Source organism: Capricornis sumatraensis, chromosome 12 (genome assembly GCF_032405125.1).
Source record: "Capricornis sumatraensis isolate serow.1 chromosome 12, serow.2, whole genome shotgun sequence".
Classification (NCBI taxonomy): domain Eukaryota; kingdom Metazoa; phylum Chordata; class Mammalia; order Artiodactyla; family Bovidae; genus Capricornis; species Capricornis sumatraensis.
In genome coordinates, this window is record NC_091080.1 from 44,095,814 (window position 1) to 44,239,992 (window position 144,179).

General features: G+C 44.5%; 1 protein-coding gene across 1 annotated transcript; it reads right to left on the reverse strand.

The window, feature by feature from the left end:
* Positions 1-295: 295 nt before the first annotated feature.
* Positions 296-64,387, reverse strand: TNFRSF19 (TNF receptor superfamily member 19). Its single transcript, XM_068984578.1, has 7 exons — positions 64,322-64,387; positions 62,099-62,209; positions 43,035-43,213; positions 32,509-32,594; positions 1,638-1,802; positions 1,055-1,180; positions 296-408 (listed from the first exon to the last, which is right to left on the reverse strand). The coding sequence occupies exons 1-7, from the start codon at positions 64,385-64,387 to the stop codon at positions 296-298; spliced, it is 846 nt and encodes a 281-aa protein (XP_068840679.1).
* Between the last annotated feature and the right edge of the window lie 79,792 nt (positions 64,388-144,179).

Genomic DNA, 144,179 nt, shown 5'->3' on the forward strand with positions numbered 1-144,179 from the left:
TCAGGGGACCTTGATGTGACTATTGTAGTATGACTCACTGAAGGCTCAGATGATGGTTAGCATTTTTCAGCAATAAATTATTTTTAAATTAAGGTTTATATGTTATTTTTTAGGACACGATGCTATTGCACACTTAATATACTACAGTATAGCATAAAGATAATGTTATATGCACCGGGGAACCCAGAATGTCCTGTGACTCACTTTATTGCAATATTCTTTTTATTGCAATGGTCTGGAACCGAACCCCAGTTTCTCCGGGGTCTGCCTGGACTTCCCTGAACTTCCATCTCTGTCAATTATCCCAGACGCAACACTGGTTTGTGGAAAACCCTGTCACAGGTCTCCCTCCTCCCTCTTCTGTAAGACATCCAGGGCTTCTCTGGTGGGTCAGTGGTAAAGAATTGCCTGTCAATGCAGGAGAGATGGGTTTGATCCCTGGTCTGGGAAGATCCCACATGCCACAGAGCAACTAAGCCTGTGCGCCCCAACTACTAAGCTTGTGCTCTAGAGCCTGGGGGCCCCAACTTCTGAAGCCCATGAGCCCTAGTGTCGTTGCTTCATAACAAGAGGAAGCCATTGCAATGAGAAGCCCGCACACCACAAAGAGAGAGTAACCCTCGCTTGCCACAACCAGGGAAAAGCCCACGCAGCAACCAAGACCCAACACAGCCAAAAATAAATAAATAAACTAGTTAAAAGAAAAAGAAACCCAGAAAGACACTAAGACAGCCATGTGCAGCTTTACTTTGAACCCACCAGACAAGAAAGGAGACAAGACAACCCTACTCTACAAAAGGTTCACATTACTTTAAATCAATTGACACCAAAATGAAGGTGAACTTGTTTTAAAAGTTACTGAGAAATCCTAGAATTTTAATGAGATGCTTCTTTTCTATTTGATGTTAATACTTAAAAGACGCACAACACCCCAAACCTCTGGGGACGAGGGAGAATGACTGAACTCAATTAGCTTTAACTGGGAAACAGAGCAGGAGCGCTCTTTGCAGCCTCGGGGCCTGCGTTCCTAGTGGACCCCAAGCTCTGAACTTACCGCAGGCCTGGGCCGAGTCCCGCAGGCACTGACAGCAGGCGCGGGGCGCAGGGGTGCCGAGCCGGGGTCTGTCGAAACAGGACAGCTCAGAGCCATTGCACCGCAGGTCCTGGGCCCTCAGGGACCCTGTGGAGGCCGAGAACTTGGTCAGCGAGACAAGTTCCCCACGGGAAGCCTGGGAACACCACGGCGCGACCAGAACCACCCCAGCTTCTGCAGTTTGGGAGGAAAGGATAGCTGCGGTTCACATTTAAAAATACTTCTTCTTACAAAAAGGCAGAGAAACAAAACAATCGGTCAAGAAAGCTCGAGATGGGGGGCCCTTGTGTTGCCAGAACTTAGAACGAACTGTGTTTCTGTGGAGGGTGGGGGCGGCCCTGCCTCCTCAGGCCCCGGTGAAGTGATGCCGCCCCTTGGTCTCACCCTCGGCGCCTCCCCTGGGAGGCTTAGTTGCACATGTTCTCTGTCCCCGTGGCCGCAGCCAGACGCTCCTCTCAGGTCCTCCCTGGACACTCAGAGAACAGTGATGATGATCAACACCCTTGGGCAGGATGCCAAGACACAGCAAGCGCTCAGGACTTACAGCTCGGCTTCTTCTCCACGAACTGCCGCTTACAGTAGATGACGCAGAGGACGAGCAGGGCCAGCAGCACGGTGGCCAGGGCGCTGCAGATGACGGCCGCCAGGGCCGTGTCCCGCGGGCTGGAGGCTGTGGACGGGATCCTCACCAGGTTGACCTTGCTGGTACCTGAAAACCACGGGGACAGAATTCTCACATCACCACCACCCAGGAGACTTGGACGCGCACACTGCACACGGGGTCCCCTGCAGAGGCCTTCGTGCAACATCGGGGTGAGGAGGGAAGGTGTGCGAGGCGGCTCACACACTCCCTCCACCCGGGACATGGCTGGAATATCACACTTCCACCTGCAGCTCTCCTTTGCTTCCACAGCAGCAACCACGTGCCACCCCGACACACACATCCTCAGGCCCACCGGACCAGACCGTCTGCCAGATGGGGGTCTGTCACCGTGTTCTGTCTCCCCGGCACCCGGCAGCGTAGGGCACAGAGCAAGCACTTAATATTCTGCAAATTGGAATCAGTTTTAAGCAGGCTGAACTGAGGTGTGCTCTGGAAGGCAACTTTTGGGGCAAACAAGGAACTGGATTATTTACAACCTCACCGTGGGCCCCCACGTTCTGAGACAGTGAACATTCTTATTATTACTTTATTTTAACACTGTTGCTGCTACAGTACTGAACAACACCTACAGTTTGGAGGAAAAAAAACTTAACACCACCATGACCTCACACTGGCAACACATCTCCGTCTGGACGGAGCCCGTTTTGAGGGCCCGTTCGCCCACACGACTGCCTCTGACCGTGATGGACTCGGCAGCTCTAGAGACACCGGGCTGCCACCAGCATCTGAGCTGCGAGGCACTAAAGCCCACCTGGAACACCTGGGGCTTTCGCCCTGTCCCTGGCCACACAGAAGCACCCCATCCTAACCCCTAAAGTCTCCACTGTGGCCAGGTTTCCTCTGGCTACGACCCCCAAGGCCAGAGCCACAGAGAAACATCAGGGTCGAGTTACTGAACCATAAAAACACGACAGCCGAACAAGAAAAAGAACGGTCACTGGGGATGTTGAGTCCTGGTGTATCTGGGCTCCATGACTCTGGGCCACCCTGATACACGTTTCTCATTGTTCCTGGGAAAGGCACAAATACCATATGGCTCGGACCTGGATGAATAAGAATTATAATCCAATCATACCTTTTACAGGATATTTGTTGGTAAACATGTTTAATACTCATAAAAATATTGCTTCCAGTTATGCAGACATAATGTCATAATCAAACAGCACGCATTAGATGTTCACCACACAGCAAGTTACAAAGATCATACCTCGGACCTGATAGAGATGAAACCTAAATCCGAAACAGCCTCTATAAGCGGGATGGATATATCCTCATACGAGAGGATGTATGAACATAAACAAACACTGCTGTGTAAACAGTGACAAATAAACACATGAATAGGAATTTATGTCTAACGCAAGTAAAAGTGTGGGCTACAATGAATGGTAAGCAACTTGGGAAACTTGAGTATTGCTTATTGCAACCAAACCGTGGGGTTGATTCATGTTTGTGAGAAAATGGTGTACTTCAGAGTGAGACTGGGCCTTGTAGCTTAAATTTTCCATCAAGTAACCAAGCTCCAGTCAACACTAGGCTTTGGCCAATCTGTCATCAGAATGAGACAGCTTGAGAACTAGACCCTAGCCTTCAGATTCTCTCTGGGGCACCACCTGTCCAGTTGTTGTTCAGTCACTAAGTCGTGTCCGGCTCTGTGACCCCATGGACTGCAGTGCACCAGGCCTCCCAGTCCTCCACTATCTCCTGGAGTTTGCTCAAACTCATGTCCATTGTGAATTAACCAAAGAAGCCAGAAAAGTCAGCCAGGCTCCTCTGTCCACGGGATTCTCCAGGCAAGAATACTGGAGTGGGTTGCCGTGCCCTCCTCCAGGGGATTTTCCCAACCCAGGGATCAAACCCTCATCTCTAACGTCTCCTGCATTGGCGGCAGGTTTCTTACCACTGGTGCCACCTGGGAAGCCCAAAGAGTCAGACACGACTAAACAATTTGAGCACTCCCTAAAACCACACAGGGGGGACAGAAAAAATGATGAGATCATTTAGAGATCTGCTAACAACAGGAGACCTTGAATATTTTTGGTAGAAAGTCATCCAAATTATCATCAGCGTTATCACAGAGACCACACAACAGATACCTGCAGAGGACTGGCCCCATGTTGCCTACCTTCAAAATGTCATGACAATCCTCCACAGCAAGGGTCTTACAGATGAAGATGTCTCTACAAATCTAGAAACGGGTTTTCACTTAAACAACCATCAGGTGGTTGAATCAAGATTTAGGCCTGATCTGTCCAACTCTAAAATATATGTTCTTAAAAAAAATTATGCTATATTCCTCCCAACATTCCAACAGTGTTGTTTAGAGAAAACAAAACAAAACAAAACAAAACAAGAGTGTGAAGGGCTATTGTTCAGATTTTGTACAGACCAGTAAATTCTAGTTAATTAGCTAACATATACAATGCAACTTGACCTAATTTAAAACACAAACAGAGCTTCACAAGTCCAATCTCTCTTACCCCCAAGATTAAAGAGGCTATTGCGTTTTATCACAGTGAAAAATAACATATGACTCTTTAAATTTATTTTTTAAACATTCTTGTTAAGGTCTATATAGTATAACTAGATGAGTATTAAACAGACTAGGGAAGGATATGAACTGTCATATATGAACTAATTATGCTTTCTGTCTGGGCTTCCATGTTTAAGATTCCACTAACACCTGGTGTTTTCATCAGAGGGTTCACAGAAGAAAATAAAACATCAGGTTGCATGCTATGTGACACTGAAGCTCCACCATAATCAGACACGTGGGCATTTCCACTTGCTGATGGCTGTGTTTTGTCATGAGTAATTCAAGTGACAATTAGTTCTGGAAGATAAACAGACATTCTCTAATAATTTTCAGTAACATATTTATCTTTGACTTTCATTTTTTTTTCAAGTAAACAACAAATCAATTCATTATTTTCTGTGCTCTTTCATCACCACCACCACCAAGAAAACTCATGTTGAGTAACTGTGTAACAAGACCAAAACGTGATGGATTGATTTCTAGCTATCTCCTTTAATTAAAAAATATACTTAAAAAGGGCATTTTGCAATCTTAACTGAGGCAAGGATACAGGCCTGGAGTGTAAGCTTTATCTTGTTCATCCAAACTGGTTAAACAAAAATATCTACTGTAACACTCAACATATGAATTCCAGATGTACCACAGAACAGTCTGCCAATAAACAAAATAGCTGGACTTTTTAAAGTCCATTTTATACCAAGCTCTCTGACACTGGATGTAATGTCATGTAAAACAGTGAGTCTTAATTATTTTACTTATTTTTCATTTTAAACTTTGGTCTTTGAACAATGTGGTTTGTTTTTCAATACTGATAATAAACATTATTTGAAAATGAGCGCTTTCTTTTGCACAGGAAAAAAAAGATTTTAAACTGGATTGATTTTTTCATTGTGGTGAAATATATATAACATTACTTTACTAGCATGTGAGATGAGTGCAATTGTGCGGTAGTTTGAGCATTCCTTGGCATTGCCTTTCTTTGGGATTGGAATGAAAACTGACCTTTTCCAGTCCTGTGGCCACTGCTGAGTTTTCCAAATTTGCTGGCATATTGAGTGCAGCACTTTCACAGCATTATCTTTCAGAATTTGAAACAGCTCAACTGGAATTCCATCACCTCCACTAACTTTGTTCATAGTGATGTTTTCTAAGGCCCACTTGACTTCACATTCCAGGATGTCTGGCTCTAGGTGAGTGATCACACCATCGTAATTATCTTGGTCGTGAAGATCTTTTTTGTACAATTGCACTCATCTCACACGCTAGTAAAGTAATGCTCAAATTTATCCAAGCCAGGTTTCAGCAATACTTGAACTTCCAGATGTTCAAGCTCGCTTTAGAAAAGGCAGAGGAACCAGAGATCAAATTGCCAACATCCGTTGGATCATCAAAAAAGCAAGAGAGTTCCCAAAACCCATCTATTTCTGCTTTATTGACTATGCCAAAGCCTTTGACTGTGGATAACAATACACTGTGGAAAATTCTGAAAGAGATGGGAATACCAGACCACCTGACCTGCCTCTTGAGAAACCTATATGCATGTCAGGAAGCAACAGTTAGAACTGGACATGGAACAACAGACTGGTTCCAAATAGGAAAAGGAGTACGTCAAGTCTGTATATTGTCACCCTGCTTATTTAACTTATATGCAGAGTACATCATGAGAAACGCTGGGCTGGAAGAAGCACAAGCTGGGAGAAATATCAATAACCTCAGATATGCAGATGACACCACCCTTATGGCAGAAAGTGAAGAGGAACTAAAAAGCCTCTCGGTGAAAGTGAAAGAGGAGAGTGAAAAACTCAGCTTAAAGCTCAACATTCAGAAAACGAAGATCATGGCATCCGGTCCCATCACTTCATGGGAAATAGATGGGGAAACAGTGGAAACAGTGTCAGACTTTTATATTTTGGGGCTCCAAAATCACTGCAGATGGTGACTGCCGCCATGAAATTAAAAGACGCTTACTCCTCGGAAGAAAAGTTATGACCAACCTAGATAGCATATTCAAAAGCAGAGACATTACTTTGCCAACAACAGTCAGTCTAGTCAAGGCTATGGTTTTTCCAGTAGTCATGTATGGATGTGAGAGTTGGACTGTGAAGAAAGCTGAGTGCTGAAGAATTGATGCTTTTGAACTGTGGTGTTGGAGAAGATTCTTGAGAGTCCTTTGGACTGCAAGGAGATCCAACCAGTCCATTCTGAAAGAGATCAGCCCTGGGATTTCTTTGGAGGGAATGATGCTGAAGCTGAAACTCCAGTACTTTGGCCACCTCATGAGAAGAGTTGACTCACTGGAAAAGACTCTGATGCTGGGAGGGATTGGAGGCAGGAGGAGAAGGGGACGACTGAGGATGAGATGGCTGGATGGCATCACTGACTCGATGGACGCGAGTCTGAGTGAACTCTGGGAGCTGGTGATGGACAGGGAGGCCTGGCGTGCTGCGATTCTTGGGGTCGCAAAGAGTCGGACACGACTGACTAACTGAACTGACTGAACTGATAGATAACATAAAATTTACCCTTAGTGACACTGAGCACATTCACAATGTTATATAACCACCACCACTAGAGTGGAAACCCCCGACCCATGAAGTAGTCACGCCACACCCCCTGTTTCTCCACCACCACATCCTGGCAAGCACTAATTTGCTTTGTGTCTGAATTTGCCTATTCTGGATATTTCCTGCAAAAGGAACCATAAAATATTACAGGACTTTCTGTGCCTGTCTTCTTTGACTTAGCAGAAAGTTTTCGAGGTCATCTATGTCAGCATGCAACAGAACTTCTTCCCTTTTTATGACTGAATAACATTCCATTGGATGAGTGGACCATGTTTTGTTTATTTGTTCATCAGATGGTGGACATCTGAGTTGTCTCCGCCTTTTGGCTATTGTGAACAATGTTGCTGTGGACATTCATGTTCAGTCTTTCTCCATACACTTTTAAACGTTTCACAAAGATACACACAATGGCTCCACATGCTATCAAAAGGTATACATTAGTGTTCTTTCACTAAGGCATTATGTTAATCAGTCACTCACATACTTAATGTTATTACACTAGAGCATCACGTTAATAAATCAGGGGGGAAGAAAAACACAACAATTCCTGAGCAAACCAAGAGAAGAGTGGAGGGAGACAGTGCCAGAGGAGCTAGTCAGGATCGGTACTTGTAGGAATTTAAACCATAGCGAGGAGCTTGCGTTCTATTCTAAGTATAATAGGAAGTACTCAACAACTGCAGAATATATATTCTTCTTTAAAAAGACTCAAATCATACAAAGTATCTTTTCCAACCACAAATGAATTAAACTAGAAATCAGTAACAAGGAAAACTGGGAAGTTCAAAGATATGCAGAAGATAAATAATCTACTCTTATATAATCAATGGGTCAAAGAAGAAATCACAAAGGAAATTAGAAAACACTTTGAAATGAATGAGAATAAAAAACAAAATATAAAAACTTATGGGATACAGCAAAAGCAGCGTTTAGAGGGAAATTTATAGCAGTAAATGTCTATACTAAAAAAGACCTAAAATTGACAACCTAATGTTTAACTTGATTACATTAGAAAAATAAGGGTAAACTAAACCAAAAGCTGGATGGAAGGAAATGATAAAGACTAAACCAAAAGCAGATGGAAGGAAATGATAAAGACTAGCACAGAGACAAATAAATAGAGAAAAACAACAGAGAGAAGCAATAAAACCGAAAGTTGGTTCTTTGAAAAGATCAACAAAATTGACGAAACTTAGATTGACAAAGGAGAAAAGGGAGAAGACTCAAGTAAGTAAAATCAGAAATGAAGGCGCAGACATTGCTATGGACTTTACAGAAATAAAAAGGTTATAAGAGAACACCATGAACAAAGGTAACACAAATTGGATAACTAGGTAAAAAAGACATTCTCAGAAATACACAAGCCAATGAAACTGACATCGAAGAGATAGAAAATCAAAATACACCACAACAAAGAGATGGACTCAGTCATTAAAAACCTCCTGACAAAGGGAAGCCCAGAACCAGATGCCTTCATGTGAATTCTGCCAAATATTTAAAGAAAAATTAACACCAATCCTTCTCAAACTCTTGCAAAAAATGGAGAGGAAAGAATCCATCCTAACTCATTCTACGAGGCTAATATTACCTTGATACCAAAGCCAGAAAAAGGCACTATAAGGGGAGAAAACGACAGATCAAGATTTCTGACAAGTACAGATTTAAAAACCCTCAACAAAACATACCTTATAAAAGTCAGTGCATATTCAAGGATTATACATCACAGCCAAGTGGGATTCATTCCAGGAAGGCAATGATGATGTATCATACCAAAATCAATGTAACCCATGACAAGAAAAAATGAAAGGGACAAAAAAACCACACTAATCGCCTCAATTACGCTTAGAAAGGGGCTTCCCTGGTGGCTCAGAAGGTAAAGAATCCACCTGTGCAAGAAGACTTGGGCTCAATCCCTGGGTCGAGGAGATCCCCTGGAGGAGGAAATGGCAACCCACTCCAGGATTCTTGCCTGGAGAATCCCATGGACAGAGGAGCCTGGCGGGCTACAGTCTATGGTGTCACAAAGAGTCGGACACGACTGAGCGGCTAAACAACAATGGGCCCACAGGGGAAGAACAGTGCTTAAAAAGCACTTGACAAAACCCAACGTCCTTTTGTAATACAAGCGCTCAACACACTAGTAGGCATCCTTGATGTGCCTGCCCTGAGCCAGCGGTTCTCTGCACACCCAGCGAGACGTGCCATGTGCCTTTGGGGCAGGTGTGGGCAGAGTGGTGGTGGGCAGGCTTGGACTGGGCTGCTGCTGCAGGTGTTGCTTCCACCCAGGCAGATTTGTTCCAATCAGACAACTCTGAGAACTCTCAGGTCCTCCTCCCAGGACACCACGGCTGCCCCTGGTTCCTCCACCACCACCCCGAGGCCAGTGGCAGCGGTCTGCAGTCAACAGCCGGTCTCCTGGGGATCTTCTTCCCTTCTGCATCTCTGCTATTAGGAGACTCAGGCCAGGCATCATCGCCGCTCCCCATCCTGTAAACCCAACCCGAATGGCATCTAGACGCCCAGTGTGGTGAGGATGAAGCAGGTCTTTACTGAATCTGCTAGTTTCACACCTTACATTACTGACACAGAAATGTTGGGGATCCCAAGTTTGACTGGCTTGAAGAGCATGATGTATACCAATATTAAATGTGCTAGAGTGGCATGTACAAGATGAAGACAGGCAACTTTCAGAATTACGTAAGATATGATTCCTCTTGTTCTTCAGCCGCTAAGTCGTGTCTGACTCTGCAACCCCATGGACTGCAGCACACCAGGCTTCCTTGTCCTCCACTATCTCCTGGAGTTGACTCAAGTTCATGTCCCATTGAGTCAGTGATGCTATCCAACCATCTCATCCTCTGCCGGCTCTTTCTCCTTTTGCCTTCAGTCTTTCCCAGCATCAGGTCTTTTCTGATAAGCTGGCTCTTTGCAACGGTGGCCAAAATATTAGCACCTCAGCTTCAGCACCTCAGTCCTTCCAATGATTGTTCAGGGTTGATTCCTTTTAGGATTGACTGGTTTGATCTCCTTGCAGTCCAAGGGACTCCCCAGAGTCTTCTTCTCTTAAATGTACCTAAATCAGTATGGACATTCTAAACTCTACCTTAAAAATGAGAAAACATAGGGTAAAATCTTCATGACCTTGGATTTGGCAATGGTTCCTTAAACATGGGCTTCCCTGGTGGCTCAGACAGTAAAGAATCTGCCTGCAGTGTGGGAGAATGGGGTTCCATTCCTGGGTTGGGACTTCCCCTGGAGAAGGGAATGGCAACCACTTTGGTATTCTTGCCTGGAGGATCCCCGTGAACAGATGAGCCTGGTGGGTTACAGTCTGTGGGGTCGCAAAGAGTCCAACATGACTGAGCAACTAACACTTTCACACAACTGAAGATCAGAGAAACAAACCATCTGATTAACATGAAACTAAAATGTGTTTTTCAAATACAATATCACTAAGTGAAACAAGAGGAGCAAAGCTCAACGGGAGTTTACAGCAAAACAGTAATCAAGACAGAAGCAAGATTTTGCTCATCAGAAGCCAGATTATCTAAATTAAGAAAGCCTCATTTTTCAAATGAATGGTAGAAGGATTATATGAGGATTTGTACCTTTTTCTTTCTTAAAAAGGAATCATTCTGACCTGACTTTTGAGGTTTCACCCAAACTATTCAACTTGATGTCTCTGTTTGCCAGAATCTGAGCCTGGTAAGGTCTGGCCAGACCACCTTCTTACAATTTTATCTGGGGCAGCCACAGTTGTGTGCAAGTAAAACCATAAGTTCATTGTGTCAGGCTGCTTTTCAAACATGCTCTGAGTGCTGAGTTTCCAAGCTAATGCCCTAAACTGTTTTTTTTTTTTTTAATTTATTTTCCTTTTTGAACTTAAGAGCATACCAAAAACAGTACAGCTAGGCAAACATTTTTCCTTTGTTGAGCAATGCTGTAACATCTGTTTATAAACACAGAACTTCTGAGCTTGATTCCTTCTTTCAAGTTCCCTCTCGGGCACTGCCCCAGTTACTAGTCCTTTCATGATTTAAACTCAAGTGAATCAAGGCAGAACCCCGAGGCGGCCTCCACTCTGCTTTCTTTTAATACTAATACAGATGATTCATAAATACAGTTCTATTATAAGCAGAGCCGGCTTCTGAGAAGTAAACTTTGGTGTCTCTGCTTCCCAGTTGCTCAAGTTGGGTGAATCACCAAGGATAAATGAAGCACTACGCAAAAGCTGCCAGGCTACGGAACCAAAGAGACCCAGGGCACCTCATGATGTCAGGATGGGCCCCTGATTATGAGACTGTGGGATGGTGGTTCCCCAGGTTACTGAGAGTGGAAGACCCCCATGGAGGACCTCTGAGCCCTCACTCCATCTCCCATTCTGCCTCCATCAGTTTCTGTTTCCCTCTGGGCTGCTTGCCCACCACTGCCCTATTGCTATTCTCAGCCTTTACCATGCGTGTTGGGAGGAAACCATGAAAAAATGCAAACTGTTCTTCTTGAAGCTGAAGAGGGGGAGGGTGGTGGACATAATTCTATTCACTCTTAAATTGAAAGCATACATGTCCTTCACATTTGTGTCTATTCTCACAATCTTATACACAGAGTCTTTCTTTTGTAAGTGCAAGTCCTCATGTGGCTTAATCATACCCTATTCTTTCTGACCCCATGGACTGTAGCCCGCTAGGTGTCTCTGTCCGTGGGATTTCCCAGGCAAGAATACTGGAGTGGATTTCCATTTTCTTCTCCAGGGGATCTTCCCAACCCAGGGACTGAACCCATGTCTCCTATATTGGCGGGCAAGTTCTCTACCACTGTGCCACATGGGAAGCAATTTAGATTATTAATAAATATTACCCTGTATTATGAGACATTAAAAAAGATATGATTATAGCCAATACTCCAAAATGGTTCCAATTATTCCATTATTATCTTTTGAATTAAAGACAGAAAGTCCAAATCTTGCAATGAAAACACTAGTGATATGAATCAAAGCCCTTTATTGCCTTCTGGAAAGCTTTTATGAAAACATTTTTTCCTGAATTCCTTACCCTAGAAGAGGTATGTGTTTAGAAAAGCAGAAACTTCTTTAAACCACACACCCATTAGTTGTTATCTCCAACTTTATCTCTGCTCTTAGAAAATCTTAACTAAAGTCAGTGGTCAGTCAGTTTAATCACTCAGTCATGTCTGACTCTTTGCAACCCCATGGACTGTAGCACGCCAGGCTTCCCTGTCCATCACCAACTCACACAGCTTACTCAAACTCACGTCCATCAAGTTGGTGATGCCATCCAACCATCTCATCCTCTGTCATCCCCTTCTCCTCCTGCCTTCAATCTTTCCCAGCATCAGGGTCTTTTCCAATGAGTCAGTTCTTCCCATCAGGTGGCCAAAGTGTTGGAGTTTCAGCTTCAGCATCAGTCCTTCCAATGAATATTCAGGACTGATTTCCTTGAGGATTGACAGGCTGGATCTTCTTGCAATCCAAGCGACTCTCAAGAGTCTTCTGCAACACCACAGTTCAAAAAGCATCAATTCTTTGGTGCTCAGTTTTGTTTATAGTCCAACTCTCATATCCATACATACATGACTACTGGAAAAACCATAGTTTTGACTAGATGGACTTTTGTCGGCAAAGTAATGTCTCTGCTTTTTAATATGCTGTCTAGGTTGGTCATAACTTTTCTTCCAAGGAGCAAGCATCTTTTAATTTCATGGCTGCAGTCACCATCTGCATTGATTTTGGAGCCCCCCAAAACAGTCTGTCACTGTTTCCACTGTTTCCCCATCTATTTGCCATGAAGTGATTGGACCGAATGCCAAAATAAGGTAATTGATTGTTAAGAGTTTGGAAGCGACAGAATGTTATTACCAATCAAAGGATTAAAGATAAGAATGCAATATCAGTATTTTGATTACACAGAAAAGCAATTGCTTATGATTAGGTCTCCTGAGACTTCCCTGGTGACTCAGACGGCAAAGAATCTGTCTGCAATGGGGGAGACCTAGGTTCAATCCCTGGGTAGGGAAGATCCCCTGGAGAAGGGAATGGCAACCCACTCCAGTATTCTTGACTGGAGAATTTCACGGACAGAGGAGCCTGGTGGACTACAGTTCATAGGGTCAAAAAAACCTTCGGACACGACTGAGCGACTGGCACATTTGAGCAGACCTCCTGAAGGCGGGGCAGAAAACAGTGGCAGTGGCCCTTTGGATAAGTTAACATGCAGAATGACAAGCAACTAGCAGAGCCTCGTGGTAACCGGCCCGTATGTGGAGAGCTCATGCATGCTGTGTTTACATGAACCTGATTCTACTGAGTGAAAATTAAAATAGCAAACGTACAGCTTTTTCTCCCGGGCAGCCCGTCAGGGGCTGTTGCTTGAACTGGAAGCACTGCAGACTGATGAATGTTAGCACTTTGCTGCTGAAGGACCAGAGCTCAAATTTAAAAAGGACAGGCAGAAGCCTCCCTCCACTGGCCCAAGTGTGGCCCGTGGACATCTGGGGTCTTTATCCTTTTTTCCTTCCCTCTTTTCCTGGCTTTAAAATATACTGTAAAGTGCTGCACACTCTTGGTTAAGAGCTTTGTTGTCAGCACTCTGGGTTTGAATCCTGGCTCAGCCACTTACCAGCTGTGTCACCAACCAGCAAATGACCACTTCAGTTTCCTTATCAGTAAAGCCAGGAAATAAAAGTATCTACCTAAAGGTCTGTGAGACCTGAAGGAAGTGATGCACACACAGAGGGTCATCTTGGTACCTCCCACAGTGAACTTCCTGAGTTAGCCATCCTTTCTCCTATTATTATTCAGAATCAGACATTATATTCTAATTGTTGTTATGGCAGAATCTGGATGGTCTCTTAAACCAAGTGAAACCACCTATGTAGCAGGCAGGCCACTGAGCACCCTGATGGGATAGCCTGTGTCCTCATCACAGGGTCCTGGAGGGCAGGAAAGTGCACAGTGAAGACAAACCAACAGAATTCTCCCCAGAAATTCAAGTTCATTTCTTACAAAAGACACAGCTGCCACTACTTTTAGCTAAGTGTCTCAAAGGGTTCCTCCCACCATACGATTGCCCAAAGTAACATTAAGCAATGTTGCATAAGAATAAGCAACCATGAGCAAAATAAGTCAACCCCTTGGAATATTGTGAACAAAATGGTAAAGCTATTACTAAGAAGAGCTTGTAGGAAAAAACTTCAGGCAAAACAGAAGAATATTAATGGTCAGGCACAAAGACAGCTTGGAGAATACAGAGCAGGAGGGACATGGCAGACAAGCCATAGGACCTGTACTCGCTGCTCCTTAAAGACACTGGTGGGGAATTTTGAGTAAATGAGACTCCAGGCGAGAGTCACAACTGACTATGATGTTTGTCCAAGATTTCTAAGTCTTTCTCAAAGGCTTTTATTAAATAGTGTTTGTACAGGTTTTGGGGTGAATAAATGAAAATAGTATGCTTCTTTCTCTTTTAGCTTCTTGAACACAAAGACCATGGTTTGGACTTATTACCTACATGTGCATGCATGCACGCTAAGTTACTTCAGTCATGTCTGGCTCTTTGTGACCCTATTGACTATAACCAGCCAGGCTCCTCTGTCCATGGGGGTTCTCCAGGCAAGAATGCTGGAGTGGGTTGCCATGCCCTCCTCCAGGGGGTCTTCCCAATCCAGAGACTGAACCCAGGTCTCCCACCTTGAAGGCAGATTCTTTACCTACTGAGCTACCAGGGAAGTCCAAGAATACTGGAGTGGGTAGTCTATCCCTTCTCCAGGGGATCTTCCCAACCCAGGAATTGAACTGGGGTCTCCTGGATTGCAGGAGGATTCTGTACCAGCTTAGCTACCAGGGAAGCCCCATTACCAACTTAGTGACAGATAAATACAAATAGACATTAAGCATAAATAGTGTCATAAATTTAAATTACATACAAAAGGGGGCATTGATAGAAGACCAGGTCAGTTCAGTTCAGTTGCTCAGTGGCATCTGACTCTTTGCGACCCCATGGACTGCAGGACACCAGGCCTCACTGTCCATCACCAACTCCTGGAGCTTGAGTTGATGATGCCATCCAACCATGTCATCTTCTGTCATCCCCTTCTCTTCCCACCTTCAATCTTTCCCAGGATCAGGGTCTTTTCCAATGAGTTAGTTCTTCACATCAGGTGGCCAAAGTATCAGTCCTTCCAATGAATATTCAGGACTGATTTCCTTGAGGATTGACTGGTTTGATCTCCTTGCAGTCCAAGGGACTCTCAAGAATCTTCTCCAACACCACAGTTCAAAAGCATCAATTCTTCAGTGCTCAGTTTTCTTTACAGTCCAACTCTCACATGACTACTGGGAAAACCATAGCTTTGACTAGATGGACCTTTGTTGGCAAAGTAATGTCTCTGCTTTTGAATATGCTGTCTAGGTTGGTCATAGCTTTTCTTTCAAGGAGCAAGCGTCTTTTAATTTCATGGCTGCAGTCACCATCTGCAGTGATTTTAGAGCCCAAGAAAATAAAGTCTCTCACTGTTTCCATTGTTTCCCCATCTATTTGCCATGAAGTGATGGGACCAGATGCCATGATCTTCGTTTTTTGAATGTTGAGGTTTAAGCCAACTTTTTCACTCTCCTCTTACACTTTCATCACGAGGCTCTTTAGTTCTTTTTTGCTTTATGCCATAAGGGTGGTGTCATCTGCATATCTGAGGTTATTGATATTTCTCCCGGCAATCTTGATTCCAGCTTGTGCTTCATCCAGCCTGGTATTTCCCATGATATACTCTGCATAGAAGTTAAATAAGCAGGGTGACAATATACAGCCTTGACGTACTCCTTTCCAAATCTGGAACTAGTCTATTGTTCCATGTCCAGTTCTAACTGTTGCTTCTTGACCTGCATACAGATTTCTCAGGAGGCAGGTAAGGTGGTCTTGTATTCCCATCTCTTTTTAAGAATTTCCCACAGTTTGTTGTTATGCACACAGTCCAAGGCTTTGGCATAGTCATTAAAGCAGAAGTAGATGTTCTTCTGGAACTCTTTTGCTTTTTTTGATGATCCAGTGGATATTGGCAATTTGATCTCTGGTTCCTGTGCAAATCCAGCTGAACATCTGGAAGTTCATGGTTCACATGCTATTAAAGCCTGGCTTGGAAAATTTTGAGCATTCTTTTGCTAGCATGTGAGATGAGTTCAATTACATGGTAGTTTGAGCATTCTTTGGCATTGCCTTTCTTTGGAATTGGAATGAAAACAGACCTTTTCCAATCCTGTGGCCACTGCTGAGTTTTCCAAATTTGCCGGCATATTGAGTGCAGCACTTTCGCAGCATCATCTTTTAGGATTTGAAATAGCTCAACTAGAATTCCATCACCTCCACTAGCTTTGTTTGTATAGTGATGCTTCCTAAGGCCCATTTGACTTCACATTCCAGGATGCCTGGCTCTAGGTGAGTGATCACACCATCATGGTTACCTGGGTCATGAAGATCTTTTTTGTACAGTTCTTCTGTGTATTCTTGCCACCTCTTCTTAATATCTTTTCTGTCGTTTATTGTGCCCATCTTTGCCTGAAATGTTCCCTTAGTATCTTTAACTTTCTTGAAGAGATCTCTAGTCTTTCCCATTCTATTATTTTCCTCTATTTCTTTGGATTGATCACTGAGGAAGGCTTTCTTCTCTCTCCTTGCTATTCTTTGGACCTCTGCATTCAAATGGCTAAATCTTTCCATTTCTCCTTTGCCTTTAGCTTCTGTTCTTTTCTCAGCTATTTGTAAGGCTATTTGATAGAAGGTAATTAATAGAAATGACTGTCTGAAAACTACTTTTTCATGTATATATTTGCCTGATTCTGCTACCAATATTTATATGGTCAGCCTCACTGTGAAATTACAGCAGAAAAAAAGGCCAGTTCCATGAATGTGTGATAACTGTCTTTGTGGACAAGGAAATTTGACTTAATTCATTCCTGAGGGTGGATGGTGATGCTCAGTGTGCATCTTCAAAGCCATGGGTCTCAGGGTGGGAAGAGAGACCCTCCTATCTGAGAAGAAGAGAGGTGAAGGAGAGATAGGGAAGAGGAAGCAGGCTGGACCACCACCCAGCCAGCACAGCATTTACAACCAGAAAGACACTGACTGACGGGAAGGTCTCCCCATGTCAGGGATGTTTCATCTTAACGTGTGACCTTTTACCTGAGTGTCACTTTCACTTCTACCTGGGGACACTTCAGGGTCAGGAAGTTGGTGATGTGTGTGTTTACAATAAGTTGACGGTGTGAATTTACAGAGGAATGTGGCAGGCTCACATTCTCACCAATACAGCTACACAACAACTACCATCTCTGACTTCAATCAAAACCTGCATGGTTGCAAATACTGATTTTAACAAATCGAGCAGAAGTCACCAAGTCTCTCCTGAGTGTATGCAGACAAGGGCTTGGTTCCCCATCCAATGAGGCTGCATTTCCACTGTAAACCTCGTCCAACTACGTAAACGAGCCCCTGTAGTGTTTGAACAGAATCCTGGGCAGCCGACTGCCTTCCTCCTGAGAGTGGGGCACCACCAAGCATCCCACCGCTCCATCTGCCACCAGCTGCGTGTTCGCCCATGAGAATACCTCTGAGATGTCTAGTGAGCTGACGGGCTCTCAGCCACCTAACAACTAGCACGGTATCCGCCAGCGGCGATCTGTTTTGTTTCAAGGTGTAAAGCCACAGTAACATCACTCATTCTGCCCACAACAATGAGCACTTTGTCTTTCAGTGGCGAGAAAATCATGATTTCAGGATGTCCCTTCTCATCCAGCAAGGTGTACACTGCATTGAGAGTCGTCTTTCCAGATCCCCAGGTCTCTATCCTCTTCTCCCACCAGCCTCCACTTGGTTCCCACTCACCTGCTCCCCATAGACCCCGCCTGCTGCTGGAATCGGTCCCTCGGGGCTGCTCTGTTTGTAGCAGTGGCTGCTGCGGACTGAAAGCCACCAGCTTTCACTGTTGCTGGCCAAGAGCCCTGAAGGGGAAGGGGCGCACAGCCCACCCTGGTGGGCTCACTGAGCCCTGGTGTGGTGCTGGCCAGAGGGGCGAGAAGCAGCTGGGAAGCGAGCTGCGTCTCTGCCAGGCCTGCGTCCCTGCACGTGCCGGCCACGGATGCTCATGCTGCTGTCCACGACTGCTACCAACGGGAGTGGAAAAGCTTTCCTGCTTTTCGTTTCTTTAAATTTGGTTTATGGGTGCATGCATGCTAAGTCACTCCAGTCGTGTCTGACTCTTTGCAACACTTTGGACAGTAGCCCGCCAGGCTCCTCTGTCCACAGGATTCTCCAGGCAAGAATACTGGAGTGGGTTGCCATGCCCTCCTCCAGGGGATCTTCCCAGCTTGGGGATCAAACCTGTGTCTGTCTCACTGTCTCCTGCACTGGCAGGCCAGTTCTTTACCATGAGCGCCACCTGGGAAGCCCAGGTTTGGTTTGGATCTCATTTCTTAGCACAAAACGTCAACGCTTCTATCCAGAAAATGAAAATTAACCATATTCATAAGGCACTGAACTGAACAGCTGTATTTTTTTCTCAGCAGGACAAAAGAAAATTATAGATGGACAAGACAAAGAGTCTTCTATACTTTAAGATGTGTGTGTCCTTGGGTGTGCCAACAGAAATGCAATGATAAAACCAAACAAAAACAGGATTCAAGGGCCCTCGGTGGCCCAGCGATGGGCCTGGAGCAAGTGTGACAGGAGATCAGGCAGGCAAAGGGGTCAGCAGGGGTGTTAAGAGAGGGGCTGAGATGACGGAAAGGGGCCTCAGGCTTCCAGCAGGTAGAAAGGCATCCCGGGAGGCCTGGGGGTGGAAAGGACTTGGAAGGCTGAGGTCAGGGGGAGCGTCCTGAAACCCAAACCCAGCGAGCAGAAATAGCCCTGGGCAGGAAAGTCCGGGCAGGGGACCTGTTCCCATCTGGGCTGCAGGTCCCAGATGCTGAGACTCAGTAAATGACTTAACTGAACTTGGTTTCTGCTCTTCTTCATCTTGCTTCCAGACTACTTGGCCTGGAGATCTATTCCCTGCCAGGAGTGAGCCAGATATGATCATGCAGGTCTTTATGGCAAACAGAAAGAAGAAAGGGCAGAGCAGGTGATTGCCACAGGCGAGCGGCAGGGAGGCGAACCCCAGGCCAGCACTGCCCACTGTTCAACCACAGGGTCGACTGACGACTTCCGCTGCTTGTGCCGTTCAGAGAAAGTCTGTGACGTGACACCCAGAGCAAGCTCATCACTTTACGTTTGGCAGTGGGTGAATTAGAAATAACTGTCAGGTATTTTAATTATGCTATATGTCATAATTGCTACTGAAAAAATCATAAGCCATAAAATGGCAGCAGCTTGCCTATAGCATTTCTCTGTAGATACGATAAAAAGGATTTTTTTTCCTGTTTTCAAGGATGTTTTTCTTCTTTTTATTATCCCCCAGTCCCAGAAGGTCTCACTGTGTTTATTTGACTGATGGAACAATGAAGCTTTGAAACTTCCACACCAAGAAACAGAAAAGACACCATAAAAGAAACACATTATTACGGCCTCGACCATCTGTGCTGAAGGATACACAGGCTCAAAAATAGTTTTGCCTCAACTGGGACTAACGGATGGGGTTGCCATCTGGGAGCTGGAACAAAGACAGGAGATTTGGGCCCCTGCCCTCCTTGTTCCCGAACAGGACTCCGCTTAACCCCTGCAGTGCCAGGCTGCACTGGGGGCCCTGAACTCCGTATTCCCTTGGAGGGAACCTTGTCATTCAAGCTCATCCACAGGGAAGGCAGCATCCAGCTTGGCATGCTTAAACCTAAGGACTCTGGCTCCTGGAATCATCAGCTTCCCTGATATTAGTAGAGTGGATAATTCCTATTTACCTCACTGCAGTACTGTGAAATGATTCTAAGATGATAAAACTCAAGTTACTTCGACCCATTAACTTCTTACTAAGAAAAGAAAACTGTGTATGTCTCTGCCCAGTTTAGTATGGTGGGGCAAGGCTGAGGAGAAAAACCTGGATGTAAACAGTGTTTCTTGCCATCCCTGCCAGCAGAATCGACCTTGCTCTTAATTTATTCATAATCTTACAGCTGACGGAACTTCCGGTGAAGAACCCAAGTCTGGGTTAGGTCAGAAAGAGCCCGTATGTCTTGAGGTTTGGAAGGTGGTACATAGTTAGGACTTCAACCAAGGTTTTATTTCCTCTTTTACAATTGTGAGAATCCGGAGTTCGATCCCTGGGTTGGGAAGATCCCCTGGAGGAGGTCACGGCAACCCACTCCCGTGTTCTTGCCTGGAGAACCCCATGGACAGAGGAGCCTGGTGGGCTACAGTCCACGGGGTCTTGATGAGTCGGACAGGACTGAGCACACAGGTGCTCAGGGCTTCTTCCCTGATGGTCCAGCGGTTAAGAATCTGTCTGCCAATGGAGGGGACATAGGTTTGATTCCTGGTCCAGAAAGACCCCACAATCCACGGTGCAGCTAAGCCCATGTGTCACAACTACTGAAGCCCTCTCGCCCTATAGCCCGTGCTCCACAACGAGAGAAGCCACCACAATGAGAAGCCCATGCATCTCAGCTAGAGAGCAGCCCCTGTTTGCTGCAACTAGAGAAAGCCCACGCAGCAGTGAAGACGCAGCCCAACCAAAACTGGATAAAATAAATCAGAGAAACAGGTAAAATTAATTTGAAAAACTGTGAGAATCTTCAAAGAAGGCAATGGCACCCCACTCCAGTACTCTTGCTTGGAAAATCCCATGGATGGAGGAGCCTGGGAGGCTGCAGTCCATGGGGTCGCTAAGAGTTGGACACCACTGAGCGACTTCACTTTCACTTTTCACTTTCATACATTGGAGAAGGAAATGGCAACCCACTCCAGTATTCTTGCCTGGAGAATCCCAGGGGCAGGGGAGCCTGGTGGACTGACGTCTATGGGGTCGCACAGAGTAGGACATGACTGTAGTGACTTAGCAGCAGTAGCAGTGAGAATCTTCAACTGATTCATGAAAAACTGGGACACAGACCACCTAAATAACTTGTCTGGCAGTTAAGGATTGGGACAAGGACTCAAAAGCAAGCTCCCGTAGAGACTGGCTGGCATTAATTTGGAGATGATAGGGTAAGACAGTTAGGTCCTTTCAGTGCTAATGAGCATTAGAAGTCAGAGAGAAACTTCCTGCATCTTATTCTTCAGATCAGAATCTGGGGGACTCTCAAGAGTCTTCTCCAACGCCATAATTCAAAAGCATCGATTCTTCAGCGCTCAGCTTTGTGTATGGTCTAACTCTTTTCCGGGTAGGATGACTCCACTTCAAGTATCGTTTGGACTTCTTTTTTACGTTTAAAATTAAAACGCCCTCGCTCCTGGTCCTGGAGCTGGCCTGGAGAAGTGGGGCTGACTGCAGGTCCAGGCTTGCCTCTCTGCTGTGGCTGCTTCTTGGCGGTGACGTGGGGGTGGTGCAGGCTGAGAGAAGCACATGGAGAGTGGTTGCCTCCAGGACTCAAGGCCCACTTGCTGCTTTAAACTCTCCTGGGGCTCTCCTCTTCTTTCCCTCCTCAAAGTGATGCTCCTCCAATGATGTTCCTGGTCAAGAGCTGGTGTGCAAAGGGGCTGGATACACACCCAGGTTTAGAGACAAAAGGACCCCCTCCGTGGGTGCAGCTACGCTTATTCCAGTTGCCCTTGGGATGTGGCCCCCAGAGGACAGAGTTCACACACCTCCTCCCGAGGACAGATCCTTGGCTTTGAGGGCTGGAGTTGTTGCTAAGCTGAACCTCTGACAGTCTCTGCATTGGGTCTGGCGTGCACCGTGAGGTCGCTTAACGCCACACTTTTTTATTTTAAGCATTTAATGGGTACACACACAAATCACTGCTCTCTTTGCAAAAGTCCATGACTTAATGAAACAGGCCTGCCGGATTTTATGTTTTTAAAATAAACTGTACTTAATCTAACACTCATTTAATTTAGTGATGGCCTTTAACAAACCACAACCTGTTTCTCGGTGAGTAAATATTTAAACCAGTTCATTGACTTTAAATGTCTAAAGGAGACTGCAGAGAAACGCCAAGGAGTTGGATTTACAGCCGACTGGGTAATGATCAGCCGCTCCTGTTCTCGAGGGGCCGGATCAAAGCCTTCAGCACCTCCAGTTCAGGACACCCCTGCCTCCAGACTGAGCCCAGCAGATGAGCTCTTGAAGCATCTCCCGGGTCAGGGGACATGGTCCAGGGACCCGGGGACAGCACTCAGATTGTTCTTTGCTTTTCTTCTCCTTATGTGGGACCATGGCGGACAAACATCTGGCCATTTTATACTGGGAGAAAAGCATGCATGTAGAGCACGTGAGTCTAAGAAACATTTTTTTCTTAAAATGTCTCTAATTTTGTTAACTTTAATGAAACTAGGGCTAAGGAAAGGCAAATATTTGAAATAGCTAAATAATCACTCAAAGCAGCTGCATTCACCAAGCACTTTTTTCTCTAAAGAAGCCAAGACGTTAAAGCTGCCCTACTGTTTTTTCAACATCCTTGGAAAACAAGCCATTTTCTATGACAGATTTTCAACGTATCTTTAGAAAATAGTTCCTTACCCGAGCAGCAAATCTGCTTTTACAAAAACCCAAATTAACTATGTGTGATGGAAACCATTTCAAAGAAAGGAGAGCAGCTTTCTGTTTTCAGGAAAAGATTCCAACCAATGTGACTGGGTCTCCCCTTCCCCACCCTTCCTGGGTCCAGAGTAATAATGAAAACTGCAATGACCGTAGCAAGTGGTATCAGATAACCCAGGGGTCCATCTGTACGAAGTTGGAGCATGCTGGGTGCTCTGTCCAGGGTCCCCACCCCCAGGCCGGATGCATAAGCCACCCTGCTCTCCTCCTGCGTCCGAGAGTCTCTGCCTGCCGTAGCTGCCCCCGTTTCCTGTCCTCTGCCGGGCGGGCGGAGCTGGCAGAGCATCGTCCACAGTAAAGCCTCCGTGGACCCCACAGGGCGAAGCCCTGGTGCAGGGACCGTGCAGGGCACCCTGGTGGGTTTTCATCTCTTGGTTCCCATGTAAGCCACTTTCTATGTCCACTCTGTTAGCTTGTTTGTCAATAAAGTAAGAAAATCATAAGGAACTGAGAAAGAGAAAGGGAGCAAAAGCAGGAAACTGGAAAGATGAACAAAGAGAAGACAGCACTTCCCGAAACCAGTGACTAATGAGCGGGCAGCGGCGGGGAACGTGCTCTGGATGCCCGGGGGCCGCTCTGCAGTCAGCTCCAGGAGCCAGGGCTGTTTTCTCTGATCGCCCTGTCCTCCCGCTCCTCGCCCTGTTCTGTGAGCAGGACAGAGCTGCATCTTGAGGAAGCTGCCCTTCCCTACTGTTCAGGAGGCCCCGGGAGCGCCTGTCGGCCCTGAAAAGAGTCCCCAAACCGGGCACACCCACAGGAGCCAGGGCGCCAGTCTCCCGCCCGACACTCGGACTCCTGGCCTGAGGACCACAGACTCCGAAAACATCCCGTGTAAACTGAACCCGTAATCAGCACAGGGTGGCTTTGTGGGCCTGTCCGGCAGAGGATCCAGCAAGTTCTCTGGAAAGTCAGGCCACTAAGTATGAACAAACTGAGGAGAAGAACTCTCTCCTGCAGGAACAGGAAACATACACAGATGCAACACCACCACGTGATGCTTCTGAAGCACATGGCTTTGCTATAAATCTTTCGGATTATATACATCTCTCTGCACCTCGTTCTACATCACTCTGATCAGATTCAGTAAGCGCTGAGTCCCCGGATGAAGAGTCCTGGGTGCGGGGAGGTAGCAGGAACTGACTTCTGATTCTCAGGGGTTCAGCTGAACACGGGTAGCGGCTAAAGTCACCTGCTCTCCACCACAGGCAACCTGAAAACCCACACGGGCATTGATTTCAGAACACTCCCCATTTGTTTCCTCTTAAATTGAAAGGAAGTGTTAGTCGCTCAGTCGTGTCCGACTCTTTGTGACCCTGTGGACTGCAGCCTGCCAGGCTCCTCTGTCCATGGGATTCTCCAGGCAAGAATACAGGAGTGGGCTGCCACTTCCTTCTCTAGGGGTTCTTCCCCACCCAGGGATCGGACCTGGGTCTACCTGCATTGCAGGCAGATTCTTTATCATTTGAGCTACCACGGAAGCCCTCCTTTAGAGGGGTTCAAAATTGGGAACTCACGTACACCGTGGCTGATTCATGTCAATGTATGGCAAAACCAATTCAGTATTGCAAAGCAAAATAAAGTAAAAATAAAAAAAAAAGTAAAGAAAAAAAAAATTGGTTTTCTTTAAAAAAGATGTTTACCAGGCGCCCTTATTTAAAACAATTTAGCACCACAGGTCAAGAGAGAAAGATTTGAGGGAGAAAGAAAGAGAGAAAGATATGAAAGATATGCCTTTGGACACATAAGCACCTGTGGGCATCAAGGCACTTGCCCACTTGGGGAAGGGCTCCCGCACGTGTGGACAGAGCAGTGTGTGTGGCAGACAGCCCTGAAGTCCACCTCAAGTCTGAAGTCCGCAGCACTTACTCGAAAATATCATTGAAGTAATGATTAATATATGAATATACATCTCAAGTGTACAAAACTGTACAGCATAATTACACCTATTTTTTTAAAATCAGTAGTATAGATAGAACAAAGGCTGAAAAGACCATCAGAATACCGTAATTTTGTTCCATATGTGTCAATGCTGGAAATGTTTTGTTCACGATGATCTCCCCTTCTTTTTTTCCTACTAAACTTAAAAAAATGATCAATTAAATAGCAAATGAGTTGTTGTTTAGTTGCTAAGTCATGTCTGACTCTTTGGGACCCTGTGGGCTGTAGCCTACCAGGCTCCTCTGTCTGTGGGATTTCCCAGGCAAGAATACTGGGCTGGGTTGCCATGTCCTCCTCCAGGGGATCTTCCCGACCCAGGGATCGAACCCGCGTCTCCTGTGTTGGCAGGCAGTTTCTTCACCGCTGAGCCACCAGGGAAGCTCCGTGAGCAAAGAGTTCTTTTTAAAGTTTATTTTGAAATTACGTTTACTCTCTAGAAGATGGTTTGAGTTTCCTTTGGAAAACAGTCAGCCTTTAACAATGAAATGCCTTACTGGTGCGGAGAGCGGCGGGCTTTCTGAGAGGACGAAGTCATGTGAAATCCTACAGAGCCGCAGTCAGCACAGCTCTCGAGACCTCCCGTCTCCCCCACAGGGCGACTTATCTGATGGCTTATCTCCTGGGAATCACGTGGTTTGTTTTACTAAGCCCCCAAGGACAAAGCAAACATCTCGGTTAAACACCCTTAAATAAAAACCGCTTTGAATGTTTTCAAAACCATTTGTTCCAACCACAGTGTTTGTTCCAAATTAAGTAAACACTGCTTAAAGGAAATCACGCCAATCCTGCATTTCTTATCAGCCCCAGGGCAGGAAGTAGTTCTAAAATTTCTTGTGTTTTTCTGTGTTTCTCCTAATGCTGTAAACAGCTGCCCCTTATCAAAGGGTGGAACAGGGGTTTCTATGGAAAGGGTGCCTTTATTTACCTGCAGCTCCATCCTCACAAATTAGAATACTCTGGGCAGACTAATCCATGATGTTCACACACCCATCATTCTGCTTGTGGGAAGGGGAGCTTAAAGCTCGAGCTGGTTGGGCAGCGGGCATAGGGCTTTGGGCCAAGGGGCAGAGGAAAGCGGGCGGCCTGGTGTTCTGGCCATCCGGGTCACCAGGCACAAAAGTCCTCTGCAGCCCCATCCAGGTAACCCTCAACTCCCCCCCCACCCGCCCCGGACTAGGAGAGGACTGAAGCCAGCTGCATCTGGGACCCTCCCCGCACAGGGCAGCTCCCAGCTGCCACCTCCTACGCAGGGCACACCTGGACGGGTGGGGCCGCGGCATGGCAGGCCAGGTGCAGTCATCTTTGGGAAGAAGGCTGGCGCTCCTGGACATGATCCCGTTTGTGTCTGTCTCCCCTCTGCCAACATGGCACGGTTATCCCTATTTCCCAAGGGGCAAGGGGAGGCTCAAAGTGGTGAGCTGACTTGCCCGAGGTGACATCTGCGGTCCAAGGCAGAGCCTGGGCGTGAATGAAGGTTCACACACCCACCATTCTTCAGGGGCAGGGGAGCTTAAAGCTCGTGTTGATTGGGCTGTGAGCGCGGTGCTTTGGGCCATGGGGCAGAGGAAAGGGTGCCCAGACTTCTCGCTGGTTCCAGGCTGTGCCCCACCCTCGGCTGCTTTTGGACGCCAGGGCCTGAGGACTTAAGACTGGGCCAATATATACAGTCGGAAGGCAGGCGGTCGGATAGAAACTTCCTTCTAGTTTTCTAAATCAGTTTATAAGGAATGCAGGTACATGCTTCAGAGAGAGAAATTGCCACCGAGACACTCTTGGTCACAAATCTGAGCTGCAGAGAACAGACGGCTGAAGCTCCCTCTGTCTCTCCTTATGCCCCGTCCAGGTTCCCACACTCACTGCTGGTCTCTGAGCCACCGCCTCTGCTAAACCCCACAGCCCTGGTCAGTTCTGAGTCCTTTCTCAAGACGGTGTGTGTGCATGCTAAGTCACTTCAGTTGTATCCAACTCTTTGTGACCCTGTGGACTGCAGCCTGCCAGGCTTCTCTGTCCATGGGATTCTCCAGGCAAGAATACTGGATTAGGTTGCCATGTCCTCCTCCAAGGGATCTTCCCGACCCAGGATCAAACCTTCATCTCTTACGTCTCCTGCATTGGCAGGTGGGGTCTTTACCAGTAGCACCCCCTGGGAAGCCCAACATAAAAACACTACCATGTAAAAAAGAGCTACCTAGCTGGAAGCTGCTATATAACACAGGGAGCCCAGCCTGGTGCTCCGTGATGACCCAGAGTGGTGGAACAGGGTGAGGGGAGGGAGCCTCAAGTGGGGGATATATAGGTATATACATACATATAACTATGAATGATCTGAGTTTATGTATGGCAGAGACAATCTCAACACTAAAGCAATTAGCCTCCAATAAAAAATTTTTTAAAAATAAAATGTATTTATATTCTTTTAAAATTATTCTCATGTTATTAACACAGACAGTCATCCTTTTAAAGGACTTTGTTGCAAGCCAGTCAGTCCTAAAGGAAATCAACTCTGAATATTCACTGGAAGGACTGATGCTGACGCTGAAGCTCCAATACTTGGGCCACCTGATGTGAAGAGCCAACTCACAGGAAAAGACCCTGATGGTGGGAAAGGTTGAAGGTGGGAGGAGAAGGGGATGACAGAGGATGAGATGGTTGGATGACATCACCGACTCAGTGAACGTGAGTTTGAGCAAACTCCGGGAGATGGTGAAGGACAGGGAGGTCTGGGGTGCTGCAGTCCACAGGGTTGCAAAGAATAGGACATGACTGAGCGGCTGAACAACAACAACCGTAAGCTGCACATTTCAGGCACAGTTTAGGTGCATCTTGTGGCACAGAGGCCCCTGCAGACATCACAGGAGGTGGAAACAAGGCTCACCACGACCACTGATCCAGCTGGACCCTTGGTGCTCCTGGGAGCCCACTGTTTTCTCCCCTGTCCCCTCCACTCTCGATGACGGAACCTCAGACGTCCGTGCTGGCCCAGCCTCTGCGGGCCTGGGTCCAGTCTCACCCGGGAGAGTGGTGCTTCGTGCTACACATACACACACACACACACAGCCTCGCAGGAGCCCCTTGCCGGCCACTGGATGCACATGCCCGGGTTTTCGCCTGCCCCTGCCCTGGTTACAGCATGGAGCCCGGCACCGCCTCCACCAGAGGGCAACCCTTCTCTGGATCCTTCAACCTCTCAGATAAAACAGTCAGCCTGTCTCAGCTGGATCGTTCCCTTTAACCTGCACACAGACAGGCGAGCCTCTCCCCTGAGGAGAAGGCCCTCCTCCCCCGACCACGCTCCCCACGGTCACTGTGGAGGCAGGCTCTGGACCGAGTGACCCACCATCAGCTCCCTCCTTCCCTTGTACTGCCTCCTACGTCCCCGTCGCCTGGGCCCTGTTTCCATCACTCACTGAAACAGCACCGAAGACTTCCCAGGGACCAAGTCCACAGGCACTGCCAGAGTTGGCTGGCTGGACCACAGTCAGCACCCCACGCCACGGAACACTCTCCTTCCTGGGGTCCCTTCCTCGGGCTCGCCCTCCCCCGGCTGACTCCTGGGTCACAGCTAAGGCCACCCTCCCTGCAGCTCCTGCACCATCACCTTAGAGCCGAGGGTCCTCCCAGGCGGGACTGACCGTCACCAGCTGCGTCCAGCCTGACAGCTCGCCCCCTGCACCGTGAGCTCCATGAAGGGAAGGGCTGCGCCCATGTCTGCCCCACGGTGGGTGTGCACCTCGTAGACACCCAAGTATTTGTTCAGCAGGTAAGTGGGAAAGGCGGAGCTCCTAGGACGATGGTGTTCACCTGCACCTGCCGGATTCTCTCCTTCAGGAGCCTGAAGGGGCAAGCACACACCCCAGGAGCCCGCTGAGAGCGTGGGGAGGCCAGGAGGCCTAAGCAGAGCCTGCAGGCTGAGAGAGTAGCCACAGGGAAACTCCTGCTGCGGGGCCTGAAGTCCCCAGACCCCAGGGCTACCTGGGGTCTCGAGCAGGGGCTGCTCCTGGTCTGGGGAGTCCAGTCTCCCACCACCACATGCCTCCCTGAAACGAAGCCTGTCTCTGCAGGGAGCTTCCCAGAGGCCACCACCTTCGCGCTTTGAGTCTAAATAACACAGGAACGCCTCTGGGAAAGTCACTAAAGAAGCAGTTGTTCGTAGATGAGTGCAAAAGCCTGAAGCAGGAGAAACGAAAACAGGAGGCGCCTTACATAATTTTCCCCAAAGACCTCGAGAACTCTTTTGAAGAGATTAGCCGCGTTCTGGAATTATTCCCAAGAACTGTGCCAAATGCAGCAAAACATTCCTTTAAAGAGATAAGGATTAAGGCTCACTAAAGACCACCAGACAGCTGTTTCACAATTCGAAAAGCTATTAGCTGTGTGCACTGCATTTCTGACTTGGAAAAAATATTTATTTTTTTCTTTGCTTTCTAAAAAGTCTCATACTGGAGAAATATTTTATATATATATATACACACACATAAAACTAGCCAATTTTCTTTTTGAATGATCACTTACTTAGGGCTTTACAAGACATTAAAAGTTAAATGTGAAATCTATGCTTAAAAGCTAATTTATGATGTCCAAGCTTAGCCAGATTCCCCAAAGGCAAACAACCGCAGTGCCTCAAATATGACTAGATCACATTAAATTTAAGCCCAATAAATTAAAGGAAAAAAAAAAAAACCTAGTCCTTTCTAACTCTATGGGCAATATCAATTTCCTCACTAACTCTTTTTCTGATAGTTTTGGATGAAGGGGATAAACTTTGCCTTCTGGACAGAATGATGGCTGAGCTGAGCCATAGGCAAGACTAGGCTGGTGCCTCATTTTAACTTTTAATTTTATACCGGGGTATAGCCAGTTAACAGTGTTGTGAGAGTTTCGGGTGGACAGCAAAGGGACTCAGCCACACATACACATGTATCCATTCTCCCCCAAACTCCCCTCCCGTCCAGGCTGCCATGTTAACGTTGGGCAGAGTTCCATGAGCTACACAGTAGGGCTACCAAGGCCCATGTGTGTACATGTCCATCCCAGACTCCCTAATGATCCCTTCTTCCCATCCTCTCGCCCACGCCCGGCAACTGTAAACTCATTCTCTAAGTCTGTGAGTCTGTTTCTATTTTGTAATAAGTTCATTTGTATCATTTCTCTTTAGCTTTTGCATATAAGGGATGTTATATGATAATTCTTCTTCTCTGTTTGACTCACTTTACTTGGTAGCTGTGCCATTCTAACTGGCAAGAGGACATGTCCTTTTCTGAGCTATGTGGCAAAAATAGACTCAGCATCTCTCCTGAGCTGGACTTTTAGAGTTTTCCTTAGATGATGAACAGTAAAGCAAATAATACAAGAAAAAGTCAACATGGAGTGGATGACATCAGCCAACAGAGGATCAGCTGGATGGCTGGGGACTGTGCGGGGAGAACACAGTGTCTGGATTCAGACCCACGGTTGCCAATTACCAGCAAACAGCGGAGAGTCATTAACCTCTCTGGACCGGTGTTCACACTGATGACTGTGAGCTGATGATGAGACCCTGAGAAAATTAAGTAAAACCAACTGTGCCCCACACAGAACAGACATTCAATACTGCATCTGTTAACTGCAATGAATTATTTGGTGAACATTTACCTATTACAAAGAGAGGGGTCAGCAGCATTTCTATAAAAGAGTCAAGCCCTTGGCCTTCCTGTCACTTGAAACGTAGAAAGGAATGCACTTAGGTAAAGGACATAATAATAGGGACTTCAAAATTCCATGACATTCTCAGAAACAAAAATACCATGTGACTTTATCAAATAATGCAGTAAATTTCAATTAATTTAAGGGGGTTTCTATCATGAAAAGAGGAAAGAGGTCAAATCCTGGGCATGGAGAATTATATCAAAGAACTCCCTGATGTTCAAGCTGGTTTTAGAAAAGGCAGAGGAACCAGAGATCAAATTGCCAACATCCACTGGATCATGGAAAAAGCAAGAGAGTTCCAGAAGAACATCTATTTCTGCTTTATTGACTATGCCAAAGCCTTTGACTGTGTGGATCACAATACACTGTGGAAAATTCTGAAGGAGATGGGAATACCAGACCACCTAACCTGCCTCTTGAGTAATCTGTATGCAGGTCAGGAAGCAACACTTAGAACTGGACATGGAACAACAGACTGGTTCCAAATAGGAAAAGGAGTTCATCAAGGCTGTATATTGTCACCCTGCTTATTTAACTTATATGCAGAGTACATCATGAGAAACGCTGGGCTGGATGAAACACAAGCTGGAATCAAGAATGCTGGGAGAAATATCAATAACCTCAGAGATGCAGATGACACCACCCTTATGGCAGAAAGTGAAGAGGAGCTAAAAAGCCTCTTGATGAAAGTGAAAGAGGAGAGTGAAAAATTTGGCTTAAAGCTCAACATTCAGAAAACGAAGATCATGGCATCTGGTCCCATCACTTCATGGGAAATAGATGGGGAAACAGTGGAAACAGTGTCAGACTTTATTTTTGGGGGCTTCAAAATCACTGCAGATGGTGACTGCAGCCATGAAATTAAAAGACGCTTACTCCTGGAAGAAAAGTTATGACCAACCTAGATAGTATATTCAAAAGCAGAGACATTACTTTGCCAACAAAGGTCCGTCTAGTCAAGGCTATGGTTTTTCCAGTGGTCATGTATGGATGTGAGAGTTGGACTGTGAAGAAGGCTGAGTGCCGAAGAATTGATGCTTTTGAACTGTGGGGTTGGAGAAGACTCTTGAGAGTCCCTTGGACTGCAAGGAGATCCAACCAGTCCATTCTGAAGGAGATCAGCCCTGGGATTTCTTTGAAAGGAATGATGCTGAAGCTGAAACTCCAGTACTTTGGCCACCTCATGCGAAGAGTTGACTCATTGGAAAAGACTCTGATGCTGGGAGGGATTGGGGGCAGGAGGAGAAGGGGACGACTGAGGATGAGATGGCTGGATGGCATCACGGACTCAATGGACGTGAGTCTGAGTGAACTCTGGGAGATGGTGTTGGACAGGGAGGGCTGGCGTGCTGCGATTCATGGGGTCGCAAAGAGTCAGACACGACTGAGCAACTGAACTGAACTGAACTGAACTGAATCCCTAAATAAATAAATGTCTGTATTACGCTCCCCAAAAGGAAAGAGCAACACCCATTCGAGCACAGTGTCCTCCTCCATCCCCCTTCCTGGACCTTGTTGCTCCCCCAGCTCAGGAAAGCCCTGCTCAGCACAGACAAGCCCACCCCGAGCACACCTGGGGGATGGCGGGGCGCCCACCCTGACTCCTCTCCTGGACCCTTGTTAGTGGTTTTCATTGCTGTTGTTCAGTCACTCAGTCATGTCAGACTCTTTGCAACCCCATGGCCTGCAGCACGCCAGGCTTCCCTGTCCTTCACCATCTCTCGGAGGGGTTTTCACTGGCCAGATTTATATTTAGGATTAAGACGAGTCAGCAGCCTCTCTTTCCTAATCAAAATCAAGGCAGGTTGATAACCTGTAACAAATACCTTTTATATCTAAGAAACAACATGGTCAGAAAGTTTAACTCGTTAATACAGAGAAGGCACAGTTTTCTCGCTACCAACATGCAAACGAGTTTTCTCTTGTTGTTTTGCAACCCCATGGACTGTAGCCACCAGGCTCCTCTGTCCATGGTCTGGGGAGCAGGAAGGGAAACACACAGACTCAGGGGGCCACAGCGCAAAAACAGGACACATCAGGCAGAATCTGGACCCCTAGTTAATTGGAGTTGCCCGAGTCATCATCTAGACTGAAGGATAAGAGTCTGGAGGGAACCGGAGCAGCAACATGTCTGTACTTCCCTTCGAGGTTCCAATCAGTGGACGCAGTTTGCTGACTGAGACACACAACAAAAGGGCTTTCTGTCCTGCTGGAACCATGGCAAAAGACTGTACCCTCTAAGCCAGCAGTAGAGAGAGACCGTGTTCCATCTGCCAATTGGAGGAAGCTTTTACAAAGGCCCAGAGCCCCTCTCTGTGTGCAAGGCATGACTCACAGTGCGGCTCGTAGGGGGGCGGAGGGTCTCCACAAGGCACACACTCCATGTCTTGAAAACCAACAAGTTTTGTCTTTCTGTAAAACCTAGAAGAGAAAGGAGAATAATCTTTGTGTTGCTTTTTTCATCTCAGCTCACAGATGCAGCAAACAGATTTCTGTCATAAATGACTGCCAGTCTCCATTACCAGCTCTCTGTTCAAATAAGGTTCTCAAAGGCTTAAAGGTAACAGTATATTTTAGACAGGCACAACTCTAGAAAGCACTCTGAGCATGCAGTGGACACTTAAGAAATGACAATTCACTAAATGTAACTTTGTAGATTCTACTCAGCCCCACTTTTGTACATTGAGGTGTGTGTTGGGGGAGCGCCAAGAGGAAATATGAAATCTGGACATTTCTACTGTTATTTAAATGACAAAATACCTTATGCAGTGCTAGTTTTTAACCTTTGAAATTCAGAAACCAAAATGCAACGCAAACCATAAGAACACCAGGGAAATGTAGGCAGATACTTGTACAATCTTGATACGGGGACACCTTTCTAGGAATGACAAGAAATCCAGGAACCAGAATAGAAGAGATTAACAGTTGTGAACATACACACACATAAACACACTCACATACACATGCATGCACAAATACTAGAGACGTCTGAAGAGCAAAAACAAACCGTCAACATAATTAGTGGGCAGAAGAAAAGTGGAAAATATTTCTAATCACAGTGTCGTCTATAACTTAACTTAAAAATCATTATGATGAAAGTAAACATGGGGCATCTCTGATGGTCCAGTGGTTAAAAATACGCCTGCCAATGCAGGAGACACGGGTTTGATCCCTGCTCTGGCAAGATCCCACCTGCTTCGGAGCAACAAAGCCCCAGGGTTACAACTATTAATACTTGTCGAAACTAGAGACAGCCTGCACACAGCAACAAAGACCAAGTGCAGCCAAAAATAAATTTTTTTAAAATAAATAAATTTGTATAAAAGTAAATACGGCAACTGAAAAACATGCAAAGAACATTAATGTTCCAAAGGACACATCATAATTTTAAAATTTCATAATTTAAAAAGTCGCTCAGTTGTGTCCGACTCTTTGTGACCCCATGGACTATACAGTGCATGGAATTTTCCAGGCGAGAATACTGGAGTGGGGAGCCTTTCCCTTCTCCAGGGGGTCTTCCCAACCCAGGGATTGAACCCAGGTCTCCTGCATTGCAGGCAGATTCTTCACCAGCTGAGCCACAAGGGAAGCCCAAGAATATTGGACTGGGTAGCCTATCCCTTCTCCAGCGGATCTTCCTGACCCAGGAATTGAACCAGGGTTTCCTGCATTGCAGGGGATTCTTTACCAACTGAGCTAAGAGGGAAAAGATGATGAAATTAAGAACTTTAAAAATTTTTAACATTAAAATCTTTTACCTCATTACTAACAAGCAAATGCAAACTGCAATGAAAATATACTGTTTTGAATTAGAAAATTGGGAACCTGTTGGCACGCACCTAGGCAAACGGGCACATGTGTGCAGGGGGAATACAAACCGCTGCTTTACAGGGCAATTTAGCAACAGGCCATCAGAACTCAATAGAACAGTTTACATCCTATCCAGTAATCTCATGTTTTAAAATTTATCCTCAAAAAATAATCAAGTGGGGGAAATTGGATGTAAATAGAGAAACCACAGCATTGCTTATAAAAGAAAAAAACCCAAGAGGCCTGGCCCACACCCAACAGCAGATGTGACCTTAGCCGTGGTGGACCCAAGGCTGTGGAATATGAGGGGGCCTTTAGAAACCACAATGCAGGTCTACATACCTATTTTTTTTTCAATTCATGAAATACCATTAACTGAAAATGAATTGTGAATAATATAATTCTAATTTGCACAAACACACACTTTGGTATAGATTCTTTCAGATTATTTATCAATGCAGCTAAAGACATTTATGTGTGTAAAGCTGCATTGGTATATTATACACCAATATTAATAGTGATTATTTCTAAATGGTGGGGATTCCAGTGATTTGTATATACATACATATGTATACATGATATATGTATTATAGACACATGCATTTTTTGACTTTTCCATGACAAAAAATAGTGATATGGAGAATAAATTACAGATCAAGTTTATAGAGACAGATAGATGCAATTATTTTGTGGAATTGGATTATTTAGCAAATCTGCATGATTTGTGGTTGAAGCAAAATCTGCATTTAAACTAGATAATTAGACCAAACGTTCAGACTCATCCAGTACTTGCTCAACCTCCCATTTTTAACTGATTGTGAAGGTCTGCTTAAATGATCGTGATATGGTGACTTTCCACCACAATTTGATAAAAAATATTTCTTTTGGAATTTATAAGGTAAAAGGCAAAGAACAAAGTTGGAGGAGTCACACTTCCTTGTAGAAGCTTGCAGAAAATCGTCTGACCACGCATGTGCGGGTTCACTTCTGGGCTCTCTGTTCTGTTCTGTTCTGTTCTGTGTGTCTGCATTTATGCCAGCATCACACTGTACTGAAAACTGGAGTTTGTAACGTGTTCTGATATCAGGAAGTGTGACTCCTCCAACTTTGTTCTTTGATTTGTCCTTTATAAATTCCAAAAGAAACATTTTTTATTAAATTGTGGTGGAAAGTCACCATATTATAATCAAATAAGCAGATCTTCACAGTCGAAAATGGAAGGTTGAGCAAGTACTGGATGAGTCTGAACGTTTGGTCTAATTAATGGCTCTGGGACAGTCTCTTCAACAAAAGGTGCTGGGAAACTAGATTGCCACATTCAAAAAACTGAAGTTGGATCCTGATCCTACATCAAATAAAAAAATTAATTCAAAATGAATTAAAGACCTAAACATAAGACCCCCAGACTGTAAATTCCTGGAAGAAAATACAGGAGAAGTTTCCTGACAACATCTGGTAATGATTTCTTGGATACGACATCAAAAGGAATATAATAAATAGACAACAAAAGCAAAAATAGGAAGTACATTAAATCTGAGACTTTTGTATATCAAAGGATACTATCAAGGTGATATGTACTTATTACCAAACTCATGGGGTGGTATACAATAGATACGTACAGCATTAGTCAATCATACTTCAACAAAGTGGTTAAAAATGTCACAACCGAAAAAAAAAGACTTTTGAATTTCAGTAACAGTTTCTTCAGAAGTTAAAAACAACTGAGACAATGAAAAGAATGAAAAGGCAACCTATACTATGGGAAAATTTATTTGCAAATCATATATCTGATAAGGGGTTGATGTTCAGAGTATTTAAATAACTCCTAAGCTATGGTTTTTCCATTAGTCATCTACAGATGAGAGTTGGAACATAAAGAAGGCTGAGCACTGTAGAATTGCTGCTTTTGTATCATGGAGTTGGAGAAGACTCTCAAGAGTCCCTTAGACTGCAAGGAGATCAAACCAGTCAATCCTAAAGGAAGTCAACCCTGAATATTCATTGGAAGGACTGATGCTGAAGCTCCAGCAAGTTGGCCACCTGGTGCAAAGAGCTGACTCACTGGAAAAGACTCTGATGCTGGGAAAGATTGAAGGCAGGAGGAGAAGGGGATGCCAGAGGATGAGATAGTTAGATGGCATCACCGACACAACGGACATGGGTTTGAGAAGGACAGGGGAGCCTAGAGTGCTGCAGTCTATGGGGCCACAAAGAGTCAGACACAACTAAGGGACTGAACAAGAACAACAACAAAAACGTCCTTTGCGAGGAAGGGGTGATGCTAATCCCTTCTTCACAGAGTGGTTTGGCAATTAAATCATCGAATCCATACAGAGTGCTTGGAAAATGTCAGCCATCCTGGTTACTAAAAGCAGCAAAGAGGGACCCCTGCCAGAGGCCATGTGGCCCCTTTTGCAAAGCTTTCATAGACCCCGCATAACATTAACTGACAGTAATGTCTATGATGTATTTAGTGCTTCCTGTGCCCTAGGCACTCTGCCAGGCTCTGGACATTAGCTCTATTCTTAATCCTTCCAACAGTGCTACAGGTTGGTAGCATTACTACATGATATATGCATCAGTTCAGTTCAGTCGCTCAGTTATGTCCGACTCTTTGCGACCCCATGAATCGCAGCACGCCAGGCCTCCCTGGCCATCACCAGCTCCTGGAGTTCACTCAGACTCACATCCATCGGGTTGGTGATGCCATTCAGCCATCTCATCCTCTGTCATCCCCTTCTCCTCCTGCCCCTAATCCCTCCCAGTATCAGGGTCTTTTCCAATGAATCAACTCTTTGCATCAGGTGGCCAAAGTATTGGAGTTTCAGCCTCAGCATCAGTCCTTCCAATGAAGACCCAGGACTGATCTCCTTTAGGATGGACTGGTTGGATCTCCTTGCAGTCCAAGGGACTCTCAAGAGTCTTCTCCAACACCACAGTTCAAAAGGTCAGCTTTCTTCACAGTCCAACTCTTACATCCATACATGACCACTGGAAAAACCATAGCCTTGATTTTTACATAATTGACTTATTTATCAGAGATTTTTTTTTGATGTGAACCATTTTTAGTCTTTGTTGAATTCATTACTTCTGTCTCATTCAATATTGCTTCTGTCTCATGTTTTGGTTTTTTGGCCACAAGGCCTGTGGGATTTTAGTTCCCTGACCAGGGATCGAATCCTGCGCTAGAAGGCGAAGCCTTAACCACTGAATCACCAGGGAAGTCTCTATTAGATGAATGATATTTTCACAGGTGAGAAGAACTGATGTCAGAGAAATCAAGCAACTGGCTGGAAGCCACGACCATACTTGGGAACAAGGGCACTGACTTTCCCTGGTCGGTCAAACTGTAGCCCGGAGGACAGACTCCACCCCAGGGTTCGGCGGGGCCCAGCCCACGGTCAGGTCCTTATCCCAGTAAGACCATGGCTGCAGAAGCCGGGCATGGCAGCAGGAATAAAAATGCCCACCTTGTGCCTGATCTTGGCATTTTTCTGGAGGCAATATGCAATTCATATATTTTCTTTCTTTTTTAAAAAATATTTACTTATTTATTTGAGTACACCGTATCTTAGTTGCAGCATGTGGGGTCTGGTTCCCTGACCGTGGATCAAACCCAGACCTCCTGCAAACCCAGGCACAGAGTCCTCGCCACTGGACCACCAGGGACGTCCCTGTTTATTTTCTTTGCGCCTCAATGTTCCTGTCTGTAGAGCACGTGTGAACTATTTGCCTCTTTCACACAAACACAGTCAAGCTGGGTGAGCACTTTGAACACGCCCAGGAAGACCTGTGTACAAGTCACTCTGTAATTGTTGCCTGCCCCATACTTTCATGCTGGCTTAGAAAGGATGTAATTTTAAACTAATCATATAAGTAAACTATGAAACACTATTCAAATATCTACTCATTTCTAACCTTCCCGCATGGAAGCATTCATTTACAGGACAAGCAAACACTGATGGAACTAAAAGCTGTGGGTTCAGGTGACAGCAAATTCGGTGGAACATGAAGAAGTGTGTCTGGGAGGGGGCTGAGGGAGGCTGGATCCTCTCACGGTCCAGCAGCTCACACCTGGGGTCCTCCCCAGTCCCACAAACAGTGAGTCCTGGGTCTCTAGGCACTTCCCACCTTGGGTGGCAGCCCCCATGGACTCCTCTTCCCCCTGCCCCCACGCCCGACCCCAGTGAAGAGGGCAGAGGTGCCCAGACTCGGTTTTGTCAGGACAGGAACAGAGATAAGACAGGTGTTCAGTTTCTATCCCTGCATTAGATTTGCACAAGGTCAAAACTCGGCATAATGATACTCAACAGGTATCAGCGCCTTCTGAAATTACATTCCTTTTTTTTTTAAAAAAAATAACAGATTAGGGACATCCCTGGTGGTCCAGCGGTTAAGGCTCTGCACCTCCAATGCAGGGGCATGGGTTCGATCCCTGGTCAGGAACAGCTCTCACGTGCTGTGCAGCACAGTCAAGAAATAAAAAATTCATTAAAAAATTTACAAATCAACAATAAAAACCCAAATAATCCAATTAAAAAAAAAAACCAGAGTAGATTATTGAGACATACTTCAAATACCATGCACTCCATCCCTTTAAAGTAAACAGTCTAGTATCGACACATTCACAGAGCATTCATCGACACAACCTGTGTTCCATCAGAACCGACTATTTTAGAATATCTTCATCACTCTAGAAAAGAAACTCTGCTCATTCTTCTTAATCTTCCCCAGCCACTAGCCCTCGACGGCCACTGGTTTACTTTCTGTTCCTTAGATCTGCCACAGCAGGACATGTCACACACATGGAACCACACAGAACGGGGTCCTTGTGATTGATTTCTCTCACTTCGCATCATGCTTTCTAGGTTCACCCACGTTGCCACCTGTATTGGTAATTCATTCCTTTTACTGCAGAACAGCATTCTGTCATTAATTTGTTAATTACACTCCATTTTGTTGATCCATTGATCAGCTGAAGGATATTGGGGTCACTTCTACTTTTTACTATTACTTATAGTGCTGTGAACAGCTGTGTACAAGTTTTTGTGTGGCACGTTCTCAATTCCCCTGGTTATATACCCAAGGGTAGAACGGCTGGGTTGCAAGGAAACTCAAAGTGTAACTTGTTGAGGATCTTCCACACTGTTTTCCAAAGCAGCAGCACCATTTTACATTTCCAGTTTCTCCAGTCCTCACCAATACCTGCTATTGTCTGTCTTTTGGCTACAGCCATCCTTGTGGACACAGAATCAAGAATATACAGAAGAACTGTACAAAAAAGATCTTCATGACCTGGATAATCATGATGGTGTGATCACTCACCTAAAGCCAGACATCCTGGAATGTGAAGTCAAGTGGGCCTTAGAAAGCATCACTACGAACAAAGCTAGTGGAGGTGATGGAATTCCAGTTGAGCTGTTTCAAATCAGCCAGACATCCTGGAATGTGAAGTCAAGTGGGCCTTAGAAAGCATCACTACCAACAAAGCTAGTGGAGGTGATGGAATTCTAGTTGAGCTATTTCAAATCCTGAAAGATGATGCTGTGAAAGTGCTGCACTCAATATGCCAGCAAATTTGGAAAACTCAACAGTGGCCACAGGACTGGAAAAGGTCAGTTTTCATTCCAGTCCCAAAGAAAGGAAATGCCAAAGAATGCTCAAACTACCACACAATTGCACTCATCTCACTCGCCAGTAAAGTAATGCTCAAAATTCTCCAAGCCAGGCTTCAGCAATACGTGAACTGTGAACTTCCAGACGTTCAAGCTGGTTTTAGAAAAGGCAGAGGAACCAGAGATCAAATTGCCAACATCCGCTGGATCATCAAAAAAGCAACAGAGTTCCAAAAAAACATCTATTTCTGCTTTATTGACTATGCCAAAGCCTTTGACTGTGTGGATCACAATAAACTGTGGAAAATTCTGAAAGAGATGGGAATACCAGACCACCTGACCTGCCTCTTGAGAAATCTGTATGTAGGTCAGCAACCAACACTTAGAACTGGACATGGAACAACAGACTGGTTCTAAGTAGGAAAAGGAGTACGTCTAGGTTGTATGTTGTCACCCTGCTTATTTAACTTCTATGCAGAGTACATCATGAGAAACACTGGGCTGGAGGAAGCACAAGCTGGAAATAAGATTGCTAGGAGAAATATCAACAACCTCAGATATGCAGATGACACCACCCTTATGGCAGAAAGTGAAAAAGAACTAAAGAGCCTCTTGATGAAAGTGAAAGTGGAGGGTGAAAAAGTTGGCTTCAAGCTCAACATTCAGAAAACGAAGACTGTGGCATCCAGTCCCATCACTTCATGGCAAATAGATGGGGAAACAGTGGCTGACTTTATTTTGGGGGGCTCCAAAATCACTGCAGATGGTGACTGCAGCCATGAAATTAAAATATGCTTGGTCCTTGGAAGGAAAGCTATGACCAACCTAGACAGCATATTAAAAAGCAGAGACATTACTTTGCCAACAAAGGTCTGTCTAGACAAGGCTATGGTTTTTCCAGTGGTCATGTGTGGATGCAAGAGTTGGACTGTGAAGAAAGCTGAGCACCGAAGAATTGATGCTTTTGAACTGTGGTGTTGGAGAAGACTCTTGAGAGTCCCTTGGACTGTAAGGAGATCCAACCAGTCCATCCTAAAGGAGATCAGCCCTGGGTGTTCATTGGAAGGATTGATTTTAAAGCTGAAACTCCAATACTTTGGCCACCTGATGCAAAGAGCTGACTCATTGGAAAAGACCCTGATGCTGGGAAAGATTGAGGGCAGGAGGAGAAGAGGACAACAGAGGATGAGATGGTTAGATGGCATCACCAACTCAATGGACATGAGTTTGGGTAAACTCCGGGAGCTGGTGATGGACAGGGATGCCTGGCGTGCTGCAGTTCATGGGCTGGCAGAGTTGGACACGACTGAGTGACTGAAATGAACTGATCCTCATGGATGCGAAGTATATGTGTGGGTATTTTTCTGCATTTCCCTGATGACTGATGTTGAGTATCTTTTCACGAGCTCACTCATGAGTATCGTCTGTGTATCTTATTTGCAGAAATGTCTATTCATATCCTTTGCCCATAGTTTAATTGGGTTACTTGTCTTTTTGTTATTGAGTTGTAAGAGCTCTTTATATATTCTAGATAAGATAGTTCCTTATCACATATATGATTGATGATTTATGAATAGTTCTAATTCCAGGGGGTTGTCTCTCATTTTCTTGACAGTATCCTTTGACGCACAAAAGATTTTAATTTTGATGAAGTCCAATACAGCTATTTTCCCTTTGGTTGTTGTGCTGTTGGTGTAAGACCACTACTTTTTGCATCTGTTTGGGTGGTAAGTTTTGCATGAGGACCTGACTCATAAGGCTATTTTCTGCTCTTCCTTTGGGCCCAGAGTTTTAGCTGTCTTCTGGCTTCAATACAAGCCCCAGGACAAGCACCCGGCATCTGTCAAATGCCTGGTTTTGTGGGCACATGCTGGTCAAGTGCAGTGAGGGCCCTCCATCTGTCATGACTTGGAGCGTGGATTCTGGCAGCAGAGTCCTGGACACGGCTCCAAGTTGTGCCTCGTACTGTCTGTGCAATCTTGCCTGAATAACCTTAGTGACAAAGCTCAGTTTCTTCATTTTTAAAACACTGTGAACATTACAGAAAATAATTCATGTAAAGTGCTTCTCTGTGTTAAATTGTTTCAGTCCTGTCTGACTTTTTTGCAACTCTATGGACTGCAGCCTGCCAGGCTCCTCTGTCCATGGGATTCTCCAGGTGAGGTTACTGGAGTGGGTTGTCATTTCCTCCTTCAGAGGATACAGAGTGCTTAGCCACTAAGTAATACATGTCTGCTGCTCTTGTAATGCTGCTGGCCCTGGTCAATTCACTTTTGCCATAAAACCTGGGTTCCAGGTGAGCTCCAGGATTCCTGGTCTCTCCTTTGGCTCTGCTCTGTATTAAACACATCCTCCTGGCAGTCATCTGGTCTCTTCTCTGCCTTACCTCCTGCAGCAAGGCCTCTTCGCTCTCTAACAGACCACCACTCGGCCCCAGTGGGTCCGTTTTCATCACCACTCTGGCTTCCAGCTGCCTGTTTCATCTGGCAGGTCCAGCCAATCGTTACCTATAAGCACTTAAAACTTTAAAAATCCCTCCTCCTGGGCTTTGTCTCTCCACCTGGCCCAGGTGTGGTCTGCTTTCTGTCCATGGCCTGGGTTCCTTTCTGATGTGTACATTTAAGGTCTCCAGCATCACACGAGTCCACCCCTAATACCCCTTCTGCCTCTCCCTCCAGCCCGCTCTGTTGCCTCCTACACCTACCTGCCTGTCCTCTCGGCCGTTTCTGAAATGCACACACGTCCTCCCCAGGGCCTGCGTCCACAGAGACCTCAGCTTTTCAGTATCACCCAGCCTGGTGACCCACTCTGATCCTGCCACTTGCCTCTCTTCTCTGTCCCTGGGGGGCACACCCAGACCCCTGAGCTGCTGAAGACTTTCTGTTTTCCCCAGGAACCACCACCTTCTACCTTTCTGCACAACTTCTTATTATTTACTATTCACATATCTTTCAAACCGTATTAGGATGTAAGCTGCCCATGGGCGGCAGTCTTTGTCTCCCTCCCAAAAGCAACACCTGGCAGCTGCCCCACAAACACCACAGAAGTGACCGGCTGGACGGTGGTATTTGCATTTCTCTGATCATATGGAGGATGGCCATCTTCCTAGCATCACAGGCCACATGAACTTCCTCTTTTGTGAGCTGCCTTATTCTTTCATCCCTTTGTCCATCTTTTCTTTCTTATTGACCGGTGGGGACTCTGCAGATTTTTGTGACACTGAGCCTTGGTCACTGGCTTATCTGTTTGATCCTAACCCCCCGTCTGTCATCATGCAGGGCGTGCGGGAGGCCCAGGAAACAGAAAAGCCGTGAACCTCGGCAACCTTGGATGTCAGCAGGTGGATGTCAGCAGGCATCCGTGTCTGGAAGGGAACCAGAGAGAAAATCCTGCTCAGAATAACGACCTGATCTCCCGGGGAGGACTGGCCACATACCCAGGCAGGCAGTCCCCGCAGACGGCATCGCCGGTGGCCGAGCAGTTGGCCTTCTGGAAGCGGCTCAGCAGGGCGCAGTCCAGGCACGGCTTGCACTTCTGAGAGCCCCAGTCCTCCTTGAACCTGTGCGGCCGGCACTTCACACACTGGGCGTCCTCCCCGTAGCCAAAGCCACATTCCTGTGGGGATGAACAGACAAGAGATGGCTATTCAGAGTCCGCAAGCATGAAAAAGGAGGACGACAAGATACGACGGGGAACCGGGCTGGTAATTACCCAGTGCCCGCCTCCCTGCACACAAAGGCCCCTCTTTCAGCGGTTCCCATGTGTCTCCCTGCTAATAATCTCTCTTACGACCAGAAGTATACTTTGTCATCCACTTTATTCCAGCAGCATGAGCATTTGAATACGAAAGGCTCTCTGCCTCCCGCTGCTGAATTATCGCCGGCTTAGGGCAGAATCAGGCACTTTCTTCTCTAATTCGGCCGGTCATCTGAGTCCTCAGAAACTGGAGTCAGGGAAATAGGCAGACACACACTCACTTATCAAGGCAGAAAATAAGTGCTTTGATAAGTATTAGAATGCAAGGACAGCTGCATATGAAATGTCAGAGGCTTACAAGCCTAGAAACCTATCCAGTGAACTGCCTTGAAATATTTAGCTGTTTATTATCATCGTTTAAACACTGAGTCTGACTCTTTTGCAACCCCATAGACTAATAGCCCACCAGGCTCCTCTGTCCATGGGATTCTCTAGGCAAGAATACTGGAGTGGGTTGCCATTTCCTTCTCCAGGGGATCTTCCTGACCCAGGGGTCAAGCCTGCATCTCCTGCGTCTCCTATATGGGCAGGGAGGTTCTTTACCACTGTGCCACCTGGGAAGCCCTGGCTGTTTATTGCTGTCTGATAGAAGATGCTTATATGACACCTAAAAGAACACTACACACACACACACACACACACACACACACACACACACACACACTCACACGCACACACACACACAACATCTTTCTTATCCATCCCTCTGTTGATGGACACTTAGGTTGCTTCCATACCTTTGCTATTTTAAGTGGTACTGCTATGAATCCTGAAGTGCATGTATTTTTTTGAATTAGTGTTTTTGTTTTTTTCATATGTATACCCTGGAGCAGAACTGCTGGGGCACAAGGTACGAGACCTACACCATTTAATTCCAGAGCCAGACTTCCTATTATTATACTGTGGGCCTTTCTGGCAGTTTATCTGACATGTACACAGGAGGATGTCTGAAGAGTTACATATCATAGTTAAACTGACTATGTGATGGTTTCTATAGAACTGCTGCTGCTGCTAAGTCGCTTCACTCATGTCCGACTCCATAGACGGCAGCCCACCAGGCTCCGCCGTCCCTGGGATTCTCCAGGCAAGAACACTGGAGTGGGTTGCCATTTCCTTCTCCAATGCATGAGAGTGAGAAGTGAAAGTGAAGTTGCTCAGTCGTGTCCGACTCTTCGCAACCCCATGGACTGCAGCCTACCAGGCTCCTCCGTCCATTGGATTTGCCAGGCAAGAATACTGGATGGGGTGCCATCACCTTCTCTGTTCTATAGAACACTGGCCATTAAAAAGAAAATCAGGCAGCAGCTCATAAGCTGCACGCACAGCCCCACATGAGGGTGTGTCAGGGGCCCACGGGCAGCCAGAGGGGCAGTGGGACTCAAGGCTCCCCTCACAGCCTCAGCTCTCTCTTCTGGGAACCATGGAAGCCAGAACACAGGTCCAGGGAGGTCAAAATCCTCATTTCTCCATAACATTTACACATTTAATTTCTCCATCCATTCAGTTCAGTTCAGTTCAGTCTCTCAGTCGTGTCCAACTCTCTGCGACCCCATGAATCACAGCACGCCAGGCCTCCCTGTCCATCACCAACTCCCGGAGTTCACTCAGACTCACGTCTATCGAGTCCGTGATGTCATCCAGCCATCGCATCCTCTGTTGTCCCCTTCTCCTCCTGCCCCCAATCCCTCCCAGCATCAGAGTCTTTTCCAATGAGTCAACTCTTTGCATGAGGTGGCCAAAGTACTGGAGTTTCAGCTTTAGCATCATTCCTTCCAAAGAAATCCCAGGGTTGATCTCCTTTAGGATGGACTGTTTGGATCTCCTTGCAGTCCAAGGGACTCTCAAGAATCTTCTCCAACACCACAGTTCAAAAGCATCAATTCTTTGGCACTCAGCTTTCTTCACAGTCCAACTCTCACATCCATACATGACCGCAGGAAAAACCATAGCCTTGACTAGACGGACCTTTGTTGGCAAAGTAATGTCTCTGCTTTTGAATATGCTATCTAGGCTGGTCATAACTTTTCTTCCAAGGAATAAGCATCTTTTAATTTCATGGCTGCAGTCACCACCTGCAGTGATTTTGGAGACCCCCAAAATAAATAAAGTCTGACACTGTTTCCGCATCTATCTGCCATGAAGTGATGGGACTGGATGCCATGATCTTTGTTTTCTGAATGTTGAGCTTTAAGCCAACTTTTTCACTCTCCTCTTTCACTTTCGTCAAGAGGCTTTTTAGTTCTTCTTCACTTTCTGCCATCCATATTTATATACAAAGACAACTAATTAAAAATTAAATCAAAGTCAACAGACACACATACAAAAATATACAAATGAACTTAATTATAAAACAGACATAGACTCACAGACATAGAAAACAAACTTATGGTTACCAAAGGAGGAGGTGGAGGAGAGGGACAACTTTGAAGGTTGGGGTTAACAGATACACACTACTGTATATAAAATAGATAAACAGCAGGTTCTACGATATAGCACAGGGAACCATACACAATATCTTCTAATAATCTATGATGGGGAAAGAATCTGAAAAAGAATAGGTATATATGTGTGCCTGAATCTCTTTGCTGTACACCCGAAACTAACACGTTGTAAATCAACTACACTTCAATCAAAAAACAAAAACCAATACAAAGAATAGTATTGCCTGTACTCAGTAAGGAATAAAGGGTATTAGCAATAAGGCTTCAATCCACTAATGAACTCATGCACATTTGGGAGGAGGGGCCCCTTTGTCCCCCTTGCAGCTCCTCTGTCCGTCTTTCAGATGTGTCTTGAACAAGCACAGCAAAGTGCTGGGGAGAAAAACAAAGCAGGAGGTCAGCCCCTCCTCAACCCTGAGGGCTCCATCTGGACAAAGCTCTGACCCGAAGGCGGGGGAGGGCGGGGCAGGAGAAGGGTGGAACCGGGGTCTCCTGCATTGAGGCAGATTCTTTACCATCTGAGCCGCGAGGGAAGCCCCAATTCACAAATTAGAATCTCTTTAAAACTGTTAACAGGGATTCTTTTTTTTGTGGGGGTGGAATGATGAGGTGTTTTCAGTTCTCATGACTCCGTAATGATTTGATTTTCGTATAGAAAGCAGCTGTAGCAATCAGGAAAACAGCACAGACACACATCTAGAGAGTTCTTAGGATGTGTGCTTGGTCTCAGTGGGGTGTGGGGGAGTCCCTGCTATTTGGGGGGCTGCGCCTCTCAGTGTGATCTATGTTGGGACAACGTTAGCTGCAGAGAGAGCCAGGCATCCCAAGATTTTCATTTGGCACAGAAGGGCACCTCCCACCCCGTGCCCCCCAGCATCAGGGATCAAAGCATGTGACATCCGGGGCGGGGCCTCAAGCTCAGCATCCCCGTCAAAGGTCCCTGGCGCCACAACTGCAAAATCGCTCTCGGATGCAGGCGGCTTGGACTGCATGGGTCTCATATACAGGTTAACAAGAGGGGAAGGAGCAGCAGGGAGAGGAAGACAAGCAAACAGAGGGAAAGAGGTAGGGGCCCGTGAACTGGCGGCACACCTCTGAAACGCTGCTCCCCCGGCCAGGCTGACACAGCAGAATGGGGGTATTCTCCTACACTGGAGATAAACACACATGGGCCACTTGCCAGCCAAGTTACTCTGGGAACTCTCTGACCCTCAGCTGCTTCATCTGTGAGAGGGGATAATCACCCGGCCCTACAGGGCTATTCTGAGAAATAAACTGGAAAACATATAAAGCCTCCAAACTAGAAATCAAGCACTAGCATCCAGCCAAAGAAGGGAAACCAATGGCTTTTACTTTTCTGGATGCTCTACAGTCCAAGTTTTCTTGATTCCAGTATAATAAAGTCTCACTGGGGAACAAAGGGATCTGCAGACCCCAGTTTTTTAGGTGACTTCAAACATCACTTTGAAGTACTTTGGCCACTTGATGCAAAGAACTGACTCACTGGAAAAGACCCTGATGCTAGGAAAGATTGAGGGCAAAAGGAGAAGAGGACGCCAGAGGATGAGACGGTTGGATGGCATCATTGATTCAATGGACATGAGTTTGCGCAAACTCCAGGAGATGGTGAAGGACAGGGAAGCCTGGCGTGCCGTGGTCCATGGGGTCGCAAAGAGTCGACACGACTGAGAGACTGAACAATAACAAAAGCATCACTTTTCATCTAAAACATTTTTACTGAATAAAAATCTGTTTAAAATGAGTCTCCAACTACTTGCTTTTGAAAATGGGTACACAAAATAGAATTTCACCTTTCCTGGTTGAATCCACTGCTGCATTGCGCTATAGCACAAAGAACCAGACAGCTCTGGGTCTGCAGGGGCTGCGGCTGTGTTAACGCCCCTGCCAGGCAGTCAGCTGCTCTCCCTCTCTCCTGCCGGGCATCACCGTCCACAGCTACTCACTTCCTCTCCCCATTCCCGAGAAACTGGATAAATGATCCGACTTGAAAGAATACACACAGGGGTGTTGATAGTCCCATCTCTCTTGAGAAAGAACATATACTTTAGTGTTGGAGAAATCTTTGTGCTTCCTTTTTGATTCTTGGCTGTATTCTAGAGTGTCTATCCCACACAAGGACTGTTTTGGCCAAAGAGTTTTTGCCATATATCGCTGTGTGTCATTTACAGGGCATTAGATTCCGTAGAATGAGGATTTCATGATTTTTTTTTTTTTTTGGCTCATTCTACACTGGACCATCTCTTTCAGAGATTCTGAAAGAGATGGGAATACCAGACCACCTAACCTGCCTCTTGAGAAATCTGTATGCAGGTCAGGAAGCAACACTTAGAACTGACATGGAACAACAGACTGGTTCCAAATAGGAAAAGGAGTACGTCAAGCCTGTATATTGTCACCCTGCTTATTTAATGTATATGCAGAGTACATCATGAGAAACGCTGGACTGGAAGAAACACAAGCTGGAATCAAGATTGCCGGGAGAAATATCAATAACCTCAGATATGCAGATGACACCACCCTTATGGCAGAAAGTGAAGAGCCACTTGATGAAAGTGAAAGAGGAGAGTGGAAAAACTTGGCTTAAAGCTCAACATTCAGAAAACTAAGATCATGGCATCTGGTCCCATCACTTCATGGGAAATAGATGGGGAAACAGTCAGACTTTATTTTGGGGGGGCTCCAAAATCACTGCAGATGGTGACTGCAGCCATGAAATTAAAGGATGCTTACCCCTTGGAAGAAAAGTGATGACCAATCTAGATAGTATATTCAAAAGCAGAGACATTATTTTGCCTACTAAAGTCCATCTAGTCAAGGCCATGGTTTTTCCAGTGGTCATGTATGGATGCGAGAGTTGGACTGTGAAGAAGGCTGAGTGCCAAAGAATTGATGCTTTTGAACTGTGGGGTTGGAGAAGACTCTTGAGAGTCGCTTGGACTGCAAGGAGATCCAACCAGTCCATTCTGAAGGAGATCAACCCTGAGATTTCTTTGGAAGGAATGATGCTAAAGCTGAAGCTCCAGTACTTTGGCCACCTGATGCCAAAGTTGACTCATTGGAAAAGACTCTGATGCTGGGAGGGAGTGGGGGCAGGAGGAGAAGGGGACAACAGAGGATGAGATGGCTGGATGGCATCACGGACTTGATAGACGTGAGTCTGAGTGAACTCTGGGAGATGGTGATGGACACGGAGGCCTGGCGTGCTGGGATTCATGGGGTCACAAAGAGTTGGACACGACTGAGTGACTGAACTGAACTGACACTGGACCAAATCATATATAGAAAGAAAAAAGTGGGGCTTCAACTGTATCATAGGCTTCCTTAATAACTGGATACTGGCTCACTATTCCTGCCTGGCGTTCACATGTTTTACTGGCAGCAACAGCCATTTTCTTTGGTGTAGCACTGGGGGAGGGGTTGAGGTAAGGCTTTGTATCATTAGTGTCACAAAACAGTACCGAAATGTACAGAGCAGCAACCATGAGTCAGACTTGTACAGAGACTGATTATTTGGGTGAATTTTATTCAAATAGCTCAGCTGATAAAGAATCCTCCTGCAATGCAGGAGACCCTGGTTCGATTCCTGGGTCAGGAAGATCCGCTGGAGAAGGGATAGGCTACCCGCTCCAGTATTCTTGGGCTTCCCTTGTGGCTCAGCTGGTAACGAATCCACCTGCGATGCAGGAGACCTGGGTTTGGTCCCTGGGTTGGGAAGATCCCCTGGAGACGAGAAAGGCAACCCACTCCAGTATCTGGCCTGGAGAATTCCATGGACCGTATAGTCCATGGGGTCACAAAGAGTCAGACATAACTCACTCACAGACATTGAGAAGTATGGCTACCAAGGTGGAGGAGGAGGGGAGGGTTGGACTGGGAGTTTGGGGTTAGTAGATGCAAACTGTTATATACGGGATGGATAAACAACAAGGTCCTACTGTGCAGCACAGGGAACTATATTCGGTATCCTGTGATAAAGCATAATAGGAAGGAATACGAAAAATAATGTATATATCTCATATACCTGAATCACTTTGCTACACAGCAGTAATTACCACAACATTGTAAATCTTCAATAAATTACTTCAATAAATACTTCAATAAAATTTTTTAAAGTATATATTTTCTCTAAAGTATTTGCCATTTTTAAAGCAATACTATTTTAATACTATTTTTAAACTTTTAAGAATAACATCACAGCTTGCAGTTCATGACAGCTTAAGTGTATGAAGTGACCATTTCATGCGTTGAATTAGACATCTTGAATTAACTAGAAATTCAGAGCAATTATTTCCAAAGAATTATTGTACAACGTCCAAGGCAGCAGCCACTTTTAGAGCCAATTTGTCGTATTTCTAAAGCACTGTAAACAGACAGATGCCATAATTATTTGAAATCCAGGCTATAAAGTAAACAGCACATAAATATTAAATTATATCCCACTATAAATGTCTACTGTGATGTTTTCATTTCATTCAGTGAAACAACGTGGTTAAGAGTGCCTTGAAATCTTCCATATTAAGCTCAATAAACAACCCATCCTTCATTTGTAACTTCCTACCCCCCACCCCCAGACAAACACTACAGCCAGGTTTGCGGAAACCTCACAGACACACGCTTCTTGTGTGTGTGCGTGTGAGTACAACCTGAGTGCATCTGCCTGTCTCAGGGCATGGTGGCAGTGTTCAGGATACAGGCCTCACCACTGCATCCCCAGGGCAAGCTCCCCGCCCCGGGTGAAATTCACTGGTGAGGACCATGTGTTTCACTTGGGCATCTAAGCAAGATAGCGTCTGATCTTTGGGGTTTTCCCTCATGCCTCTGGGCTAGTAAAGTGCTTTCTTTGAGTACAGAAGTAGAAGAAGTACGGACGGGCCTCTGAAGAGGGGGCAGGGAGCAGGCTGCCTGCGGTGGATCTGCTTCATCTTGCCTTTGACAGACCCTCCACTTGATCGAACTGGACAAGCTCCTCTGAGCCACTTTCTCGACTATGCCCTGTTCTTAGGTCTGGTCTTGAAGAGCCCAGGTGTCTCCCATTCTCCACACATGCTTACTCTCCGTACCTGACCAGCTCTCCTCACCCTCCCCCCGGCCTCCCCACCCACTGGTGATGTCTGATCCTCTGCCTACCTTCAGCAGGAACCGCCCCCCCCCGCCCCGTCTGCTTAGCTGGGATGCACCTTCCCCTGATACTTCCTCTTTGGGAGTTCCCACCCCGATCCCCATCCTGCTCCTGGGCGCTCGCCCCCTACATGTCCACCTGGATTTGAAACTGAACCCAGGTGTAGGCTGAAGTCTCTGCTGCAAAAGCTCCTGAACAGAAGTTCTTTTTACTGCTTTAACCTCTGTCCGACACATCCCAGGTGTCCCTGAATTCTCCCTCTGACCCTTTTGTTAGAAGGAGTGTGTGTGTGTGTGTGTGTGTGTGTTTATGTGTGTGTGTCTGGCATGGAGTTATGTGGAAGGGAAGAGTGAGTCAGTCACCAGCCTGGGCTCTAGAATTAGTGACATGTTTTAGCTCAGTTGGTAAAGAATCTGCCTGAAATGCAGGAGACCCCGGTTCGGTTCCTGGGTCGGGAAGACCTGCTGGAGAAGGGATAGGCTACCCACTCCAGTATTCTTGGGCTTCCCTTGTGGCTCAGCTGGTAAAGAATCCGCCTTCAATGCAGGAGACCCTGGTTCGGTTGCTGGGTCAGGAAAATCCCCTGGAGATGAGAAAGGCTACCCACTCCAGTATTCTGACCTGGAGAATTCCATGGACTGTATAGTCCAGGGGCTCACAAATAGTTGGACATGACTGAGTTTCCCTTCACTTTCACTTTTGTTTATGGAGGACCATTTCCCATTGATATCCATGCTAGAAATGCATGGAGGCTTCAAGACAATACTATGGCCTGTATTTTTAAAATTATGACCTGCTGGAGACAAGGGTTCATTCCTGAGTTGGGCAGACCCCTAGAGAAAGGAATGGTAGCCCACTCCAGTATTCTTGCCTGGAGAATCCCAGGGACGGAGGAGCCTGGCGGGCTACAGTGCTCCTCGGCTATGAATTCCCACTTCTCCAGGATGTATGCAGAGATGACCCCCTCCCCCTGTAAAATCCCACCACAGTGCACCCCACACCTGCTGCAAAGGTTCTGAGTCATCCCTGTTCCACCATCCTCAACAAGAGGCACTGAGTAACTTTTCTTTAGCAGTAGTTAAGCCAGTGTGTAATAAAGAACTGCCTGCTGTTTAAGATGGATGAACAAATATTGCGCATTTTCCTAAAGTGTATTATTATTATTACTACCACTACTACTGCTGGTGCTATTATTTAACTCCAGGGAGCAAGCCTGTAAAGGTCATGGCAATATTTCCCAGTCGGCAAGGCCAAGCCTTCCTCCGGGGAGGGCGGGGCTGCATGGAGCGGCTGCCTTGTCTTGGTTCCGAGGCGGCAGGAGGCTGGACCGAGCCGGCGGCCACGGCTCTGTCACTCTGCCCAATATTTTTAAGCCACACTTGGTGGCTTTCCAGTAGCAAAATGACTCAAAGTAAACAGTCCTCAGATCTCCTTCTCTCCTCCCTCCTCTGCAAACCCAGAACTGAACAAAAACACAAGTGGATCCCACTTACATGCTGGGGGAGCAGGCCCCCACCCCCAACAGGGGAGATCCTCCCAGACCATGAAATGTCCCGGAGACACACTCTGGGTGCTCGAGTCGAAAGCACTATTTATTTGTGTGGCCAGTGACTATTAACTTGGGTTCTTTGAACTTTAAAAGCTCAACTTGGACTGAGAAGAAGTTATTTATAGAGAAAATCTAGGGCACAGAAATGGGAAGGACAAAATAGATTCATGTGGCCGGTGTTTAGAAATCAGCTTTTTAATTTCCTTTAATAAAACAACACCAAAGACACAAAGACACATCCCCCCACTCCAAACTTTCGGTTTGTGAAAACCCGCAGTTGAGTTTTTCTAAAGAAAAATGACAAGCTAGAGCTTGTTAATATCTGCCAAACATCACTGGGCTCGATTAGGTATAATTAAACACAAATAAAGTGAGCAACAGTGTAATTAAATGGCAGAAATGAATCCTTTTATGCTTGAAAATTACACTAAATTTTGTGTAACTTTGTTCATAAGGATGAAAACAATTTTCCAAGAGGGAGACGTCTTTAAAAATAGGAATCCCCGCATAGACTCGCATAAACTCTTGTTGTTTACAAGAGTCAATTTTTTCACATTAACTAAAATCATCCCAATAATTGCTTAGCAAAGCTTACTTTGAAAGCCATGCCAGAGACTTGAAGTCTGTTTCCAGAGGCTCATGCAAAAACTAGTTTCCTGATTTACTGCTGAGAGGCGACTGTGTTAAAAGCTCACTGTTGGCATCAACACTCAGTGCGGGGGAAGGGCTGGGCAAACTCGAGATGGTGAGAATCCAAGTCTAACGTGGTCACTTCGGGAAAACAAAAATATCATCTCCCACACATCCCAATGCTGTTTGCTCTCATGAGCCCCTGGGACGCCACCTGACACTCATGCACACGGTCCTGGGCAAAACACCGGCGGGGCTGCTCACAGAGCCGCGGAAACCACACAGGGTATTTTTTGCCTCAGAAATAGGAAAAAGACATTATTCATTATCTTTATCATAGACTCTCAAAAACTAAAACCTAAACCATGCAGTGGGGGAGACAGTAAATATGGCTCAAGGGAATAAAACCCTCAAAACAGACTCCAAATGGTTCCATGAATTACCACATTATTTTCCAAAAGATTCAGGAAATCTACTTCCTAAGCTGAGTTACTAAAAAGTCTTTTTTTTTCTTTTGAAGATTTCTCTTTTGTTCCCCATTTAAATATTTCCTTAATTGAGTTTTTAATTTTAAATAACAAAGAGTTTGAGCTAACATTTGCATGGATCATATATTGCTGATCAAATGTGCTGTGCTGTGTTTAGTCATTCAGTCATGTCCGACTCTTTGGGACCCCATGGACTATAGCCCCCCAGGCTCCTCTGTCCATGGGGTTCTCCAGGCAAGCATACTGGAGTGGGTTGCCATACCCTCCTCCAGGGAATCTCAACCCAGGGACTGAACCCAGGTCTCCCACATTGCAAGCGGATTCTTTACCCTCTGAGCCACCAGGGAAGCTGATCAAATACATTTGTCTAATTAAAATAATTAAAATTTGCACACAGGTTACTTATGTATCAGTATATGTTATGTAGAATATTGATTACATATACTATAAATGTAATATACATTGTATATGTATTTATATTCTTTATGAGCTGTGCTGTGCTAAGTCTCTTCAGTTGTGTCCAACTCTTTGCAATCCCATGGACTGTAGCCTGCCAGGCTTCTCCATCCTTAGGATTCTCCAGGCAAGAATACTGGAGTGGGTTGCCATTTCCTTCTCCAGGGGATCTTCCTGACCCAGGATTGAACCTGGGTCTCCTGCATTGGCAGGCAGATTCTTTACCACTAGTGCCACCTGGGAAGTCCCTTATATATTAGCTATGTAATATCAATTATGTAATGCTAATATAATACATATTTACACATACAAATATGTACATGTACTTAAGTGTTTGTTTACCTTAACATATCTGAGATTACAGTGACCCACTGATAATAACCACTATCATGGTTCCATTAATGCTACATGAGTACTGAAATGTATTAATTTGTTGTTACGACCATGTTAGTACTGGCTTGGCCAAAAGTCTCGTTTTGGAAAAGCCAGAATGAACTTTTTGGCCAACCCAATACTATATCATGGTAAGTAACAAAATGAATATGAAATTTTCTTTAAAAAGGGCCTAAATGAGAGAGATGGTGCTTGGGGCTCTCGGGCAGGGTGGGAGGGGGGCGGATAACCTGGGAACCAAATGGGCTGCTGAGATGTCCCTCGGCACCGAAAGCCCGGCCAGGTACGCCATGGCCCGGCAGCGACAGGCAGAGGGTGACCCCAAGAGGCCCCACCACCCTCCCCACGCCGTCACTCATGAACAGCGGTGGTGGACACGCCGGCTAATCTCTGTGTCTCTGGTTCCGCATCTGTGAACAGGAGCAGCTAGACTCCCCTCTTCAGACCTACGCTGTGGGGATTTCTGGTGACACACACGGAGATCACCCAGAAACCGGCTCGTGATGTCAGCCACCACTGTCCACTCTCATTGTATGAGCGGTATCACAGAGTCACAGGGACAGACATTTTGAGAGAGAGGCCTTAGTTTTTATAAGACACACTCTGCAGAAGCACGTAACAGAAAGTATACACACGAAGTCTCCAAACAAGTACTCGTTTAAAAAGTGGCCAAAGATGGAAGGGGTGTCCATCTCAATGAGCCACAAGGATCTTATGGAACCTGGGGCTGCGGGGTAGACGCCTTACACTCTCACTACTGGGAGGAAGTGAAAAGCGGTCGGAATGGTTGTTCCATGACCAACACCGCAGGTGAGCGGAGAGCATAGCGCCCCGGGTGAGCGCTCCCCGAGGCTGGCAACAAGCCCCTCTGCATGTCCTAAGGGTAGGGACCTAACCATGGGGGAGGAAGCCAGACACCTTGCGAAAAGGCAGGGCTGAAAGCTTTCCAAAGAAAATAATAATTAGGAGTAATAAAACCACAGATGGAAATTTTAAGTATACCTGCTCACCCAACAAATTTCCAAGCTTGAGTTTTAAAATACAGATACATGTTTGCAATTCAAAGAACTGCATGACCCAGACTTTGTTATTTTAGAGAGACACGATAGTAGAAAATAGAAGTTTTAAATTATGTTTAGTATAGCAAAATACATTATATAGTAATGTTAGAAGAAAGATTATTTGAAAGCTCTATGTTTGGTGAAAATGCTCCTTTTAAAATTCTTAACATGAAGAAAACTTTGGTTGTCGGTATGGATCATTTGATCCAGCTTTTCTACTTTTTCATAACTAATCTAAAAGCATTTATTGTGCTTTTAAAATATCAAACACTACAGGTAACCAAACTGGTAAGCCTCAGTTAAAAAAGCAAAGATGTTTGTACTCATCTGCTTCCCTACAAATGAACAGATTCCTCCTCCAAATTATGTATTGAATATTCCAAGCAGAAAGCAATTAGATTATTTATAAATGTTGATATCTAACAATTTAACAAAAACTTAGTGAAAAAAATTTTTTTACCTCACTTTGAAAAACTTGGAAGTGACTCATTAACCAATTGAATATAATTGTTGATTTAAGTGATTTATCTGATTTTAATATACTCAGAACTTTTCTTTCCTCTGAAAGATATATGTTCTTGCTAAAAATTTAATAAAATCAGCCTGGAAGGAAAAAACTGCAAATTCACGGGTAGGCAGTTTGGAGATTTCTAGTTCCAAAGTAATGGCTTATATTTAAAAAAAAAAAACAAAAAAACCTCATATCCTTTGCCTTGATTAATTAATGGGGAAACAAAAATATTTTTTTAGTTTCACTGGTATGTTTGACTCCTTTGCCTTTCTTATATTCTACAGTTTAGAGCCTGAGCAAGGCTCACTTGCTAATTTTATTTACTAAGAGCTAAAACCAAACTAAAAGACTTGGCAAACATATTTTTAGTAACACACCGATCACACATTCATTAACTTTTATATTACTAGATTTAACTGTTACCTTTCTTTCCAAGTGGCTTAGAAGGTAAAGAATCTGCCTGCAATGTGGGAGACCTGAGTACGATCCCTCGGTTGGCAAGATACCCTGGAGGAGGGCACGGCAACACACCAGTATTATTGCCTGGTGAATCGCTATGGACAGAGGAGCCTGGCGGGCTGCAGTCCATGGGGTCATGAAGAGTCAGACATGACTGAGTGCCTAAGCACCATGTACACTATGTACTAGCACTTACTTTCCAAAACCTATTTGAGGTTGACTGATCTGTTCACTCCTCTAGCAAAGACACACTAAGTGTCTGTTAAATGGAGCTGGGCAGTCAGTCTGTGTAGACGCTGAGGGTGAAAGCTGACCGGCTGCCTGCCTGCAGGGTAGATATATCAGGACATGCAGGAACACCCTCAGCGTATGTAAATTTCTGCTTCCGAGTGGGTCTTCAGCTCAGTTCAGTTCAGTTGCTCAGTTGTATCCAACTCTTTGTGACCCCATGGACTGCAGCACATCAGGCCTCCCTGTCCATCACCAACTCCCACAGCTTACTCAAACTCATGTCCATTGAGTTGGTGAGGCCATCCAACCATCTCATCCTCTGTCATCCCCTTCTCCTCCCGCCTTCAATCTTTCCCAGCATCAGGGTCTTTTCCGATGAGTTAGTTCTTCACATCAGGTGGCCAAAATATTGGAGTTTCCACTTCAGCATCAGTCCTTCTAATGAATATTCAGGACTGATATCCTTTAGGATGGACTGGTTGGATCTCCTTGCAGTTCAAGGGACTCTCAGAGTCTCCTCCAACACCACAGTTCAAAAGCATCAATTCTTTGGCACTCAGCTTTCTTTAGAGTCCAACTCTCACATCCACACATGACCACTGGAAAAGCCATAGCTTTGACTAGATGGACCTTTGTTGGCAAAGTAATGTCTCTGCTTTTGAATATGCAGTCTAGGTTGGTCAAAGCTTTTCTTCCAAGGAGCAAGAGTCTTCTAATTCCATGGCTGCAGTCACCACCTGCACTGATTTTGAAGCCTCCCAGAATAAAGTCTCTCACTGTTTCCCCATCTATTTGCCATGAAGTGATGGGACCAGATGCCATGATCTTAGTTTTCTGAATGCTGAGTTTTAAGCCAACTCTTTCACTCTCTTCTTTCACTTTCATCAAGAGGCTCTTTAGTTCTTCTTCCCTTTCTGCCATAAGGGTGGTGTCATCTGCATATCTGAGGTTATTGATATTTCTCCAGGCAATCTTGATTCCAGCTTGTGCTTCCTCCAGCCCAGCATTTCTCATGATGTACTCTGCATATAAGTTGAGCAAGCAGGGTGACAATACACAGCCTTGACGTACTCCTTTCCCAATTTGGAACCAGTCTGTTGTTCCATGTCCAGTTCTAACTGTTGCTTCTTGACCTGCATACAGATTTCTCAGGAGGCAGGTCAGGTGTTCTGGTTTTCCCATCACTTAAAGAATTTTTCACAAAATTTGTTGTAATCCACAGTCAAAGGCTTTGGCACAGTCAATAAAGCAGATGTAGATGTTCTTTTGGAACTCTCTTGCTTTTTTGATGATCCAATGGATGTTGGCAATTTGACCTCTGGTTCCTCTGCCTTTTCTAAATCCAATTTGAACATCTGGAAGTTCATGGTTCATGTACTATTGAAGCCTGGTTTGGAGGATTTTGAGCATTACTTTACTAGAGTGTGAGATGAGTACAATTGTGCGGTAGTTTGAGCATTCTTTGGCATTGCCTTTCTTTGGAATTGGAATGAAAACTGACCTTTTCCAGTCCTGTGGTCACTGCTGAGTTTTCCAAATTTGCTGGCATATTGAGTGCAGCACTTTCATAGCATCATCTTTCAGGATTTGAAACAGCTCAACTGGAATTCCATTGCCTCCACTAGCTTTGTTCATAGTGATGCTTCCTAAGGCCCACTTGACTTCACATTCCAGGATGTCTGGCTTGAGGCAAGTGATCACACCATTGTGGTTATCTGGGTCATGAAGATCCTTTTTGTATAGTTCTTCTGTGTATTCTTGCCACCTCTTCTTAATATCTTCTGCTTCTGTTAGGTCCATACCATTTCTGTCCTTTAATGTGCCCATCTTTGCATCAGATATTCCCTTGGTATCTCTAATTTTCTTGATGAGATCTCTATCTTTCCCATTCTATTGTTTTCCTTTATTTCTTTGGATTGATCACTGAGGAAGGCTTTCTTATCTCTCCTTGCTATTCTTTGGAACTCTGTATTCAAATGGGTATATCTTTCCTTCTCTCCTTTGCCTTTAGCTTCTCTTCTTTTCTCAGCTATTTATAAGGCCTCCCCAGATAACCATTTTGTCTTTTTCTTTTCTTTTCTTGGGGATGGTCTTGATCACTGCTCCTGTACAATGTCATGAACTTCCATTCCTAGTTCTTCAGGCACTTTGTCTATCAGATCTAATCCCATGAATCTATTTCTCACTTCCACTATATAATCATAAGGGATTTGATTTAGGTCCTATCTGAATGGTCTAGTGGTTTTCCCTACCTTCTCCAATTTAAGTCTACATTTAGCAATAAGGAGTTCATGATTTTAGCCATAGTCAGCTCCCGGTCTTGTTTTTGCTGACTGTATAGAGCTTCTCCATATTTGGCTGCAAAGAATATAATCAATCTGATTTTGGTATTGACCATCTGGTGATGTCCATGTGTAAAGTCTTTTCTTATGTTGTTGGAAGAGGGTGTTTGCTATGACCAGTGCATTCTCTTGACCTGCATCGTTTTATACTCCAAGGCCAAATTTGCCTGTTACTTCAGGTATCTCTTAACATCCTAGTTTTGCATTCCAGTCCCCTATAATGAAAAGGACATCTTTTTTTGGTGTTAGTTCTAGAAGGTCTTGTAGGTCTTCATAGAACCGTTGAACTTCAACGTCTTCAGCATTACTGGTTGGGGCATAAACTAGGATTACTGTGATACTGAATGGTTTGCCTGGTAAACAAACAGAGATCATTCTGTTGTTTTTGAGATTGCATCCAAGTACTACATTTCGGACTCTTTTTGTTGACTATGATGGCCTCTCCATTTCTTCTAAGAGATTCTGGCCTACAGTAGTAGAGTGGGTTTCTGGAATCTAATATTTTAGGGACATCATTACCTTCACTTTTACTGTTTTTCCCTTAATTTGTCCTGGACATTTTTAAAATGAGGAAATGGATCATAAATACTAATAAACAAAAAGAGTACGCATAGGAGAGTTATTCCTTGCTTCCTTTTGTTGCTGTTAATGAAATAAAGTTGGACAGCTATTGCAACAATCAGGGAAAATTACTCCCTAATGAAAAATACTTCTTCTGGCTATCCATGGGAAATTATGAAATATGGAAACTACTATCAGTTAACCTCAGAAGATGAGTTTTTTAAAAAACACATTGGAGCTGATAGAAACTTCACCTTCATACTCTAGATAAATGATGAAGGTTAGTGAACGGTTTCTTAGAAATGACTTAACTCATCTCTTCAAATCTGTGAGTTTTCATTCAGATTTAAGAGAGATTTGGAAAATGAAGAACTCTGAGGGGTAGAAACACCGCTGCTTTCCTCCCAGGCGTGATTGCATTCTTTAACTTTGTCGACAGATCCCAGATATGCAGTCTGCCATTATAAAGGACCTTTTTACAACAGACAGGGATTAAAAAAACGTCGGTCAGGGTGCTCCAGTTAACTTGACTTTGCAGAGTTCAAAACTCAGCCAGTTTCTGCCCAGACGGATGGCCCAGGAGGCTGAAAGCCATCGCATATTGAACAACACACCCAGACAGCCCATCCACCAGGAATTACGATCATTGATCAAAAATCTATGAGTGACAAGACTCAACCTCAGAGAACAGTGGACTGTAGGGGAAAGGACTTCTCCTTGAAAAATCACTTAAAGAGACATTTTTTGTTTCTTTTCTAACAGGAAGATCTTGGTGCATTATTTAGAATGAAATGATACATCAATTGTCCACAACTGGTAACATCTTCGGAAGACCAGTCAATAAAGCAAATAGGTGCATAGCTTCCAAGGTGCTCAGGACAGAGAAGGGCCCCAGAACACCCAAGATGCTGCGTCTACCCTCTTAGAACACGGCTGACTCACAAACAGTCCTGAAGATGAGTCTATTTATGATGTTCCTGAAAGGAGCTTATACTCAGCATGCTGCTGCTGCTAAGTCTCTTCAGTCATGTCCAACTCTGTGTGACCCCCTGGACTGTAGTGCACCAGGCTCCTCTGTCCCTGGGGTTCTCTAGGCCCAAACACTGGAGTGGGTTGCCATGCCCTCCTCCAGGGGATCTTCCCGACACAGGGATCGAACCTGCATCTCTTACGTCTTTAGCATTGACAGGTGGGTTCTTTACCACTAGCACCACCTGGGAAGTCCATATTCAGCATGGGAAAAATAATAATCACACTGGCATTGTCAAAAGAATGTTCAAAACTCTGGCTTGGAAAACAACTGCTCCCTTGGAGCCTGGTTACTTAACACACTGTTGGACTCTGTTCCTTGACTAGCAATGGTAACCTTCATCTTAAGAAAAAGAAGGCCCCATAAATAGGAGCATTAACATATTCTGCTATCAATGCTTTATTTTTAAATCATTAGTAGAATGTTGATTCTTTTTAATTAATGCAAATAAACCTTAATGATTTTTTTTTTCAAGGAGATTGTTTCAGGGCTTCTCTAGTGGCTCAGTGGCAAAGAATTCTCCTGCCAATGCAGGAAACAAGGATTCGATCCCTGATCCAGGAAGATCCAACGTGGTACAGAGCAACAAAGCCACAACTATTGAGCCCAAGTTCTAGAGCCTGGGAGTTGCAACTCCTGAGCCCACGTAGCACGACTACTGAAGCCTGTGTGCCTACAGTCTGTGCTCTACAACAAGATAAGCCATTGCAGCTGACAGCCTGCACACTGTGACTAGAGAGCAGCCCCGACTCTCCACACCTCGAGAAAAGCCCAGCGACGAAGACCCAGCACACACAAGAATAAATAAACAAAATTACTTTAGAAAATTATTCTATTGACGTATAGTTGATTCACAGTGTTAATGTCTGCTATGTCATGGACTGATTCAGTTTTACACATATATACATTCTCCCTCATGTTCCTTCATTGTGGTTTATTGCAGGATATTGAATATCGTTTCCTGTGCTACACAGTGAGACCTTGCTGTTTAATGATTCTATTCTTTTAGCAAAATATGGTAAATGTTAAAGTGTACAGAACTATGACATTCATTGAGTTATGGTTACCAGAAGCGACTTCTTTTGTCTCAGTGAGACACATGAATCGAACGTATTGAGGAGGGAATTGTGCAATACTTGGCTAAATGATGAAATCATCACCAGTCATCAACTGAAAAAGAATTCAGCTGATAAGAATGCATTAGAAAAAACACCGACGTGGGACTTCCCTGGTGGTCCAGTGGCTGAGAATCCACCTTGCAGTTCAGGGGACCCATGTTCGATCCCATGTGCTGCAGAGCAACTAAACCTGTGCCCCACAGCTACAGAGTTCTCACGCTGCAGCACAAGATCCCGCGTGCTGCAGCCAAGACCTGAGGCATCCAAGCAAATAAGCAAATAAGCATAAATAGCAAACACAGGCGTGCAACCATCCCACGCGCCCAGCAGTCACCTTGGACAACTCCATGCCTGGCCCACACTGCTTGCACAGAACACAGCTTCCTGACTGGTCCCTGAATTCCTGCTGTCCACAGTCTCCTGTTTCACAAATCACTTCACATGCCTGAAAAAAATACGTTTCACAAAACGTTATCTTAAGGTGAGGTAATTCTGTTTTTCACAAGAAGGGAACAGTATCTTCAGTATTATTGACATAACCACTGAAGGTAAACATTAATTCAGTTTCCACTTTAGGAAGGAAAACCACTTTCTGGAAAAGTCAGTGAAACAATTCAAGCCCGAGTCCTCTCTCTGCTTCTGAACAAGAACTCCCCTTTTCTGGAATCAATCACCATCTTCTTCCTACACATTTGTGAACCCAAGGTAAAAACTGCTAGAAGCTGATCTCTTTTCTAAGTGAGAAGATGACTAAAAGAACAGTTATGCAGAGACCCAGGGTACTTCTCCAACTGGAAAAATTCTGAATTTAAAAATCATATTTTTTGATTTTTAATATAAGCATATTCAGCTATAATGAATTGAATAATAAATAAACAAATGGAATATATAGACTGGCCTCAAGAACTCTGCTACTATCTTTTAGACATATCCAACACCCAACTTTGATGCAGAACTTTCCACCTTTTCAATTGAATTACATTTACTTAGAGTCCATCATTCAAAAAATTCTGACAATATTGAGATCAGTAAAATTCCTGATAATTATGATGATGACAAAAATGGCCAAATCCTCTGCTCTTCAAAGTAAAAAGTGTTACTTTCCTATTGATTGCCATTTTGCCACTTAATTGGGGCCTAACAATATCCTTTTTCTAAAAATTGAAGTATTGGTGATTTTCAATGTTCTGCTAATTGCTGCTGTATAGCAAAGTGACTCAGTCATACGTACATATTTACACATATATATGTATGCACAAATACTAAGTCGTTTCAGTCGTGTCTGACTCTTTGCAACCCCATTGACTGTAGCCCGCCAAGCTCCTCTGTCCATGGGATTCTCCAGGCAAGAATACTGAAGTGGGCTGCCATACCCTCCTCCAGAAGATCTTCCCAACCCAGGGATCGAACTCACATCTCTTACGTCACTGCATTGGCGGCAGGTTCTTTATCACTATATATCTATATACTTTATTTTTTAATATTTTTTTCCATTATGGTTTATCGCAGGATATGAACATAGTTCTCTGTGTTATACAGTAGGACTTTTTGTTTATCCATCCTACATGCAACAGTTTGCATCTGCTAACCCTAACCCCCCATTCCATCCCTCCCCCTTGGCAACTGAAAGTCTGTTCTCTATGTCCTTACAATATACTTTGGCTCACAGCATAGGTCTTAAATGGAAGGACTATCTACTTTGCAAAAACAAAGGTTGTAAGTTATTTTCAAGATACAGACTTTATTTCTTATTTTACCTAAAGACAGTTAAGTTCATCTTATATGCACTCATCCTACAAAAGTATGTATATCTGCTTCTTAATAGCCGGTGTTTCATTAAAAAGTATTGGAATTAATAGAATCTCAGACTGGTGACAACATTCAGTTCAAACTCTCATGCCAAGCAAGGGCCCCCTCAGTAATATTCCTGATGCTAATTCTGTTGCCCTAAATGAAAACTGAGAGCTTCAGGAGGCATGGGCGGAATAGGGACTGGAGTGTGTAATGCTCTTTACACGGAGGTGCATAGAACGGGCTTTAGTGGTGACAGCATGGGCAGTTATTCAGTACAAACTGCCTCCACTTGAAGCAAATATCTACAACAATGTCATCCAACCTCCTTAAATAAAATCCCAGCCTTATCCTCTAGAGCAGGCAGGAGGGAGAATTCAAGGTGGGGTTCAAGATCATAATTTGGGGCTAAAGGTCTAGTAATCACCTCCAGCCTCTCTTAACCACACTTGACAACCAATCTTAGAGGAAAGTGTGAGTCTCTCCAGGAGTCACCTGCCTGTGAGCCCATGAAGCATCATTATCCCGGGGCTACAAGTAACACCATGACTTGATGATCTCATTGAGACTGAAATAAATAAGCGCAATTATTGCCACAAAAGTCAAGACCCAACAGCAACCTCTGACTTATTAATTCAATGCAACAATGATAAAAGGAATTTGAAGGAAAAATTTGAAGATATGGGGGTAAAAATGGGAAATAGATTGGGTACTAGTTCTATGAATTTTCCCCCTACATTCTTATGAAAGTAAACAGTTGACTTACCAAACAGGCTAGTAAAACTACAACCGTGAAAGATTTCTGTTGCCTGAGTAGCACCTTTGAAGCCATTGCTCTTATTAAATGTATTTCTGGTTGAAGAGCTCTAAAAGAGAAGAAGATACAGTTAACGTTAATATCGGAGTGACTGTGCTTTGTATTTACTATGCAGTGCTACCATTTACTATATACACTAGTAAAACATAATACTATTTAGTATGTTAGTAAAACAAAATATTATTTAGGTTTTAAAAAGAGCTCATCTTTTCCAAAGATAGCAGAGATAAATACTAAACAATTCTTTAAAAATTTAGGTTATGAGAACTGAAGCTTTATTAACCTACACAGTACATAGAAAACACCTCCTGGCTCTGAATTCCTAGGCTACACACGCCTTTATTTTCTTTCTGTCCAAGCCTCTACAGTGTCAACTTCACCCAGCAGAAAATTACATTCAAACTTACAGAAACTTCCCATTTATATGGGTTTAGTCATATAGGATGATACCGTTGATAAAATAACTAACACACGCTAAGCACACAACGCCATTCTTAGCAGAACTCATTTCATCTTCACAACTACCTTAGAAGGTGGATGCTGTCATTATCCCCATTTTAGAGATGAGGAAACTGAGGCTAATTAAGGGCTGAGTCACTTGCCTCGGGTCACACTGGTGGTAAGAGGCAGAGCTGGATGCCAACCCCGGTGGGTGGCTCCAGTGTCCCCATGACAGACACCATGAAATCAACCTGTTCCATTTAATAAAAACTGCATGCTTGTGCCTCAGATCTTGAGCTTCACTAAGAAGCAAGAACAACTAACATCTGGCATTTGTGAACTCTTCCCCAAACCAGTACAGCGCAAATTATCTACTAGCAGAAAAATGAGCATTTATTAAAAAAAAAAACTAAAAATCATTTATAAGTGATGAATTGGAGGCACTACCCTGACACTTCAAGAAGAACAAACAAAGTAAGCCTCTTTCTCTTTCCCAAATGTAGAGACAAGTGTGTTTTGTTTTGTTTTTACAGACTCATGCAATGTCAAGAGAAGAGATTTATCTGAACATTTTTAAAAAGTAAAGACTCATCTGTTCCTTCCACCAATCAGGCAGAGGAACAGTGGTTCAGTTTCTAACAAGAACTCAGAGCAGATAGCCTGACTACTTGGAAAGAAACCAGAGCAAAAATCAAACAGCTCAAGAAAAACAGCAACAGTAACAACAAAGGAAGCAGGCTGAGCTGAGCAGGCTGCCGTCCCAACTGTGGACCAAACATCCAGCCGGGGGCACCCCACCCCCGCCAGGAGACTGTCCAGGTGGTCATCCCAGCTGCCCGAGCAGGTCCAAACATTGGGCAACAAAAAGTCATTTTTAAATTTGGTTGAGTGAATACCCCATTTTGAGTGAATTCAAACAGCTCTTTTTTTTCTTTTCCTGCTTCTTGATCATAGCTTTCCCCACCCCCCTTGCATATCTCAAAATCATCCAGCAATTACCCAACCATGCAACCTGCTGCTGTGTAGACACAGGATAGGGGTCAGAAGATAACATCACATTCCCTGAATGGTATGCTTCAGGCTGTCTCTTTCCCAGCAAGGCCCTCAATTTTTTTTAAGATAAAAAGCACAAAACCTATGTGGAATTAAACTAACACAGAAAAGAGGTTATAAATACCAAAGTATATATAGAACACGAGGAATAAAGAGATTGCTAGGGTCTGTGCATCGTTGTTATTGTTCAGTGGCCAAGTCGTGTCTGACTCTTTGCAACCCCATGGACCAATGCATACCAAGCTTCCCTGTCCTTGACTATCTCTCGGAGTTTGCTCAAACTCACGTCCATTGAGTCAGTGATGCCATCCAACCATCTCATTCTCTGTCATCCCCTTCTTCTAGAGTCTGGGAATAATCAGTCTACAGTTGAGCATCTAGTTAGGACAGATAACTCTACTGGGGCATGGTGCTAATTACTGTGGAAGGCAGAAAAAACATGCAGCATCTTCTTGTAAAGACAACTGACGACACACACCTCAAGCTAGAAGTCAAGGCAATACGATTCTGACTTCACAAGACACACCCATTTTATGTACGAAAATAAATATGCCAAAATATTATCAATGGTTTAGGTTTATACTGTGGCAATCTGGGGGGATTTTTTACCCTCTTTATCCTGAAGATTCTTTGTAGCATAAATATTTCATTAATAATGAAACAAATACATGTATAGTGCTTTGGGGGCCAAAAATGTAAGTAACATGATCCTTCTTAAAAGTTTATAAATTAAAAGAGGTGATGAGATAAAAACCATACATATACTACCCAAAAAGGAGGACACTGAACAAAGTACTATGATTTTTGCGTCACAAAAATTTTTTAGATGATAAGGTAGACAAAAATTAATGAAACTAGACCCAATGTGCTGATTTGTATTGGGTTAGCCAAAAAGTTCGGGCTTCCCGTGTGGCTCAGCAGGTAAAGAATTTGCTTGCAATATGGGAGACCTGGGTTTGATCTCTGGGTTGGAAAGATCCCCTGGTGAAGGGAAAGGCTACCCACTCCAGTATTCTGGCCTGGAGAATTTCATGGCCTATACAGTCCATGGGGTCGCAAAGAGTCGGACACGACTGAGCGACTTTCACTTTCACTCTTTTCTTTCAGCCAAAAAGTTCATTCAGGTTTTCCCGTAAGATGTTATGGGAACTTTCTGGCCAGCCCAAAATATTATCTTCCCAACACACACTAAACTGAGTAGTTTAAATGGGAAATACAAAAGGAGCACTGCTACACCTACATTTCCAGGGCACCCAGGGGCAAAGTGCCTGCCAATTATCTTCTAAACTCCTTGGCCAGACACCTATGCGCTTCTCATCTGCCCGCTGGCCTAGAGGTCTCATCACTGGTCCCTGCCCACGCTGCCCGCCCAGCTCAACCACACCCTGACATCCACCCTTCTGCTGCACGCCCGTGATTTTGCTCCTCTGGGTCTGGAGAGCCCTTCTCCTGAGTCCCTCCAAGAGCCAGCTCAGCAACCACTCTGCTGAATGCTGTCCACAGTCAAGCAGAGGGAAGAGCGCGACTCTCGTTGGCCCCACAGCCCTTTCCACATTCAGGGATAAGACCCACAACACTGCACGGCAGGTCCACTGCCCAGACGACACGGTCCTTCACAGCAGGGACCACACCTGGGACTCTGTTCCTAGCGTCAGGCACACCAGGGTGCTCAGCGAACATGTGCGGAATTAAGGGGATGAGGAAGCACAAAACAATGACAAACACTTCGTGGAAAACACCTGAGATTTAGTTGCGGGTAACAGATCTAATTCTTCTGTGGTGCACAGGGTAAACATTTTTTGTTTCAGACAAATATACAAATATATGTGAAATCTTACTACCTGCTCAAGGCATTCAGTACATTAGACTGCACGCTCTGTCACTTCATATGTATCCGACTCTTTGTGACACCATGGACTGTGGCCCACCAGGCTCCTCTGTCCATGGGATTCTCCTGGCAAGAACACTGGAGCAGGTTGCCATGCCCTCCTCCAGGGGATCTTCCTGACCCAGGGACTGAACCTGAGTCCCCTGCGTCTCCTGCCCTGCAGGCAGATTCTTTACCCGCTGAGCCATCAGGGAAGCGCACATTAGATCAGGAGACAGGATTAAATGACACTCAGTTCAGTTCAGTCACTCAGTCGTGTCCGACTCTTTGTGACCCCATGAATCGCAGCACGCCAGGCCTCCCTGTCCATCACCAACTCCTGGAGTTCACTCAGTCTCACGTCCATCAAGTCAGTGATGCCATACAGCCATCTCATCCTCTGTCGTCCCCTTCTCCTCCTGCCCCCAATCCCTCCCAGCATCAGTCTTTTCCAATGAGTCAACTCTTCGCATGAGGTGGCCAAAGTACTGGAGTTTCAGCTTTAGCATCATTCCTTCCAAAGAAATCCCAGGGCTGATCTCCTTCAGAATGGACTAGTGACGTATTTTTAAACATCTTAATTTACTTTAAAAATGCAAGCAGTCATTCACAGAAGATTTCTTAAACTGGGAACTAAAATGTGCCAATGAACTATGTCACTTCTCTTTTCTGTGGCTTCTCTTTTAACCAGGCTTTTTATACCAAGAGGCTGAGAAGTAGTTTAGGCTTGGGCAGACTATCTAGGGAGTGGCTATGATGATATAAAGGCCAAGTTCAAATAGTCTTCTGCAGGTAAACCCAGATATACCCATTTGAATGTGGAGTCCCAAAGAATAGCAAGGAGAGATAAGAAAGCCTTCCTCAGAGATCAGTGCAAACAAATAGAGGAAAACAATAGAATGGGGAAAACTAGAGATCACTTAAAGAAAATTAGAGATACCAAGGGAACATTTGGTGCAAAGATGGGCACAATAAAGGACAGAAATGGCATGGACTTAACAGAAGCACAAGATATTAAGAGATGGCAACAATACACAGAAGAACTGTACAAAAAGATTTTCACGACCCAGATAATCACGATGCTGTGATCACTCACCTAGAGCCAGACATCCTGGAACACGAAGTAGGCCTTAGGAGGCATCACTACGAACAAAGCTAGTGAAGGTGATGGAATTCCAGCTGAGAAAAGTGCTGCACTCAATATGCCAGCAAATTTGGAAAACTCAGCAGTGACAACAAGACTGGAAAATGTCTGTTTTCAGTCCAATCCCAAAGAAAGGCAATGCCAAAGAATGCTCAAACTACCGCACAATTGCTCTCGTCTCACATGCTAGCAAAGTAAAGCTCAAAAGCCTCCAAACCAGGCTTCAACAGTACATGAACTGTGAACTTCCAGATGTTCAAGCTGGATTTAGCAAAGATAGAGGAACCACAGATCAAAATGCCAACATCTGTTGGATCATCGAAAAAGCAAGAAAGTTCCAGAAAAACGTCTACTTCTGCTTTAATGACTATGCCAAAGCCTTTGACTGTGTGGACCACAACAAACTGTGGAAAATTCTGTAAGAGATGGGAATACCAGACCACCTGACCTGCCTCCTGAGAAATCTGTATGCAGGTCAAGAAGCAACAGTTAGAACTGGACATGGAACGACAGACTGGTTCCAAATCGGGAAAGGAGTAGGTCAAGGCTGTATATTGTCACCCTGCTTGTTTAACTTACATGCAGAGTACATCATGAGAAATGCTGGGCTGGATGAAGTATACGCTGGAATCAAGATTGCTGGGAGAAATATCAATAACCTCAGATATGCAGATGACACCACCCTTATGGCAGAAAGTGAAGAAGAAATAAAGAGCCTCTTGAAAGTGAAAGAGGAGAGTGAAAAAGTTGGCTTAAAATTCAACATTCAGAAAACTAAGATCATGGCATTCGGTCCCATCACTTCATGGCAAATAGATGGGGAAACAATGGAAATAATGAGAAACTTTATTTTATTTATTTATTTTCTTGGGCTCCAAAATCACTGCAGATGGTGATTGCAGCCATGAAATTAAAAGATGCTTGCTCCTTGGAAGAAAACCTATGACCAACCTAGACAGCAAATTAAAAAGCAGAGACATTACTTTGCCGACAAAGTTCCATCTAGTCAAAGCTATGGCTTTTCCAGTAGTCATGTATGGATGTGAGAGCTGGACTCTAAAGAAAGCTGAGTGCCAAAGAACTGATGATTTTGAACTGTGGTGTTGGAGAAGATTCTTGAGAATCTCTTGAACTGCAAGGAGATCCAACCAGTCCATCCTAAAGGAAATCAGTCCTGTATATTCACTGGAAGGAATGATGCTGAAGCTGAAACTCCAATACTTTGACCAACTGATTGAAGACAGGAGGAGAAGGGGATGACAGAGGATGAGATGGTTGGATGGCATCACCAACTTGATGGACATGAGTTTGAGTAAGGGCTGGGAGTTGGTGATGGACAGGGAAGCCTGATGTGCTGCAGTCCATGGGGTCGTGAAGAGTCGGACACGACTGAGTGACTGAACGGAACTAAGGAAAACTCACCAGAATTGAAAATAGCCTGCAGGTAATTGGGAATGGTCAGGAGAAAATGCAGCCAGGATCCCTGGGTTCTCAGCAAAGTCACTCTGAGATCACACATCTGTAGAGAAAAAAACCCCTTTCTGTGGGGTGTGGGAGGGTTTGCTGAGATAATGCAGGGACACGGCACAGCTGACGGCCTGGAACGAGTAAGGGCTTAAAGGATGATGGCTGCTGAGGTTGCCATGGTTTTTGTTGCCCTTGGGAGCATCACTAACTAACTGTGGACCTGACCTGAGTCTCCTCTTCTCTGAACTGGGTGCAGTGACAGGACTGCCTCCAGAATGGCTGTGAGCAATAAGTAAGCCTGACTGCTCTGAGATGTGACTGTTCCTGGCACATAATAAGTGCTCAATACAGGTCAGCAATGGATGCTGACAATACTGGGCCTCCCAGTTGGATCAGTGGTAAAGAACCTGCTTGCCAATGCCAGAGATGCAGGAGACCCAGGTTCGATCCCTGGCTTGGGAAGATCCCCTGGAGGAGGGCATGGCAACCCACTCCAGTATTCTTACCTGGAGAATCTCCAAGGACAGAGGAGCCTGATAGGTTATACTCCATGGGGTCACAAAGAATTAGACATGGCTGACGCTATTAAGAAGAGGTGGCAAGAATACACGGAAGAACTGTACAAAAAAGATCTTCATGACCCAGATAATCATGATGGTGTGATCACTCACCTAGAGCCAGACATCCTGGAATGTGAAGTCAAGTGGGCCTTAGAAAGCATCACTACGAACAAAGCTAGTGGAGGTGATGGAATTCCAGTTGAGCTGTTTCAAATCAGCCAGACATCCTGGAATGTGAAGTCAAGTGGGCCTTAGAAAGCATCACCACCAACAAAGCCTGTGGAGGTGATGGAATTCCAGCTGAGCTATTTCAAATCCTGAAAGATGATGCTGTGAAAGTGTTGCACTCAATATGCCAGCAAATTTGGAAAACTCAGCAGTGGCCACAGGACTGGAAAAGGTCAGTTTTCATTCCAATTCCAAAGAAAGGCAATGCCAAAGAATGCTCAAACTATTGCACAATTGTACTCATCTCACACGCTAGTAAAGTAATGCTCAAAATTCTCCAAGCCAGGCTTCAAAATGTGTGAACTGTGAACTTCCAGATGTTCAAGCTGGTTTTAGAAACGGCAAAGGAACCAGAGATCAGATTGCCAGCATCCGCTGGATCATGGAAAAAGCAAGAGAGTTCCAGAAAAACATCTATTTCTGCTTTATTGACTATGCCAAAGCCTTTGACTGTGTGGATTACAATAAACTGTGGAAAATTCTGAAAGAGACAGGAATACCGGACCACCTGACCTGCCTCTTGAGAAATCTGTATGCAGGTCAGGAAGCAACAGTTAGAACTGGACATGGAATGACAGACTGGTTCCAAATAGGAAAAGGAGTACATCAAGGCTGTATATTATCACCCTGCTTATTTAACTTCTATGCAGTGTACATCATGAGAAACGTTGGGCTGGAAGAAACACAAGCTGGAATCAAGATTGCTAGGAGAAATATCAATAACCTCAGATATGCAGATGACACCACCCTTATGGCAGAAAGTGAAGAGGAGTTAAAAAGCCTCTTGATGAAAGTGAAAGAGGAGAGTGAAAAACTTGGCTTAAAGCTCAACATTCATAAAGCTAAGGTCATGGCATTTGGTCCCATCACTTCATGGGAAATAGATGGGGAAATAGTGGAAACAGTGTCCAACTTTATTTGTTTGGGCTCCAAAATCACTGCAGATGGTGACTGCAGCCATGAAATTAAAAGATGTTTACTCCTTGGAAGGAAAGTTATGACCAACCTAGATAGCATATTCAAAAGCAGAGGCATTACTTTGCCAACAAAGGTCCATCTAGTCAAGGCTATGGCTTTTCCAGTGGTCATGTGTGGATGTGAGAGTTGGACTGTGAAGAAAGCTGAGTGCCAAAGAATTGATGCTTTTGAACTGTTGTGTTGGAGAAGACTCTTGAGAGTCGCTTGGACTGCAAGGAAATCCAAACAGTCCATTCTAAAGGAGATCAGTCCTGGGTGTTCTTTGGAAGGAATGATGCTAAAGCTGAAACTCCAGTACATTGGCCACCTCATGCGAAGAGTTGACTCTGTGGAAAAGACTGATGCTGGGAGGGATTGGGGGCAGGAAGAGAAGGGGACGACAGAGGATGAGATGGCTGGATGGCATCACCGACCCGATGGACGTGAGTTTGAGTGAACTCCGGGAGTTGGTGATGGACAGGGAGGCCTGGAGTGCTGCAATTCATGGGGTCGCAAAGAGTCGGACACAACTGAGCGACTGAACTGAACTCAACTGAACTGAAGCTACTTAGCATGAACACACCCTGCCTTTGTTCATGATATTACCCTTGAGGAGCAACGGTCCAGTGTATTGACAGTGCCTGAAGGCTGCAACCTGCTGGACAAATGTGGGACACCCATATGGTCATGATCGTCCAGGCAGCATTTCAGACCTCTGGACCTGAGGCTGCAGAGGGTGTTTGAAGACTGAGAACAGGGCCAGTGAGCTAGGCATTCACAGCATCGAGGATCATGCCGGTGCTCTGGAAAAAGGCCAGCTTCTTTCCTTACTGCCTACCCTCTACACAAGGTGTTTATCCCCATACAAGGGAGGACACTAAGACCCAAAGGGCACATGGACTAGAAATGGTGGAAACCAAAGAAAACTCATTCCTGGTGACCCCAAGGCAGGGCTCTGGGCGCTCTGCCAGGCTGACGAAGGGTTGTACCCGCCCCAGTGAGTATCTTAGACCCTTCCACTTAGCTCGACCACCAAACTGGTCGATACTGCAAAGCTGTACAACCACCTAAATAACGTGTTCAACAGTGCAGCCCTTCATCCCGCCAGCTCTGATGGAACAGCTATGAGTGCCTCCAAGGAGGAGGAGCCACCTGAGGGAGGGCGCGGTAAAGAGGCACTTGGCCCGAGCTCCTGGTGGAGCAGAGCAGCTGAACCTCTTCAGACTGCCTGACCAAGAACTATTCAGAAATAAACCATTCAGTCGGTGGAGTGTTCTAAGCGTGACCTTGAATTTCCTGGAATAAAATGAAATCATTTATGAAATGTGTTGGCATTCATAAAAAAAGAAGGAAAATTTAATGGAATAACAAGCATGTAAGTAATTATGTTTAAAATAAAAATAAGGCAATAAAAAGGTATTTACTGAAATTGCTTTTAACTTCTGGGTCTGGCCCAGGTAAAAAAACACTTTTTATAGATGCCAGCATTCTGTCTATCTGGGGAAGGACCTGACAAGCACAGAATACACACATTATGAGATTATGGACAATGAGTCTGGGCTTCCCTGGTAGCTCAGAAGTAAAGAATCCGCCTGCCAATGCAGGAGGCGTTGGTTTGATCCCTGGGCCAGGAAGATCCCCTGGAGAAGGAAATGGCAACCCACTCCAATATTCTTGCCTGGGAAATCAATCCCATGGACAGAGGAGCTGGGCGGGCTGCAGTCCTGGGGTTGCAAAGAGTCAGACACAGCTTAGCAACTAAACAACAATGGGCCCACAGGGGCTTTCATATTTTGCCTCAGCGTCCAGACGACACACATCAACTAACAGTCTGGTGCCTGTTTTTCCAAAATGTGTGCAGAGAAACCAGCCGCGGCAATCAGAAGACCAAAGATGCCTGGTGTACAGGAATCCAGGCATGTGGGATTACTGTCTCGCCATCTCTCTTCAACAACAGCAAGCAGGTGTCAAGAGAACCAGGCAAGCAAAAACGAAGAGCCCAGAGCACAGAGCTGGCAAACACTTCTTGGCGGCAGAGAAAGTGCCTGCTTATCAGATCAAGCTGCTCAGCCTGCTCATTTGAACGAATGGTAACTAACATGGAGGCCACCTAACTGCCAGCCCCTGGAGAAGGTAAATCCAACAGGTGGGGAAATGAAAGGCATCCTCCTCCCCTTGCTGATCCAGATCCTGAAGACCTGGGCTGGTGCATACGTCACTGGGCAGAGCTCAGGCTTTCCGGGAGTGGCTGGGAGCGGCAGCCCCAGGCTTCCCCAGTCCGAGCCGGGCAGACCCACTGGATCTGAACCACGGGGCTGCTCCAACCTGCAGGTCCCTCCAGACGCCCTCGCTTCTGCCCCCAGGCTCTCCTGCACACGGGGCCTCACCTACCATGCCTTCCCCATATCTGCCATACTGGGTCTCCCTAAACCTAGTGCGGGCACCCTCCCTTGGGCTCCTGCAGCACCCTGGGTGTCCTGCCAACCCACAGGGTGATCGTCCAGTTTCTTCTCTCTCTCTGTCGCCCTTGAATTGCATCTAGTCAGGACGCATAGCTTCCTTCTGTCACTATAGCACTTAATTTTAAAGATCAGTTTTCATATTAAAAATGAAAGACTTTTCCTGAAAACGGAAAGCCTGGCATCCACAAGCCCCATGTCAAGGTGACCCAAGCTCCAGCTGAGCAGCTGCCATCCCACCCGCTGAGGAATTCGGGAGTTGGGGGATATGGTCCCCACCTCCCCTGTTGTCACAACCTTCCGGCATCACCAGCCGAGCAGTTAGAGTTCATCACCAGTTGGGGTTGGCGTATTTGGTGATAAGAATTGTGATTTTGCTCTAGAACTGTAACACTTCCAAAATATGTGCACAATACATGTTGAAGCAATGAAGAAATTCATCAACTAGAAACAGTAAAATGTTAGGGTTGTCGTAAGGAGTAAAATAATATAAGGGGAAATGTGTGTGACCGACCACACCTTGAGCTTGAAACGTAAGTGATGGTGGGAGAACACGGTTCAGGTGAGGAGGGTGTTTCTGAGTATAGAGCTATAATAATGACAAATATCCCCAAGGAGGAAAAGCTCAAGTGGACCTTTCCAATTTTAACAATTCAGTAACATCTTCAAGAATGGTCCTTATTTTTGATCTTATAAATGACCAAAATATATGAATCTTAGAATAGTTCAAATAATCTAAATAATTTTTTTCTGAGAAAAGGTTGCTTAATTTTCTTTCTTCCCCTCACATTTCAAAGCCATTTGATTTATTATCTGACACGCAGAGCATGCAACAGGAAAGCGTTTTCATCTAGTAAAACTATCCATACGCTAGGTCATGAAGCCACAACCAACTCATACATTTTTCCAATATGCAATAAGCTGAGATTTTTTTTAAGAAATTAACATTAAACTGGCAGGCTTACAATTTATAAAATCAGCACTGAAATGATGCCAATGCTACACGTACAGCTTCTTATATTTTAATGGTGGAACACAATCATAAATGGCTGAGAATAATGTCAGTTCCATATGTGAAGAGAATAAAAAATTAATTAGAAATTTAGGGTGCTGCTATTTCCACACACGGCAACAACCTCTAGCTGCTGGCTATTCTGTATCTTCACCTTCAATTTCACTCTATTCTGAAAATTGTTCTTCTTACACAGTAGAATTTGCAGCCCCTTTTGCGGCCTAGAAAGCTCAGGAAAGTATGCGGTAATAAAAATATACATATTGTTGTTGGCTGGGAAGTGGGAATGATTTCCCTTTTCAAGACAAGAAATATTTTCTACTAAAAACTCTACAAGCTTTAAAATGTTCTGTTGCCAAATACAATACTTTCAATTCCTTCAAAGTTCAAAACCATTAGGGGCCACTCACTGTCAGGCTCCTACAATTCTTTTAAACAGAACTTAAACTAGGATAGGTTTTTTGAAAATAATTCTTTTTATTTCTCTGAGTTTTAAATGCTGTCATTTTTGCCTTAGGAAGGCACAGTGTTCTCAAAATGTCTAATAAACTAGCATACTGTAACTGGGTACTCTTCCCCAACTTTACCAATGTTTTTCAATCCTAAAAGACAAATTGGACAATTGTAGCATCAGGGTCTAAGGGGACCCCAAACATCCATACAGTCTATTCTAAGAGAATTGTGCATAACAATGTCTACGACACAGCTGTTTAAATTTTTACTTTAGAAGTCTGGACAGATTCCAAAACCCCTCTCTAGCATGCGCAGAGTTCTCCATTATAAGTGGCCTCCATTCTTTTAGAACTTCCTCATCTTAGAATCATCCGAGCAGACAGAGGGGAAGAGTTGGCTGAATAACATTCAATCTTCAGGTAGACAAGCTCCTCTGGTATATAATTGCTGAGGTTGGCTGTCCTCCTTTTAAAAACCCAGCTCTTAAAACTTCAATTTAAAAGGCACATATTCTGTGATGTGTGGACTACATGATAACCCAATACTGTTTAAACGTCTTACTTCTAAATGTAAACAGTTGAGACAGATAAAATACGATGAATGAACTCACTGCTCAGCCAGTAAATCATGAAAGGAAATTGCATTCGTACTGCTTGACTGTTCTTTTTCTTCAGCCAGAAGGTCATTTTAGAAAGGTTATGAACATTTAAGAATCAGCTGCCATGAGACAAACACCTCTCACTGTTAAGCTGTTCCTGCTCTCTTATCACATGAGCAGCTGTCTCTTTATTCAGGGCATATATTTATTCAACCTGTTGTCAACAGACAGAGCATGCTGGCCTTTTCCAGATCTTTAAATGCTTGACTTTAAATACTGATTTATCAGATTTAAAAGGACTTGGCTCTTTTCCTTAAAGATCGTATAGTATTTTGTTTGTGCTTTGTTAATTTTTGAATGGCTGATCCAGTTGCAGAAGACTGGGTTAAGCTTGGGTTTGGATGTTTAAATAGGTGAAAAAGGAGAACCAAAGTCTCTTCAGGAGTGTTAGCAGAACTCCGCACTCAGATGTCAAATGTCCCCAAATACCCTGGATTCACATATTAGAGCTACAACTATTAAATTAAATTAACATACTAATCACAGCATGTAATTATTACATGTACATACAAATACATTCTATGTAAGTTAAACTTCATGATCATCTGAGGTTAAAAAACAAATTTTCTGTTCTTTTAAAAAGCCTCTCAAATGTTAGCAATGTTCTTTATTCAAGTCATCTGGGTAGGAAAGGCACTTTACACTACAATGTTAAGTGCATAAAAAAGTCTTCCTATGTGCTTACCTTCAAATTCAAAATTCAGTCTGGACTCAGAGCCTAAAGACACTCCCATCAAAGAAACAAATAAATTTTATGAATGTCCCAGAAAATGCTAACACAACATCCTAGAATCAGCACTTAGTATGGAAAAAATTCCAAAAAGAAGACACCTGGCCTCCATAACAAAGTAGACCTCATGAGACACAAGGGATAAAAAGAAACAAACATAGAGCTCAGGATAAAGCACCATGTATTCATGCCAAGGGAGTATTTTAAAAATGAAACTGCATTTCTGTGTTTTATATTATTGCCAGAACTTGATAAATATTATGTGAAGAAAAACTCTTTTCAAGTACTGACATCTCTGTGAATGATAACTGTCAAAAACCGTCTTCCAGGGTAGGACTCTATTCTCGCCCCCTCTAGTTATATATCTTTAAATTAGATGATAAAGTGCTTGAAATAAGACATGTTTTTAAACCACATGAAAGAAGCACAGCAAAGACGCCTAAGGTGAAGCTGTACAACAGAAAACATAGGGAGTAAGTCCTGAACTAATTCAATATAATCTTCCCCTTTGCATAGAAGTATCTGATCATGAAATTACAACACATCAAAATTAATTCTTCTGTTTGCCTAAGTCATGTTTAACAAGTAACTGTTTCCTTATATAAAGAAATTGTCTTCTATTGTAAACAGTAAAGGAAAACTGTCACTGGAGTAAAAACCACCCATTCATAGTTTGAGTTAAACTGTTTCAATTAAGGAAATACCGAACAATGCCTAATGGTCTTGTTTGTATGCAAACTGAGTCCTTTTTTTTTAAGTGAAAACAAACAAATAAACAAGTGACATGCATTTCCTACAATGGTAACTGTGTGACGCATAGCTCTCTACCAACGAAACAGATTGCTGCAGCTGGGTGCTTGCAAACTTTCTCTTCAAGAGGGAATGAGCTACATCTCTATGTCATCGAATGAAGGAGCCCTGACCAAGGCTGCGAGAGCGGCCCTGTGCATCACCGTGCCGGCACCTCCTCCCTCCCGGGCTCTCACACTGTCCGCCGGCCTGCAGACCGCTTCCCGCCGGGAGGGCTGCAGCGCCCGGTCCAGGCCGGGCGAGCACACACTTGCATGCACACACACCTTCGCCTGCGCGCAGCATTCTGTTGACTAGATCCCTGCACCGAGGGTCAGCGCGCTCGGTCCTGTCGCCCACGCGGGCCGGGGGCGTTCCCCCAGCTCTGGCATCTCCGTGCCCCGCGCCGTCAGCCCTCCCTGGGGGTCGCCTCCGCCGGCCTTGTCCTCTCGACCCCTGCCCCGTGCACTGGCAGCCCAGGCTGGAGCCCCTTGCTTCCACCGGCGGTCGCCTCCTCAGCGCGCTTTTCGCGCGGATCCGCAGAGGCGAGGGCTGGGACCGCGGCGTGGCGTGGCCGGGTGGGCTGCGGGCACCTACCTTCCCGGGTGCTTGGAGGCTGCCCCGCAGGTCCAGACGGCGATCGGAGGCTCAGGAGCGCGCGGCACGCGGCGCAGAGCTGGGCCGGGGTCCGCTCCTCACGCGCGCGCCCTGCATTGCCCTCCCTGCGGCCCCGCGCTCCCCGGTAGCCCGGCAACCGCCACCGCCTCCCGGCCCCACCCACCCGGGGCCCCGCCCACCAGGATTCCCGCCCACGTCCCCTCCAGCCCTCAGGCTCCCGGCGGCGCCATCGCTTGCCCTGCCCCCATCTGAGCCCCGCCCACACCATGGCCCGCCTACATAGCGGCCCCGCCCACCCTTCGGCCCCGCCCACTGCATGCCCCGCCCACAGCAGAGCCACCGCACACCCCCTGGGCTCCGGGTTGTCCCCACGGGCTCCGGGCTGTCCCCACCGGCCCCGGGCACCTTAGGCCGCAGCTGAGCCGCCCGTGGCCCCCGAGGCTGCGGGAGCTGTTGACTGCATCCCGCAGGCGGGCCTGGGCAGGGCGGAGAGTGTTCATCCGGACCGCCAAGAGCGGGGCTGTGTCACTGCCTGCAGCTAGAGTGGCACCCTCGCGTCCACCTGGACCTGCTTCCAGGCTTCCTGCCTCTGCGCTGCTCGTCACCTACCCCGCGCCCGCCTCTGCGCCAGGAAAGGCGCGGGAAGCCACCTGACACGAGTGCAGTGGGTCCGGATCACCAGGACCTGGCCCACCGGGCTCCTCCCCACTCACAGAGGCTTTTCCCGGCGGGTCCACGGGACACTGGCTTCCAGAGGGCCCGGTGCACCCATAAGCCCAACGCGGTCTGGTCCAAGCTCCCGGGGATCCAGGCCTCCACACGCATCTCGTGAACGGATGGTGTCCAAACTTCACTTTGCACACTTAAGAAGCAGAGTTGACGGTGCCCACTCCACACCTTTGGTGGACGGAGTAAAAGGACCAAGTACAGAAAAAGTTTTTCTGCAGTAGAATGCTATAGAAATGTATGCAATTATCATCATCTGGCCAGTGAGTAAGTGGACAAACTTCTCTCCAGCCCAAGATGCCACACACGCGTTGCGTTGGTGCAGAGGAGTGCACTGCTCCCTTTGTTGGCTTTGATTCCCTGGCAAAACTTCACGTTCCTTTGAATGGAAACAAATCCTCTGTTTCCCTTCTGTACCCCAAGGCCCACAGTAGGCTTCAATAAGTGTTTGTAGATTGAATACGTTGCTACAGTTAGTTACCCATACACATGACCCCACACTGAGAATGCCCAGTGCAGTACTAGGTAGCTGTGAAAGATAATTTAAAAATATCCTTCCAAGTGTCAACCTCAAGGTTGTCATGGCTGGAATAGAAACTGCAATAATAACTTACTTTTAATAATTTACAAATGATATACTCTATCCTATTTGAGGACTTTCTGGGTGGCGCTATTGGTAAAGAACCTGACTGCCAACGCAGGAGACATAAGCGATGCCGGTTCGATCCCTGGGTCAGGAAAATTCTCTGGAAAAGGGAATGACCACCCACTCCAGTATTCTTGCCTAGAGAATCCCATGGAGAATTCTCCAGGGCTACAGTCCATGGGGTCACAAAGAGCTGGACACAACTGAAGCGGCTTAGCATGCACGCACACATTATAGGTGAGCCTGCATTTCCCAAACCTGCCTGTCAGCTGTGATCTGGAACCACAACACTCCCTGAACTTCACTCATAAGCTCCCTCTTAGATGGAAGTCACCTGTTTGTCTAACTGGACCCCACCTCCCTGAGGGCACCTCTTATTTTCTTAGTAGCCCAGAGCTTAGCACCCAGGGGATCCTCCGTCTACCATCCCTAAGCTGACTTATTGCTGCTTCTTTGTAAGGTCTCATACATTCATCCTTTTCCCGCTTTCTCTCTTTACCCCATCACCTCAACCACAGTGCAGGCCCTCCACACCTTTCGCCTGAATGCCCTGCCTTTCCAGACCTCCCTTCGCACTACCCTGTCCAGCCCATCTGTCTTCCTCCTGCCTTATATCATGGTCACTGACCAGCGAAAAGATTTACAAGGATTCTTCACTGTGAAGGATGGCTTCTCCATCCTTTAAATTAGCAGTCAGGGATTTCCATGTTTGGGCTCCACCCACATCTTCAGCCTTATCTTTCCTCTCTCTACACCAACCACTTCATATTCCGGCCAAACTGGTCTGCATGCCTTGCCTCCAGTGTGCCCTGAACTTGCCCTTCCTCTGCTCCCCAAGCTTCCTCTTCATGCTCACCTCTTTCCCTCACCTGACTCCTTCGCACGCCAGAAGCCACAGCTCTCACGAGTCTCCCTAAGGTCTGAGGCCTTCTTAAGACAAGGACAGGACTTGCCACATTCTCCCTCCTGCCCTGTTTCTGTGAGTTAGCTTTCTTCCTCAAGGAGTTAAAAGTTCTGCTTTCAAGAAGCGGCATATTTTGCTCAACGTATACCTTTGATAGTATCGAACGTTCACATGAATGTTCAGTGTTTTCTGAGAGGAATTTAATCTGCCAGCCCAGGAACTCCTTTGTTTTCTTCTGGCCTCCCTTTCTGCTTGAGACAGTAGCACATTACTTCGTTCAGTCATTTTGCACCATCTCACGTGTGTGTGGCTGAGTTTCCCCTGAGCCCGCTAACTCTCCATGGACAGGTCTGATACACACACACGGCCGCTGGCATTGCACATTCTGGCCTTGGATGCTAAATCGCTGCTCACTAGTTGTATGCCCTTGGAAAAGTTACTTGACCTTCCCAAACTTCTGCTTCTTCAACTGTGAAAGGCGTTGTTCCATTGGTCGTTGTTCAGTAAGATAAGGGATGGAAAGAGCTCAGCCCAGTGTCTGGCACACAGTCAGTGCTCACTAAATGGCAGCCTTTTGCAGGCACACAGTGCCAAGCATCAGAGATCTGTGATAACCCAAATGGTGCTTGATAGTGAGGAGCCCTGAACAGCTGCACTGTGGCTACTGAGTGCATTTTACTCTTTTTATTTTAACTTTTTGGCATGTGGGGTCTTAGTTCGTCGACCAGGGATGGAACCCACACTCCCTCAGTGGAAGTGTGGAATCTTAACCACTGGACTGCCAGGGAAGTCCCACATGCATGTGTTCTCAGTCGCTCAATCCGACTCTTTGGGGCCCTGTGGACAGTAGCCCGCAGGATCCTCTCTTCTTTCATGGGATTCTCCAGGCATGAGTACTGGAGTGGGTAGCCAATCCCTTCTCCAGGGAATCTTTCCAATCCGGGGACTGAAACTGTATCTCCAGCATTGGCAGAAGGATTCTTTACCGCTGAGCCATCTGGGAAGCCCAGGGAAGTTCCACACTGGTTGTTATTAATGAATTGAAATTTTACTGACAAAGCCAAATTCTTTTTTTTTTTTTTTGGCTACTGGGGATTGATGGATCTTAGTTCCCTGGGACCAGCGATCAAACCCTGGTCCATGGCAGTGAAAGTCCAGAGTCTTAACCGATAGACCACTAAGCAATTCCCTGAAAGAGCCAAATTCTTACGAGGATTTTGGTAGAGGTGTAGTTTTAAAGATTATGTTAAGAGTTGGCTTTCTGAAGCTAGTTTTAACAATAGCTAGGCTGATTTGAAGTGTATTTGTTTAGAATATGTTCCTAAAAAAGTTGAACCAATGAAGTTAACAAACCTCTTGGGAAAATAGTTTCCATGACAAGCTAGCTCACTGGAATAAAAGTTAAAGGAAAACTGCTTGACTTTCAAGTAATTTCCAGCATACAACACTATTTCATGGGGGAAAGGAACAGAATGCAAGTCACATGAGAACTGTGAATTCTGTCTGTTTCTTCACAGTGCCTGGTGCATAGTAGGTACTCATTAAAAATTTGTTAAATGAATGAATAAATAGGGGTAAAAATTTCAAAGAGCTACAAAGTTTGCCAAATATAGTTAGGAAAATAAAGGGGAATATAACCAAGATCCAAATATTTAAGTAATTCTCAACACCCATTGCTGACCACTGATGTCAGACCATCTGTGTAGGGCAGGGGCCTGACAGGGAGCAACTTGTCCAAGGTCACACACCAAGTTAGTAACAAAGCAAGATCCAAAATCCAGGCTTCCTGACTCCTAATATAATCATCACCATACCAAGAATGCATAAATTAATACATGTGGCTTAGGGCTTCCCTGGTGGCTCAGATGGTAAAGAATCTGCCTGCAATGCAGGAGAGCCAGGTTTGATTCCTGGGTCAGGAAGATCCTCTGGAGAAGGGAATGACAACCCACTCCAGTGTTCTTACCTGGGAAATCCCAAGGACAGAGGGTCACAAAGAGTTGGACATGATTGAGCGACTAACACAGGCCAAGGAGGGTATTTATTCAGTTGATATAATGTCAAACTCATGACATCTATAGTGCAAAATTGCTGTAAGTTGCAGCAGGTGCACTGATCCTGGTGAGTTTATGACACCGTGTTGGTCAAAATTTTCTGTGTTTATTGAGAGAAGAAACAAACCAGGATGTTCCTTTTCTGCTTCCCAAGAAACACAGGGGACTGACTCCTCTGCACATGGTGGGATGAAGAAGTAGGCTTACTGGGCAGTATACCCCAAGGCTAGGCTGTAGGGCTGTCTAAGTCCTGGGTGCCACTGACAGGATGGAGAAAGCTGTACTTCTCAGAACGCTTCTCAGAGAGGGAGCAGGTTGTGTTGGAAGAATTGGTCTGATCAAGTCGCTCAGAACCCCCATGTTATCTCCCTCCACCCCCTCATCAAAGGGCAGAGTTAAGTCACAATGGGTGATGCTGAAGTACTTTGCAAGCAAGGATGTGAGAGATGGTCAGGCTGGAGTGGTGATTTCAGCCAGTGAGTGGATCTGAGGGAGCATGCCCACCAGGGAGCCTCCTTACGCCCCCTTTCGTAGCCCATTCCTCTAAGTAGTGCTGACAACATGTTAAAGAATCACTCCTTAATGGTGCACTGGTTTCTGAAAGTTTCCAGGGTGTCCTGGACTGGCCCTGCTATCACGGAGAGTCTGACCAACTACACCAATGATGGATGCACGAGTGTGGTCCAGTACTGAAGCAGAGAAAGAATGACTTAGATCCCAAGGTCCTTTATAGTTGAAGATTCTAGGCCAACAATGGAAAATTTGATTAAAAAATTCTAATAACTCTCATAAAATATACCAAACAAAATTTTTTTAAAAGCTCATTCCCCTCCTAGAATTTTGGCTGTAATGTGTGCTAACAGTCAAGTTCAGCTCCATGCAATTCTTATAACAGAATTAACTGCCCAGCCCTAAAACAAAAGAACCTGAATTGAAATCAGACTCCAGTGGTGCGCTTAATTAGTCCTGTGAGCTTGCACTTGATATTTAATCCCTCTGAGACCCACTTTTCTCATCTGTATAATTGCAGTAACAAAACTAATTGCTGGAAATTTAATTGAGATGGTGTCCTAAAAATACTGACAAAGTGTTTGACACATAAGTACTCCATAGATATGAGTGAATTAATAACTAGTGCATTAATAAATGCTAGTGAATGTTGCTAAGTAATAATCTGTAAAGCTTTATATGAAATCTTTATGAGGGTGATAACACATGAGAGATAGCTATTTGGCCTTGAGATCAGTATATATGTGAAAAATTTATAGTCAATAAATAAATTTATTCACGAGAGATATATTCTTTTTTTTCCCAAGAAAAAAATCCCAGGAGTTAGTGAAAACTTGCTCAAGAATTCTTAATATAATCAAATGTAATATGAAATATATATTATGTACAAACCCATATTGAATCTGTAAACTGAAATCTCACAAAATCCCACTGGGACTCTCCAGGGAGGAATAACAACCTTTAGTTAACTATTACATCAAACTTTTCACTTTTCACTGACATTCTCCAAGAAAGTATCGATTCCTTGGAAACACAAAAAGAATGTGCATATAATGTCAAAATATGTGCATAATATATATATGCCCACCTGTATCTACACACATACACAAGTATATTTAATTCCACATTGCATAGATATATTAAGTTTTTGTGAAAATTACTTTAAATGTTCTGGTAAATTATGTGTGGCAGTAATTGTGTTCAGACTGCTTAGAAACATAGAAGCAACAGCAATTATTGGGAAATCAGAGGACTGGTCCAGTTGACTGACACATATCTCATGGAAACAAAAACTACACCGCAGAAGGAAGTGGTTATCTTGATCTTTCAAACTAACCCTGTTCTCCAGTCAGCAGTGCCTTTGTTTTAGCAGGTGTCGGAAAATATCCATGGTGAACTGGGAAGGACACAGGACCGAGACTTCGAAAACTGGCCACGTAACTTAATTAAGAAAGTCAAGTGACTTTTCCATAGTCCTAGTTTCCTCATCAGTACAATAGCTATAAAAATTCCACCCTGCTTATTTCAGGAGGACGATCTGGTCCACTCCCTCATCCCCCTCATGAGAACACTGGGGAGTGAAGTGAATCCCTTAAGGTCACATAGCTGCTCAGTGAGAGAATCAGGACTAGAAATAAGTCTTTTGAAGTCTTGGAGTTTCTGCAGTAACAAAGCTGCCATTGAAGCATCAGATAGGAAAGGGCTTTGAAGAATGTAATGTAAGGGTTTTCTTCAGTGGAAATCTTACCGATTTAAATCACAGTCAAAATCAACATAAAGCAATCAGTTCTGAGACGACTTTTAAGACTGTACCTGTACATTTAGCAATAGGCATCCTTCTGTTAAAATCAAATACAATCTGCTTCTTTTCTCAACCAAGACACAAGATGTAAACAATTCCCTGAATTAATTCAGACCCTGAAGAGGATTTTCAATGACTTGACTTGCCCAAGCAAGCTCTCTGCAAAGCCTAAATTAATCAGGTAATTGCCAATTCTCCCTTTTGTTTTCTGTTGAAAAAGTGTGTGTTTGTTAGAATGAGCCTAGTAGCAGAATAATAGTTATTAAAAAAAATTTTAAGTCCCAAATCTGAACTAAGTGATTGAGTTCTTAAGCACACTATTTCTTTAGACATCTTCTCCAGTCATTATTTTAAAATTTTAATTTTCTTTATCCTAATGTGAAGATTATTGCTGTGGTGTGATGTAAAGAGGACTTTTTCAGCAAACAAACGAAAAAAAAAAAAAATCAACCTAAGCTGATCATTCAGGATTTTGTGAACATGCTTTGTCATATTGTCAGTAAAACAAAAATTTAAATGCCTCTCTTGGCATGACTAAAAACAGGAGTTAAATCTTTTACATTCTTACTGATACATCTTAAAAATAAAGTCAGTTTGGTATGGTTTTAAATAATCTCCACTTAACAGCTATCAGTTTTAAAATTAAGTAAACAATGCTAATTATGCTCCTTCAAATATCAAGAGGAAAATTTAGAAAGTAATTTAATTAATTGGCTCTGAAAAATTAATTACACATGAAATGAGGCTCATTAGCCCCTTCCAGTCTCATCAGAATTTCTGACTAAAAAATAACTGATCTCATCACTTGTACTTGCTTTGTGGTTCGGCTGGCATTAAATAGACTACTGTGATGATACCTACTCTACCCAAGTAAAACTAAGACCAAAACATTAAAATGAGCTAATATGAACATGGTGCTCTTACATTTCCACTGTGCATGCGTGATCATTGCATTGACAAGTTACCTTGGAAATTCAGCACAGCCATATACTTCGGTTTTGCCACACTGAGCGTAAACTAAAGGGAAAATGGGACTAAAAACTGTGACATCGTAACTGTTGATCATCCAGTTTTCATAAACAGTTGGCAAATTTTAACTCACAACAGCTGTCACTGCATTAAAAGTACATGTCAGTTTAGGAATATTAACCTCCGGGATGTGTCTGCACTTGAGGCTTGTGCAAAGGTTCCAGAAGATCACCAGAGGATTTCTTTTTAAACCAAGCTCAGCACAACCTAACCCTCCCTGTCTGACAATTCTTAAGTTTTACCCAGAAAAGGGCTTTAATCGTACTTGAGTGGCTCTCCAGTGCTGCCTTGGAGGGGACATACTGCATAAGGAAATGTATTTCTTAGGCCGGCGTCTTGGTGGTGAGAGAATAAAGAAACAGTATTACCAGAGAGGTAGTGCTCTTTTCTATGAGAAAACAGGAAAGCATTGGCATCCATGGAGTCCCTCCGCCTGTTTACTGGGTAAAGCAACTTGTAAATACTTAGAGCAATTACAGCCTGCAGACCTCGGGCTCTGCAGCGGCGGGGGAGATGGCTCAAGTTAGCTCCCTCCCCTTCGGTCCTGTTGGAACAACTCATTTCCAAGTAAAATGTGCGCGGCAGATTGCAAACCCTTTGTACAAACTACCAAACCGACCCCGGAGTATCGGATTTCCTTTCATCCACACACACACAGAGTACTCAAGGACAGAAATGCTCGTGGCCCCCTAGACTAAAACCCTCTTTTCTGAGAACACGCAGGAAAAGTGCACCGAAAGCCACAACAAACAGAAATCGCTGTACCTTCAACGTGCTGAAGTCTTTCCAAGGACTCACCACCCTTTTCGGCAACTGAGTTTCTCCTTGGCAGCCCTTCTGCGCCCAACTCTTGTACCTTCCCAAAAATGTATGTCGGCACAAGCCCAGACGAAACCTCCAACCCGGGAAAAGAAAATGAAGCCTGCAGATCAAAGGCAGACGAGCAGGGAGATGAAATGCCCGTAATCTGATCGGTGATCAGTTGCCGCACATCAAAGGCAGGCCAAGTGGCTGTGTGTGTGTGTGTGTGTGTGTGTGTGTGTGTGTGTGTGTGTGTGTGTGTGTGTGTATGTGTGTGTGTGTGTGTGAGTGTGCGCGCGCGCGCGCGCAGGGCTCTAGGAACGCTCCTTTCAAGCAGGTAGCCGCCCCCGCGCCTCCCCGCCCTCGGATTCTTTTGTTTGACCCGGATCCCGTCGTTCTCCTCGTCCCTGGCACCCAGGAGGCCCCCGCGGTGCCCCCCAGCCCGGGCTGAGTCTGGGCCCGCGGCGCTCGGGCCCCCGCGCTGCGCCCGGGCTGCGCGCTGGGAGCCTCGCCTGGTGCCAGCCGGCCGCGCCGGGGCCCTTTCATCTCGCGGAGCCGCGGGTCCCATGACCTCACCGCCTCCTGGCAGGACGGCCGCTCGCGGGGAGCGCGCCCGGGGGCAGGGCAGCCGCCTCCGATCGCGCCGCGCGCCCGCGGCCCCGGCGGCAACGCATGGCCGCTGCAGCGGGGCCACCCCATGGGGAGCGGACCCCCGAGCCGTCCCGGCTGCCAGAGACACAGCCTTTACCTGCCCGCGGTGCGTCCCGCAGAGCCGGCGTCCAGTCTCCAGGATGGTTCCGAGAAGCAGTGGGGACCCTGAGGGAGAGGGTGACCTCTCTCTTCAAAGGCTGTTCCCGGCGTTCCCTGTGACCAGTCCTTACGGATTTTGAGTAACCTGTCTTTTCCTTGCAACTTAAATTATTAGACTTTGCCAATATTAATCACCGGCGCTTTAATCAAAGACGTTAACGAGCAGACAACTAAGTTACCCAGTGTTTTGATATCTCTCACCCTCTCACTTAAGCCACTGGGCCCGACACAGTCTTGATCTCAGTTTAGGATTCAGAAAATTAGATTTCAAAACTACGTGTACTTCTTAGATAGGTGTAATTCATTAACACCTATTGAGTATTTAAAATTCACAAAAGAAGGACTTCCCTGTTGGTCCAGTGGTTCCCAGTGCAGGGCACCTGGTGTGATCCCTGATGGGGGAACTAGATCCCACATAACTAAGGCCTGGCCCAATTAAATAAATATAATAAATAAATATTAAAAAATACAATTCACAAAAATAAAAAAGGCTGTGTTCCTTGCCTTTTAGGGCCATTTCTCCTAAACCCATAGTTTGGACTCCTAACTCACTAAGAGTCATCACATAGTCTATTTATTCATATTTTAACCTGAAACTTATCACATATTATTTAGAATTGTCTGACTATCCTTCCTGAACAACAGCAGATTCAATAAGTTTATTTTTAGTATTTATGCAAATAGAAAATAATTTCAAAATTTCATCTTACAATCCAGGATGCAGTGCATTTCTGAATTCCAGGCCACTCTTCTATGGCCTGAAGGAAATTTTTCTGTTTTCTAATGGCAACTTGCCAACCTTTAGAAGTCAGTTGAAAATATTTTTGTAAAACTTAGAAGACAATGGAATTTATATAAGTTATATACTCCTCTTCCTAATAAATTTCATCTAATTCTTTCCTCATGTGATTTTTGTAAATGTGGTTTATGGTATGTTTATTTCCAGATGTCTGAGATTCTCAGATTTTGATAGCAAATTTTTTGGTTTCCACAGTTGAATTCAGTATTTAACATTTAAGTAATCATTTCCCCCAGCATTTCTTTTACAATTTTCTTCCCCCACAGGTCATTTCTCAAAGATGCTTAGAGCTCAGATAGTATATGATCAAGGTATGATTTCCTATGACTTCTCAAAAGTATACCAGGAAAACTCCTGTGATGCTTGGACTCCACGTAACATTACCTGAGCTCCACAGAATACAGAGAGAATACCAAAAAGGACAAAATACTTTCCAGTGGCCATGTGTTCATTTCTTCTCTGAGTTAACCCAGCCTTGCCCCTAGTGTGAAATCCATATTCCACCAAGCAGCACTCAGAAGTTATGTTTCCTGGTGTAACAACGTAGTAATTTATAAGCCCTAGATGCGAAGGAGACGCAGGTTCAATCAGGAAGATCCCCCTGAGGAGGAAATGGCAACCCACTCCAGTATTCTTGCCTGGGAAATTCCATGGACTGAGGAGCCTGGAGGGCTACAGTCCATGGGGTTGCAAAGAGTCGGAGATGACTGAGCAACTGACCGTACATAGACACACACAGATGCTCTGTGAGGCTCTTTGGATAAACATGTAAAATCCTAATGTATTGATAGAATTCAACACCAATGGTAATTAGGCGAGGGGCCGAGTCGGGATTCTGACACTTCCAATGGAACCTGCATTTGAAAGCAAGGACTTCAGTGAAAACCACTCAAGCGATCCTCCGTTTACACGAACCTCACCAAGGAAGATCTGTAGTTCAGAGTAGGTCTAGAAATGTGAGGATGATGACGCGATGATCTGCACATGCCCAGTTGTGTCTGATTCTTTGCAACTCCGTGGATTGTAACCCACTAGGCTCCTCTGTCCATGGGATTCTCCAGGCAAGAATACTGGAGTGAGTTGCCATGCCATCCTCCAGGAGATCTTCCCGACCCAGGGACCGAACCCAGGTCTCCCATGTTGCAGGTGGATTCTTTACCACTGAGCCACCAGGGAAGCCTAGCAATGTGATATCATCTCCAAAGGAGTTTATTCACCCAGTAGCTGAGAATTATTTTGAGTTGTTTCTCTTGTGGCCGAGAGCCCCCAACATGTGAGACGACAGGAAGTGAGGTTAGGACCACCTGTGTCAACAGGAGAAGAGTGTGGCTGAAGGCCGCCTGGAACGAGGCTTGACCTCCTGACCCAACCCACCAGGGCTGTGCCCACGGAGGCTCCTGCAATATGGAGACGTGGCCACACCGTGGTTGCTTCTGCAGGGCTCCAGGAAGGGGACCCCCTGCACAGCTTTCCTCTCTCTCCTCTGGGAATCTTAGATTTGAGAAATTAAGTCATACGCTATGACAATAAGAAATATGTCAGCCCCCGGTCTGTTATGATCCTGTTGAACAATACTGAGTTGAAGTCTTGTTTCTGATCCCTAGAGCCACGTCTTCTGAAGACGGCATATCTCCTTCTCCTCCCCACGTCCTGTCTCTACCACCTGGCTGTGTCATGGGGCTGGACCAGTATTGATACATTGTTGTTATTATTCGAGATTTATTTATTTGTTGGCTGTGGTGGGTCTTCACTGCTGCAAGTGGGCTTTCTCTAGTTGCGGCACCTGGGCTTTCTCTAGTTGTGGCGAGCGGGGGCTACTCTGTGTTGCCATGTGTGGGTTTTCTCACTGCGGTGGCTTCTGCAGTTGCAGAGCACAGGCTCTGGGAGTGTGGACTTCAGTAGTGGCAGCGCATGGGCTCAGTAGTCGTGACACATGGGCTCAGCTGCTCTGTGGCACATCGGATCTTCCCGGAGCAGGGATTGAACCAGTGTCCCCCACATTGCAAGGCAGATTCTCAACCAATGGACCACCAGGGAAGACCTGAAGTCCCTACCTCACACTAAAGGTCACTCATTGTGCTGTACAGTTCTTACAGATTTTAACAAATGCATAGTATCCTGTTTCAGATGGAATAGTTTCACTGCCATTACAGAATTGTGCAAAGGAGTTGTACAGATTTTGACAAATGCAATGTCCTGTGTCATACGTAGAATTCTGATTGAGAGTCCACTGAACCTTTAGATCACACTGGGAAAAGCTGACATCCTAAAGTGGATCTCCCTATTCAAGGACTTAGAATACCTCTCCATTCATTTAGATCTTCTTTGAATTCTTTAATCAGAGTTTTGTACCTCTCCTTGTATATATAATACATTTGAAATATTTTATATCTAAATATTTTAGTTTTGGGGGGGATAGGTTGTTAGGATAAATGACATTGTGTTTATAATTTCAAGGCTCGATTGTTCAGTGGTTGTATATAGGAACGCAGTTGACTTTTGTGTATTATATCCTGCAACCTTGCTCCTATCACTTATTTGTTCCAGGAATTTTTCCATTATTTATTTGGGTCAGTTCTTTGGGATTGTCTATAAATAATCATGACATCTGTGAACAGAAAAAAAATTTAATTTCTTCCTTCTCAATCTGTTGACTCAGAAATTGTAAATGTGTATTGCAAGCTCAAATGTACTGCATGTGTGCATGCTAAGTCACTTAAGTCATGTCCGACTCTTTGCAACCCCATGGACTGTAGCCCTCAAGGCTCTTCTATCCATGGCATTCTCCAGGCAAGAACACTGGAGTGGGTAGCCATTTCCTTCTCCAGTGGATCTCCGCAACCCAGGTATCAAACCCACAGTCTCCTGCATTGGCAGGTGGATTCTTTATCACTAACGCCACCTGGAAACTTTCCTTTTCTCTGAAGAATTTTTTCATGATTTTTTGCTTTTCCTTTCAACATTTTAAATATTTCACCCCACTCTCCTTTTGCTTTCATAGTTTCTTATCAAGAATCTGATGCAATTCTTCTCCTTGTTTCTTGATAAGGAACGTGTTTTTGCTTTGATTTTTGTTTTTAGATGTCTTTCAAGAGTTTGTCTTTTGTTTTCTATGGTTTAAATAGGATATGCCTATGCATAGACTTTTTTGTGTTTATCCTGACTGGTAGATTCTGAGTTTCCTGGATCTATGGTTTGGTGTTTATCATTAATTTTGGACAATTCTCAGTGGTTATTATTTATTTAAAATATTTCTCCTGTTCCTTTCTTTCTTCTGCTGACATTCTCATCACTAGTGAGTTGTGCCTTTTGTAATTATCCCACAAGATTTTCTTCATTTTTTTCTTTGCATTTTCACTTAGAAGTTTCTACTGATATTTCTTCAAGTCCATTGATTGTTTCCTTCACTGTGTCCTGTGTATTGATGAGCCTACTGAAGGCATTCTTCATTTTGGTTACAAAGTTTTTGATTTCTAGCATTTCTGTTTTATTTTTAAATTTATTTTTAAGATATTTATTTGTTTGGCTTTCTTGGGGTCTTAGTTGCAGCAAATGGAATCTCCACTGCATCATGTGGGACCCTTCGTTGCAGGGCATGGACTCTCTAGTTCTGGTGTGCAGCCTTCAGTAGCTGTGGCCCATGGGCTTAGTTGCTCTGCAGCATGTGGAATCCTAGTTCCCCAACCAGGGATTGAACCACATCCCCTGCATTGCAAGATGGATTCTTAACCACTGGACCACCAGGAAAGTCCCTTTCTGTTTTAGAGTTTCCATCTCTTTGCTTACATCTGTTCTTATCTCCTTTTTCCATCAGAGTCCTTAATATATTAATCACATGTTAAGTCACTTCAGTCGTGTACAACTGTTTGCTACCCTATGGACTGTAGCCCACCAGGCTTCTCCATCCATGGAATTCTCTAGGCAAGAATACTGGAGTGGGCTGTTGTGCCCTTCTCCAGGGGTCTTCCCAATCCATTGATCAAACCCATATCTCTTACATCTCCTGCAATGGCAGGTGAGATCTTTACCAGTAGCACCACCTGGGAAGCCCATATTAATCACAGTTAGTTTAAATTTCCTATGTGATAATTCTTGGAGAAGGTGATGGCACCCCACTCCAGTACTCTTGCCTGGAGAATCCCATGCACGGAGGAGCCTGGTAGGCTGCAGCCCATGGGGTTGCGAAGAGTCGGACACGACTGAGTGACTTCACTTTCATGCATTGGAGAAGGAAATGGCAACCCACGCCAGTGTTCTTGCCTGGAGAATCCCAGGGGCGAGGGAGCCTGGGTTGCCATCTATGGGGTCACACAGAGTCGGACACAGCTGAAGCGACTCAGCAGCAGCATTTGATAATTCTAAAAACTGCATCATGTCTGAGTCTAGTTCTGAAGCTTGCTCTGTCTCTTGAGACTGTGCATTATCTTGCATTTTGACAGCCCTTATGATCTTTTGTTGAAAGCTGGACATGATACATGCGGAAATTAGATTGCTAATGGAATGCTGAGAACATACAGAAAGATTCAGTAAGGAATGTCTTCGGAATAATACCACAGAGAGAGAGAGGTTTTCGCTTCATCAGGAAGTATGATTTTAGATAAAGAAAAGTAAAAGTTTACTTTAAGAAAGGCTGATCTAAAGCCAAACTATTTAATGAAATTGAAAAACCACCTAGCATAATGTTGGTGGCATAAAACACACAGAATAATGATAATTGCTGTATAAAGTCAGGAAAAGATAGAATTTATTCTTAAAAAGAAGTGTAATAGAGTAGTTCTGCAAAATAAAACTGAATTGCAAAGTAAAATGGTAGAGTGAATGGATAACCATTCATGCTTACACACTTTTTCTTGCCTTCCTGCATTACTAGGGTTTCCGTTAGGGTGTCGAATTGGAGTGGGGAAAGAAGACATCCTTGCTTTTGTCCTAGTATCAAGGAGAAACCATCCATCTTTCAGCAATAAGTTCAATGGCAGCTGTCAGGATTTCTGTCCTGGCTTTTGTTTCCCATCAGGTTGAGGAAAGCCTCCTCTATCCTTAATTTTCTAATGTATTTTTTAATCATAAATAGATGGCTACTTTTGTGACATACTTTCTGTGCGTCTATTGAGATGACTGCATGGTTTTTCTTCAGTTTGTATCGTGAATTACACTGATTGATTTTTAAATGTTGGGTGAGGTCAGTCTTACATTTGCAGGACTTGGCTGTGCTGTCTGAGCTTTTTAATATTTTGCTGGATTCAGGTTTTTTTTTCTTTTTTTTGCATTTATGTTCATGAAAGATAGTGATCGCTCATTTTCTTTTCTTATAATGTCTTTGTTTGATAATGCCAGCCTCATAAAATGGGTTGGAGTGTTTCATCCTCTTCCATTTTCTATGAAAGTTTGTGTAAAATTGCTATTCTTTATTCCCTAGATATAAAATGAAAGTCCCTCAGCTATGTCCGACTCTTTGCGACCCCATGGCCTATACAATCCATGGAATTCTCCAGGCCAGAATACTCGAGTGGGTAGCCTTTCGCTTCTCCAGGGGATCTTCCCAACCCAGGGATCGAACCCAGATCTCCTGCATTGTGGGCAGATTCTTGACCAGCTGAGCCACAAGGGAAGCCCAAGAATACTCGAGTGGGTAGCCTATCCCTTCTCCAGGGGATCTTCCCAACCCAGGGATCGAACCCAGATCTCCCGCATTGCGGGCAGATTCTTTACCAGCTGAGCCACAAGGGAAGCCCAAGAATACTGGAGTAGGTAGCCTGTCCCTTCTCCAGCAGATCTTCCCAACACAGGAATCAAACCGGGGTCTCTTGCATTGCAGGCGAATTCTTTACCAACTGAGCCATCAGGGAAGCCCAGATATAAACTTACCTTCTCATAAAGCATACACTATGCAGTTGCTATTTTAACTTGTGAAAAATGACTACATTGTAGATCTTTCCTAACTTTGTTTAAGATCATAGCCTATAGGTTGTATGAGCCTCAGAGTTTAGTCTCTAGTTTCCAGCTTCATAGATCATTGTGTGTGTGTGCATTCTTAGTTGCCAAGTGGTGTCCGACTCCTTGTGACCCCATGATCTGTAGCCTGCCAGACTCTGTCCATGGGATTTTTCAGGCAAGAATACTGGCGTGGGTTGCCATTTCCTTTTCCAGGGGGTCTTCCCAACCCAGGGATCGAACCTATACAAGTAAGAGATGCATACATTGTTGGAAGAAGATTTAAGGAATTTTTCAGAAAAGAAACTGTTCTAGTCAAGTTTTCACCTTCTAATGTGTTAACTGGAGCCACATTGCTTAAGTGAATGGTTGCTCATGCCAGGGTGTGCTGGCTTGAATTCCAGTATTTCCACATGAAATTCTGAGTGTCAATAAGTCACTTTATTTTTTAGTTTATTTTTTTTAATTTTTATTTTTACTTTATTTTACTTTGCAATACTGTATTGGTTTTGCCATACATTGACATGAATCTACCACGGGTGTACATGTGTTCCCAAACATGAACCCCCCTCCTACCTCCCTCCCCATAACATCTCTCTGGGTCATCCCCGTGCACCAGCCCCAAGCATGCTGTATCCTGCATTGGACATAGACTGGTGATTAAGTCACTTTAAACTTCAGATTCCTTATCTTTAAAACGTGGGACAATAAAACTCCCTAGAGTTTTTGTTCACCTTAGAATAGTACTGGCATGTAGTAAGTATGGAGCACATCTTAAATCCCAGCTATTTAATGTGTTGCCAAAAAAAAGAGTCATTTCTGACTGTATCAGATGAGAAAAAAATTGTCTTTGGAAGAGAGCACACTGTATTCTGCTTTTTCTAAGCATTTCTCATGTTGAAGTCAAAAGATATTTTTGCATTTTGGCCAACAACATGTTTTATAGCTTTGAATATGGACAACTTGGATTTTTAAAAATTGCCACTGTGGTATTTTCATACTGTTCATGGGGTTATCATGGCAAGAATACTGGAGTGGCTTGCCATTCCTTAGCTCCAATACTTGGCTACCTGATGTGAAGAGCCGATTCATTGGAAAAAATCCTGATGCTGGGAAAGATTGAGGATAGGAGGAGAAGGGGGAGACAGAGGATGAGATGGCTAATAGCATCACTAACTCAATGGACATGAATCTGAGCAAACTCAGGTATAGTGGAGGACAGAGGAGCCTGGCTTGCTGCAGTCCATCGGGTCATAAGGAGTCGGACACAACTTTTATTGACTGAACAACTGTGATATTTTAGTATCATACCTTCAAAAAGTCCAAAGCGTATTATGACAGTTTTCAGGGGGGATACTTCATTCATGTTAGAGGTTAAGGATTCACCACTCTAGATGAATGCTAAGATTAACAAGGTTCTCTCAAAATAAGAAGTGAGAGTGCATACATTGTGTATAAATTTCAGTCAATTAAAGGGATTTTAACACACTGGGACAGCTAGACAGTGAGTGAGTCCTCCCTATTGGAGGGACAGAATGCCCACCATCAGCGAAGGATGTCTAGTCCTTCACAGTCAAGGGCATGGTGGAGGGCAAGAGTCACGACGGAGACAAGGAGGAATCCTGGGACCACAGTAGAGGTGGTCTGTGTGTTGGGGGTTGGGGGCAGCTTTGTGTTGTAAGTCTGCCATCTTGGAGTGGTACAGGCTTCCTAGAGAGAGGGCACAAGCCTGGAGATGCTAGAAGTCACAGAACTTCATGTGCTAAGACTAAGGGTATGGTCTGGAGGGATGCACATGGCATGATGAATAGCAAAGACCTCAGCCAGTGAAAGATGGAGGAAGTCCAACTGCTAAAAGGTCAGAAGTGAAGGACCCTGGGGCCCAATATACCCGGAACACCACCAGGACAAGAGTCTGTGATCAGAGGCAGAAAAGTGTCCAGTGCTGCTCAGATGCCTTGATCATCTGACAGCTCCTTTGGGGTCTCCGAGAGGTTGAGGACACGGTGGAACTCTCCGTTTCCGTGTGCGTTCTGCAGAGCTATTAGCAACATCTCCTGGTTAACTACCTCCCTTCAGCCTTGTCCTCTGCTAGGTTCATAATCAACTCCCTCAGTACACGGGCCAGGAGGCCAAGGGGCTGAAAAGATATATCAGCCTTCCATAGTCACATGGCTAAAATCAGTCTCAGGAGTGTATAACTCCAGTGCTGTGTTCTTTTACAAGATCACAGTATTTCACTATTTTTCTGTTAATTAAATGTCTTTCTAAAACCCTGCTTAAGTTTTCACAAGTAGGGAGTCCTGCCAACCTAAGTGTTAATAGCCTCTGTAAATTACTGGGGCTTCTTGGGCTATAGAAATGCCCACAGGAGGCTTATGTGTCCTCCTGTTAAAAATGTTAAATTTCAAGCACTGTTTTTTTTTCTGATTACAGAAACTATATATTTGGTTTAAAAAAATGGATAAGTACACAAAAGCAAAGTAAAAAGATGTTATCCATTTCATCCATAATCCTGATTTAATCTTCTTTATAAAAATTACATGGATTTAAATGATTAAAGCAAGAAGCTTTTCATTACTGGCAAACCCTGAAAGGAGAAGGGATCTAGCAAGCAGGTTTCTGATGAGGTTGTTCTTCCTCTCCTGTTTGTTTAACCTTCTGGTCGGGATCTGAAGTGCTACTTCAGTGTGATATTTAATACAGGAAATCCTGGGCCCTGCTTGATCTCATAATCACATCTACAAGCAAAGCTTTAGGGAACAAATGTCTCTGACAATCAGTCCCTTCATTGGGAACGTCTCTGACACTGGGTGGGTGGGTGGATTGCAAAACAAGACACTGTCCTCAAACGAGGTTCCTGAGAAAAAGGTCTCTTGTGCTGGAATTCGAATAGAAATCGCACCATTTCCTCTTGAAAGGTCTAGCAGGAAAAGAGAAACATGACTCAGAGATCAGAACATCAGTACAGGAATCTATAATAAAGATTCAAAGGACACGGAATGTGTCCAGTGGAAAGGAACTCCTTCCTCTCCTTCCTTCTTTCGATGCTAATCCCATTACACAGGCTGACTCTGCCAGCCCTGCAGTGGGAGCCCTTCCAAGTGTGCGACTGTCACGCACACACACCATGTGCAACACCACACCATGCCTACACCACACGCACTGCACGCAGACATCTGCCATGCTGTGCACACACCACACAGTGTACACACCACACATGCTGCACACACACCACACTGCACACACACCATAGCGTGCCTACACCACACACGCTGCTCACACACACCACACTGTGCACACACACCATAGCGTGCCTACACCACACATGCTCCACACACACACCACACTGTGCACACACACTGTGCACACACACCATAGCGTGCCTACACCACACACGCTGCACACGCATACCACTGTGCACACACACTGTGCACACACACCATAGCATGCCTACACCACACATGCTGCACACACACCACACTGTGTACACACACCATAGCGTGCCTACACCACACACGCTGCACACACACACCACACTGTGCACACACACTGCACACACACCATAGCGTGCCTACACCACACACGCTGCACACACACACCACACTGTGCACACACCATGTACACACATACATATTTTTTTTAAAACAAAATGTGGTTATGTTATCCTTCCCTCTATTGTTTTAAAACTTACCTTTTGTACACTAAATGTATCAGAATGCTTGCATGGTGTTTCCTTATTAGTGGATATTAAGTTATTCCCAATTATTTTGTTATTGTAAATGGTACCATAGTTAATATCTTTGCCAACACATGCTAATATTTCATTAGGCAAGATTCCTAGAACATCGCTAGGTCAAGTGATATGCAGTCAGCGTCTTAGGGTATCACTGCAGTACCCTCCAAAAAGGTTGGATCGTTTAGCATTATCACCAGCAGCATATGAACATGACCTCTTTACTCCAGCCTTCACCTTTGCTTCACGCTGAAATTTATCAATATTTTCCACTTTTTGTCAACTAGATAGGTGAGAAGTATTATCGCATTGTCTTATTTTGCATTCTGTTTTAATTACAAGTGAAGTTAGGCAATGTTTCACATATTTATTGATCATTTGTATTTCCACTATTGTGGGCTTCCACTCTTTCCTGAGCTTCCTCAGGTGGCTCAGGGGTAAAGAATCCAACTGCCAATGCAGGAGATGTGGGTTCAATTCCTGGGTTGGGAAGATCCCTCGGAGAAGGAAATAGCAACCCACTCCAGGCTCCTGCCTGGGAAATCCTATAGACAGAGGAGCCTGGGGGGCTATGGAGTGGGGGTGGGGGTCACAAAAGTGTCAGATGCGACTCAGTGACTAAACAATAACAACAACAAAATTGCTATAGACTAGGATTCGGCCCCATGTTGGCGAGACCTGGTTTTTTCTCTTCTCAGTCATGAGACTGGTACACTTTAGAGAAGTCCCCCAGCCTCTCTGATGAGAGCAGTCCCCTCAAGCTTGTTTCTGGTTCCTAAAACCCTAGGGATTACATCAGTGATGGCCACCATCCGAAGGCTTCCTATTTGTAGATGTCTATATGACGTGGCTACATAAATCGTATTCGATTAAAAAGTAGGTGCAATGTCACTGATGGGACTTTTAAGGACATGAAAGAATTTTGGCAACAGGTGGAAGGTGGATTAGTAATCTTAAATGGTGGGTCACAAGGTAAGAAAGACAACATTCAAAAGGAAGGGAAGTTTCGCGCAGTTCGTTTCTGCTATGGGCATCATGGATCAAACGCTGGGCATTTTGCAAAAAACTTCCATCGTTATTTGTAGGAAATCTTTCCAGATATCCTGGGTACTTTGTTCTTGCTTCAGTTTTACCTTTACTATTTCTCACAGTATGTCACCCCCAAGGAAGCAAAATGAGGACTTGCCTTCTGGGGTGCTAATACCTTTTGAATATTTAAAGAGCCCTTATCGCGGACCCAGGCAGCATCCATTCCCCTCACCACTGCTCGGCCAGCCTACACTCTGCCAGGGCTTTTGATCTTAACGCACAAGCAGCTCCTTTGATCATCTGGGTGCCGGGCTCTGGACCCTCTCAACAGTATCAGCTTACTCCTGTTAACAAATGCTGCTCTGCGCAGTCCCGCTGTAGTCTTTGGTGAAGCAGACAGCAGAGAAAATATTCCTTTGCTGCTCTGGGATGTAAACCCCTGGAGCATTTGACCCAACTCAAGACTTTCCTTTTCATTGTAACTGAGGTTATTTCAAGCTCACAGTTATGTAAGCTGGCCTTTCAAGTTTTTAACAGTCATAAAATGTGGGATAGTTAACCTGGGGGTTGGGGGAACGGTTAACAGGAAGGACTTTTTATTGTCATCATCTGCTGATGGACTGTCTCTACTTTCTTCTGATTGGCTTTCCTGGAGCCAGTCAAGCATTTCAGCTGAAACAGATGAGCTGTAAAACAGGAACACTATTGGGAGAGAAATAGTTGACCTAGATTCCCACTAAGACATGACTATGTACACATTCAATTGAAACAGAGAAACTTTAAAGCATGATTACTTTTGGGAGACCTGAATTATCCTTCAGGGACTGGGTCAATGTCTTTTAGTAACTGGAAGTAATTCTCAGCATCTTACAGGGGATACAGCATAGCAGATGGCCAGTAAATAGTGGCTGAATGAATAAATGACTAATTTCTACAGAAATGACCTGCTTCTCAAATTTGAGCCCCTTGATTCTATTTCTTGCTCGCTGGGTGGACTAGCATGTACTCTCTTTTCCAAGCTGTGTCTTATGTATTATGCTATCTCCATTTTTCCTATATAATTAAAAAAAATATTTTTGTTTATTATTTTTGGCTACACTGGGTCTTTATTGCTGGACGCAGGTTTTCACTAGTTGTGGTGAGCAGGGGCTACTCTACTCTCTAGTTGCCGCGTGCAAGCTTCTCATTGCAGTGGCTTCTCTTGCGGCTTGTGGGCTCGAGAGTACTGGCTCAGTAGTTGTGAAACACAGGCTCAGCTGCTCAGCAGCCTTGTGGGATCTTCACGGACCAGGGATCAAACTGATTTCCCCTGAATTGCAAGGTGGCTTCTTAACCACGGGACCACCAGGGAAGCCCTATAAATTCTTTAGTATTATTTGACAAATTTATGTTTTATTGATGTATCTCAATTCCACCTCAAAATTACACTAGTCCTATTTCCATAGTCCAAAAAAAAAAAAAAAAAAGGACAGGTTGAGTGTTACTCAGAATTGTGTTTGCGTAATCTAATGTGTTTGCTTAATCACAGTAGGAAGATTGTGAAGATAATACTGTCTTCTTCAAGGCCAAATTTCCTATTTCTGAAATTCAGATCTTTGCTTATAAGCAGTAATACAGCCCAGTGTCTTAATTACCATGAAATGTGGAAGGGAAAGGGGAGCTCTCTGAGGAATTTTTACCTAGACAGTAGAGCTTTGTAGATTACATCCAGCCCCTCCGAGTCACCTTAAGAAGTGAAATAGAAACACCCTGCTACAGGCCAGAGAATCCAGACTTCTTTGTGACGAACTTTCCCAAGCAGAGAGCTACTTAAGGCAGTTGTTGAAGTTTGTGAGTGGGAAGCAGAGAAATTCTCCAAGGAGTTTTCCTGCTGGAAGCTACAGTTGGACAGGCTGCTCTGATGACATCTGCCATAGGAATTGTAAAAGACTCACACTCTGAAAAGCTTTGAAGTTAGAGACCTACTTTTTTCTCCTGGTAGGTTTATTGCAAGATGCTGTATGCTGTACCCGGGGAAGGGAATACTTTCCAACAGGAAGTAGTCCTTGATCTTAGAGTGGTAAGAATCTTTCTTGGCCTCTTAAACATTTAGGAAATAACTTTCATCTTGGCTTTCAAGGTGACCAGAAAGACAGTTAGTTTAAAAATACTTATTAATGTTTTTTAATAAGAGCCAAATGTTGTCTTAGACCCAGAGGATATAAAATATAGCCCTGACCTGAAAGAAGCTTGTACCTGGTGACAGAGAGAAATGAGCACTACATACTTGTGAGCAAATGAAGAGTTGGTGAAAAGCTTGGAGGTGAAGGCTTGGCCTGGGAGAAGTTAGGGTTCAGATTTTACCTGAAATGCAGAAGCCTAGCAGTGTCCTGTGTGGCGGATATCACAGGAAGTTGTGGATGGCCCTTTCATCTTAGAAGATGTTTCTCCTGTATCCATGAAGTACCATTTTCATCTCTATCTCACTTTCCTGTGGTACAGGCGGTAATGTGGACCCTGGGACTGGCTGGATGTGAAGCCCCTTCAGTTTTCACCCCCTTCCATGAGCACAGCCTGTACTGTTTAGGGAGTAGACATAAAACCGGTTCTCTAGATGAATTTCCAGCTCCCTGTACATCTGGATGCTCTGATTAGTGCTTTGCATAAAATGCATGACAGCATTCCGTAGTCACTGTCAGGCAAGCATGTTTGCCTAGAAATGGCTGGAGACAAGACTGTTTAAAGATTAAGCCTCATACCATCACTGAGTTCAGATTACAGGCTCACTGAATTCTTATATCTTATGAGGGTGAGGAATACCTCTGAAATACCCTAGCCCATCCCCACATTCTGAATGCCTTTGATTTCACCAGCAAGGGCCCATTTTTCACATACATTTTGCTAATTAGTGAGGTCTCACAACTGAAGCGACGCAGCAGCAGCAGCAGCAGCAGCAGCAGCAGCACATGCTGACTGATGTTATATTATGTAAACACCTCTGAATGTGGACTCGTAATTGTGAACATTGATATGCCAGGTCAAAGCTGGAATTTACTGGGACAAATATAGTACCATTCTTTCTTGGCTAAAGTACTTTAAATTGCAGGAAAAAAAAATTGACTCAATAATGTGAGTGATATTTATGGTATAGTTTAAGTAACGGAGAAGTACCAGCAAGGAAACAGACTGAATTCCCAGACCGTATAGAACTTAAGAGCTTGTAGGAAAAACTAAGAAAACAGAGAGTAAAGGGGAGAAAGTGATATAGGTAGTGTGTCAAAAGCTTATGAACAATTTCCACTTTCAATCATGTTGTCATCATTGTCACTGACTTGCCCTCCTGCCATCAGTTCAGTTCAGTTTAGTCACTGAGTTGTGTCCGACTCTTTGCGACCTCGTGGACTGTAGCATGGCAGGCATCCCTGTCCATCACCAACTCCCGGAGCTTGCTCAAACTCACGTCCATCGAGTCTGTGATGCCATCCAACCATCTCATCCTCTGTCATTCCCTTCTCCTCCTGCCTTCAGTCTTTCCCAGCATCAGGGTCTTTTCCAATGAGTCAGTTCTTCCCATCAGGTGGCCAAAGTATTGGAGCTTCAGCTTCAGCATCAGTCCTTCCAATGAATATACAGGACTGATTTCCTTTAGGATGGATTGGTTTGATCCCCTTGAAGTCCAAGGGACTCTCAAGAGTCTTCTCCAACACCACAGTTCAAAAGTATCAATTCTTTGGCACTCAGCTTTCTGTAGAGTCCAACTCTCACATCCATACGACTACTGGAAAAGCCATAGCTTTGACTAGACAGACCTTTGTTGGCAAAGTAATGTCTCTGGTTTTTAGTCTGCTGTCTAGGTTGGTCATAGCTTTTCTTCCAAGGAGCAAGCGTCTTTTAATTTCATGGCTTCAATCACCATCTGCGGTGATTTGGGAGCACAGGAAAATTAAGTCTGTCACTTTTTCCACTGTTTCCCCATCTATTTCCCATGAAGTGGTGGGACCAGATGCCATGATCTTAGTTTTCTGAATGTTGAGCTTTAAGCCAACTTTTTCACTCTCCTCTTTCCCTTTCATCAAGAGGCTTTTTAGTTCTTCTTCACTTTCTTCTTCTTCCTCCTGCCATGGAGAACTAGAAGAGGGGACAAGGACTTCCCTAGTGGTCCAGTGGCTAAGACTCTGCACTCCTAATGGAGGGGACCTGGGTTCAATCTCTGGTCAGGGAACTAAATCCCACATGCTGCAACTATGCAGCCAAATAAATAAATATTTTTTAAAAAAGAAAAGAAAGAGAAAGAAAAGGATACAAGGGTTTTGAAGCAATGGTTTGAAGATGCTGGACCACGGGGAGCACAGAGCGAGCTTCCAGAGGAAGGGGAAACCATCAATGTGAGACCTACCATCTCCCATGGATTAGACCTGCAAGGACTTAATCAGAAGGATGCATATCGTATAACTTCTAGAGTTGAAAAGTGCAATACCTGGAAAGAGAAAACTCACTTGAAGGGATTAATAGCAGATTTAACACTGCAGAGGGAAAAAGTTAGTGAAATCAAAGACACAGCAATAGAAACTCCAAACTGAAGCACAGAGAGGAAAAAAAGCGCTGAACAAAAATGAATAGTGCTTTAGTGCCATGTAGGAAAATATAAAATGATTTAACATGTCATTTGAGGGGAAAACGGGCAGAAAAAAATTTTTAAATAATGGTCACAATTTTTCAGAATTATGAAAACTATAAACCTATAATCTAAGAAGTTCAATAAATACTAAGCAGAAAAAAACATGGAAAAAATGCTAAGGAACATCACACTAAAATTACTGAAAACCAAAGGTGAAGCGGGTGTGAGTGGTAAAGAATCCGCCTGCCAGTGCAGGAGACACAGGAGACGTGGGTTCAATCCCTGGGTCATGAAGATCCCCTGGAGGAGGGCACGGTAACTCACTCTAGTGTTCTTGCCTGGGAAATCCCGTGGACAGAGGAACTTGGCGGGCTACAGTCCGTGGGGTTGCAAAGAGTCGGACATGACGGAGCACAGTATAGCTAGCTAGCTAAGGATGAAGAGAAAATTTTAAATGCAGCCCAGAGGGGTGAAGACATTATGTACATAAGAATAAAATTAGAAGTGTCCCATCCTTCTCAGAGCCAGTAAAAGCCAGAAAACAATGGAAAGACATCTTTAAATTGATGAAAGAAAAGTGAGAACACAGAAGTTTATAACAAGTGAAAATAGTCTTCAAAAATAAAGGCAAGAAAGTCATTTTCAGACAAACGATCTTCAAAGACATTTCCCCAGCTTATATTGTAAGAAATGTTAAAAGAAATTCCTTAGGATGAAGTAAAATCATACTAGTAACTTGAATCTTAAAAGGAGAGAAAAACATCAGAAATGAAAAATGTACAGGTAAATGCAGAAGACAGTTTAAATAGTATCTAGAGGCATTATATAGGCTAGAAAAGAGCAAATGAAACCCAAAGTAGAAGAAAGGGAAAAACAAGGGCAGATCACATATTAATACATTAGGAATCAACCAAACAATAGAGAAAATCAGTACCAGCAGAAGCTGTTTTCTGTGATTATTAGAGTGGTTAAGAAAAAAAGACACAAATCACAAATACCAGGAATAAGAGCGAGTCCTTATACACATCATACATGTACTGAAAGAATAATGAGATATTATGAGCAATTTTATAACAACGAATTTAGCACCTTAGATTAAATGGACAAATTACTTGAAAGAAACAAACCAATATGATTCAAAAGGCAATAGGAAATATGTATAGGCTTATACTTATTAAATATTTGAATCTGAGGTTAAGTCTCTCGATTAAGAAAATTTCAGGCTCAGAGAGTTTTGGATGGCTGGATTCTGCCCAGATCCTTTCTATCAATCTTACAGAAACCGGAGAAGTGAACACTTCTTAATTTTATAATATATCGCCCAGATACCAAATCTAGAAAATGACATTACAAGAAAGGAAAGCCACTTGCAAATATATTTTGCGAACATAGAGGAAGAAATCCTTAGCACATGTTGGCCAATCAAATATATTAAGATATGAAGAGGACAGGGCATCAAATTCAAGTGGGTTTCATGCTGGGACTCTAAGGATGGCTTAACATATAAAAATTATCAAGATACTTCACCATATTAACAGAATACACATGACCACAAGATAATCCTAAAGGAAATCAACCCTGAATATTCACTGGAAGGACTGATGCTGAAGCTGAAGCTCCAATACTTTAGCCACCTGATGTGAAAAGCTGACTCATTGGAAAAGACCCTGATGCTGGGAAAGACTGAGGACAGGAGAAGGGGTGAGAGATGGTTGAATGGCATTATTGACTCAATGGACATGAGCTTGAGCAAACTCCGGGAGATAGTGAAGGACAGGGAAGCCTGACTGAGTCCATGGGGTAGCAAAGAGGTGGATGCAACTGAGCGACTGAACAATAATAACACACCAGGTAATCTCAGTACATGCAAGGAAAAGGATTCGACAAAACCTAACACCCACTAATAAGAAATACTCTAAATAAACTAGGAATATAGGGGAACTTCCTCAGTCTGCTCATCTATGAAAATCCTAGAGTTAGCAACATACTTCATGGAGAAAGACTGAACATTTTCTCTCAAAGACTGGGAACACGGCAAGGATGTCTGTCTCTCCATCTGAGCTCAACATCATCAAAAGAGGAAGGAAGGGAGAAAAGTAGGGAGGGAAGAGAAAAAGGAAGGAAGGAAGAAATACAAATTAATAAAAAGTAGTAAAACTGCCTTTAAATGATCCCATTTACAGTGATGTCAAAAACATGAAGTGCCTAGCAATAAATGCAACAAAATATTGTAAAATGTGGTCATTGAAAACTATAAAACATTACTGTGAGAAATGAAAGACTACCTGAACAAATATACACTGATATATTGGAAGACTCTCTCTATATACATAGTTTAATTAAAAAAAAATTTCAGCCATGCTCTGTGGCCTGTGGTATTTAGTTCCCTGATCAGGGATGGAACCAGTCCCCCTGCACTGAAAGTGTGGATTCTTAACCACTGGAACACCAAGGGGATGCCCTCAATATATATATATTTTAAAGGATTAATTGTGGTAAAACACACAGTATAAAATTTACCATCTTAACCATCTTTAATGTACAGTAGCGCCAAGGATACTTACAGTGTTGTGCAGCCAGTCTCCAGGACATACTTCATCTTGCAAAACTGAAACCCTGTCCCCATTAGACAATGTGAGCAAACAACTCTCCAAACCACTTTTCTCATATCGCTGACCAGAATGAGTACCATCTCTACCATTACACCATCAGTGGCAAAGGTGATTGGGACTACCACGATGTCATAGGGAAGTCCCCTGCACCTGGGGAGCCCACATTTCCCAAGCATGTTGGGAGATTCACCTCCCTTCTCCTTTGTTAATTGCATATTTGTTTTTCCACATCTGAGTCTATTTCTGTTTGTAAATATGTTCATTTGTATCTTTTTTTAGATTCCACATGTAAGTGATCTCATACGGTATTTGTCTTTCTCTTTCTGACTTCATTTAGTATGATCATCTCTAGGTCTACCCATGTTGCTGCAGATGGCATTATTTCCTTCTTTTTCATGGCTGAGTAGTATTCCATTGCACATGTGTACCATATCTTCTTTATCCATTCGTCTGTTGATAGACATTTAGATTGCTTCCAAGTCTTGCTATTGTGAATAGTGCTGCCGTGAACACTGGGACACAAGTATCTTTTCCAATTATGGTTTCTCCAGATATGTGCCCAAGAGCGGGATTGCAGGATCACATAGCTCCATCTTTAGGTCTTCAAGGGCCCTCCATACTGCTCTCCATAGTGGCTGAATCCTCTCAAGTCTTTCTGTTTTGTTTTAACAAATGTTAACTGTTAGAAATATTTGCGATTTAAAGAAAAACTATCACCCTTACGGCAGAAAGTGAAGAAGAACTAAAGAGCCTCTTGATGAAAGTGAAAGAGGAGAGTGAAAAAGATGACTTAAAGCTCAAAATTCAGAAAAATAAGATCATGGCATCCACTCCCATCACTTCTTGGCAAATATATGGGGAAACACTGGAGACAGTGTCAGATTTTATTTTGGGGGGCTCCAAAATCACTGCAGATGGTAACTGCAGCCATGAAATTAAAAGACACTTACTCCTTGGAAGGAAAGTTATGACCAACCTAGACAGCATATTGAAAAGCAGAAACATTACTTTGCTAACAAAGATCCATCTAGTCAAGGCTATGGTTTTTCCAATAGTCATGTATGGATGTGAGAGTTGGACTATAATGAAAGCTGAGCGCCGAAGAATTGATACTTTTGAACTGTGGTGTTGGAGAAGACTCTTGAGAGTCCCTTGGACAGCAAGGAGATCCATACAATCCATCCTAAAGGAAATCAGTCCTGAGTGTTCATTGGAAGGACTGATGTTGAAGCCAAAACTCCAATACTTTGGCCACCTGATGCGAAGAGATGACTCATTGGAAAAGACCCTGATGCTGGGAAAGACTGAGGGCAGGAAGGGAAGGGGATGACAGAGGATGAGATGGTTGGATGGCATCACTGAATCAGTGGACATGAGTTTGGGTGAACTCCAGGAGCTGGTGATGGACAGGGAGGCCTGTTGTGCTGCGGTCCATGGGATTGCAAAGAGTTGGACATGACTGAGCGACTGAACTGATGAAGATACTGGAAAAAGTCCCATGTGCCTCTCACCTCGTTTTCACTCTCATGAAAATCATAACCTTTGTACGGTGCATTTGCCACAGTTAATAAATGAATGTTGACTTTCTGTTACTAAAGCCCATACTTTATACATAAACTATTCCTTAGTTGCTCCTAATGTCTTTTTTCCTGTTCCAGGACCCTAAAGAGGACATACCACATTTAGTCCTTATGGCGTCTTAGTAGATTTTGGTCTCTGACAGTTTCTCAGATATTCCTTCTTTTTGCTGACCTGGACACCCTGAAGACCACTGATCAGGCATTTTGTGGTCAGTCTCACTGTTGGGATCATTGGATATTTCTCTCAAGACTAGACCAGGGCTGTGGTTTTTGGGAGGAAGACCACAGACATAAAATGCCCTTTCCACCACATCATATAAAAATGAGGGCATGTGCGGTCAGCATGATTTACCACTGTTGATGGTGACTGAGGTCACCTGGCTGAGGCTGTGTTTGTCCATCTCCCCTCCCCTCTCTGAACTGTACTCCTGAGAAGGAAGCTTGCTCTTCTTTTTCCTGTCAGTTAAGTTGATCTGTTGGAGCTGAGTGAGGACAGGACTTCTGTTGGGATCATGCCAGGCCTTCTTCATCAGAAGTCTTCTGGGATAACCTTGCCTCTTGACTTTCTATGTGGTGTCCAAGTCCAAAAGGAGACTTTTCCTTTCTGCTGCAGGAGTAAGGGCGCCCCCACGTCTTCAGAAATGCTGTTCTTGGTGCTATGAGTTCATCATCTCTCCCCTTTGTTTGTCCTAGCAGTTCCCTTTAGGACGACACCTGGCAGGATGACATGGAAAGTGATGTGAGCGGTTCCTCCTGCAGCTGTGTGGCGGGGTGAACCACAAGATGGAGATTTTGCCCCCAAACAGAGGTCCCCAACTTTTTCGGCACCAGGGACCAGTTTCATGGAAGTCAATCCCTCCATGGAAGGTGGGGAAAGGGCATGGTCTGTGGATGAATCAAGTGCATTACACGTATTGTGCACTTCATTTCTATTCTTGTTACATCAGGTCCACCTCAGATCATCCGGCCTTAGATCCCAGAGGTTGGGGGCCCCTGTGGACCTAAAGGAAACCCCAAGTGTCCTCGTGTTCTCTGGCACCAGGGCACGTGCCCTTCCTCACATCATCGTGGGCTCTGGGAGAGCAGAGAGAGCTGGTCTGTGTGGGACTCACAGAGGAAAGACCAGGGCGGACTGGGGGAGGGGTGGGCAGGGTGGAGGGGAGTCCCCGGGGCTAGGAGGGAGGAGGGTGAGGGCGGAGCAGAGTCTGGGTGAGTCACCTTGTGCCTGACTAAAAGCCAGGAGGATATGAAAGCCAGGGCGTGTCAGAAGTAGATGTTTTCAAAGAAATGAGCAGACAGGAGTATAAAATGCTAAAGAAAAGCAAAGGCTGACAGACTGGATGATGATAAGAGCTAACATTTACTGAGTGCTTATTCTGATGTGGCTTACCTTGGTGGTTCTCACACTCCTGTGTGCATCAGAACCACTGAGACGGGCTTCAGAGATGGTGGGTCTGGGCGGGGCTGTTTGCATTTCCAAAAGTTCCCAGGCGATGCTGCCCCCAGGCTGTGAACCAAATGTTGAGAAACACTGACTTCACTAATTTACTTCTGACAGATGCCTAGGAGGGTCCTCTGTTACACGCAAGGAAACAGGCTGAGAGATGGAGTCACATGACCACACTCCTCCCCTCCCCTCCAGTACAGAGGCTGGATTCCAATCCAGGCCATTGCACTCTGGTTCTGGACTTCCCTGGTGGCTCAGATGGTAAAAGCGTCTGCCTACAATGAGGGAGACCCAGGCTCAATTCCTGGGCCAGGATCCCCTGGAGAAGGAAATGGCAACCCACTCCAGGACTCTTGCCTGGAAAATCCCATGGATGGATGGAGGAGCCAGCTAGGCTACAGTCCATGGGGTCGCAAAGAGTCGGACACGACTGAACGAATTCACTTTTCTTTCACTTTCTGGATTTTAAACGCTACTCCACACAGTGTCCTATATAATTAGCTCCACCAGAGAGATCTTACCACCTAAGATAGTATTCTGACTGGCTTACTGTCATCTAATACAGTTTTCAAGATATTATCCCCAAAAGGCAGCAAATATTTGAGAGCTAGTGAAATAAGCTATGTATTTTGGTAGAACCTTGGTTAAACACAAAACCAAACCAAACCAGTCATTGTAAGAATTGTCTTTCAAAGCAATTATGTTAGTTACTAAAGAAGGTAGAAGTTAACATAATGGGTGGGTAAATCTTATAAAACCTTTAAGTCTTTCTGGAATTTCAAGGTTTAACCCTGAATGTGGATTACTATTTGCACTGAATCGAAAAGCTTTTTATATCTATTTACGGTTTTCTCTTCTGGCTTCCTGCTAGGCTGAGCTGGTCAAAACATGTTATATAAACACGACGGAGAACATGTCCAAGTTAAATTTAGTTATTACGGAGCCTACAATTTGAGGCAGAGTGGGCAGATAGAACACACGTCAGATCTAATGATGGTCGTGGTTACTTACCTCGATGACATCCGATACCCTCTAAACCGCTGCAGTTGCTCTTAAGCCCTTAAAACCAGAGTCAAGACAACATTAATCCAGTCAAGTCAGTTTAGAACATGAAGAGAAAAAATGTATTCAGATCAGAATGTCTACAATTGCATGGGCCTTTGGAAAACCCTCTGCAAGCCCACGCTGCCCACAGTCTTGTCAAAGGGAAGAGCAGCGGTGAGGGGACAGATGGATGCGCAGCCCCAGAGTACAGACACCCCTGTCACTTGAGTTCTCCCTCAGCTTCAGCAACAGCTGACCAGAGGATGAGAATGAGCATCACCACATGCCTTATCCATTTTGGCTCAGATGGCAAATAATCCGCCTGCAATGCTGGGTTCAATCCCAGGGTCAGGAAGACCAGCTGGATATCTGGCATGGAAATGCACTCCAGTACTCTTGCCTGGAGAATCCCATGGACAGAGGAGCCTGCTAGGCTACAGTCCATGGGATTGCAAAGAGTCGGACATGACTGAGCGACTAAGCACACACGCCTATCCATTTTCTCCATGCAACAGGACTGAGAAAACTCTAATCATGTGGTTCAGACACAGGTGAGTTAGTGGTCAGAAAGCGATCAATCCCACATGACAACAGTCTTTTTGTTGTCCAACAGCCCCACCCTGTAGGATGCCCAGCCTCCAGCCACATCCTTGGCCTCTTCCTGCTACATCAGCATAGCCGGTTCTCCCAAGTCCACTCAAGATAAAGTAAAACACCTCCAACATACCTTGGGACTTTCCTGGTGGTCCAGTGGTTGGGAATCTGCCTGGCAATTCAGGGGATGTGGGTTCAATCCCTGGTCTAGGAACTAAGATCCCACATGCCATAGGGCTACTAACCCCACGTGACACAACAGAGGGCCAGCATGTGGCAGCTAAGACCCAGGGCAGCCAAGATAATGAAAAACATCTCTAGTCATTGCAAGCATCCCCTGAGAGGTTCTCCATTCAAGAACCACTGAGGCTGCCCATTTATCCTCTTCTGTCTTAAATCATTGCTAATAAGGGCAAGGCCGTCTTTATAGAGCTTGGGTATAATGATGAAGGAATCCCTTTGATTTCTTTTTTCTCTAGATGAAACAACTTGAAATCAAAAGAGGTGCCTTAACCTATCTGTGGGCCCTCATCTTCAGAGCTGGAAGGATTGTTCACAGCCCCAAACTCTAGACTCACATTTCGGATTAGGCTCATGAAAGAGTATGTTTGGTCTGTTCCTGTAAGAGGATGGATAGAGAACAATGGTTTGAACATGTTTGAAAAGGGAAATAATGAATGAGGAAGAAAGATCACTGTTTCTGGTACCCCACGAAAAGCAACACTGTATCTACATAGAGAGAGGCCCCACCAGGAGCTTCAGGGGTGTTTGGCTGGTTTCTACTCACTTGGAAACTCTGTTGCTAGTTGTTTCCTATAAGTAAACATGGCAGTTTGCCTTTCAAGAAGCAGTTTAATAAATAATCAGATCAGCAACATTGTGAAGTCACTGAACTGAGCCAAAGACAATAGAGAAAAAATAAAAGACCACGATGAGAGACTTCAGGGATGTACAGAGCTCCCTAGAGAGGCTTTCTGTTTGGGAGAGGAATGCAAGTCAGGAAAACGGGAGAATACTCTAGATCTGTGGCCATACTGCTGAGTCACAGGAAAGATATACTGTGTGCTCCGTGATGTGTCTATTATCCAATTCTTTAAATGAATCCAATGTCAATCAGTGTTTAGCAAGAGATAAATCGCGTGTTTCAACAAGCAGTCAGGAAACATAGCCGCAGGCTTGCTTGCTCCCAGTAGGAGTGATGCTGGGGGCTGGGGTTCTGTGGTTTGCACAGGACTCACTGTTGTAACCAGAGATAACTGCCATGGTTTCTCTAACTCTGTCCCCAGACTGGCGTTTTCAGTTCTATATGTGGAAGACAAGTTCTTTTAGGTGCACTGAGTGCTTGTCACATTTTTAAAGAATTCTATTATATCCAGCCCCTTCGTGAATCACAGCCTTGTGGTGAAGGGGCTTGTGTAACTCAATGAGGCTATGAGCCATGCCATACAGGGATAGAGGGCCACCAGGACATGTATGGATGTGAGAATTGGACCATAAAGAAGGCTGAGGGATGAAGAATTGATGCTTTCAAACTGTGGTGGTGCTGGAGAAGACTCTTGAGAGTCCCTTGGACTGCAAGGATATCAAACCAGTCAATCCTAAAGGAAGCCAACCCTGAATATTCATTGGAAGGACTGATGCTGAAGCTCCAGTACTTTGGCTACCTGATGTGAAGAGCCGACTCGTTGGAAAAGACCCGGATGCTGGGAAAGCTTGAAGGCAAAAGGAGAAGGGGGTGGCAGAGGATGAGATGGTTAGATAGCACCACCGACTCAATGCACATTAGTTTGAGCAAACTATGGAAGACAGTAGAGGACAGAGGAACTTGGCATGCTGCAGTCCAGGGGACCACAAAGAATCAGACATGACTTAGTGACTGAACAATTAAATCTGAGTTTCCAGCACAATTGATTTAGCTTTACAGCAACTGTGTAAACGGGCATGAAACTTCACCTGCCCCAGGGCTGCACATCAGGAATCGTTTAGCAAAATTTTGATCAAGGATAATGGTGTGAAGTGGGAAAGAATGGCTTTTTGTAGGTCAGAAGGATGGCAGCTCTGAAATGTACTAAGTTTCAGTTCAGTTTAGTTCAGTTGCTCAGTCGTGTCCGACTCTTTGTGACCCCATGATTTGCAGCACGCCTGGCCTCCCTGTCCATCACCATCTCCCGGAGTTCACTCAAACTCACGTCCATTGAGTCGGTGATGCCATCCAGCCATCTCATCCTCTGTTATCCCCTTCTCCTCCTTCCCCCAATCCCTCCCAGCATCAGAGTCTTTTCCAATGAGTCAACTCTTCACATGAGGTGGCCAAAGTACTGGAGTTTCAGCTTTAGCATCATTCCTTCCAAAGAACACCCAGGACTGATCTCCTTTCGAATGGACTGGTTGGATCTCCTTGCAGTCCAAGGGACTCTCAAGAGTCTTCTCCAACACCACAGTTCAAAAGCATCAATTCTTCAGTGCTCAGCTTTCTTCATAGTCCAACTCTCACATCCATACACGACTACTGGAAAAACCGTAGCCTTGACTAGACGGACCTTTGTTGGCAAAGTAATGCCTCTGCTTTTCAATATGCTATCTAGGTTGGTCATAACTTTCCTTCCAAGGAGTAAGCGTACTAAATTTAGACATCTCTGAACCTCAAAGTCTGCATCTGAGATGAGGGTCACAGTAAGAATGTTTGTGCTTGTTATCTCTGTTCTAGGCTTGAACGAGTTAAACTGTAGGGAAGTGGTTAGTGACTATTAGGAGCTATACTAACTTTATATCATACCAATTACATCATGATAATATTGTAGAAGTCACATTTTTGTTTTAAAAGCATCTGGACAGCAAGCAATGTTCGGTCACATCATAATTTCAATTATGAGAAACCATGATTATGAGAGACCTGAATGGGGTTTTCTCTACTTCTGTGTGTTTGTGCTTAGTAACTCTGTCATGTCCAACTCTTTGTGACCCCATGGACTGTAGCCCACCAGGCTCCTCTGTCCATGGGATTTTCTAGGCAAGAATACTGGAGTGGGTTGCCATTTCTGTCTCCAGGGGATCTTCCTGACCCAGGGATTGAACACACATCTCTCGCGTCTCCTGCGCTGGTAGGCAGATTCTTTCCCACTGAGCCACCTGGGAAGCCCTTTCTCTCCTTCTAGTGTTGTCTTAATCAGTTGGGGCTGCTATCACAGAATACCGTAGATTAGGTGCTTATAAACAGCAAACACTTATTTCTTGCAGTTCTGGAGGTAGGCAAGTCCAAGATCAAGATGCCAGCAGGCAGACTTGTGGGCAGGAGGGCTTGAGTCCAGGTTCACGGATGGCTATCTCTCAGCAGAAACACCACGTGGTGGAAGGGGCAAGCAAGCTCCCTTTTGAAAAGTGTCTTTTTTCAAAGGGCACTGATTCTGTTCACAGGGCTCCACCTTCAAGACCTCATCGCCCCCAAAGCCTATCTCCTAATAACTCCATATTGGAGGATTAGGATTTCAACACGGGATTCGGGGGACAGTCAAGCTATAACAGGCATTTTTAAGGTGAAAATGAAACAATGAGAGGTGTGTAAAATCCCAAGGTCATGGTCCAGGAGAGAACATCACCAGCTTCTCCATGACCTTCTCACCCTCACCCCTCCCTTGTTGGAAGCTGGCTGCTGGGAGGGTGGCCCTTGCTCTGAAAGGATGAACTGGTGCAAGTGAAGGTGAGCCATGAAGTCTGAGGGCAGAGGAAGTGGGTTTTCTCTTAAGCCAATGAGAACCCCTGTTCATGATGGGATGGTGGCCTGTGCCTATGGCCCTCATCCAGCTCCTGGCCAGGGGCAAAGTAACCCAAAAGGAGACAGGTATCTCTGGGCCACCCAGGCCAGCCCTGTGTCAGCAGCAGCACTACCTGGAGGAAAGACACTTTGTGCATGCACTTTGCACACACAGGCCTTGATATTGAATGAACTTGCATCTTTGTTTCGTCCTGTGCACTTACCCTTGATTTAGTGTATATTTAAATTGACTCCACTGTGTTCCTAGATATTCCTTGCATGTGTGTGGCATTTTAATCCCATTATTCTCCCTTGGCAGAATGGTCCTAGTGATTGCCCGTGACAGGTAGTTCTTAACATCCCAAGGATGGCAAGAATGGGCATAGCCCTCAAATAATCATAGAGTGTCTTTGAACAAAATCCTTACAAAATAAACAAATCCAAACATCAAAGCAGTGGGAAGATGAAACAGTAAATGAAACAAGGGTGCATTAGGAGAGAACTTCAGAGAGTTAGGTTGTACTTAGCTTTCATGAAAATGAGAATTATTACCAAGGTCCTGAGTGAGACGCTTTGCACTGTTTTGGCAACATTACTTAGTTTCAATCCACAGCTACTAAATCACCCTTGGCTTCTTTTTGAGTGAATCAAAACTGCTCTGTACCATCCTGAACAATTTTGAAGTAATTTTCCAGAAATGCTCAGTGAAATAAGATGTTTACTGGAGCTTTCCAATAAGATACGTCATAACTTTTAAATAGCACTGACTTTGAAATGGAACAATGATGAATGTCTCCAGTGAGATGGAGACTGTGGTTGTAAACAGCTCACTGAATGTGTGTGTATAACATCTATCTCTTCTGTGATTTGCAGTTAATGGACTAAAGAGAAAAAAGTTTCAGTTTTTAAATTTTTTCACTAGATGGAAACTCTCTATTAAACACTCACACACTCACACGCTCACACATATTTTAATTAAGCACTTGATTAAAGTACTTGCACGACGGTAAGTGCAGGAAACCTCCTGGGCCAGGTTTTAGCCTTGCTACCATCATTTCCATTTTGTAGAGAGATAACCAAGTCCTATTGAAAAAGACCCTGATGCTGGGAGAGATTGAAGGCAGGAGAAGAGGGCGACAGAAGACGAGATGGTGGGATGGCATCATCGACTCGATGGACATGCGTCTAAGTAAGCTCCGGAAGATGGTGAAGGACAAGGAAGCCTGGCATGCTGCAGTCCATGGGGTCGCAAAGAGTCGGACACGACTGAGCAAGTGAACAACAACAACAAGAGACAAATGGCCTAGTCGCTCAGTTTGTCCTGTGTGGAGAGCGGACGGAGCAGAGAACCTCTGAGAGGCCAGACTCACCTCCCCGAGCAGGTCCAGCTCAGAGCCGTTCTCTGCTGGGCGGTGGCCCGGCCCCACCCTGCACCATATCCCCTGTCTCCTGTGTCCCTGTCTTGGCTTTTCTGCTGGCTGCAGCCAAAAGAAAAATCACTGCAGGCTTTGAAAGGATCTGCCTGGGCCACGCAGAACTTCAAAAGACGCCCCAGATAGCAACGCCTTAATGGATGCTAATGGGTCTGACCTTAGCTGATTAAATCCAGTCTGGGCCATTTGGCCCCTGCAGGTATTAGAGGAAGGCTTTTAGGGAGACAATAACTTCTATTTCCCCTGCACTGGGCTTTCTGTAAATGAGAATATGGAACTCCTTGTGCTGTCTGAGCATATGAGTGCCTGCTGCTTCTGAGGCAGGTTCACCTGTAGTCAGCTGTTGTCCCTGGTCAGGAAGTCGAGAGACCCTGAGGCAGCATGACTTGCCACGTGTCCTGCCACCATACCCTCAACACGAGACCCACCACTGAGCCCTGTACCTTGCTTCTGTGCTATCCTGTCCTGACAACCAATGAGGGTGAAAGAGGAGAGTGAAAATGCTGGCTTGAAACTCAACATTCAGAAAACTAAGATCATGGCATCCGGTCCCGTCACTTCATGGCAAATAGAAGGGGGAAAAGCAGAAGCAGTGACAAATTTTACTTTCTTGGGCTCCCAAATCACTGCAGACGGTGACTGCAGCCATGAAATTAAAAGATGCTTACTCATTGGAAGGAAAGCTATGACAAACCTAGACAGCATATTAAAAAGCAGAGACATCACTTTGCTGACAAAGGTCCATATAATTAAAGTTATAGTTTTTTCCAGTAGTCATGGATGGATGTAAGAGTTGGACCACAAAGAAAGTGGAAGCCAAAAAATGGATGCTTTCAAACTGTGCTGCTGGAGAAGACTACTGAGAGTCCCTTGGACTGCAAGGAGATCCACCCAGCCAATCCTAAAGGAAATCAGTCCTGGATATTCATTGGAAGGACTGATGCTGAAGCTGAAGCTCCAATACTTTAGCCACCTGATGTGAAGAACTGACTCATTGGAAAAGACTCTGATGTTGGAAAAGATTGAAGCCAGGAGGAGAAGGGGATGACAGAGGATAAGATGATTGGATGGCACCACCGACTCGACGGACGTGATTTTGAGCAAGCTCCGGGAGATAGTGAAGGACAGGGAAGCCTGGTGTGCTGCAGTCCGTGGGGTTGCAAAGAGTCAGACAAAACTGAACGATTGAACAACGCAACAACGTGGCTAACCGGGTAACACCATTTCAGTAGTCATCCTGTCCTCCTACTCACTCTCACCTGGATGTTGGAAACAGGCTGCCTCCAGGGATGGCTGTCACACCTTGAATTGTCTAAGCCAGAGTTAGCTGCTGAGGTTTACTATGTACATATGTGTGTGTATTCTGGCTTTCCCTCAGAACTCAGAAGATTTGGATCGGCTGAGCCAGTATCCCCTGGCTTCTGAGTACTCTGGCCCCACGAGGATGCCGTGGCCCTACTCGCCTCCCCAGACCCCAGCACTGGCTGTATCTCCCAGGCAGCTTCAAGCATCTTCGGGGCCACAGCGCTTGTGCTTTTCTTCTGTCTCCTGTCCCTCTCTTATGACATCAGTGACAAACTCTCTTCTGTTGGCTATTGAATGTAGTGCTTCATTCTCTAGCTGCCTCTCCTTCTGTGAAGGCTGAGAGGACCTAGAGGTGACCTAAACCAGGAGAGGCTGGATCCAAGAGACATTTAGAGGGAGGATCTCAGAATCTGGCAGGGTTGGGCTTCCCAGAGAAGCCTCAAGGATGATATCTCTAAGATTAGGTTGTCAGGAGTAAGGGGCACTGTCAACTGGTAAAGAAAGAACCCTTGTTTGAAGGAAGAAGAGAATGTGTACGGTATGTGGGTAAGAAGGGGTCGGATTGGGATGTGTTTCATTTGGTCACTAGTGGAATACCCAGGCAGAGGCACAGAGCAAGCACTGAGTACTCTTGCCCCATGAGGATGCCATGGTCCTACTTGCCCCCCTGCTGCAGCCCCCCAGCACCAGCTGGAAGCAGTTTCAGGTGCTTCTCCAAATACAGGAGAAACAGAAGTCCACAAGGCCCACCCTCTACTATTATTCCCATGGTGAATCTCCTCTCAGTCCTCAGGATATAGCTCAAAGGCTGCCCCCTCCATGGACACTGCTGCATTTATTAAACCGCACTGTATTTGTTTATACTTCAGCTGCCCTTGTGGCTCAGACCATAAAGCGTCTGCCTACACTGTGGGAGTCCCAGGTTCGAGCCCTGGGTTGGGAAGATCCTCTGGAGCAGGAAATGGCAACCCACTCCATTATTCTTGCCTGGAAAATCCCATGGATGGAGGAGCCCAGTAGGCTACAGTCCATGGGGTTGCAGAGTTGGACATGACTGAGCAACTTCACTTCACTTCTTCAATATAGCTATAACTTACTGAGCTCCTTAAGTAACGTGTTTTCCACTTTGCACTTATACTCAACCGAATTTGGTTGAATTGACAAAGGGATATAAATGTTGTCTTTAGAGTGTTGCTAAATGAAGTTATGGAATGTACAAGGTTCCCAGGGAGGGTGAAAACAGAGGAAAGAGAAGACCAGGATAGATCTCCCCTACCCGTTATGTAGGGGATACCTACATAAGAGAAGTTTGGGGAAAGCAGTGAAAATCGGGCGATGACATTGACTGCCCTACCCGGCCTCCCCCTTCAGCATGGCCCATCCAGCCTGCCCGGAGCCTGGCTCAGGTGTAACTGCTGGGCCCCCTTACAATGCTTTGCACGTGTTAACTCAGGCAATCCTCACTGCAGCCCAACTAGTGAGGACCAATTCTTATTCACCTGGAACTGGCCCGAGTGGACACACCCAGTGGGTGAGAGACTGGGATTCCAGCCAGCCTTCAGGGCCCACCCACCGCTCGTCATGCTGTGCAGCTGAGACATTCTTGCTGAAAGGCCAGCTCACAACCCCTCGGTCTCTGAGTCCCATCTCAGCTTCTGAGAGACCTAGGGGAGCGCGACAACTGGGCTCGTGACCCCCTCTTCCTTTTCCTTCTCTTCTCATTTTCTCAGGGAGTTTGTCCTGAGGACTCAGCGTTAACACATGTGACATGCTGGCAACAAGGCCTGGTGCTTGGGGAAGGCGCTACAAGGTCCTGCTGGCCCACCAGACACGTGTCGAAACCTGAGGACTTGTCTCTAAATGCCTCTTGGATCCACACCTGCCTTTCCAGTTCAGGGCTATCGATACCCCTGCCCTGTTGCCTTGCTGACCACAGCTGCAGTGCACGTGAACTGCCCATCACCTCCTCGTGGCTTCAGCCATTCTGCACCACCCCCACCCCTGCAAGCTGGAGGGTCCCTCTGTTCAGCTGGCTGCTGGGAACACTGTTATCTTCAGATGCACAGGCCCCCAGTCCAGCCCCTTTCCGATCTCCAGCCTGCCATCACTACAAAGATCTCTCCCTCATCTGTGTTTTTAGGTCCCTTGGTTTATACCTCTGAGGTAGTCTTACCTCGTTCTACTTCTTAGTGGAAGTTGTGTGCACACTAATCTGTTCCCTTTTCAAGGCAATAAAATCTTTGAGGGCTGAGAGTGTTACTTTCATGTTTTTCTTTCCTGTAGGTCAATTCAGTGACTTGTGTTTGGTTTCAGTCAGTTCAGTCCAGTTGCTCAGTCATGTCTGACTCTGCAACCCTGTGGACTGCAGCACACCAGGCTTCCCTGTCCATCACCAACTCCTGGAGCTTGCTCAAACTCATGTCCATAGAGTCAGTGATGCCATCCAACCATCTCATCCTCTGTCATCCCCTTCTCCTCCCGCCTTCAATCTTTCCCAGCATCAGGGTCTTTTCCAATGAGTCAGTTTTTTTGCATCAGGTGGCCGAAGTATTGGAGTTTCAGCTTCAGCATCAGTCCTTCAAATGAATATTCAGGACTGATTTTCTTTAGGATTGACTAGTTTGATCTCTTTGCAGTCCAAGGGACTCTCAAGAGTCTTCTCCAACACCATAGTTCAAAAGCATCAATTCTTTGGCACTCAGCTTTCTTTATAGTCCAACTATCACAACCATACATGACTACTGGAAAAACCATAGCTTTGACTAGACAGACCTTCGTTGGCAAAGTAACGTCTCTGCTTTTTAATATGCTGTCTAGGTTGGTTATAACTTCTCTTCCAAGGAGCAAGTGTCTTTTAATTTCATGGCTGCAATCACCATCTGCAGTGATTTTGGAGCCGAAAAAATATAGTCTCTCACTATTTCCATTGTTTCCCCATCTATTTGCCATGAAGTGATGGGACTCGCTGCCATGATCTTAGTGTTTTGAATGTTGAGTCTCAAGCCAACTTTTTCACTCTCCTCTTTAACTTTTGTCAAGAGGCTCTTTAGTTCTTTGCTTTCTGCCATAAGGGTGGTGTTATTTGCATATCTGAGGTTAATTGATATTTCTCCAGCAATCTTGATTCCAGCTTGTGCTTCATCCAGCCTGGCATTTTGCATGATGTACTCTGCATATAATTAAATAAGCAGGGTGACAATATACAGCTTTGATATACTCCCTTCCCAATTTGGGACCAGTCTGTTGTTCCATGCCTGGTTCTAACTTGCTTCTTGACCTGCTTACAGATTTGTCAGGAGGCAGGCCAGGTGGTCTGGTATTCCCATCTCTTTAAGAATTTTCCACAGTTTGTTGTGATCCACACAGATAGAAGTTTTGGCATAGTCAATAAAGCAGAAGTTGATGTTTTTCTGAAACTCTCTTGCTTCAGAAAAGCAATGATCCAGTGGATGTTGGCAATTTGATCTCTGGTTCCTCTGCCTTTTCTAAATCCAGCTTGAACATCTGGAAGTTCACAGTTCCTGTACTGTTGAAGCTTGGCTTAGAGAATTTTGAGCATTACTTTGCTAGCGTGTAAGATGAGTGCAATTGTGTGATAGTTTGAACATTTTTTGACATTGCCTTTCTTTGGGATTGGAATGAAGACTTGGTTTACATTAAATAAATAATTGGTTTATACTTAATAAATTCTCATTGAAAAATGTGGCTAATACGATAAAGGGTAGGTGGTCTCTGGTGTCATCTGGATCACTCATTTGATAAACTTAATGCAAAAGTTTAGTACAAAAATTAGGCACAAGTGGAACATCCCTGGTGGTACAGTGGATAAGGAAATCCACCTGCCAATGGAGGGTTTAAACTCTGGTCCTGGCAGATCCCACATGCCTCAGAGAAACTAAGCCCATGCACCACAACTACTGAGTCTGCGCTCTAGAGCCTGGGGGCCGCAACTGCCGAGCCCACGTGCGGCAGCTTCGGAAGCCCAGGCACCTTAGAGCCTGTACTCTGCAATGAGAGCAGCCCCTGCAGCAAGAAGCCTGTACAGCGCACCCAGAGAGCAGCCCCGCTTTGCTGCAACTAGAGAAAAGTCCGCACAGCAACAAGACCCAGTGCAACCAAAGAGGAGTAAAATTCAAAAATTAGGCACAAGCAGAGTCAGCAACAGATAAACACCTACATTCTCATCTCATGGTATCTACATGATATCAGAGCCTATTAATGACCAAAATGTATCGAACGGTCAGACACATGCCGATATGAGAGTCAACGGGATAATGTGAGTCCACGTGAAATATGCCGTCTAACGCAAGTGTATGGATTATGTAGAAAACCTATAAATAAAAGGTGCATTTATGGAGCATATAAAGCTCCAGTTTGGTTACATTTAGGGGAATGAATCTGAACGGCTCTACATCCTTGTGAAAGGGAAGGGCACACAAGCACAACCATAACTAAATAAAGTGGGGTTCGTCTGAGAACCTGGGAATCCTGGAGTCTGGGGGCAGGACTGCTCAGGTCCCCCGAGCGGCTCCTGTGAAGGCTCGGTGGTGAGAGCAGAGGAAGGGAGGAGGCAGGCTGAGTGAGCCTGCTGGGAGCCAGCTCGCTGGGGCCTGGACTGCAGGTGCAGATAAAGCAAGGGGGCTGTGGGGACCGAGCCTCAGCTCTGAAGCCAAAGGGGCGGGGTGTGGCCATGGTCCAGGCAGCGGTGAGATCTTGCAAGGCCTGTCTAGGTCACCCGAGGATATCTCCGACTATCACACGAGAGTCGGGGATAAGGGGAAATTTGTCTGCTCTCCTGCCTGATTCTGGGCACTCAGTGCTCTGTTGAGAGGAAACAGATTATTCTTAGGCAGCCAGCCTTCTCTGTGACACAGGGCAGAATGTCCAGTCTCTGTAGTAATTCAAAACTGGAGCACATTTTAAAGTGAACTGTGTGTGTTTCTGGAGGGGGATCCTCTGTGACCAGCACCCCTGTGATAGTGTACCCTCAGCAGCTAAGGAGGACCGCTGCATTCAGTGTTCTGTTCGAGCTGTGGCCTCGCTCAGATCTGTCACCCAAGGTCGAATTAGCATTTATGGATCAGGATATGAAGAGAAACTCATCAGGAGACCCAACTGGATTTTGGACTTGAGTCCTGGAGTTGTCTCTTACTAAATGGGATCGCGAAGAGTCAGACATGACTGAGCGACTTCACTTTCACTTTTCACTTTCATGCATTGGAGAAGGAAGTGGCAACCCACTCCAGTGTTCTTGCCTGGAGAATCCCAGAGGCAGGGAAGCCTGGTGGGCTGCCGTCTATGGGGTCGCACAGAGTCGGACACGACTGAAGCGACTTAGCAGCAGCAGCAGCAGCAGCAGCAGCAGCAGCAGCAGCAGCAGCAGCAGCAGCAGCAGCAGCTGTTTTACTGAAGTTTGTGAAAGTCTATATAGCCCAGTGCCTGGCACAGAGAAGTATTAAATTTGGGTCAGTTTATTTCAAGCAGATTTTAAACTATTCAAAGTGATCATTTTAGTTTCCAAAGTGCTTCACATTTCTAACTGGTTTTGTCCATTCACAACACACCCCGTGGTTCACTGTCTCTGTCACTGAATAATGACAGTCAGTTGCTTAGAACCAGTCTCGATAGCGCAGAATCTCATCTCCGACTGGAAGCAGAGAGTGAGGTGGGGAAACGGATACTGAAGCTCAGGAGACAAGAGTCCACTGGATTCAGGGACCCTGATTTCATCTGGACACCCCGCCTGGTGAGGTGAGAAGGAGTCACAAATTACCTGCCTCTCTTGGGAACGGCTAACAGTCCCATGCTGGTCTGGCATCAACCCCAAGGAGCTGGGGAAAGCAGAGGAGATGAGAGCTGACCAGTACTAACTTATCATGATGGCCACAATGGAGCAACTCTCGTCCAACCAAAGGTGTGGAATTAGCGGGGTGTTCAGGTGGGAAGGGGTGATGCATTATGGAAGTAGCACCTGTTGACTGTTACACAAGGAGCTCCACCATCATGTCATCTGGAAGCAAGAGGTCCATGTGCTGGAGATATCCCGTTGTTTTCTGGGCCCATCTCTACAATACGGTTTTTGCACCACCTGCTGGCAAAGAACAGTGATCCTACCTCTGATTGAGGGAAGGTATGTATTTGTCTTAACTCCCTGTGAGCAAGGCTCTGGGTAGATCAAAATTGATTTTGTTTATTGCAAACATGTAGCGACCCACTGGTGAACTGCATCCAACTCCTTGTCACCACCTTGTTAACAAGTTTTAACTTGTGCCAGGTGATACACACAGGTGTTTTCTTTCTGAAAGTGTCATCATAATATGAGCTTATTCTGGACTAAGTTAGTGGGAAAGGAGGCATTATTTCCAGTGATTAAGAGGGACAGTCTACCCAGTACACCTGTCTAGCATACAGGTTACTCTTTCTTCAGAAAGCATTTCCAGGCTGCCCCCATTTAAAAATGCTGGAGCAACATAATTTATGTATTTGCTTGTTTATTGCGAAGGAACCATGTAGATCTTTGTGACTGAGAAACATTTCTGAAACAATCCCTGAGTATCATGTTCCACCTTGAGCTTTGAAGCGGCTTTGTTGGGTGCGATTTTGGGAAACACACTGAGACATTTTCATAGTGCCACTTGGGAAGGAATTTGGCTTTTAATTGTTTTCTCTTCTGGATGAGAATAGGCTGAAGCCTTACCATAACTGTTTCAGATTCAACTCTACCCCTGCTGATACTGGAGATAATTGGAACAAATGTCTTTGTTCCCTGCATACATTTTTGGGAATTTGTTTTGATTTTGAATAAGTGTCTTGAACCTCCTTCCGTCTTGTCCTCAGTCTCTCCTTCACCCGTTCCATCCATTCTGTCCCATCTCGCTCCTCTTCAACTCAATATTTATTGAGTAGTCACCACCTGAAGGGCCTGTATTTGGAAGACACTCAAGGAGACATAACAGTGAAGATGAGGTTCACATCCTCAAAGAATCTCACGCTTGCTTTAGGACAGAAGACACATGCCCAAATCTCCTTAGTCCACAATCTCATTCCCTTCGGTGGAACAGCTAAATAAAATGTCCCTGAAATGCCAAGGAGAGGCAGATGATTTTAGCTGATTCACAGAGGAGTTAGAAAAAAAACCATACAGAAATACTTAAGAGGAAATCTGCCCCTCAAATCCTCATTTTTTCTTTTAACTGACTTCATTTCTTTCTTTCTAATCAAAGTATCTTTTCCAGACTCAAATTCTTGTTCATGTCACAGGTTTCCTTCTGCCAAGGCACGGGCCAGGAGGGTGGGCATTTAATACACTCTGTTAAACTCTCTTTTGGTGGGTATAAAATATTTCAGTAGCCTTTTGAAAAAACATCAATGTTTTTAACCATCAGAAGCGGATGACTGTTAATGATAAGCCTTGTTCCAAACGCTGCCTCCCCTGGAAGCAAACCCTGCAGCTCTGTTTGTTACTGGAAAGTGGCATCTGGAAAAGTACTTCTGATCTAATATTGAAGTTGTCTTCTCTTGCTTAAGCTGTTCCACATGGAGCCAAATGCACAGAATGTGTCTGGGAGGCGATTTCAAAGACGGAGGAATTGAATTCATGCTTGGTGGCAACATCAATGTCTTCCAGGCTCTCATAACCCTTTTGTTTTCCAAATAAATCCATGAAACAGATGTGACAAACGGATCCTGAAGAGATGCCAGCATGAACAGAACCAGCCGCATTAAAGTAAAAGCGCAAGGGCCTGCATTTGGAAACACTGCCTTGGTTTGTAGCTTCAGATCTTGTTTGGAGCAAATGAAATTCCATCATAAGTCAATGAAGTCATGCTCAGAGCCTTTCAAAACAAAGGAGCTAATATAAAAGGTGACACTATTTTATAATAGTTTATACAAACCGGGACAATGCAAGGTGGTGGAAAATCTCATTAGTTTACTGACATAGAAGTTCAGTAATTGCCAGGAACGTATTTTCTCTCAAAAATACATGTTATATTCCTAATCAACTAGGATCAAATAAAAGCTTGCTTGCTTAGTCACTCTGTCATGTCTGACTCTCTGCGACGCTATGGACACCAGGCCCCTCTGTCCATGGTATTTCCCAGGCAAGAATACTGGAGTGGGTTGCCGTTTCCTCCTCCAGGGGATCTTTCCAACCCAGGGGTTGCACCCAAGTCTCCTGTGTCTCCTGCACTGGCAGGTGGCTTCTTTATCAGCTGAGCCATCAGGGAAGCCCCAATAAAATCTTAAAGGACATCAAATGAATGAAAAAAATCACTTGAGGGAATACAAGAAGATTTTAATTTTTTGAACTATTTACATTCCAAATAACTCTTATCATTAGGGAATAAATATATAGTCAGCTAATAAACGTAAGTTAGCCTAAGAAATGAGATTGTAAAATTGGAAGATCTGCTATAAATCCTTAAGGAAAGCTAATATTCCTTGTCTAATTATATTTTGGTTTAGTTTTGTGAAATATCTACCCATCCGGCTCCCCCGCCCCACCTTTCCAAATGTGTTTCTTATCTGACAAAAGATTGGCCGATCTTGTCATTTTAGATGTAGAATTATCTTTCTTCTCTGGAGGAGGGTTTAGACCAGTCGACTTCTGGGAATGCATCCTTGCTCTGTCATTCTTAATTGCAGAAGAGACCTTGCAGAGCTGGGCATGTAAAAACATCAGACAGACTTTGCTCTGTTCTGGCAACATAGAGGCATTGATTGTACATGAGTCGCCTGGGGTCTTTTCTATCATCTGGGATCCTGCCAGTCTTGCTCTTTCAAGGTAATCCATCACTTCCAAGCTGGTTACTGTCCCCCGCCCCTCCTGGGAGGATGCCCTGGGGTCCCTCATGGGCAGGGCCACACTCAACCTGACCACTCACGGCCTTCAGCTCTGCTGGGGCCCCAAGCCAGGTCCTCAGTTAAAAAGGTATGGGCTCCCTGTCTGACAGCCTGAGGTTCGAGATACCAGAATTTAAGTTTTTAATGATAAACATTTGACTGGTATTTGCAATTTAAACTATAAAATATTGTTTCAGAAAAAAAAATTTGTAGCATGTACAGTAACTCTATAACAGATTTACTGTATTTATAACTTTTTATTAGGAAAAAAGCAGTCATCGGCCATTATTTAAACTGGAGACAGTGGCTGTTCAGTTGCTTAGTTGTGTTCGACTCTTTGTGACCCCGTGGACTGTAGCAGCACACCAGGCTTCCCTTTCCTTCACCATCTCCTGGAGCTTGCTCAAACTCAAGTCCATTGAGTCGGTGATGCCATCCAACTATCTCATCCTCTGTCATCCCCTTCTCCTCCTGCCTTCACTCTTTCCCAGCATCAGAGCCTTTTCTAATGAGTCAGCTCTTCATAACAGGTGGCCAAAGTACTGGAGTTTCAGCTTCAGCATCAGTTCTTCCAATGACTATTCAGGACCAATTTTCTTTAGGATGGACTGATTGGATCTTCTTGCAGTCCAAGGGACTCTCAAGAGTCTTCTCCAACACCACAGTTCAAAGGAATCAATTATTTGGCACTCAGCTTTCTTTATAGTCCAATTCTCACATCCATGCATGACTACTGGAAAAACCATAGCTTTGACTAGATGGACTTTTATTGGCAAAGTAATACCTCTGGTTTTTAATATGCTGTCTAGGTTTGTCATAGCTTTTCTTCCAAGGAGCAAGGGTCTTTTAATCTCATGGCTGCACTCACCATCTGCAGTGATTTTGGAGCCCCCAAAATAGGCTGTCACTGTTTCCATTGCCATGAAGTGATGGGACCAGATGCCATTATCTTAGTTTTCTGAATGTTGAATTTTAAGCCAACTTTTTCACTCTCCTCTTTCACCTTCACCAAGAGGCTCTTTAGAGACTACTTACTTCAAAAGTTTAAACAGTATGATTTCTGTTCTGTACAATCTTCAAGCAACTTTAGGAAAGCTGGTATTAATCTCATTGGTGGAGTAGGAAAGATCATATGGACATTTTGCTTGCTTTCTCCAGACATATATAACACCAACCAGGAACAGTAACCACCCAAGGACAAGTTAACATAGAAAACAAAGACAGCCAGAGAGCCAGTTATTAGCAAAGATACCGTTATAATGGCCTCCATAATGTGAAAAAAAAAAAGATGCTTTCAGGAAGGTACCAAATCTTCATTTTCCATATAGATTTATCATATATCAATATTTTCTTGAATCAAAAAGTTCAAGAAGAAATGTGACTTTGTCAGGTACTGATCAAAACCAAGAAAATTCATGGTGACTTTAGAACCAGTGTCACAGGGCCTCCGATTAAATTATTTGGATTGACACTATTGATCTAATTACTCCACATTCATTACAGAAACGATTCATCTCTGTTTCTCTTTGTACAGTACTACGTAAGCCTGGCAGGCTACAGTCCATAGAGTTGGACTGGGCTGAAGAGACTTAGCGCATACATAAAACTTACCTATTGCTTTTCGAAGTGTCTGTTGTGAGAAATCATGAGGCTCTAGCCAAAAGGCAGCCCTGGTGTGAAAGGCCGTGACTGTAGGGGTTCTGGTCCTCACCCGGGGTGTAATCTGATTTCACATCAGGGCACTGATTATGCTGGTACTGCGGGCATGGGGCTAATAAGCTCAGGTCATGGGTTTGATTGGAATGTGAACCCTGGCAAAGGATCAGAGCCGGGCCCCGGCTGGATGTAAGGAAGGCAGGAAGGGATGGGAACCAGGGCTCTATGGCTGTCTCAAAACACCCCAGTGGTGGTTCAAACTATCACCTGGGTGATTCTGCTTCCACTTAGGAAGTAGAAAACTGCAAAAGAGCATCATTCGCTTCCCCCAGCCATGACAAAAAGTTAGATGATCTACAAAAGCAAGACTCTTCTGGAAGCCGTCAGGGAGCTGGGTTTCAAGGCCACCGAGTAAACAGAACTTCAAAGAGGGATCAGCCCTTCCAGGAGAGGCTGGATTGCCAGCACTGAGAGGAGAAGGCAGCACCACACAGACAAGCGAAAAGCCTGACTCCCAAGCCCCACGCGGGCTAGCATGCCCCTCAGCCAGAAGCCCAGAGGGAAAGGCAGCACCCAGCCCTGGAACTCCTCAGGGCTGGGGACAGAGGAGAGCAGCTGCCCCTGGGACCTGCTCAAAGCCCACCCACGTACCCTTTGTTCTGGAGGGGAAAGGGCAGAAGCAGCTGCCCTGGGGGAGGAATGCAAAACCCTCCCGACTCCCAGGACCCAGGCAACACCCCCTTGGCTTCCCAGTGAGAGGAAGAAACCTAGTCTATGGCCCCTGGAGGAGGAATAGGACACCCTGAAATGATAGATCAGTCAACACAGCCCACATCTCCACATTTTATTTAACACTTGCCATTTTTTCCAATTTGAGGCAGCTTAGAGTAAAACAGAAAGAAATAGTAAATATAATAAACCAAAATCAGAAAACACTCTGATTGTAAAGGCTTGTCTAGTTACTGTTACTGAATACAGTATTTGGTTCTGATTTGGCAGTCAGAGCAGAATGCTAAGCTTCAGTCAGTTCAGTTCAGTCACTCAGTCGTGTCCGACTCTTTGCGACCCCATGAATTGCAGCACGCCAGGCCTCCCTGTCCATCACCAACTCCCAGAGTTCACTCAGACTCATGTCCATCGAGTCAGTGATGCCATCCAGCCATCTCATCCTCTGTCGTTCTCTTCTCCTTCTGCCCCCAATCCCTCCCAGCATCAGAGTCTTTTCCAATGAGTCAACTCTTCGCATGAGGTGGCCAAAGTATCGGAGTTTCAGCTTTAGCATCATTCCTTCCAAAGAACACCCAGGACTGATCTCCTTCAGGATGGACTGGTTGGATCTCCTTGCAGTCCAAGGGACTCTCAAGAGTCTTCTCCAACACCACAGTTCAAAAGCATCAATTCTGCAGCACTCAGCTTTCTTCACAGTCCAACTCTCACATCCATACATGACCACTGGAAAAACCATAGCCTTGACTAGACGGACCTTTGTTGGCAAAGTAATGTCTTTTAAAATATGCTATCTAGGTTGGTCATAACTTTTCTTCCAAGGCGTAAGCGTCTTTTAATTTCATGGCTGAAATCACCATCTGCAGTGATTTTGGAGCCCAAACAAATAAAGTCTGACACTGTTTCCACTGTTTCCCCATCTATTTCCGATGATGCTAAGCTTAGTGGTTTAATAATTTTGATTCTAATGTAAGGTGCTTATAAACTCCTTAAAAGAGACATTTTCCTGGTGGCAAATCCTGAGGGGATCATGTTAGATTAACCACAAGGGACTTTGGGTGATGAAACAGTGTATTTTATTCATTTGTTGGATGAACATGTGTCGTTCATCAGGTTAGACCTGAGCTGAATTTGGAGATAAAAAGGCACAGGTCTGCTCCTTGTTGTTGCTGTTGTTCAGTCGCTAAGTCATGTCTGACTCTTTGCCACTCCATAGACTGCAGCACGCCAGAATTCCCTATCCTTCACTACTTCCTAGAATCTGCTCAAACTCATGTCCATTGAGTAAGTGGTGCCATCCAACCATCTCATCCTCTGTCGTCCCCTTCTCCTCCTGCCCTTCCATCTTTCCCAGCATCAGGGTCTTTTCCAATGAGTTGGCTCTTCACATCAGGTGGCCAAAGCAATGGAGCTTTAGCTTCAGCTTCAGTCCTTCCAACAAATATCAGGGTTGACTTCCTTTAGGATTGACTGGTTTGATCTCCTTGCAAGGATTCATGTGAGACTGTGGAATTCCTGCCATGGGGCGTGGCAAGGATGGGCTTCACCTAGAGACTTTTCCTTGGCCATGTCACCAGTCATTTCTGTACTGGCACTCAGCCGTCCCTATGGGGGCATCTGGTCCTGTTCTCCACTTGAGTTGTCTGCAGGCATAAACCAACTGTGAACGTTTCCATGGAAGTTCTGCTCTTGATGAGAGATGAGGAGACAGCTTTCAGAGTATCTCACTTGGGGTCACAGGATTCAGCAGCTCATACTGGGGACACATATTTTTTTAATTTATTATTTATTTCTGGCTGTTCTCAGTCTTCATTGCTGTGCAGGCTTTCTCTAGTTGCAGGGAGTGGGGTCCCCTCTCTAGTTATGGTGCTCAGGTTTCTTCTTGAAGTGGCTTCTCTTGCAGCAGCACACAAGTTCTAAAGCATTTGGGCTTCAGCAGTTCGTTGCCCTGAGGCATGTGGGATCTTCCCGGACCAGGGATCAAACCCATGTCCCCTGTACTGGCAGGAGGATTCTTAACCCCTGGACCATGACAGAAGTACAGGGATGATGTTTAAAAGAGGACAAAGTCAATACTTTGATTAGGATAAGTTTAAAAATCTATATTTTGGTAAGCATGAAATAAAACTTAACGGCCAAAGGATGCTGTATCACAGTTATGGAAATGTTTTGTCTTTTCCATGATGAATTAGTACCTTGGGGACATTAGGTCTGGCTCTTTCTGTCTGTCTCTCTGTCCTGCAGCGTCTCTGAATGCCTTGGATGGAGACAAAGCTGCTGCGATTGGAGCTTATCAGTCACTTGTGGTCTTTGCTGCCCAGGGAAGCACAAGTGTCCTTTCTCCCCACAAATCATTTTCCAGCCCAGGAGAAACATTCAGGAAGCATCTTGCTCAGCAAGTGTCATTTAAGTCAGTCCTGCAGAGACTCCTTGGGATTCAGTACTCCAGGAATAAAAAGCCTTATGATAGAATATTTATGACTGGGCAAATTATCTCTGGCCAGAGCTGTTTGGAACCAGTTCACTGTCCCCAGAGGAAAGCATCTAAAGAAAGGTTCCATTCACGTCACCACTAAGAATCATGAGCTTTGCGGTTCATCCACATAAGAGACACCACGACCACGTTTCATCCTACAGTTACCAGTCACAAGCGTGGGGACTCGTCTATTTCCATACTTCATTTTTCCATAGTATCTCAAGTTTTCCCTCTAGTTGCTTCCTGTGCTCTGTTGCTCAGTCTTGTCAGACTTTTTCAACCCCATGGACGATAGATTGCCAGGTTCCTCTGTCCATGGGACTTTTCCAGCAAGAATACCAGAGTGGACTGCCATTTCCTTCTCCAGGGGGGTGCTTCCTACTTGAACTTTAAAAGAGAATTTTGGCATTAATCAAAACATTTATCACTTCAGAGAGTGAAATTCCTTATGGGCCAACTGTATGAAATTTATTGTGGGAACAGATGATTATCTGCAGAGCTTCTAGAATGTCTGCTGGGGTGAACTTATCAGCAATCTAGTCATCCACAACCCTTTGATTATTTTTAGTTCAAGGAAAATTTCAGAAATTCTACATGAGGTTTTATTCATGCAGCTTTTGGCTAGCGAACTCATATGGCAGCTACTTTTGCTTCCTGGAGGATGAGCTGGTTTTAATTCAATGAAGTGAATGGAAATATCCAGACGATCTCTGTGCATAAAATAAAGCAGAAGGGTTTATTTATTTTTTTGCACTATTCGTTTTTCAAAAGTAGTTTGTAATTTAATCAAGATAAGACTTGATCCAATGTCTTAAAAATGGCTTTAGATATTATAGAAAGAATCAGTCATTCTAAAAGATATCTGATCTTTTATTTAAAATTAATTCAGTATTATTTGTATAATATTGTCATTGTTCAGTCGCTAAGTCATGTCTGACTCTTTGCAACTTCATGGACTGCAGGAGACCCCATAGGGATTGCGACCCCATGGACCCCATGGACATGCCAGGCTTTCCCATCCATCATCAACTCCTGGAGCTTGCTCAAACTCATGTTCACTGAGTTGGTGATGCCATCCAACCATCTCATCCTCTGCTGCCCCCTTCTCCTCTTGCCCTCAATCTTTCCCAGCATCAGCGTCTTTTCCAGTGAGTTGGCTCTTCACATCAGGTGGCCAAAGTGTTGGAGCTTCAACTTCAGCATCAGTCCTTCCAGTGAATATTCAAGATTGATTTCCTTTAGGATTAACTGATTTGATCTCCTTGCTATCCAAGGGACTCTTAAGAGTCTTCTCCTGCACTGCAATTCGAAAACATCAATTCTTTGGCACTCAGCCTTCTTCAAGGTCCAGCTCTCATATCTGTACATGACAACTGGAAAAATCTTCCGGTTATTGAGGCTCCAACCTCATCACCAGAAGGAAAAAAATCTGCTTCAGTGAATTTTTCCTTAGAGGAGCATGAGTGATGTTGACTATTGAAATGTCTGGTTCTCAGAACTTCATGTCCACTCACTCAGTCACTGAGCTGTTGACAATATGAACACCCAGGCCCTCATTCCAGGCCCCTCTTGTGGAGCAGAGGATGCTGTAACAGTCGTAAGTGTATCACCTAAAGTGTTTCGTGTCTTTATGACTATATGCAAATTGAGGTCACTTTGGAGATGCAAAGATGATTCATGCGGTGTGTGTGATCTCTATTTTACATACACAAATATGCACGTGTAAATACACATGCTTTTCAAGCGTCTGAAAAATCAATTCCAAGTGTTAGATAAGGAAACCATTTCGGCTCACAAGCCAGTTCTGTTGGCTTCTCCCCATTTTTCCCGTCCTTCCCACATTCCCTATCCTTTCCTCTCTTCAGTCTGAGTCCTGGGAGACTGACCCCTGTGAACTCCGTTTTTCAGCTCCCCCTCAGCCAGTTTGGGCCTGGCCATAGGATGGACCGCAGGAGGGGAGAAGTGGGGTTGCCCCTTTCTCCGCTCCCCGTGTTGGCCCTACCATTCACGTAACGACTGTCTGTCTAAGAACGTAGCTGCTGGGGTCTGGTCACCCACCCTCCTCTCGCCTCCCCATCAAGCCCAGGGGAACCTGACATTTTTCCTCATGTTGCTCACCTCTGGGTGTTTCAGAATCCTTGGGGGGCCCCTGTGGGTGCCCCACTGCTCTGTGCAAAGTCTCTGCATTGTGTGAGGTGGTGGCCCTTGGACGAACTGGTGTTTCCCACAGGGGCTCTGACACATAAATAGGGCTCAGGGTTACCTCTTCTAGCCCTGGGACCTGTAGCTGGGGAGGTCAAAGCAACAAGGGAGAACCTTGCTATTTTACTCAGGAAGTCCAAACGGCATGATTTGTGAGACACTAAGAAGCTCAGATTTTCAGGAAGGGTTCCTCCACCACGTTTTTTTTTACTGTTGCTCAAGAGACATGAGTAGGATTTACTGTCCAATTTTATAGTTGCAGTTGACTTCATATCAACTTATAAGTCAATCAACTGAGAATCTAGTCTAGCGTTTCTAATGACATTATTTTAGCGTAATCTGCTGTAGAGTTTTGGGATTAAGAAATTGGCACAGGACATCATTTCCAAAGGCTTTTTGGGTTGGGATGCTTCTGGGAAAGAAGCAAAAAGGAGACATGCTGTCTTGGGAAACTCAGCAAAATTTTACTGAAGAAGTCAATCCTGGCCTTAGATGTGCTGGCCTTGAATTTTTACAGGATACACCCCCACGGTTTCCATGAATCGGTTTATTACATTCCCTTTCTGATTATACTGCCTGCCTGAGAGGGGATGGAATTGTCTTTATGCATTTCCCTAACTTTGCTGGCAAAGGACAACTCAGTAAACCCAAACAGATGGGCACAGGATGCTCTGCCAGTCACAGCGAGGCCAGCCTCTGTGTCTTCTGCTTCTCTTTTCTACTGCCTTATCTGAGAAAGGAAAGTGAATTTGCTCAGTCATGTCCAACTCTTTGCAACCCAATGGACTGAAGCCTACCAGGCTCCTCTGTCCATGGAATTTTACCTACATAAGGCTGCACAAATTTCATCTGTTAGTTTGAATTCCAGTGTCTTGGTGGTGCTGGCATGTTCTTCACAGCCACTAGCCAACTGCATCTCCTAGGTGATTTCTTCTTCAGCCTTCTTGTCCACGACTCCCTCCAGATTGCTTCCTCACTGAATATTCTCGAAAACTGAGGTCAAGAACAACTGGAAACGCCCAGAGCTTAGACAATCTTCATCACTGTTTAGAAGTAAACTGGAGAATGATCACATATAGCCAAAGCCCCAACATCATCCCTTCTTTTTGTATTTTATTTGACTGCACAGGGTTTTAGTTGTGGCACGCAGGATCTTTTTAGTTGTGCATGTGGGGTCTAGTTCCCTGACCAGGGATTGAACCTGAGCCCCCTGCACTTGGGAGAGTGGAGTTTTAGCCCCTGGACCACCAGGGAAGTCCGTTCCCTAATTCACCCCTTCTGAAACTCCAGTACTTTGGCCACCTCATGCAAAGAGTTGACTCATTGGAAAAGACTCTGATGCTGGGAGGGATTGGGGGCAGGAGGAGAAGGAGATGACAGAGGATGAGATGGCTGGATGGCATCACTGACTCGATGGACGTGAGTCTGGGTGAACTCCAGGAGTTGGTGATAGACACGGAGGCCTGGCATGCTGCAATTCATGGGGTCACAAAGAGTCAGACACGACTGAGCAACTGAACTGAACTGAACTGAACGTGGGTGAGAATCACTGTTTTCCATGGATAGACACACCCCGCAGCTTGGTTTTTACGTGAAAGCACATGTGCAGACCCTGAAGCTATAAAACTAAGCTGATGATGCATATTTTCATAAAATAATCTGAGCTCTTTAAAGTCAGTCCTCTGCTTAAGTCATTTCCAACTTCTAATATCTTTCTTATTAATTCTAGAAGATTATAATTCCAGAAAATTCTAACTAATTTCTAACTACATGATTGCAAGTGTATATATCTAAGGTTTTCCACCCCCTGCAACTGAAGCCAGTTTGGATCATTATTTTGTCAATGGAAGCTCCAGATCTCTACAGATTTATGATATCAGAAAATCATCTTACCACTAATCTCTTTGTTAACTGGATTGTTTCTGAAAGTATTTGTCTTAGTTTTAATATTTATCAAATTTACACATGTCCTCAGTTCAAGCCAACAAGATGGTTGTGAAAACCTTCTTCACCCTCTTCTCCCCTCACTTTTTACTCCGAGACAACCACGTTTACCTATTTTAGGGTATAATTGTTACTTTACTTCCATTTCTCTAATGGCATGCTTGTATCTCTACTTTTCAATTTTTTAGCTCTAGGTTATCTTCCTATTATTGATGATTACTTAGCTATGTCTTTCCTCTTCTCCCAGTTCCAAAACTATTACAGCTATGCTATAAAATAATTAACTCAATATTCAGTATTTGTATCTTTATGACAATGTAAATGCTATTTGTAGCTGAGCCAGGTAGTAAATCATGATTACTTTCCCCTTTCCAGGCAAAGTTTTGTTTTTCTTGGAGTTAACAGTATTTTATTTCCTCTCTTGATTTTTTTGTCTTTCTGCCAATTTAACCTCAAACTCTTCCCGAGTTGTCCAAGTCCTCCCCCAGGGCTTTCAGGTGACATCGGGCCTTCTATCAGTTTCAGTGTTTGGGAGAAGCCTTTCTACGAGCTTCTAGTCCCCTCTGGTCCAGACCACTTGTCCGCCAGGCCTGGTCCACAGCTGCCATCATGGGATCTCCCCACCATTTCTTTGCTTCTTCCTGCGCTGATTACGGGTTTCCCAGGTGGCTCAGTGGTAAAGAGCCTGTGTGCTGATACAGGAAACACGGGTTTGGAAGGTCCCCTGGAGAAGGGAATGGCCACCCGTGCCAGTACTCTTGCCTGGAGAATCCCATGGACAGAGGAGCCTGGCAGCTCACAGTCCATGGGTTTGCAGAGAGTCGGACGTGACTGAGCGCACATGTGCTGATTTCTTATTTCTTTTATTCCTCGTCTTCCTCTTTATTGGTGAAAATTATCTTCTGGTATCTTTTTGTGAGAGAAAGCTCATAGAAGCCTATGGCTTCTTACTATAAGGGACAAATTTCTTTCTTTCTTTTTTTTTTTTTGAGAACTTGTACATTCAAAAATAAAAAATAAATGAAATTTGTCCCTTATAGTAAAAAGCTATAGGCTTCTATGAGCTTTTTCTCACAAAAAGATACCAGAAGATAATTTTCACCAATAAAAAGGAAGACGAGGAACAAAAGATATAAGAAATCAGCACATGACCTCACACCTGATTTATAGTTAGGCTTGGTTAATAATTTCAGGATGAGAATATTTTCTTTAGAATGTCAAAGGCATTGCTCCATTGCTTTCTGGCTTCCATTTTCTCCATCTTCTTTTTTTCATCTTTAGAAGATTTCAGGAGCTTCTCTTTGTCTTAGAATTCTGAACAAATTTGACAACATGCTCTGATATAATTGTGCTTCTTAATTGCTTGGCCACTTGGTTGGCCTTTTCAATACAGAAACCAATGACTCTTAGTTCTGAGCAATCCTCTTGCAGTATTTCTCTGATGAGTCTCTGTCCCCCACTTTGACTTTTTATGACACTCCAGTTTTTAATTTTTAAAGGAAAGGGAAAATAAAAAAAGTCTTACTTACTTTGGCTGTTTAGATATTTCAATAAAAAGAAATGGTAGGCAAAAGATATATTTCCAGTTAAAGTGAGCATAAGAAAATAGAGCCTAAGGGAAAATCATGATAACGATTCCAAATCTTCTCCCTTTTTTGAAGAATAAAGTGATTGGGTTGGAACAAAGGTGAAGGGAAATTTTGAGTGTCTTCCTGTAACTTTCAAGGGTGAAGGCCCAGAACGGAAGACCACCTCCTTCACCTGCTTTGGAGCTTTATTTATTTATTTTAAATGGATAAGACATTGTTATTCTTTTTTTTTCTCATTGTTTTTGGCCATGGCTCGTGGTGTGTGGAACCTTATACCCCTAGCCAGAGGCCAAACCTGTGTCCCCTATAGTGGAAAGAGTCCTAACCTCTGGACGATCAGGGATGTTCCTATTTGGGGTTTTGTATCTGGATAACGTGTGTCCCGGTAGGGAACTTGGGTGGTGATAGACTCGGGGCATTGTCAGGGAGGCATTGTCTGTGCTGAGCTTGTGGAATCTTTGAGCTCAGTGATCACCTTGACCTGGGGCAGGTAGGGATGGAAAAGGGGGGATAAATGAGTGAGGGGAGAGCGACACTAATTCAGTCTTAGTCACATTTTCCTAATTCGATGTTTAAGATGTTGAGTGTCATCTGCATCCCCCCGGACACACACACAATCCCAGACACACACCTTCATACACACTGCTGGGTTCCCATACCTAACGTCAAAGGACCAGAACTAAACTACACACACACAGAGAGCACATGAGTCTCAGTACGATGGTCCCCATCGCTAGTTTCAGTTCTATTAATATGCCTGTGTAACTCTGCAAGGCCACTGTTTTATGCCCCTGAAGCTCTGCATCCCGCCTGGCGCCTGGCACGTGAACATTTGTATTAATAGCTGGTGGGGATCTCACATGTACCCCCTCATGTCTGAGAGAAAGAAGCCCCCAGGGTTCACGAATAGACCCAGGAGAGCGTCAGTCTCCAACTTCTAAGGCTTATAACTGGCTTTCTCTTAGAATTCAGTTTCAAACTGGCTGAAGGCCACTTTTAAATAAAAATAGGATTCTGAAAAAATGAGCGAAGACTGTTAATAGGAAGACTGTGTATGAGAACCAAATACAGTGGAGCTGGCCCAAGGATCGCATGCCCCGTCTCTCGTCGCTTGGCTGCTTGCAGTCCCTCAGTGGGTTCAGTGTTGTTACCGACATAGCGCGTGACTTTAAGGAAGTCCACCTCTCGAATTCTCTGGTTCCCCAAAGGAATGATAATGAAATACCCCCACACACTCTGTAGTGACCATGATGCCCAGTGTCAGTGACAAGACCAGCTGCAAGGCCCTCAGCTTGTAGCTCGAAGCCCCTGGATCCACCTAACACTCCGCATCTCAAAATCTCCCTGATGGTTGTTCTGCAGAGTTGACAGCCTCTCATCAGCCACCCTACCGTTTGATTGAGAAGGCTGCCCCGTGAGGCTCAGAACCCAGGCATAGCGGGGGTTACTTTGGCATCGTTCTTACACAAACAGACGAAGACAGCTGAGAACATTAGCGAGTTCACTTGTCATCTCATTTTCTAGGGCACTTGCTTCCCTGAAAATTATTTATGTTTGATCTGTTAATCCATGGCAACCACTTAGCACAGCTGTACCAAATGTTGTCCCCCTCACGCTCAGTTGCTTGTTCCCTTTGCAAGGTTCTATTTTCGGAGTGCTGTACACTTCTATGTTCAGCCAAGTTCCTGCCTCCATCCGGCTATCGATGGTGGCTTAAAAAAGAGTCTACCACTTGGCTCTGGTCTTTGGGAGGACAAAAATCTGCTCATTTATCTGATGGCAACATTAATCAAATTTACATTCTAAAAGATTAAAAATGAGAATTTTTTTGCATCAAGGAATCTAAATGTTTAAAACATTTTATGATAAAAAATCAAAATAATATAGAAAAGTGTAAATGATAAGTGATAGCCTCCACTTTCTCACCATGTCCCACGGCTTCTAGATGATTCTTGAAAATATCTATTTTTGCTCCTGTTGATTACCTAGCAACATTAACATTATCTAAAGAATGTGCTTTTACATCTGTCCTTTGACCCATCTATTTTTATCAGCTCTTTTTAAAACATAGCTTTCCTGATGTATATATAAGGTATATGCAAAATTCACTTATTTTAAGTGTACAATCAAATGGATTTTAGTAAACATACAGAGTTGTGTAAGCATCATTACAATCCAATTTTAGAACATTTCTACCCCAAAAGACCCTTCTGGCCATCTGCAGGCACCCTACATTTTCAGCCCCAGTCCCACTCAATCCCCATTGTCTCTCTGGACATTTCTCAGAAACACAAGTGACCAATCCATTTAAAACAATACTTCTAGACTTCCCGATACAAATATAAAGATTTATCTTACAGAACCACCTTTACCATTTTCATCCTCTCAATTTTTGACAATTCTATACTCAAAAAATTCTTACGGTGGTTAGTTTTCGCCATGTTAAGCAACACAGTCCTACTCCTTTGTTTCATCAGCTTTTGTCAATGGTTTTGACTCTCTCGCCCCATATAAAATGCCTTGCAACTTCCTTCCCCTTGCCCTTGTTTGCTGACGACTTCTGACAGTTATGAGTTCATTAAGGCTGATAATATTTTACTTTTCATTCTGCAACTATAATTACTTTTGATGTCTGGAGGTTGATTCTAAAAGTAGAAAGTCAAGAGTAGCCTTTATGAATATGCAAACACTGCTGCAGAGCTGGTGAGTTTCCTGGGCAACAGTCCCTTCTCTAAGTGTCCAGTGCAGAACCGTGGGGGTGTCCAAGAGAAGTGGGGCTCATGGCAGAGTCAAATGAACCTCCTTTCTGTACCTGCAGTAGATGCTCAAAGCTCATACAGTCAAGCATCACACCTGAGCCGTTCTCCATACCTTTTCACTACCCCCACCTTGAGTTTTTATCTCTCTTGTTGGAAAAGGCATAACACACATTTGCTGTACCCTAACATTTATTTGAGTGCCGAAAAACTGATGCTTTTGAACTGTGGTGCTGAAGACCCTTGAGAGTCCGTTGGACAGCAAGGAGATCAAAGCAGTCAATCTGAAAGGAAATCATCCTGGATATTCATTGGAAGGACTGATGCTGAAGCTGAAGCTCCAACACTTTGGCCACTTGTTGTGAGGGGCCAACTCATTGGAAAAGACCCTGATGCTGAGAAAGACTGAAGGCAGGAGGAGAAGGCAGCAACAGAGGATGAGATGGTTGGATGGCATCACCGACTCAATGGACTTGAGTTTGAGCAGACTCTAGGAGGTAGTGTCGGACAGGGAAACCTGGCATGCTGCAGTCCACGGGGTCACAAAGAGTGGGACACCACTTAGCAGCTGAACAACAACAACAAAATGTATCTGCTTACCACACTAACTTCACAAAGTCCTCCTTTTCCCAGAGTCCCTAATCTTTCTAATTTTAAGTAGGTATTCTCTGGGACAAATGTACAAGCTGTCATCCTGAGCCTTCTGCCTTGCAATGTTCCAGAACCTACCATAACTTCTGCAATAAGTTTTCTCCTTCAAAGCATGCATGCATGCTAAGTCGCTCAGTCGTGTCCAATTCTTTGCAACCCTATGGACTGTAGCCCATCAGGGTCCTTTGTCCATGGGATTCTCCAGGCAAGAATACTGGAGTGGGTTGCCATGCCCTCCTCCAGGGGATCTTCCCAACCCAGGGATCAAACCCATGTCTCCTGCATTGGCAGGTGGGTTCTTTACCACTAGTGCCACCTGGGAAGCCCTTTCTCCAAATTCTCCAGTAAATTCCTGGAGAAAAACAGCTGTGAGAGACAAAATTCCAGTATCACTTACAACATATTTATTTCTCTTGCACAGTTGATTGTTTGTGCCAATTTTTGAAGCTGTAAAATCGTTTTCCCCCTGCATCTGAAGGCATGGCTTCAATCTTTTCTGATGTATGTGTGGCTGATGAAGAAAACTGACACCAGCTGAAATCTGCTTCTTGATCATCTGCTTTTTCCTCTTTGGAATACTGTTTGCTGGACCCCTGTTTATTATCACTGTTCTAAACTTTCACATAGATGGGTCAAGGGCCCTTTAACTTCTTTCATCCTGTTTAGAATTCCATGGCCCCATTCACTCAGAAGACACAGCATTTTCAGTCCTAAGGAAAGTCCTCACACTCTAAAAGAATGATCTCCAGTCCTTCCTTTTCTCTGTTCTCTCTTATTAGAACTCCCGCTAGTCAGCTAGTAGACATCTTGGGTTTCTACTTCTCCAAATTCTTTTAAAATACTTCCCCATCTTATTCACTCTTTAATTTTTCCCTTTAAGTTATTTTGATTAAATTTGGAATTCTTTCCTTTAAAAAATTTTTTTTGACAATCATAGTTTTCCAAATGTTTTCCTTTGCTCATTTTCAAGACATGACATTCTTTTTATGTTTTCAAAGGAAATTTACTTGAATCAGAGAAATTCTCTAATATCTCTTGTTGAACCTTTAATGATTCAGTTAAATTTTTTTCTAAAATTATCTTCTGTTCCTTAAATCGTCTTTTTTTCTCACCCCAGAATCACTTGCTCTGTTTACTTCCTTTGGGTGCTCTAAATCTTCATCCTGTAATTCTCATTCATTGACTGCAGGTGTGAATCAATAATGCGTGAATGAAGCAGGTGACTGTTCTGAATAGGCAGTGAGGGGTTGCCTGGCTGTAGCTTGAGGGTCCCTCATGGAAGGGGACATAGGAGTCTTGTATGTGTAACAGCTTTGTTCAGGGAAGAGCTCCTGGTGGGCTCCTTCACTGTTGCTGGCCTGCAGACCATTGGTTACTGGTCCACAATGAGATAAGTAGGGAAATTTAGAATGTTAATATACAAAATACTGTAGCATTTTAACACATTAATGAGAAGCCCAAGTTAGCATGTCTAAAGTGGTTTTGTATTTAAGGTTTGCATAGAATACTTTGGATAACTCAGCTGTTAATACAAAGATAGGAAAATACTTTACCCACAATAAAGAAATTACGACAGACTGTAGATCAGCGCACTCCTAATTTTTTTAAGAAGTGAATTTACTTTGTAATCTTTCTCTTTTTTATTATTCCCCTCCTAGTTTTACTGAGATGTAATTGACATAACAGCATTGCATAGGTTTAAGGTATATAGCAAAATGACTTATTGTATATTGTTAAAATGATTACCGCAATACATTTAGTTAGTATTCATTATCTCAGGTTTCCCCAGAGGCACATCATTTTAACAAATGATGCCAGGACAACTGATTAACCACATGCCAACGAGTGAAATTTGGACCTCTGCCTCACAATTTATTTAAACATTAAGTCCAAATTTAAGAGCTAAAAGTATAACAGATTTAAAAGGAAACATGTACATCAGTCTGTATGACCTTGGGCAATAGTTTTTTAGAGATGACCTCCAAAGTACAAGTAAACAAAGAAAAATTAGACAAATTGAATTTCATCAACATGGGAAGCTTTTCTACATCAAAGCAAACTATAAAAAGAATAAAAAGGCAACCCATAGAATGGTGAAAAAAAAATTGTAAATCATGTATCTGATAAGGGTCTAGTATCCAAAATACGTAAAATATTTCTTACAACTCAGTAAGAAGAAGACAATAAGTCAGTTTAAAAATGGGCAAGTGATTTAAACAGACATTCCTCCAAAGAAGACATACAAATGACCAATAAGCATATGAAAAATGCTCAACATCACTAGTCATTAGGGAAATGCAAAACAAATCCAAAATGATTTATCATTTCATGCACACTGAAAACAGCAGACACATTTCACTATAAGAATTACTACTTTTAAAGGAAAATAATAGGTGTTAGCAAGAATGCAGAGAAATTGAAGCCGTCATATACTGCTGATGGGAATATAAAATGAACAACCATTTTGAAAAGAGTAGTTCCTAAAAAAGTTAGTCATAAAGTTACCATATAGCCCAGCAATTCCATTCCTAGGAATGTATCCAAGAGAGCTGAAAATATATTTTGACATGAAAGCTTATATGTTAATATGAATAGCAACATTGTGCATCATAGCCAAAAAGTGGAAACAACTTAATTGTCCATGAACAGATGAACAGATAAATACACTGTGACCTGTCCAACAATTGAATATTACTCAGCCTTAAAGGGAATGAATACTGATACATGTTACAACATGAACAAACGTTGAAAATATTATGCTAAGTGAAAGAAGCCAGACCAAAAAAAAAAAAGCCACTTACTGTATTACCTCCGTTTATATGAAATGTCCTGAACAGGCAAATCTATAAAGACAGAAAGGCAATTAGTAGATGAAATTGGGAAATGACCGTTAACAAGTTTCCATTTGGGGGGATGAAAATATTCTGGAATTGGACAGAGGTGATAAAAGCACAACTCTGCAAATATACTAAAAACCATTGAACTGTACATTTTAAATGTTAAGGTTTTTGTTGTGTAAATTTTATTTAAAAAATAAAAAGCACATGGAAATGGCTTAGGTATGTATTATCCACTGCAAATAGTATTGTTGATAATTCAACATGGATTAAATACATTAAAAAGCAAGAGTCAGGCTCACATTTTATAACAAAAATTTTCATTATAGTCCACTTTCATATGTGATGTACACGCAGTGCTCATGGGTTTGAAGTGTGGACAATCACTATTTCTTTCACGACCGCTAGCTACAATTGCAAAAGACAAACACTAAAGGCTCACTGCAAGTAAATATGCACCATTTTTGTAACTCTTCTCTTTTTCCTCTATTTTGTTTGTTCTGATTACATTGTCTCTTAGATCTAATCATAAAACCTTCGGGCTTGTACTT

What these genes read in the sequence shown, in the direction of transcription:
- TNFRSF19 (XM_068984578.1), bottom strand. Translation starts at nt 64,387, where the DNA reads ATGGCTTCAAAGGTGCTACTCAGGCAACAGAAATCTTTCACGGTTGTA. An exon ending in TGCGGGGACTGCCTGCCTGG is followed by an intron (nt 32,595 to 43,034) that starts GTATGTGGCCAG and finishes TTTCTCTTCTAG; the next exon opens with GTTTTACAGAAAGACAAAAC. An exon ending in CGTGGAGAAGAAGCCGAGCT is followed by an intron (nt 1,181 to 1,637) that starts GTAAGTCCTGAG and finishes CGGCCTCCACAG; the next exon opens with GGTCCCTGAGGGCCCAGGAC.